This window comes from Ipomoea nil, unplaced genomic scaffold (assembly GCF_001879475.1).
Source record: "Ipomoea nil cultivar Tokyo-kokei standard unplaced genomic scaffold, Asagao_1.1 scaffold0688, whole genome shotgun sequence".
Lineage (NCBI taxonomy): Eukaryota > Viridiplantae > Streptophyta > Magnoliopsida > Solanales > Convolvulaceae > Ipomoea > Ipomoea nil.
Window position 1 is genome coordinate 4,302,132 of NW_017617116.1, and position 129,791 is coordinate 4,431,922.

The following is a 129,791-nucleotide window of genomic DNA, read 5'->3' on the forward strand; positions in this document are numbered from 1 at the left end:
CGGTTAATTACTTCAATAAAACGCTTAAAACAAGGGGAAATTATTAGAGTTTCACATTTATTCCAACTAATACTATAATTAGGTAGCGTAGATTATTCAAATTATCATGAAACAAGTAAATTCAAAAGTGACATAAGCTATTGCTGTTTTATTTATTAATTTTTTCTTTAAAAAAATAAATTATTTCCATGCACGACTTTAGATTCTAAAAATCTTGAAAATTCAAAACCATGATTATGAAAGCTCCACTCATATAAAATAGATTTCAATAATACGATTTTTAATTTCAAAATTACAACTTTGAGTCTTCTTTTTAGACACTAAATCAAAAGATTACTGATTACGCTTGAAATGAAACTCAACTAACAAATTGATTTAAACGTTACGTAATAAATAATAATTATGTTTGATTATGATAATTTATAATAATACTCTAAATTTAAGGGGATTGATATATTGAATAACACCATTTAAAGATATGTAATTTGAAGCTATAACTTTTTTTTTTTAATTCATAATTATTATTCAAAATCCTTGTCAACACTCAACACGAATGTGGTTTTCCAATTTCGTTACCCATGCAAATTGAATTGTGTGGTGAAATCATTAGTATTACCAAATTAACTTCATGATTTTACATAGTTGGTAAGACTTTAAGCATGGAGCCTTTGATCAATGTTTAAGAGTTCAAACAATCAAACCTCATTAAAAATGACATTTGTATTTTCAACCATAAAAATATATACTGAGATAATTAATTTTATAATCAAATAAATCTCAAATTAATCGTTGAATCACACATGAATCAAAAATGCAGTTGAGTCATTTAACTTTTTTTTTTATTATTATTAAATGTAATTGACTTCTTAAACAACCCAAATTCATGCAATTAGACAACAAATAATGAGTACTTCAAGTGAAAAGTTGGTATAGTGGTTAAAAGTTACAAATTATATTTTAAAAAATAACAATTTAGATTTAAAAAAAAATGGAGGCTACCTTCCACAACTACCCTTTCATTTTTTGCCTGATCTCTCTCCAGACAGGGTCAAATGCTGGTGTGTACAAAGAATTTGTCTACTTTGAACATAATTCTCACACTGTTACCTAGATTTGAACGTTAGTCTTTTTTTTTTTTTTTTTTTCTCTCAAAATATTATTTACCGAATTATTGAGTTAAGTCTTTCCATGCATGTTTTGAGTTAAGTCTTATGGAGTACAATGTTGTGTGATTATATTGTTTCCATGTATTCAATGATGTGATTTGACCTTTTCTGGGCGTTCACGGCATTAAAAATGCATAGTCGATATAATGAACCTAGACCAAAAAAATAGAATAAAGCCGCCGCCCCTCTCACTCGCATGCCATTTATAAAAGCCCCAATAAACCTCATTCCCATTCTTCCCCTCTACCCAGCTAGCTACCTCAATATTCTTCCCTCTCTTCTACTATACGCTCATGGACGCCTATCCATCCATGTTCCGATGCTCCTCCCCTTCGCCGCCGCCGCCGCCGTATCTTTCGCTGATGAATATGATGAATAATAACAGTGGTGGGATGGAGAGTGGGTTGTTGGGGATGAAGATGATGAGTGACGGTGGCGTAGTGGAGGTTCCCTGCAGCTCGGAGATGATGAAGAGTGAGTCTATTTGCGCTGCTGTTGCGACCACTGCGAATAATAATAATGGTTTCACGGAGATCGGCGCGGCGAAGTCGCCGCCGCCGTCGGCGGCGGCGGCGGGGAAGAAGAAGGGAGAGAAGAAGATGAAGAAGGCTAGATTTGCTTTCCAGACTCGGAGCCAAGTTGATATTCTTGACGATGGTTATAGATGGAGGAAATATGGTCAGAAGGCTGTTAAGAACAATAGATTCCCAAGGTTTGTTTTTTTTTTTTTAATAAATATTTTTTTTTCATATGTATTTGATCATTTTTTTACTTGATTAATTACCACCCATCTAGGTTTTCATCAATAAATATGATTGTTTTTTTTTTTTTTAAATATCATACACTATTTCAATTCCATGAAGAACTTAATTACTATTTTTATAGCCCGGAATTTAATATTATGTTGTTGTTAGGTGAAAAATTACAAGAATTTCATAAGAAATTTAAAATTTTCACAATCTCTAAGCACTGGAATTAATAGCTTTAATGAATCATGTAGGAAACAATTTCTTTTCTTGTTATTACTTCTTTTTTCTTTTTCTGTAATGAGAAAAATTCACAACCACGATCTAAAGTTGTGCACCCATATATAAACCCGACCTTATGACTGTAATTGACAAATGACTCTAAGAAGGTAAATTAGTCTAAATTACGTTGCTCATAGGTGACCAGCCAACTCAAACCAAAAATGCTAATAGATCGCTACACACTGAAAATAAAACTTGAAACCTTATTGTTACCAAATCAACATCACGACCGGTTTTTTAGCTTGTTACCATTTCTTGAGTTTATAGGATATATACTTTGAGAATTTCTGATTTTATGTTGTCATTTAGAAAGGAAATTGTATTGTACTTATCACTTAATCTGAGAAAAAAATACAAGCTAAGGGATAGAAACTCGAAATAGGGTTTTCTATTTTTAGGTATATGACGGACATGATGATGTAATAAGCATGTTGAAAATCCTCCCAAAAAAAAGCATGTTGAAAAAATGACTAATAATTATAAATTATTTAATACTTTAATAGTTAATACTAAAATATTAAATATTAACCTAAAAACATTTGGAGTTTGAACAATTTAAGGTTATTTTGCTTGAAACGATGTCATTTTGAGTGAAATAACTCATTTTAAAAAAATAGCTAATCGGCCGACTAAGCGACCTAATCTATACTTAGGAGGCCTAGGCGGCCAGCGTCTAAGCGGCCTATTCGGCCGGCCGCCTAGACTACCAATTATGGTAATACGCTAGGCGATGATTAATCGGCGCATAGGCGGAAATTTTGCATCACTGGTAATAAGTATAAAATCCATGACTTAAATATTGTTTTTGGAGTTGGGGTAAAGTTTAAAAATGATATGATGAAAAAAAAATAAATTCAAACCATTACCAATAGCATATTTTGGGGGTTTTTTACACCGTTGTTGAGATAACAATTGTCAACATGAAAGAGAGAGAGGAAAGAAAGAGAATGTGTGAGTTCCTCATGCAAAATGGGGTTTTTTGCAAAAGTGAGACCTACTGTTTTGCCTTGCCATTCGCGCCGCACAGGTGTGGCTGTCACCACTGTGTTCATCGGACGTGTGCAGTGCACCCGCCCGCTTGGCGCGTTTCTGTAGCTGTTTATACTCTTTTTTTTTTTTTTTTTTTTTTTTTTTTGAAATCAACCTTATTTTGTCTTTTTTTTTTTTTTTTTTTCTCTTTCCTCCCATCTTCTATTTTCTAATCACACTTATAAAAATTCCACAAAAATCCCACTAGTAAGGATGCACTAAGTTTAAACCTAATTTTGAGTATATAGCAATCTTCATCAGCTCATTCCTCTTTTCTTTCTCTGTCTCTCTCTAATGGTTCCATGCCATGTATGTATATATGTATGTATAGGAGCTACTATAGGTGCACCCATCAAGGATGCAACGTGAAGAAGCAAGTTCAGAGGCTGTCAAAGGACGAAGGAGTTGTGGTGACAACCTACGAAGGCATCCATTCTCACCCCATCGAGAAATCCACCGACAACTTTGAGAACATCTTGAGCCAGATGCAAATCTACGCCGCCGCCTTTTGATTTCATGAATATAATGCCGCCATAAATGCACCACCTCAGACACGAAATGGTTGTGTCGACTTGGCGTACAATTATATTAGCTTATAGTACAACAGATATATATTTGTTTTGTCGTGTGTAAAAATTCGTGAGGACGTACATGAATGTATTTAGAGAGGCCGTTAGATTAATTAGAATTCTACACGGACTCGGAATGGTGTGGGAATGGTTTCTTTACCCTATTTAGATTAATATTTATCTTATGGAACTCTTGTTTATTGTTATAGTTATAGATGGATAAAATTGTAATTTTAACTATGTTTAACGATTGTAACCGAGTCAGCAAACAAAAAAATAAAATAAAAAAAAAAACTTTAGTTGAATAACGTAACTCATGGTTAAGTTAATTAATTGGATAAATGCATTGCCAAATGCCAAGTGTATTGTTCCTGTATGGTTTTGTTTGGTTCAAGGCTTCAAGCATTTATAATGGAGTTTATATAAACTTACACTACCATACATGTGCCATGTATAACTCATAATACATATGTTAATCGGTGAAAATTAGTTTGACCACTTGTAAATATTAGTGTTAATTTATTCTTAATTTGTAATTCACTAAGATATATATTTCGATTCTTTTCTCTACAAGTCCATACGAGCGAGACAGTGGTCATTAAGGTTAAGGTTCAACATTATTTTTTTAATAAGTCACTAATCATTTTGTCAAAAGTTAATTAAAAGTTACGTTTCCATTTTCTACAAGTCCATACGAGCGAGACAGTGATTCTTAAGGTTCCACATTTTTTTAATAAGTCACTAATCATATCATTTTGTCAAAAATTAATTAAAAGTTCCATTCTCACTCTTAATATTAGATAAAGGTTAGGCTATATATGCATGTTTAGTAAACCTAACTAAAAAGTTAACTAATGTTTATAAGTTTTTGATACAATTAATTATTGAGAAAACTGATAACCAATCAAAGCCTAGAAATGAGTGTACACATATAGTCATTCCATATATTTAATTTGAATTGAAATTAATTAAAGGATATTATAAGATATTGTAATGTTCAAATGCTCAATGTTTATAGTTTTTGAAACAACTAGTATTTTCGCGCGTGCGATGCACGGAATGGATTGAATATTTGGATTGATATATAATTATTTAAATTAGAACATCAAATAATATATAGTGAAATTGAATATATGGTTTGAATTGTTTATGTGTTTTAATGTATGTTATCATTGCTTGAATTTAAGTAAATAATTGCTCAAATTAATAGTTAATGTATATATGTACGCATGCGGTGCTGTAACTTTGAATATTTTATTTATCATTGTTTAGTATTTTTTTATAAATTAGGCAAATGTCCTTATTTCCTAGCAACTCAGTTATAAGATTAATTGCTATCTTAGTTCATTTGTATGGAAGATATATTTTTGTCTAGATATATAACAATTCCGTCATTAAAAAAAACATAATATCACCAATTGCATTTATACATTATTAAAACTTCTTTATAGATGACATTGGTAGTAGCAACACAATCTTGTCCATCATCGTCTAGAGCTAATACATTCAGTCCATCAGGATGAGTGGCTAATGGTAGAATATTAGTCAATTAGTGATCCTTTTATATTTCAAGTCAATTAGTAATATCAGATTCATTTTTAGCCAATTATTCTTTTTTTATTTTTAGCCAATTAGTCAATTAGAGTATCATATGCAGTGATATTTTTACCTAATTTCGGTTCCATTTTTAATCGATGATGTATAATATTATTATTAAAATATTTTCGTTCCATTTTTAATTTACATTTACTATTGTTTAAAATATGCATTTACTATTGATGATGTAGAATATTATTATTGAAATAGTTACATCCTATTTTAGTTTCTGTTCTATTTTTAATTAAAATGCAATGATCTTACCATTTATTTTTTTATTTTAGTAAATTATGGATCATTTTTTTATTTGCAGTCAACTATTAATATTCATTTTCGTTTATATTTTCAATCAATTAGTAATATCATAATCATTATTAGACAATTTTTTAGTCAATTAGAATATCAGATGCAATGACATTTTTTACCTAATTTTTGTTCTATTTTTAATTGATAATGTAGAATATTATTATTGAAATATTTCCGTTTCATTTTTAATTTTCGTTTCATTTTTATTTTACCTTTAAATTACTATTGTTTAAATATGCCTTTACTATTGATGATGTAGAATATTATTGTTGAAATATTTTCTTTCCATTTTTAATTTACCTTTACTTGATGTTGTACAATGTTATTATTGAAATATTTTTCATTCCATTTTTATTTCCGTTCCATTGTTTAAAATTGTGAAAGATTTATGATATAATTGCGATTTGATGTATTATACTGTGTAATATTATTGTGAAAAATTAAAATGCAATGATCTGACCATTTCATTTTTCATTTTAGTCAATTACAGATCATTTTTTTTTTTTATTTTCTGCCAATTATTAAAATTTACTTCCATTTCCAATTTACTTAATTTCCATTCTGTTTTTAATTGATGAAGTAGAATATTATTGTGAAATATTTATGTTCCTTTTTCTATTTCCATTCTTTTTTAAATTTACCTTTACTATTTACTATTATTTAGGCGGGAAATAGTGTAAATATGATTTTGTTTTTAATTTTAGTATAAATTGTTTTTCTAATTTACCTTTACTATTTACTATTATTTGGGCGGAAAATTCTAAAATTATTAGGTATTATTTTTTATAATTAAGGTATACTACTATTAAATCGAAATTATTTAAAATATATAGATTCACATTAAGTAAAATCTTATAAATTTCATATATTAGATTATGCTTATAAAAAAAAACTATATATTTATATTAAAGGTGAAATTATAATTAATTAAGTTTCTATAAATTTAGTTATTCCCTAAGTTATATATGATTAATAATGAAAATTTTCCTATATTAGATTATGCTTATATATGATTTGCATGTATTAATCATTGTTATATTAAATTAATATATAATTTTTTTAATATAATATATTATTAAATATAAACATGTGGTTAATTTTTATTCAATATTATTACGAAAGTATTACAATTATAAATTGAGTTAATACCCAAAATTGTCCTCGACTATAGTGGTTTTTCTCAATTTCGTCCTAAACGACTTTGGTGACCTAGTATCGTCCCAGACTTTTGTGTTTCGCTCAATTTAGTCCTCCATTTGTTATTCCGTCAAATTGGTGTTAAATTTAGGGACAATTCAGTAATGTCAATATTGATCTCTCTTTACTTTCAACTTGTGAAGTGCGAAATTCTTCTTTCTTGTACGAATTACACATAGAATTACTCTCGGACCTGCAAATCAAATTTTATATTTGCAGTTTTAGGAGTAATTCTGGGACTAATTCGTAAAAAAAAAAGGGATTTCGCAGTTCACATGTCTATGAGTAAAGAGATGCCAATATTAAAATTACTTAATTGTCTATTTATTTAACACCAAATGGATAGAATAACAAATGAGGGACTAAATTGAGCAAAAACACAAAAGTATGGGACGAAATTGAGCGAAACATAAAAGTCTGGGACGATATTAGGTCACCAAAGTCGTTTAGGACGAAATTGAGAAAAACCACTATAATCGAGGACGATTTTGGGTATTAACTCATTATAAATTTATAATTATGAATTCCGAGCATTTATCGTCGAATCTTGTTTTCATAACAGGCCATACTTCAGCCCGTAGGATGTTTGGGCCGAAGAGATCATCATATGTGGCCTGGTTTAGTCTTATTGGGCTTTAACCCATTTCAAGATAATTGGAAAAAAAATTGGTAGAATGGCCAATTGTCCTCGATTCCTAACGTGCAATTGTTATGCCGTGGAACCTGTGCACTTTGCACGGTTCTATGTTCATAATTACTGAACTCAATATTCACAATTACAAAACTATATGTTTATAATTATAAAATTTTATGTTAATAATTTTTGAACTTTATATTCACAATTATAACAGTTTTGGAATTGTATCTATTTTGCAAGGTGGACACGATTTCACGGCATAAGCAAAGGATATAATAAAAAAAAAATAATTACACCCTATGATTTTTGGGGGGTCAAGAATAGCATATCCTGTGTTATTCTATCGAGACACGATACCTTCGGAAATTACAAAATTGTCGCGAAATTAGGGTTAAGGTTTGTTACATATTTCAGTTTTAATTAAGCTAACTTATCGAATCTCTTCTGCAGCTATACTCCTCGCAGCATTAAAATTTTGCCCTGTTTTCTTTCTCGTCACCGAAACAGAGACAGCGACATTATTGAAAGTTTCGATCAGATTTATTTACTACGGACTGGAAAACCAGTCTTCTTCCCCAAGTTCACAACTTTCCCTTTCTTCATCGATTCACAATTTCATCCGCCCCTTCCCTCTATCTCTCAACGATTCAATGCTTTGACGTTTTGCGTAATCGATTCAGTCGTCGCTTCCCATGGCGCTTCCTCTCGGCAAGGTCGCATTTCTCTTCGGTACCGGTCAGTGCATCCCTATCCCGACCTATGCGGACTTTGTAATCTGTCTATCGTGTGTGCTATTTTGAGCTAATTTGTGTGGATATGCGTGCTTTTGTGTGTGTGTTTTGGTGAGTGATTTGTTTGTGATTGTCTAATTATCCCGTGAGGGAATTTTAGGGTTTTGATAAACCCTTTGGTCGGTACGGATTACAGTAGTAGCTACAGTACGTGGTTGGACTTTCTTTATTGGAACATGTAGGCAGGTTTTAGTAAAGCAATTGGCATCTACGATCTTTCCAATTTTTGCTCATTAATGTTTCTCTGTGTGTTTTTTTTTCTGGTATCTAGTTTTATGCTCTAAATTTGTATAGTTGAATTTGAAGTAAGAGAAGCTAATAAGCAGCTAAAAAGTGTAGTGGAGTGTTAATTGAGATTTAGATTAGCAAATGGAATGGGGAAGGTCTTTTAGGTGGGTACTTCTTGTCACATTCACTTTCCTATGTGATTTGTGTAGTAAGGAGCTGGCATTCTTTATTTTGAACCTCTGGCTTTTATACTGTAAAAGAAGGGAAGAAAAGAGAAGATTCAGGTCATCAATTGCATGCTTAGTTTGGAATTATGGCTACATGAACCTTCATGAGTTCAGTTTTAGATAGTTAATTTATTCTAACTGCTATTTTTACTTCGAGAAGGCATTGCCTTTCAACTTGAATCATTATTCTTCTAGCAATGTTATCAATATTCTTCTTCTTTAGCATGCCGAAGCCTGAATCAAGTGTGCTTTTTCAGGTGTTGTTGTATCAGCTCTGTCAAAAGAATCGAGTATAGGTGATTATTTCTCAGGCGCCTTTAAGGTGTGCTTACTAGTTCTGCAATTCTGCATTAAAATTCCTGGCTATTTTAAACTTAAGTTTTACCTTGATTATTTATTTATTACAGTTGATTAAGTTTTGCGTGGCAGCTCAGTATTTTCTTTTGTTGCAGATATTATGGAAACAAATCAAGCAAGATAATTCAAAAAGTTCAAATCCTAAGCCTCATAGTGATGCTTTGCTGAAGCAGGTTTGTAATGTGCTTTCTTGTTTTCTGTAAGTGTTATTGTTGCATTTTTCTTTAGTCTGTAAAGGTACATTTCCATCTACTTCGTTGGATTATGCAAAGTATGGTCTTAAATTTGCATTATGTTACCATGAAGTTAAACCTATGCATATATTCTCCTTAATCTGTGAATTATGATCACTGACCAAAAAATAAAAAATGGAAAATTGCATTTTTGGTGGCTTAGTGTTTCTGACCTAGTCAAATTGGTTCCCAATGTGATGCTACAAGCAATGTATCCCTCATTTGTGTACACTTTTGTCAAATTTGGTCCCTCAGGTGAAGGAGGAAAGAGTTTTTACCAAAGTACCCTTCTAAACTTAGGTTTTGAAATCTTACCATTAAGGAATGAATGACTATATCCCCAAGGAACCACATATGCAAAGATTGGACACAGTTGAAGAAATTATTTGCTTGACATTACAAATTAGGGAGCTATTTTTAACTGTGCGTCACTATTAAGGTTTGAAAAATGCAATTTTCCTAAACAAAAGTATTCTCCTTGATCTGTGGTTGTGGAATTTGGTTAAAGGTTGGAAGCATGGCTTGTTGAATTTTACAAATTAAGTCTCTCATATGGTGAAAACCCATTCCCTTGGGCAAAATGCTCACCCATAATCCATAAAAAGAAAAAGAACTTAATTTTTATTTCTTGTTTTTGTGAATATTTACACTTTTTTTTTTCCACAGAAGAAGCTTTGTATTGAAGGGATTTTTCATTGCAATACACTTGCTAAGCTCTGTTAGGAACGTTTACCTAATATTGTTGAGACTCATTAAGGTATTGATTATAGGATTTTGAATTTATATTTACCTTTACAGGTCAATAGCTTGAGGGAGGAGCTGCAACTCTTGGCATCGAATAGATCTGTAACTATTATTACTTCAGGTGGTTCAGGTCTGTACAAATTATCTATTAAAACAATTAGTTTTCGTGCACATCTAGTTTTACATTTTTGAATCTTAACCAACCCTTGAAAGAGTTGGTTTCCACGCACCTGTTATTACATTGCTCAGTCTTTACGATCCCTCAAAGAAGTTATAGTCAGTATTGAAGGTTTCACTTATAGTAATTTTTGAACTGTGGATGCTGTTAATCAATGCAAGAAAGATGGCAAAACTTTTCACTTGCCTCATTCCCTGTAGTGATAATGGCATTCTGACTTTTATGCTAACGAACAAGCCTCTACTCCACCTCCTAGTGTTGCCGTGTTGGAGACCGTACTGCTCCATGATTTTATTTAATTTTCAAAAACTCTTTGCAGGTTCAAGTGGCAAATATGGCATGATTGTTGTTGTTGTGGTGGTTGGATATGGATATCTTTGGTGGAAGGTGCTCCTTTCTAGCTTATTCTCAATAAATTTTCCTTGTGAATGCTTACTTTATTATCAGGAATGTACATAATTATATATTTAATTTCTCAAATAATAATACCTTCCTTTGATGTGCCATGTGATATTGTAATGTACATTGCATCTCATATGCCTTTCAGAATATTGTCTTCATTTGCACCCTCTCCAAAATTTTCATGGAGTGGTGCTGTTTTAGTTACAATTCATTGACCTTTCCTGATGGGAAGTCATTATGCAAATAAATGCTGGTTATTTGTAATGCTTTCTTTTGGCAGGTTCTTGATGTTTGTTCTGACTAGTGTAATTTAGCCATGTTATATGGATCGTCCTTGTGGTTTTAATAGTCTGGTTTAGTTATTAAGCTTTATTTCTCGTAGTTGTAGTACTACTGATTAGTTTTAGTCTTTCCACGCTTAGAACACCCTAACTTCCATTTTATCGCATTGAGTCGTCGATGAATTGGATGGGAACTCCATTTAGATAATGGAATTGTTCATGACTTCATTCGAACAATAGCAATACCTTCTTCCTTTGATATGCCATGTGGTTGTACATTGCATCTTGCATGTTGGTGAACTGGATTGGGAACTCCATTTAGATAACGAAATTGTTCATGACTTTGTTTGGATTGGCAATTAATCTTGACTAATATTAATGTGAAATCTCCAAGTCCTCTTTTCTATTTACTTTTTTCATTTTTAGATTCTTCTTTGTTTAGCATTTTCCAGATATGGTGCCATTCTGAATACAGTGTTGTATTTCAGGGTTGGAAGCTTCCTGATATGATGTTTGCAACCAGGCGTGGTTTAACTGATGCCTGTTCTACTGTGAGCAAACAGCTTGAGAGTGTTTACACATCAATTGCGGCAAGTTCATTCCTACGTGATATTACCATTTATTCTATACAAACATATATGAATACCTACATTCAAACGTATCTGTATAGATAATTGAAAATGTTTTTGCGCAAACTAATAAACATGGTTTTTTCAAGCTAGGCTTCTAAGTTAAATTGACTAGAGTCATGTAAAAAATATTTAAAAAACTAATACTTTTTGTTGGTAACTTACTTCTTGATTGAGAACTATTGCTTGTTGCATCGTAAATTCATATGCATTCTCTTTGTAAGGGTTTCTTATGTATTCCAGGCAACAAAACGGCATTTATCATCACGTATTGACCGCGTTGATTCCAAAATAGATGAGTGTGGTGACAATACAGTTGCTGTTAAGGAGGAGGTGGGTTCTATAAAGTTTTAGTTACTTGTCTTGTGTTTCATGGAAAGTTTCCTCTTCGTTACACAACCTTATTATATCATTTAGGTTTCTGAAGTTCGAGGGGAGGTGAGAGCAATCGGTGATGATTTACAATCAGTTCATCTTGTTGTCCAAAATCTGGTAATTTATATTTTTTTGGTAGTTTTTCTTTGCCTTGTGCCACCTGTGTTGAACTCTTTCTATTTACCCATGGGAATGCAAACTAATTGAAATTATTATGTCACACAGGAGACCAAAATTAGTAGGATAGGAGGGAAACAGGTATAATTTGAACTAACTGCCAAATTTCAGTATTAATAATACAATTGGTTTTTGGTGCCTAATAGCCATGGTGGTGTTGTATTTGATGTATGTGTAGAATGAGACAAACTTTGGCCTCGGAAAGTTGGTTGCTGTTGCAAGGAATTTGGAAAATAGAAGAGCCATGGAACAGATTGAGGCATGAAAAATAATATTTTCCATTAGTGATGTTTTTTCTTTTGTTGTGCTGATTTTCTAATATCTACTTGTTATGAATCCTCAGGCATCTGCATCTAGTTCAGTAAGGCCTGCCCTTGAATTGCCAGAATGGACTCCTTCAACAGTGGTAATTTTCAAACCATTTTCATAGACTGAAACAAGTATCAACTTGATGTGTCATAAATGAAAAGTGAGGATGCCCGTCTTTGATAAAAATGGACTCGAAATTTTCAAACCATTTTCATAGACTGAAACAAGTATCAACTTGATGGTGTCAAAAATGAAAAGTGAGGATGCCCGTCTTTGATAAAAATGGACTCTCCCTGTTTGCTCTTTTGCATTCTTTTTCCTATGGTAAAATTTCCCCTCTGCCAGGATTATGGGGGCGGGGGCGGTTCACTATACGTGCTTGTTAATTTTGTCTAATTAGGGATAAAGTACAAATCCTATACATGTGTAAACCAAATTGGTTACTACTAATCAGGGCACCCCTCTATATTGCAGAATGGATTCTTGTCTGGATATATAGTCCCAAGTACTAATTATTATTATTGACCTTGTTAAATTTTTCCTAGCCTTTGGTGGTTGAGCCCTTGTCTCCCAATTCACCTGTTGAACCACCATCTCCATCTGCATCTAATGGATTTCAGAAGGTTAGTGAATGATTTATAAGTTCTTAAAGATGTGTTAATTTAAACAGGGTGGTAAAAAAAGCAAATTTGACTGTAGTGAGAGAAAATCAAAAAGCTTGGGGAAAGCCTAATCTCCTGGTGGATCATGGTAGTCGATGGAGGACAATCAGTAAAAGATTAAAAATAATTGGACTTAGGTTACAATAAGAAGTGAAAAAAAAAATAAAAATTCTTGATACCCTTTTTATCATATGCCAATTTTCCTTTTAAATCCACTTCACAAAAATAATCATTTTATGTTCCAGGACTCATTTTGGTTCCTTTCTTTTTGGCAGTGTTTAAGAAAATCTTAAACTTGTGTATTTCTTTCTTTTGCAGCGGTCCCCGCATGGTGCTGTGCCCTCTTCTCCCTCTGGTGCAAAGGTATAGATAACTCCTCTAGTATTATCTTTGTAATTACCGAAGGTTGGCCCTTAACGAGTGGACTTCTTTTAGATCCATCGAGGAATATCAGATGTGGTAGGAATGGCGAGTGGAAACAGCCCTCTGATTCTAAATGCCGGCGTTACATTTGGGCGCACACTATCTGCGAGTGCTGCATTTATTACAAGAAGCCACGCAGCAGTTCGGACTTTCAAGTAGGTGTGTGCACGTAATATCGTAAGATATATATATTCTTAATCCATGCGGAAAGAAGTGTTTCTATGTCGATTATTGCTGCCTAATCAGCCACTGGCGCCCATTCAGTAACTCGTTGTTCACTGGGCTGAATTTTGTAGAGCCGCAAAACATACATATTATAGGGTCAATTTTAGCAGCCAAGGATAAATATTTTGTCTACACTTGGGTAGATAGCACAGGGGAGATGAACAAAGGTTGAATAAGAGGATTGCCAACCTTAATTTAAAAAATTCTTTGTTTATCTCAGACTTCATACTGGCTTTCATTTGCCTTGCCAATAGTAAAATGCTGAATGTTTACTTCTATTGGTAGTGCCAACATTTCTGCTGACTATACTGGTTTTAAAGTCTCGATTTGTATCAGGTAGTTAGTCAAAAAAAGCTTTTTCGGTTGCCCCTCAGTACAACCAGACATGTTTTTTTAGCAATAATTATATTGTGAATCAACTGACATAAAATTTATTTTTAGTATACTGCATGTTCATTTTTAGTACATTGAATGTTTGTTTTATGAAGATTCATTTTTAAATATATTTTTTAAAAATGAATTTTAGTAAAAATGAATATTTATCAATGATTCATTTGAGTTCGGAGGTTCTTTAACGAAATTCTTCTTTGTAGTTAAGTTGAAGAATGAGGATTGTCCATATATCTTATATACTATTGATACTCTTTGTAACCAAAATACTGAATTTGACATACAAAATTTGTGTTTACACCAACGAAACAAAGAGTTATTTTTAAAATATTTATATAATTGTACATACAAACTAGGATAATGATACACCATCATAGCATGCTGAAGAGATTCTAACCATATTTGTCACAACATACGCATGATTCTTGTTTGTATATATCTTCTGCACTCCATGATTGTTATAAGGTTAGCCACCTTTCCAAAGTTCTATAGTTGCGTCTAAAAAGATGATGTTCGAATGTTTGAAAATGACTCCTGAATATTTTTGGGTAGACATAGTTTATTAGTACACAACACTAGGCGATCGAACACATTGAAAAGTCAACCTCCAACTTTATAATTACATTAATAAGTTTGAATTCGAATCTCAGTTGTTTAATCTTCATGAATATTGAAATGTACCGAACAACCCTCTTTATTTCCACTTAAAAGCAGCTAGCTAGCTAGCTAGGCGGCCCCTGTTGATTACTTTGGATGATAACATACGTCTTTAATTAGGGAGGGAGCTTTCCAATTGTCAATCATTCATTGTACTCTATTTGGGGTATCAATCATTCGTGTGCGACTTTGATTTGAGGTCCAAATTTATGGATCACGGCAGGGAGGGGTGGAGGGGTCTTTGCAGAGAAGACACCCCCCCCATATCCTTGCTCCAATAATTGGTGTCTTCTGCTGCCTGCTTTTCATCATTTACAGCATGCAGGGTAGATAGGTTAGTTAAAGATGAGCTTAAATGGCTACCTTTTCTGGTGAAATGCATGCCAGGTGGTTGGCTACCAACACATAGCTAGTTTGTATAACATTGAATTAAGATCAGTGGCGCAGCCCGGAATAACCCCAACCAAGTTAGCTAAGAATATAAACTTGTAGCCCGCATGGGCAGCTCAATTAGTCATAGGGGTAAAGTTTGAAAAGAATGATCAGAGATCGAGTCTCACCAGCGGCAGTGTGTGAGCAACCTCTCAAAGTGAGGGGGGCTCCTTGTGCGCAGTAAACAAATGTATAGTCTCTGTGGTTCATGTTCAGTTGAGTTACCATGATTTACATCTTCCCGGATGCTCTGTTGGATCGGGGTGTGGAAGCCCTTAGGATTACGGTTCAACCTTTTAGAAAGAAGAATATAAACTTGTAATCATATAAATTCACGAGTTTAAATCCCAACCTTTATAGTTTCAGTCGGAGATAACTTAAATTAAACTGGTTTACCTTTTTTACTCAATTTTGCTTCTTGAGTGTTGGGGCTAGTTCATAGGTCCAAAATGCAGTCTGGCAAAATAGGGATACTCGAGTTAAAAAAAAAAAAAAAAAAAAATAGTGGCAACTTTGGATGGTAGGTTGGTTCAATAATTATAGGTTCGAGTCGGCTGTTTCGTTGGCAGTCTCACAAGAGGAATCTTCTTTATTTCTTTTTAATATTCTTTTTAGTTCTATGGTTTGTGGAGTAAGTTTTGGATGTCATAATTATCTTGTCTAAGCAAAATCATATTCAAATCTGAAACCGTTCTCATGGAAATCAACAATCATATTATTCAAACTATAAAACACTTGACAAGTCATTTTATATTTAAAAGCAACTAAAAAAATAATACTCCCTATAATAGATATTTAGAGATTATGGATTATTCGATTGGATCAATGATGATATATAAGAGATGAATTCAACCTAAATGGAACGAGGGATAAAACCTAGAGGATAAGTATGTACTATGTAGTTATCCTTTTTTTTTTTTTTTTTTTTTTTTTTTTTTTTTTTTTTTTTTTTTATGTACCCAAAAAAAAAAAGAGATTATGAATTATTTCTAACTAGTGATTAATTATTTTCTCTTAATCATGTAATAATATTCTTCCAAATCATGTAATAATATTTAATGAACTGATGGTGTGTGTATGTGTGTGTCTATATATAGGAAGGGATCATGTGTAAATATTACTTCTCGTACGGTTGTGCGTTTAAACAAAAAGACGCACCTTAAGCACACAAACAAAGCACTTTAAGAACACAAACCAAGCACCTAAAATTTTAAAATGACGTACCTTAAGTTTCAACAACTGACCCGCACCTTAAGAAAGAAAACAACGCACCTTAAGAAGGAAAATCACGCACCTTTAAGTTTCAACAACTGATCCACCTTAAGCACACAAACTACGCACCTTAAGAAGGAAAATCATGTACCTAAAGCTTTAGATCGACCCACTTAAGTTTTCAACACCTGACGCACCTTAAGCACATAGTACAAAAATCACTTACCTTAAGCACAAAAACCACGCACCATAAGAAGGAAAACCACGCACCTTAAATTTGACCTATATGCAAAAAGACCAAATTGTCACCGCACATTTTTTTTAATCACTGTTAATCCTGGACGTTGATTTAGGCAAGATCTATGGCTCAGATTAAACTGCACAATCACACGGGACGCACCCAACCGCACGAGAACTGAATTATATATATATATATATATATATATATATATATATATATATATATATATATATAATTTTTATTAAAATACTTTTTTTTAATACTACTGACTCTATTACATTGTAGTTATTGAAATACCTTATTTACATATGTTTAACATAAAAGATTTGATATAAATAATATTGTAGGAGAAAGAATCAAGGGTTAGAAAAATGCGAATTGAAGGGATAATTTCCACAAGATGCAAGAAAAATGCGACTTTGCATGTGCGTTCATAGAAGAAGAAAAACAAGGGAATTGAAAATGATATTTATAGAGAGGAATTTAATATTTAATATATAATATATATAACTACAAAACCAATTTCATCAACACATCGTTTCAATCTCTCATTCCTCAAACACACCCAAACATCACCTAGCTACAAAGCTAGCCTATAAATTTATATTCACAGTACATTTCGGTGGACCACAAGTAATTTCAATTCTTTTATACCCGGTACTAGTAAAAAGTTGTGCATTATACGATTAAATAAATAATTAATGAGAAAAAATAGTGAAACTAAATTTTTGTACATCAATGACGTGTATAGTAAATAATATAATATTCTCATCAAATACTATTTTGATCTCGCTAAAAGGTTCACCATTATTCGAATATCTCACATAGTTAGAGAGGGTAACAAGTACGTGAATCGGCTAGCCAGACCATTAATTGGGGTACGCTTATTTTGCTTCAAGCTCCTGACCTCCTTCTTGCTGACGCCAATCACTCTCCTTCGCTTCGTATTAAATAGTCCCCTCCTATGAGGGATGCAAATTTACCAAAAAATAAAAATAAATAATATAATATAATTACGGTCAATTGAATTGGAACAAATAACAATAAATTAAAGATGAATTTCAACCAATTGGACTTAATAGCAATTATTAATTTTAAATCAATCTCTCTCTAAGTGATTCTACTTTATTAGTAATTAGATAGATTGTTATGAAACTGAATTTTTCATTTTCATTTTAATTTGACCTCAACCCAATTTGAAAGTAAATCCATGTGTGAATGAAACAACATTTACTCTATAAATTACTAGCACTATTATTATAAAACATGTAAACTAATTTAAATAAATTAATATGCATGTAGTCTACATTATATGAGTTTTATTACATATATATGAACATTTTTGTCATAATAAAATATCAACACATTATAATTATTAGCATAAATCAACTACACGAACACAAACCAATGCGTAATACCAACATAATTTTTAAAGAAAAAATTTATAATACTAAATAGTAAGAATATTGATTATTATAAATAAAAACAGAGGATTTTATTTTATAAAAAAGATAATAATTGTATTATACTCCGTAGTAGCCAAATATATTATAATAATAAATAATTATTTTTTTCAATAGTTTTTTTTCTGCGTCGTCGTCGTCCACCAGACAGACCACCCGTCATCACTCATCGCCTTCTCGAAATTGAAACTTTTATATACTGTTTAAATTAGGTCAATCATTTGAAAACAAATCTTCTGATTGGATTAATTTCCAGATGTAACAGATTTGATTTGAACAAGTGGCGTTGCTGATTTCACCGGCGGGTGGCCGCCGGCCGGACGGTAGCACAGAGAATATAAACGGGACCCACAGCGAAACCAATCAAGTATTTCCCTTTCTTCCCTGTAAAATTTGTCAAGAAAGCATGCAACTCTACAGTAAGATTAGCACTTTAGCAGCTACAGAGCTAAGATATATATTTGGTGATAGCTCAGTTAGTAGCGTCGATCGTGGGTAAGAGACAAAATTGAATCTTGATAATCACAGTGTAGCTCAGTTAGTAGCGTCGATCGTGGGTAAGAGACAAAATTGAATCTTGATAATCACAGTGTGAAAATTATATTCGATATAATGGATAATCACACTTGAATTTCCGACCATAATTTACTAATTCACTATTAATTTCGTCTTTGTAGGGAAGATTATCAGCTACAGAAAGAGAACAAATACATCATCATCAAAGCTGTGACGTTTCCATACTTCTCTCTCACTCTTCCCCATCGCCCAAGAAAAAAAAAGAGAAGTTGGAAAGCTACTAACACCCTGTCTCTTTCCCCGCCACTCATTTTTGGGTCTTTGTTCTTTCTCTTTGACCCTAAACAATTATACTAATCCCCTCTTAATTACCCAGATTTTATATCACTTCACTTGTAGCATGCGTAGTACAAACCTATAATTAGCCTGAAAACAGTGGAGATGACACCTCTCATTTCTTTCTTTCTTTCTTCCTTTCTTTGCCCATCTGCCCTCCCCTCTTTTGTCCCCCCACCCCACCCTAAAAAATGATTAGATTGCAAATTGCATTAGTTTTTTTTTGGTGAAACAAAGATGTAATCTTGCACATCTCTATGTAGGTGAGTAGGGGACCCCCCCCCCCCCCCCCCTCCCCCCTTTCTCCCCTCTCTCTATTGTGTATAAAATGTATGTTGAGGATTGAGGAATATATTATCCAATAGAGTTGCCAATTATTTTTGATACAATGGTCATATATACCTCCAAAATAGTGTAGTAGCCTTTTTCCAAACTATCACCCTAGCCCTGACCCCACACTCACAACACACTCAGAATACACTATTGCTTCAACCATCTAGCTTTTGCCAGTTGCCACTTATTGATCCATGATGGAGTCTTTGTCAGAGAATGAATGGCTGAGAAGACCAAGTCAGTCTTCTGCTCCTTTTGATTGCTTGTAAGTTGTAAGCTTCCCCTCCTCATTTACTTCTCTAGCTCAAATCTCTGCTGCTGCTTGTGATTGTGGATGCATATATGTTTACTTGTTTCCCCTCCTCCTTGCTTGCTCAAAGTCTTTATCTTTAGTATATCTTGGTGCATTATTGGTGGCCTCCACTGCTATTTCACTGCTGTACTAGTTTGAAAGAACCTAATTAGCTGTGGGCTATTGGCTAACCCCTGCTTCATTTCTGAGGTATATTCACTGCCCATGCTCTCATGGATTTCTTTGCCTTTTCTCTGGTGCTGTTGTTTTGTTTTCATTTTCTCCCCCACTTGTACAAGAACTTTTCCAACCTTTTATGATAATAATGGGTATTTTTGTTTTACTACTGTTATAACAATCAAGTTAAGTGTACACAAAAGGAAGTCATGACCTTTCTTTTTTCTTGTTTTTTTTTTCCTATTCTTTTCCCAGCTCTGTGGTAAGAACTGTGACTTGCAAGATTTAGTGCTTTGAGCTTCCTCTCTTTTGATAATCAGACAAAGTGGGGTTTCAAAGCTTGCTAATTATTCTCTTTTCTGTTTTTTTCCTTTTTCAAAGTTCTTTCTTGGTAGAGAACTGTTGCTTTCCTTAGCTCTGCTCCCTCTTTGCAGATATGGACAGAGATGGGTTTTCATTAATTTCATCTTTCTGTATCAATTAGCAGAAAAATTTTCCAGAATTGAAATTTCAATTAGATCAACTTTCTGTATCAATGGCCTAACTTGAAATTATGGCCAGTGAGTTATGCAATTTGTTGTGGTTGATTGTATTATTTGGCTGAAGATTTCTTCTTGTGTGATGAACTTTTCAAATTTCTTTCAAAGTACATAGCATTTCTTGCTTCCAGGCAGGTAGATAGCTTGCTTTAAATGGCTGATATGTTCAGACTGTGATCTCCTACCGACACTCTCGAGTTTCTTAAATAAGCCTGAAATATAAAATTAAAGCTCTTGTCAGCTTTCATTCTGAGATATAGCTAATTTTAGAGCTAATTCAATTAATATTCACTTTGCTCTCAATCCAAATGACTTAATATCTTAAAGCATTTGTCATCTTGGCTGGTATAATCATATATACATACATATGTTGTTTGTTTACTCTGGGGTTGTCTTATACTTCAAAGTAAAGGACAAAGGTTGAAGATTGTGAATCATTAGAATAGAACTCTTTTATGTCTGCTTATCCAAATCCTCCTAAGCGTGCCTTTTGATTTGGTATTATTAACATTAGGTTGATGAGTAAATCAAGAATGTGATTGAGAGGACTTGTCTGCAATATGAAAAGAACTTGATTGAAGGGAAATAAAACCCCCCCGAGGTGTCTCTATCGACTACTTTTTTGGAAATTGGCTTGCAACTTCTTGGTGTTTACATATAGACTTGTTTGACTTGGATCGAGAAACTTAGGAGTGTTAGTAGAGGCAGAGTGAGCAGCTAAAGAAAATCGCCAAACCTATAGGATTTGGAACTTGGAAGGCTTTAGTGTGATGGAATCATCGTCATCTTTGTCTGGATCATCGAAGAGGGCCAAGGCGCCAGGCAGTGTCGGGCAGGTAGCTCATTGCTTGGTTGATGGGTGTAACGCTGACCTGAGTCGGTGCAGGGAGTATCATCGAAGGCATAAAGTTTGCGAGGTCCACTCGAAGACCCCAAAGGTCACGATTGGGGGTCGAGAGCAACGGTTCTGCCAACAGTGCAGCAGGTGATGATATGATGCTCTTTCGTTTCTCGTTTTCTTTCTCAACACATTAATGGTTATATGCTCTGTGAGCATATATCCATTAATGTGCAATCCAACTATGAGCTTAAGCTTTTAGTTGAGATGGAGCACATGCTTTAATTTGGTATCAGAGCCAGACCAAAGGTCATGGGTTCGAATCTCAGCGCCACTCGTAAGCGACTACGATTTACCGGTCCACGTGTTGCTTGGAACCCACCGCACACGTGAGGGGGCGTGTGAGCATATAGAGCACGCCCCTCACATGACCTTTGGTCTGGCTCTGATACCAAAAAGCCTAAGCTGATAGTTGGATTGCACATTAATGGTTAGGGGGCGTGTGAGCATATAGAGCACGCCCCTCACATGACCTTTGGTCTGGCTCTGATACCAAAAAGCCTAAGCTGATAGTTGGATTGCACATTAATGGTTATATGCTCAACATTATTTGATCCTTTCCCCCAGTAAGACCCCGTTTATGAAATGAAACCGAAATCTTGATGGTGGTCTGGTTTGCAGGTTTCATTCTTTGGCGGAGTTTGATGAGGTAAAACGGAGCTGCAGGAAACGGCTGGATGGTCATAACAGGCGTCGAAGGAAGCCTCAGCCCGACAGTCTTTCGAAAAGTTCAGGAATGCTGTTTTCTGGGCAACAAGGTTAGATTTTAGTTGGAACATTTTGGTCTGTCCTGGTAATCTAATGTTTGATGGTTTAGGCACTGTAATTGCAGGTGCTAAACTTGTGTCATTTAGTAGTTCACAAATGTTTCCAACTTCCACTGTTAGCTCTACCTGGGCAGGGTTTTCGAAAGCTGAGAATGATCATGTGGTTCTGTACAGCAACCAATCCCAACCCCAACCCCACTTAAACTACATTGACACCCAAAACCAGTTTAAGTTCATGCAAGGCAGCAGCGAGGCGTCCTCGATCTCCCATCAACCGCTCGTTGATCAGGGAAACAGCAGCAGCAGCCAGAAGTTCTTCGCTGCTGGATTAATGTCCCAAATCGTGGACTCTGATCGTGCTCTCTCTCTTCTGTCATCAGCCTCGTCTGTAAATAGGGAGATCGGCCTGAGCCACGTGGTGCAGCCCGGGGCTATCCCCCACCCCCACTCTCTCGTCCACTACGGGGGCCTCACCAACTACCCTTTCAACGCCCACGAAATCGAAACCAAGCCTGGTGCAGACTGCCACGCCAAGAACACCGCCCACCTCCAATTCCACAACGTGATGCAAAATGCCCCGACAACAGATGTTTCATCCACAGGTGGACCTCACCACACACACACATTCATGTGGGATCAAGACTAGGTTTATTTGCAAATCTTGAGGGTGGCCTACTGTTATCTAATAAACCTTTTTTTTGGTATTGGATTCTTTGTCACCCCTCAAACAAAGGGCATGATGTTACAGAATGTCTCTTTGGCTCCTTGCAATCAAATGCCTTCATTTCTGGCCTTCCATTCTCTCTGTTATTAGCTTTTTGCTGCAATCTCAGCTTTCCTGTCTTCTGTGTTCATATATTGCTATATATGCAACAGTGTTTAGTTTTTCATTACAATAAACAGATTATGCAGCAGATTAGAATTAATTGGCTTATTATGACAGCTAAATTACAAGATCAACATCATTGAGTTAATTTTTGAAATGGTTTCTCGACTATACTGATCTTATCATTTTCGTTCTTCACTTTTAATTTTCATGCGTCCCCCCTTTCTCTAACTTTCGAAATATTACTTAAAAAATTATGACATGACAACCATAACTAAAGGAGGAGCTAGTCATCTCTATAGCATTAACTTATATATAAAATCTATATTTATGTATAAATTACTACTACGTATGTTTGGGTAGTTTAGTTGGTTGAAACTCTAAACTTAATATTAAATAGTTTGTGTCATATGTTTGAATCTCACTAGCATACTTTTTATGAATCATTTATTTAATGTAGTATACAAGTTTATATATATTATAGTATTATACTTTATCATCTAACTAAAAAAAAATTAAATTAAAAAATATTTATGAATATAGTGTCTTTTGTATTGAAATGATTTTATCTAATAGATTATATTTCATATTTTGTCATAAATATTTTTATAGCCTGACTAAAGCAATGCGAATTGCCTCCCTCCATCCCTCTCTGTCTCCTAGGGTTTAGGATTGGTGAAATGCAACTTTTTTTGGTTTGATTATTCCAAGAATGTAGCATAGGGTATATAAACAACTTTTTTTTTTTTGAGATGTGCAAGTCAATCTCATTTCAGGACCACAAAAGGGGGGTAGGTTTTCTTGGCTTGTTTATCAATAGCTTCCTGCAAAATTGTCATCTGAGATTCTATGCTCTCTGCTTTAATTTATTCTGATTATTATTATGTGATTACTGATTACAAGCCATGCAATGGTCAAAAGCAGTGGCTTGAGTGCATATCTCTTGTTTTTATTATTAGCATTTCATAATTCTTAAAGAAACATATATATATATATATATATATATATATATATATATATATATATATATATATAATGGCATCCCCGGCCGCCAACATTCTTCCCATTTAAAATTAATCTATTGTCAATAAGATATATCAACTACACTTGATTCAAATCAAAGAAAGACATTCCGTGAATGAAGTACTAAATATAGAAAGAATGTTTTTGAATAGGTTTCGAGCAAGTTGATTTGTCGATCAACTTGGAACGTGACTGGATCAGTGAAAGTTCAGGCCTTTGATACATCTACAAAACACCATGTCTATAACGTGCTCTAGCACCATGCACTCTGACATTGGCTTGTGGGCTCCATTTGACTTGTTTTGAAATATGGATTAAAGAGTCTGACATGTATGAGAAATAATAATCTGACTTTGTTTAATTTGGATCCAAAAACACTATATATCATATACTTATAAATCACAATATTAAAGTAAAAGGATGAGAAAGAGAATAATTTTTAATTTTTTAATTATTTAGGGTTTATTATAATTACTTGTTTATCATAAAGGAGCACAAATCACCCAAAAGGTTTGAATTCTTTCTCATAAACTACTCTGAGTGGTAATACATTTAGCATAAATTAGATTTATGTCCCTACCTTCCTATTCACCACATGCTTCCAAGGATTATTAACTTATTATGATTATGATTGGGAGAACAAAATCACTAGTCTTAAATTTTTTATTTATTTTTTTATTTTTTAACACCACTTGTCATACTTTTATTTAATTAATTCTTCTCAAGGTTGAACCCCAACCCTAAGGGCCCCCCACACACCGCCCCAACAGAGTATCTGGGAGACTGCCGCTGGTGAGACTCGATCTCTGGTCATTCTTCTTAAAATTAATCTCGAATTTGAGCTTGAATTAGTCTCAATGTGTAAGGTCTTAGTAACATTTTTTTGCATTGATTTTTAATGATTAAAGATTTAGTCGATTACAGGACAATACTGGAATACCTATGAATTAAATTTTTATAAATTTTATTGATTTATCTTTAATTCTTTTTGTTAATAAATTTAAAATTTTTTGCAGTACATGTTGACCCAATGATAAAGTAGTATTGTTTATTTGTTTGGTGGAACACTTCATAGCTTTGTGCTCTTATGTAATGCATGCGTCAGACTAATGATATGGTTAGAGATAATAAATTTTGTATTATATATTTAAATAATAAAATTAATGTTGGAATTATAAACAATTCTAATATTTGGGAGTGCACATTTATTTGAAATTATAAAATTTGTATATTAGTGTTGAAATTGATTACTTAAAAATTATATTAAGAAAAAGTCTAAACAAACAATAGAAGGAAGAGCATGACTAATTGATATTATTTTAAATAATAAAAATACACTAAAATCAAATGATGATATATTATATTGTACCAAAATATATAATAGTCTATAACAAATTTATCATTCAAATTTTCACTTGAAAAATGACATTCTTCTTTTTCTTCGGGTATATTTAAATGTAAAATCATTCACCAATCCATGAAGTCTTTCTTACAATATAATAATAATAATAATAATAGTAGTAGTAAACGACATTTCTGCTTCATAGCAAATGCTTGGATTATCCTATATTTTAAGGCAAATTATATCGTGCATCAAGGCCTGACACAAAATAACATCGTTTTGTATTTGTGTTTTTTTTTTTTTTTGGTGGAAATTTCATTTACAATATAATTGTATAATAGAACACCCATAAACTCCTAACATAACACACAACTCCCCACACAACTTCAAAACTCAAACCCACCACCTCGTACATAAAAGAGCAACTTGATACCAGTGGACCACAAGATCCTTGGTCTTGGTGCACATTATAACCATTGATATTTTAAATGAGAAGAAAATGGAGGTCAATTTGGGATAGTGCATAGGCCCAATTTCAGATGGGCTTTCTTTTGAATTTGCCTATTTGGAAATTTGGTCTATTGGGCTAATCTCTTCTATTGTACAATAATTCATTATATCATGGACCATGGTGTTGCATACTTGCATCCAAAGTATTTATATTTTTCTCTTTAAAATTTTTTAACTTAAAATTTATTTTTCTCATTTTCATTTTATACAAATAAAATTAATATGTAAAAAATATATCACTAAAAAAACTATGATGTTTTAAAATGATGTCCATATTAATATTTTTTTTTCAAGTTTTCAAATAAATCTACATGTACATAAAGTCATTACTTTCGATACATAAATTTAATACTATAAGTTTATAAAATTACTATTGCAAGTTCATTACAAATTACTAAAATAATATATTATTGGAAAAACATATCAATATAGATATCATTAAAATTAGCCATATATATTGGTAATTTGACTCGGGTCCACAGAATAATTTGTCTTATATTGGTAATTTGATTTTTAAGTTTCAATTTGAGCTTTTAAATTTTTGTTTAAATTTTTGTTGTTGTTGTTGTTGTTGTTGTTGTTGTTTATATTGGTGTTTTGGATGTCAAGGATCAATTACCTTGATTTTTTGTTTTTATATTTTTAAAATTTTTGTTCCCATTAAAGATTTATACATAACCAAACATCAATATTGATAATAATTCCAATTCCACCCTACTACCAAACATGCACAATAGTTTCACCAAAACCTACTACCATTATCAAATATTTGATTCCCATTTCGATTTCGATTCCCAGGATAGAACCAAACACACCCTTAGTATGATAGATGGCCCCTTCATGTGGAAACGAAGTTTTCAAATTCAGGGCTGGATTTTGGGCTGTGCAAGCAGCCCAACAGCACAGGGCCCCAAATTTTAGAGGGTCCAATATTTAATTTTTACTTAGCTAATTAAGATATTAAAAGACATAAAAATTACCATTAATTTTAAAAGATTGCATGGAGGAATGGTAGAAACATGTAATTATTGTGTTTCCTTTGGGAGGTCAAATGTTTAATTCTAGCTTGTGCGCATCTCTTATTTTTTCAAAAAATCCTTTTATTATTATTAGAAAAAAATTACGCTTTTGGTAGGGCCTCATTTATTTTAAGAACGGGGCCACACAAAACCAAAAACCGGCCCTGATCAAATTACATCTTATTAATAAGTTTAACCCTGGCTCTCACCGTTACTATTCAAGAGGCCAACAGAGGACGTAAATAGAGTTAATTTCCTTTTTGGTCCTAGAGTTATGGCTTGGACAAGTTTAGTCCTACATAAAAAAATTTGTTATTTTTGCCCACACTTATTGTGACGAGGACAATTTTAGTCTTCCTCTGTATTTCCGTTAGTTGGCCGTCTGAGAAGAGGGTAATTATGTAAATTCATCCTATCTCCTTCTTAATATTACACTTGTGCGTATTTTGTTCTTGATTTCAGATTCACGAAGCACATTTCATCTCTCTCAGTCAGAATTTGAGGTCGCCGGATGGTGCGGAGGAGGGGTTTCAGTTTCCCAGATTGGAGCAGCACGTCGAAGGGGTGTTTCCGTTTACTGATTTTAGTGGCGGGCCGGGCAGCGAGTTCGACTCGAATGAGTGGATGGAGAGTTTGATAGGCGGTGGGGATTTCACGGGGGGTTCCAATCTTCACTCTAGATGCGACGCGTGGCACACTAGCTCGGAGTTTGGTCTCTACGGTTCGGATCCGTTTGCTGGCCGGAGTCAACTCAGTATTGCCTCTTCAGATCTCAACCGCGTCACTTTCTCTAAAGCTCAGAAGAATAATTCTTGCCCTCTACAACCTCAGACGTCGGAGTGGCCCTACTTCGTCTTCGCCGTTGGCACACCTGTCCTGCATCAGCACCAAACAAACAAGCCCGACTCATCGGAACGATTTAGGGAGCGTTACTTGACTCAGGGAACGACTCTCTCGTCCTTCAGTTCGCCGGACAATTTGTCGTCAAAACCCCTTGCTCCGCATGACCAATCTCTGCGACCGTCGTCGCTGCCACCACTCTCATCCGCTCGCCCGCCTCTTCCTCCCAAAAAATTAGCTCGACTTCCTCCTAAGATAGCCCCGAAGGACGAGACTAGAAGGCTGAACAACGAGATAATAGACAGAAACTCAATTTGGGGAAGAAAATTGGATTGAAACTCAATTTGGGGAAAATACGATTCACCGTTTCAAGGAAAGTTGAACATGACTCCGCTGCCGACACCTTGTCGGCTCCGGCTCCGCCTCCACCGTCGCCATCGTCAAGAAGATCCACATCGTCCAATCCCATAAATAAGCAATCCCAAATCCTATATCCCACCCGATATCATATAAATCATTTAAATTTACTCATAAAAACCGAAATAAATCCAAGAACACATCTGTTTCTTATCATTTTTCCCCTCCGAAAATTAAATGAAAAGCATAGAAGCGGGCGATGCAGAGAAAGTGGGTGTGTATTAGGAGGAGCGCAGCTAAGATAGAAGAAGACGCAAAGTGAGTATGTAGCTATACCTTCCTCTCTGCAATGAAGAACAAAACAGAAGAGATGAAATATAATAAAGAGAAGCAGATATCATGAAATGACGCAAATACCCTCCTCTCAAACGATCATTTAACAGGAAGGTAGACGGATGACTAAAATTGTCCTCGTCACAATATGTGTCCATAAATTATCCAATTTTTTTATCGAAACTAAAATTGTCTTTGCCACCATAAGTCTAGGACCAAAAAAAAAAAAAAAAATTAACTCAAGTAAATAATAAGATTTAGTGTAGTTGATCAGACTCCTACTTGTTTATATATTAGTACCTACAACAAGGTCAAATCAATACTCTTTTTTTTTTTGGTCATTGGTAAGATTCAAACTTGGCATCTTATGAAGACTAATAAAGTAAAATTTATGAACTTATTTTAGACATCTTGTTAATAATATTCAAAATATAATTCAATAAATTAAAATTTGAAAATGAATATATGACGACACCTCTGTATCAATAATATCAAGATAAAATGACAATTTTCGTCCATCAATTATACTATTGTCACTTTTCAACCATTAGTTATTTATGAAGTAACTTTAATTTTTGAATCCAACTTTTGATTTATGATAAAGCTCGCAACCGTTACTTGAAAGTACGCTCGGGGTGAAGCTCACTTTGTGACCTTAACCGGCAAAGAACAATAAAGAGGTAAACTAAGTTAGTTTGTAGGAGTAATAGCTAACCATCACAAACTAAAAAGGCCAATAAACAATGTAACTAGCTATCTTTAAGGAGTTAGAACTTGAAGCCTTGCGGTGATTACTATGCTTATTGTCCAATCAACCTGGGATGTCCTATTTTTGAATTAACTTTAATTTAATAGAACTCATGGACAAATAATATTCAAATTCCTCTATCTTTTTAGGAGTAACTCATAATATCCACCGTCGAACATAGTAACTAATCTCCTCAGCTCGTTAAATTGTAGGCATATTTAAGAGTGGGAAACTGAATTCAATTCAAATTCCTCTATATTATCTAAGATTTTCTAAACAAATAAATGAAGTGATAACGGTAAAGATCGAATTGAAGATGGAAGCATAATTACCTTTCATATATAAAATTAAGATCCAGAAGGACTACTTAAAAGCTTCCCTTCCCCACACAGAAAGTGCAAATGGAATGGAGTTTTAATTTCAGCAAGTCTGTATCCGGAACCCATAGTAGAAAATTCAACTCCAATCATCAAAGGGGGGGACTACTTACTATTTCTGCTTCATTTTACATAAGATTGGTAGAAGAATGGTTAAAACTGTGAATTCACAAATATAGGAGCTAGGCAGTAAAAACTGAGGGTGCTTGGGCTCCACAGCCACAAAAGATGACAAAACCTCAAACCTCAGCTCTCCCCATCCGATGTAACATGTCGTCTGCCTTCTTCAATTCAATTTGAGGTCACTTTCCATTCCAGCTGCTCCAAGGGGTACTTCAAGTTGCAGACTTGCAGTTATCACATGAACTCAAACAGTGACCTCTCCAATAACATTCCTCATGCCTGCCTGGCCGGCCTGCATGGGTATATAGATCAGATCAGATTATTTATTGGTGGGTTACGTTAGTTTGTTGTTTAATGATGTCTTTCTTCTTGGGACCATGATGTTTAACCTTAAAAAGATCCCTGGATTAAGAAACATGTCCTTTTGTAACCTACTTAAACTGCATGGTATAACCCCGGCCACTGCCCCACTCCCATCAAACACACACATCTCATCATTTCATTCACCAATTAGGATTATATGCCAATATATGTATATGTGTGTGTGTGGGTGGGTGCTTCTAGCTGGTTGTGTTTTTACAATCATGCCTTCCTTTGCCATGCCTGTTTTCCCAAATTAATCAAGTCCCAAGTCTGAATTAGCCTAGATCATACTTTATCTGGGACATGGTGAGGGGCATATTTGCAAAAATGAAATTGGTTCATTCTACTTTTGTGAGTATCCATCACAAAGTTTGGTTCATCTAAAGGAGTTGATGATAGTCTCACATGTTCCGGATCCACTCATTAACGTAGGGCACTTGCCCTGACTATGGCCCTGTTTGGTAAATGGTTGTTAACGGTTAGCTGATTTGATTAATTAGAGGGTATAACTAGTTGATAACATCAGTTGATTGTAGAAATGTGTTTGGTAAATTAGCTATTAGCTGATAGTTGTTTGATATAATTTCTTTTCTCAAAAAGCTAATTGAAAAAGTTGCTTTGAACAACTTTTTGAATTTTAGCATTTTGGAGTTACAAAAAATTAATTAACCAAACACTTGTATTGATTTTATAACCAAGTCAAACAAGTAATAGTGGTCAAATAAGTCAAAATTGACTAATAGGCTAACTATTTTAACAAACCGGGCCTATATCTCAACTTATTGTGTTAGGCAGTGGTTTGGCGAGTCAAAAACGTCAAATTCAGTATCATGTCATTGAAATGTGACATTGACTATTATGAAGTATAAGGAAATAAAGTTGCGCATTTGCTACTAGCTATAGCTTTTGGTGTAGTGGTAAGAGCTTGATCTTGACAATTATATTGGTATATATTGGTTATAGGTTAGGTACAAATCTCACTGAAAGCATGTTGTTCAATTGATGAGGTTACGTTGTTGGTGGCTTGGAGGACGGAGTCCAACATACTCCCATCGAAATGTGGCGTTGACTATTACACCCTTAGCTTGATCTTGACGAATTGGTTAATTCAAAAAATGTTAATCAACTCTATTTTGATGGCAACTGCATAGTTCAATTCCTATCAAGGTATGGAATGGATTATATTGTGGACAATAGACACCAGTGTAACATGTACATCACACGATTTACTTCCTTAGCTTCATCATTAGCTTCATCATGCATGACTCCTAAATAAGAAAAAGTGGGATCCCTCAATTCCTATCAAGGAAGATGTATGAAATTTACCATCTTGTAAGCAATAGACCATTAAGACATACACATTTCACAAATTACTTCTCCATGATTTTAGCTTAGGGCAAGAGTAAATGGAGTCTTTTGAAATTGGGTACAATCCTTTAATAATGTAGGGCACTCGAGTATGGGAATATGGGTAACAGCTAAATTTTATACTAAAGGTGGGAGGAGGTCTTGGAAAATAAGGATAATAACATTTCTCATCTTACCTGACAGCCTACTATTTGTGGTAATGATAGTAATGAATTCCTTCAAACTATCATTATAAATATTGACCGCATAACAAAACGGTGGTTGGGGTGTAATATTTAATATGGTATACTATACGAAAGTGATAAATCTCACATGAAATTATTATAATAAGATATATAAACATTTAACTTATTAATAATCTGATTAATAAAAAGATTACCAATTATTATCTGCATTATAGATTGTAATAATGAGTTAACGAATCGCTCTCGAGCATTGCACATAAACCACGCAATATATATATATATATATATATATATATATATATATATATATAGATAGATAAAGAGTTGCAAAATAAAAAAGAGTAGCACAGTATATATATAATCTTTTTGTTTTTTTAATACTTAGGGGATCCCAACTTTGTTAGAGCATTGCACAAGAGATTCAATATACACCTTTTATTATTATCCTTTTTCTCATTCATGTTTCTAGTGGGGTTCTCACCTAAGAAGTGGTTCTTATATGATTAGGATTATATATATATATATATATATATATATATATATATATATATATATATATATATATATATATATAATTCAGTTCTCGTGCAGTTGGGTGTGTCCCGTGCGGTTGTGTGGTTAAGCACAAAAATCATGCACCTTAACAAGGAAAACAACGCATATTAAATTAGACCTAGATGTAAAAAGACCAAATTGCCATCGTTTTTTTTTTTTTAAATCATTGTTAATCATGGACGTTGATTTAGGCAGGATCAATGGCTCATATTTAACCGCACGTGAACTGAATTATATATATATATATATATATATATATATATATATATATATATATATATATATATATATATATATATATATGCGCACTCAGGTGAGAACGAATGCTCGGAAAATAACTAAGAACCAATCGCAGCCGTTCACGTGTCCAGATTTAATGGATCAGAGATGTAATTAAAAAAAAATACGGTGGCATTTTCACAAATAATTTGAATTTTGGTGCAAGTAACATGTGTTAAAAGTGCTAGTATGTAAGTAAAAAGTGCACGTAATATCATTTAAAAGTGCAACCATTTTCACTTAATAATGCAAGTAATTTACATTTTTAACATTGGTGCACCTAATGATAACGTCTTTGACATTGGTGCAACTAAAGATAACGCTAGGTGCACTTAATTTGATGCTCAGTGTACATTATTTGTTACACTTTTAATACATTTTACTTGCACTTAGGTGCACTATATGAAAGTGTTACTTCCAATTTTAACACACCTCACTTGCACTTCAAAATTCAATTATTTACGAAAATGAAACACTATTTTTTTTTAAAAAAAAAAACAATGTTTCTGATCCATTAGACCTGGACACGTAGACAGGTGTAATTGATTCTCAATTTTCTCTTGGACAGTTGGTTCTCACCTGATCCGTCTCATGTATATATGAATGGATTTTATTTTTTATTTTTTGAAAGGAAATAAGAATGGAATTAATTGTAAGTAACATGGAAGAAATGAAGGGTAGTACAAAAACATTGAATGATTAGACGGATGGATGAGCATCAAGTGAAGTCGATCGGAGTTGGGTTTTAGCCGATGTGCTTTTCACCGAACTCGCAGACTCACTCTCTCTACTCACTCACTTAGCAATACAAAATGGTGGGCATTGGAAAACGTATGATAAGACAGGCAGTGAGAGAATAAGAAGAAAAAGAAGAAGAAAAAGAAGAAGAAGAGAATAGAGAGTTGAGAGTTGAGAAGTGATTTTCCTTAAATGGGAAAACGTTTAAGACTTGTAAAAGTTGAGGTTGATGGTGTTCGGTTCTTTTAAGGTTAAAAATTTGACAATAATTTCTACCCATAACCCAATGCCAATGCAGTCACCATTCATCTCAGCCCCACCACACAGTTTTATACCATTACTTTAATTTCCTTTTTTCATAAATGCACAGTAACTGCATGTGGGATTCAAGCTAAAATTTTGAAGTTTTCTATCATTGAATTTTGCTATCATATGATGAGTACTGATGTTAATTTTTATAATAAAAATAATTTAATTTAATTCCATGGTAACCAATTACTAATGAGGAATGGCAACAAGGAGGCGTGGTTGAGTGGAAGAGATTCATCTATCCTTAACCAAAGGTAAGGGTTTAATCTTTATCTTTGGAAATGAAAATTTTCAGGCCTGTCCCACCAAAAAAAAAAATGAGGTAGGGCAACTTATTGTTTGGTGTAATTGTATGACTTTAGCTTTACTAGTCAAAATGTACTTCCATGTCTAATTCAATGGCTTTATTATTATTATTATTATTATAGAAAAATCCAATTTCTAACCATCCAAAAAAGTGGTTAGAAATTTTTGTCACCACTATTTTCAATGATTGAAAAATTGTTGACAAGAAATTAAAGAAGTAAAAGAGAAAAGGAAAGATGGAGAAGAAAAGTGTACAATTCCTGCCAACACATTACAAGCTAGGATCAAAAGTATTATAAAAAAAAAATATAGATTCTTGCCAACACTCTCTCAGTCAAATTTGTCGCATAAAATATTTTTAGTGTAATTTATCTTGTATATGTGTCTAACAAATTATTAAATTAGTGAAATTAAAAGTAGCAAAAAAAAAAAAAAAAAAAACTCTATACATAATCCTATGATGTTGTTCTGATGGGTAATAAGTACTCCAAAAATAATTAGCTTATTAGGGCAAAACAAAAACTTGGTGCATTAAGCAATCACATGAAAAGAGCAATACAATTGAAACACACTACTTAACAATTCATATGGAAATCATACTGACAATATTGTAACAAAACCAATCATAATCCAATAATGCATCCATATATGGTACTGAAAATGGAACAAACTAATATTATTCTTCATTGACATTCTTTTCTTCTTTTCCACATTCAATATTTTGACTACTAACAAACACTTGTTTGCCTGTCCAAAATACGTAAAATTTTTCGTTTTTCAAATTCATACTTTACTTGTAAGTAAACTAATATTCACACTTTCACACTTTGGTTTAATAGTAAAAAAACACAACAAAAAAACATCATCTTTAGTACCCTATTCACACTTTTAATATTAATAGTAATTAAAATAACAAACCATAATATTGCTCTTAACCTAGTTTTGGACATTATATTGTCATCTCCACATTTGTAATGTTTTTGAGTTTATTAGTGATAGTGTTAATTGTTGGGACTGGAAATTTTGGTAGATAAAAAGCATTTGGACATGGATTGAACTAACTACCATTTTTGTTTTATTAAAAAAAAATACTGGCAATTATCTGACTTAAATTAAAAAATATGAACAATACGATGAGATTGAGTACAATTAAGACATATGAAAACTTTATTTATGTCATATATACTACTCGGTAATACGAGGTTCATGGTTCAAATGGGAGGTGTGTTACACCCCTTCGTAGATAGTAAATGTACTAAAAAAAATAAATAAATACTACCCAATATTATAATATTGTCACAACACAAAAAAATATGTTGGGAAAAAATAGCTTAAAATGACATAAAATAACATATTAAGTGGCTATTTTGTGGCACAATTATCAGTGGGGTCCATTTATTTGGGTCGGGTCAAGTGGATTCGGATTCTTCGTAGTAAGACGAAAAGATTGATATATTGTACGCTCAAAACGGATAATGCATGGGTGAATGAGATATTGATTCTCAAAGTAGACCCATTTGAGTTGGAAAAATTAAGGGAAAAGTGAAGCTTTTGTCCCACATTGGTTTTGGAGGTAGATTTGCCCCACTATTTATACAAGAGCTCTTTATAACCTTATTGAATTGTATAGCATAGAGGCTCTCTCTTGCGCGTAGGGGGGTGTCACTCTGCTTTTACTTGTTTCCTTAGCCGATTTTGTTCGTCGGATTCTTTGTTTGGGGGCTTTTACTCGTTTCTTTAGCCGGTTTTGTTCATCATTTGCTTTGTTCGTCGGATTCTTTGTTTGGGGGCTCAAACAAGGAATCGTAACACGTTTTATCTGGGAAACCTATGCTACAACGCCTAGCACTTGTGGGAGGTAGTAAATAAGGGTTTTAAGGAAAAGAACGATTTATTCAAACTCGTGCTAACCACTATCCAATTCTTACACATTTTCCTTCCCAGTTTTCTACCTTTTCCCATATATTTATAATCTTTTCGTAGGATTATTAATTTTTGAGATTTTTTCACCTTTTTACCCAACAAAATGTATGTATATTTTACGATACCTAATCTTGAGGCAACCTTAGTCAGCCAGTTGACTTGGTAACTACGATGTTTTTAAGTTTGACTCTTCGTGGAAGCTCTCTGGTCCTCTTGATTTAAGTCGGTCAATTATGGACAACCTTGACTTAGTTTAACTCATTGTGATCATTTATCGATTAGCGTCACAAGACAGGTTTCGCCTAAAATGTACCTTTAGATAACAGATACTGGCTTTTCCGTAAATCAAAGATATCTAATCACACTTATGTCTTTTCCTTCTATTCTTTTTTATTTTTCTAAAAAAAAAATACAACAAAAAAAATTTTGCTAGAATTTTTTGGCAAAAATGACATTATAAGTGGCTATTTTGTAGTACAAATATATGTGCGGTCCACTTCTATGGGTATGGTCAAAGTGGTTCGAGTTCTTTGTAGTGAGAAAAAAAATCGATATATTGTATGCTCAAAATGAATCATGCGTGAATGAGAATTTGATTCTCAAAGTAACTCATTTGAGTTGGAAAGGCTTGGAAGTAGCATTTTTCTTACATTAATGGGAAGTTTTTTTTTTTTTTTTTTTTTTTTTTGAGAAAACATTAGTGGGAAGTTGGTTTGCATTCTCTTTTAAAAAGAGTTTGAATTCTATAGCATAAAGAGTCTCTCTTGCGCACAGTAGGGGTGCAAATCAAATCTTAGAATGTGTCTGAAAAGACTTACCTAGTGTAGACCCGCGACTTGTGTACATGAATATCCTCCAAAAATTAACCGCCCATTTCAAAAGTATTTTTCCAACTGAACCAAAAAGTGTTTGAGGACCTTTTGGAAATTTGCCACTCGTCCGAAAATAACCTTATGGAGTTTTACTTTTCGAAAAGTAACCTTTTAGTCTAAGCTTATGGAGAGTTACCTTTCAAGCAAAGTGACTTTTCGGAATTTACCTTCCGCAAATTAACCTTTTGCTCTGGAACCTTTCGGTTCGTGACTTTGCAATCTGCCTGGGAAAGTGACACTTCGGTTCACCTTGTGGTTTGGATGTACCTTTCTGGTATGCGACCACTTTACGGTTTTTACCTTTCGGTAAAATACATTAATTTTGATCATTTCAAGAATTAATTCTAATTAATTTCAATTGATTTTATGAGAATTAACTACGTAACTGCAAGTGTTATTTTCAGTTTTAGTGGCCAGTTATGGGGTTACTAGTCTAATTTTATTTAAGATGTTAATGTCATTGCCTATTGTTATTTATTTCTTCATCTCATATAAATACTTTCGTGTTGGGCAGAATTGTTAAACTACAAATTTTGAACACTTCAAAATCTTTTTTGATTTTTCTCCCTCTCTCGAAAATCTTTTTCTTGAAATCTCTAGTTCGTCTAGAGTAATATAGCTCGAGTGCTCAATTATATTACTGCATTTTATATTGGAAGACTGACACTACATGTTTCTTGCACCCTCATGAGGTAGCAAACCGATTTTAAGGAGAGTATGTGGTACACACAACTTGGATTTATCTGTCTTCATTGTTTTCACTGTTCCGATTATTTAAAAAAAAAAAAAAATCTCATATATATACATATAATCGATTTATCAATTTATTCATTCCTACAAATTAAAGTTAAGAAAAATGTTATACTATACAAACCGTTTCTATAGCCTTAGTAGGTGTTGAGAAATGGGGCTACATACCATCTCTTCTTGTTCCAAGGTCCTATTTAACAATATAGAGTTTAGGCAAGATAAGGACCACACTATACTTTTCTTTGGCTTTCAATGGTATGGACCACTACACAACTTAGGGCTTTTAGCTTTATGGAAGGATCCCACATGGTCATGATCCCTGTCCCCACAATCAAGTTTATTGCTTCACTACCTGCCCTAATAAATGGCCAATTGGATCTTTCAATTTGATTTTTCCTAGACTTTTCCATGTAATTTTATAGAGTAAAATTTCATTACATATTTAAATTTTACTGAAGGAAATTTTTTTAAAAAAATTATACGTGACCCACTTCCTTTTTTTTTTTTTTTTAATTAATCATAATATTTTGCATTAGAAAATATATTTTTTTTTTATAAAAAAAAAAAAAAAGAAGAAGAAAATTTCCACACTTGCTTCCTGAATTATATTTTGCATGTTTAACTCTGACCTCTTAATTATAAAATAAACGCATTCGGTCCCTTAATTATCTTTTTAATTATAGATATGATCTCTTAATTATATGGTAAACCACATTCGGTTCCTTAATGAACTTCTCAGTTGTAGATATGGTTCTTTCATTTGCCGCACAAAAAAAAAAAAAAAAAAAAAATCAATTAGAATACGAGAAATTTTATGGTTCTACTATTGGTCGAAGGATAATGAAGGAGCCAAGACCTTGTTAGTGAGGTTGTGTTTCAGTAGGTTGAGAAAGTAGTTATGAACAGATACTACATTGTAATAGAGTCGGTAGCATTCCAAAAAAAAAAAAAAAAAAAAAAAAAAAAAAAAAAAAAAAAAAAAAAAAAAAGGAGAATGAATATATAGTATTATGCAAAATTACCAAAACATTCATTCTTAATGTTGGCTTAAACAAAGATTTATTTGCTCCGATTCACAGGTAGATCAGAAGGACGAACCATATTTAAAATTAAAAAATAATTAAGGGACCAAATGTATTTATCTTATAATAATTATGGAACCGTATTATAGCACCCAAAATAATTCAGGAACTAGGTGTAATTTAAAAAATAAAATAAAATAAAAATAGAAATATGTATGGTATTACTAATCATGATGTTGCCTAATATGAAAAAAATACTACATGAACTCTACTTCTTAATCTCAATTTCTACCCCTTCTCACAAATCATTGATGTAAACACTTTTTCTAGACCTAATGACCTGTGATAACATGTTATTAATCGATTTTTTGAGCTTTATTACATAAAAATAAATTGTTGATGAGTGTAATTGCACTTTTTAAAAGTTTATGAGACTAATTGACTTTTCAACTAAAATTCAAACAACTATTTCACCATTTTTTCCGTTCTTCCTTTACTACGTGGTTTGAATATTTGAGTCAACCTTCCGAAATATATGACATGATTAGGGCATTGGGGAGAAAGAGACAAGCTAGGTATAAACTCCGCCAGAAAATAGACTTCAATTCTTTCATTAAATACACTTTGTACTATATATGTTAAATAAATGACAATTTGGAGAGTCAAGTTTAACATGTAGTTCTCTCATTAAGTACACTTTGTACTATATATGTTAGGTGGTGATTTGAAGAATTGAGTCAAACATTTAAAAATTAGTTACTTGTGATCTTTCAGATACAAGAATTCAAAACAATAATTACAATTATAATTTTTACGTAATGATCTAGAATCTCAAAATTAAGTGATTATCATGATAATCACTTAATTTTGAGATTCTAGATCTTTTTTCCTCCCTTTACCTCACTTCATTCATATAGGTTTCACGAAAACGTGATACACAACCATACATGGATTCAACTGCCCACATAACATAGGAGTTCTCATTATCAATCAATAATAAATTCTATTTGAAACTAATAAAATGGTATCAGTTACTTAGCCTCTGATCTTATTGTGAAATTTTGTGTTCATACCATTTCTGCACATTCTTTTTTTCTTCTTTTTTTTTTGTTTTTGTTTGTTTTTTTTTTTTTTTAATTCTGCGGTGAGTCTAGATTTTAAAAAAAAAAAATCAAAAGGTAATCATCATTTTGATCCTTCAATTGTTTCTCAACTGTCAATGTAGTATATAATTTTCAATTTAAACTAATTTGACCATCAAATTGTTTAAAACTTTGTCCATTAAACTATTCCAGGGACCAAAATAATGATTTCCACATTTTTTAAATTTCGTCAATTTAGTCTTCAAAATTAGAGGATCAAATTAGTTGAAATTTGAACAATTTAACTAATTGAAAAATTTTTAAACAATTTGAAAGTTAAATTAGTTGAAATTAAAAATTAAAGAGTACATGGACGATTGAAAAATAATTGTGGGATTAAAAGGGTGATTTCCCTTAAAAATAAAAGCAGGTCAATGGTGTCGGCGCAATAGGTATGTCAGTGAAGTTATAAAACATCATCGGAAACTCCAATTGTATTTCGTGGAATTAAGAAAACTGATCAGGAAAAGTGAAACACTTGAAATAAGCTGCTAACAATAAATTGTAGCAAATTTTAATACAAATAAGGTTGAAATTGGTCACGGAATGTAACATGAAAGTTTAATTAGGTCACTAAACGTATAAAAAATCATTTAGTAATGTAATTGGTAAACGTTTGATCTTGACATTTAGTAATGCAATTAAGCCCATGAACGTATAAAAAATCATTATAACCTTGAATTTGTAAAAATTAAAATAATGCTATTAGCACTTTTTGCAAGTTACTGCTCCGTATTAGGTAACCTATTGACTAGACACGCCAGGTAACTTTTTAGGTGAATTAACATTGAGTTTTGTACTTTTAGAATTGGTGTGATATAATAAATAAATAAATAAATAAATAAATATATTTACAAAATTACTAAGAAACTTGGCTTCCATCAGAGTAGAAGGATGCCGGCAAGGAAGTGGGTTTTTTTTTTTTTTTTTTTTTTTTTAAATTAAATACCAAAATCACATATTATTGTTGTTGGTGTACCACAACAATTTTAAAAATATGCAAGTTACCGCCTAGTCACCTAAAAAGTCAAATGCTAATTGAAATTTTTACAAGTTTTTTTTTTTCGTAAAAGAAATTTTTTTTTTTTTTTTTACAAGTTAAATGTACAAGTTTACAAATTCTTACAACCTACTGAAGCACAAATAGCCAATAACACCTACACTAAGACTCGAACTCACAACCTCCTATATGAGAGTCTAACCCAAGTACCATTGTGCACAAGGTGCTTGGCTTCTAGTTCAATAATTTATTTGACCATTTTTCCTATTTGAAAATTGCATGTCAAACATATTATTTCCCAATACCGTAAATCTAATAACACTTTGCTGGAAACATAAAATGGCCAAATCAAAACAACTACACTCAGAGAAACTAAAATTAAATAAAAACATTATGAAACAATACACAATGTTCCCATCAAAAGTTTTATATGTACCAATACATAATGTTTCCATTAATCAAGCAAATTTTAGAATACATTCCTTCAAATTTGGTCATGTTTAATTTAAAGATAATGTTTAGTTTCTGATTGTAGCATCTTAAACCAACCAACCAACCTTGGCCAGGCTAAATGTCTCACCACGATTCATTCCCTATTTGTTGAGAATGTTCTTTTGTGAAATCCGAGGTATTATTCATCCAAACAAATTTTTAACTTACAAATCCAGGCGCCATTTTGGATTATTAATCATCCTCTATCCGCCAAACAAAGGTTGCATACCAGTTAGTTATGTGTTACCTTTTCCTTATACCAGCCTCAACTACACACCAGTATCAAACGCTTACCATTACACAGACCTAACTGTTCAGTCCAATGACAGAATGCTGAATTCGGCTCTCCGAGCTGCAACCCAACAGAAGAGGGTGTATTGAGTAAACCCCGCTCTTGTGTAATAGAATACAAACCACACATTATAGGTCAATTGTAGGCTCGATAGAGAAGATGTTAACAAGAATCGAACTCGTGATAATTTAAGTACGATAATCATGTTCCACTTACTTGGCCATCCCTTTCAGAGCAATTATTGGATATTCTTATAAAACTCTTTGACGGTGAAAGACACATTTCACTTTATTACCACTACAAGCGAAAGTGCACCAGATTCCTTTTGCATAGCAACCAACGCCATATTTTGAAGGATAAGATAATGCACTACCACCCTAACAATTAGATATAATAAGAAAAAAAAAGTTATAAAATATAGAATACAAAAATGAAAAAGAACTACATGGTGTGTACGTAAACGCAGTGTTTGACACGCTGTATGTAAAAAGTCAAGTAAAAGGCGAGTAATCGGATGGTAAAACCACTAATAAAAAAGAAATCCCAGTGGCTATAAATGCATATACGAAGTGTATCTACTGTTGGATGTGTATATCTTAGCTAGATATAAGAGAAGTGATATACAAAGAAAAGTTTTGAAAGGGAAAAAGGGATTGTGTGCTTTTGTGAGTTTCAGAGGTTGCTAGTAGAGAGAGAGAAAGAGAGAGAGAGAGAGAGAGAGAGGATGGGGAGAGGTAGGGTTGAACTGAAGAGAATTGAGAACAAAATCAACAGACAAGTAACCTTTGCAAAGCGAAGAAATGGGCTTCTGAAAAAAGCATATGAGCTCTCTGTTCTTTGTGATGCTGAGGTTGCTCTCATCATTTTCTCCAACAGGGGAAAGCTCTATGAGTTCTGCAGTAGCTCTAGGTACACACATATGCACTCAAGAAATGGCTAAAATATTAGCAAAGATTTCATCTTTTTGGAAATACAAACATACCCATTTCTTGAAATTGTGGGTTTTCTTTTTGTTGTATCATTTTTAGAGATCTGAGAACCCAAAGGGAAGTGTGATACCAATTTCTCTATTTTTGGGGAGGAGTAAATATGGCTTTTCCGTTTCTGTGAATGATTGTGTGTGTATAGAACTTTGTGCTTCAAGGGCTTGTTAGATCTGCAAGAGGAAAGCCATGAAAAGAAGATATAATTTTCTTTTAATTTCTTATCATCAGTTTCTCCCTAGCTTCTTGTTTATATATGTGGTTTTTTCTCAATCCTTGGATCAAGTCTTCACCTTTCTGCTCTTTCTACTTCCATACTAACAAAAAATGGTTTTTGTTTTTATTTTTATTTTTATTTTATTTTTGTCTTTTTACTACTTACTTTTGTTTTATTTTGCAGCTAAAATGGTCTGATCTAGTGATCTACAATGCATTAATCCCAATTTTCTTTAGTAATAGAAGACCTTCTTCCTTTTTGGTAAAGTTTAGTTTGATCTTGAAGCTGTTCTTAGGCTTTCTTCACTTTCAATCCATTCAGCTATGGTTTCTTTCTGGAAATCATCAATTCCTTTTAATTAGGGTTCTTGGTTCAGGCTAGGGTTCCAATTTCATCTTTCTTTGCTTGTCTAGAACCCTAATCTTAAGGTCTACCAAGTCAATTTTTTTTTTTTTTTTTTTTTTTTAGTTCATTCAAGAAGCTTTTGTGAAATCTTCAAACTCAGATCTCTCCCCCACCTTTGAGCTATTACAGCAAGCATCTGACTTCTTGAAATCTGCAAAAAAAAATCCTTTTTTTAGTACACAATTTGAGATGAGAAAGATAGATATGATCCTTCATTACAGTGCTGCAAAATTTAGACTGAAATTAGATTTGAATTTGTTGCCAACTGAGTGGTTGAAGGCCTTAAACCATCATCTAAAACTAGGGTTTTGCTTTTTTAGGAATTGGGATCATGGTTCCTTCCAAAGGTCCTTTGAGATCTCTCTCTCTCTCTCTCTCAATCTCTCTCTACTAGATCATCAACCATCACTTTTGAAGTCAGTTCATGATATATGTCTAATCTGATCTTTGCTTTTTTTTAATTTGGATACAAGCAGTATTATGTCCAGTAACTTGAATAGTATTCAGGTTCCTTTAGTAAATCCCCATATATCTTCAAATTTTAATTTTAATTCTAATTCTCTCAAATTCCCACTCCTCTTTTATCTTTTCTTCAAAAAATGAAGAAAAATCATGTAAAAGGTAACAACTTTTCTTGGTTGTTATAAACACAAGGATGAGAATCTTGCAAAAATTACTTTTTGGAATTTATTATTGTCCTTTCTTCTTCTTCTTCATCTTCTTCTTTTGAACATCCTTTTCACTGTGATTTCTTCATCTTTGTTCAGCATGCTCAAGACACTGGAGAGGTATCAGAAATGCAACTATGGAGCACCAGAGCCCAATATATCCACAAGGGAGGCACTGCAGGTAAAAATCTTAACACATTTTGCCAATTTTTGTCATGATTCTTGCTTCTATTGCTAACATTATCTGTTATCTATATGGACATCCTATATCTGGTTTATTATTTGTGTTTAAGATCATTTATTTCCATTCATTATATTCTTAAATTAAGTACTATACAGTTAACCATAAGATTACAAGTTCGACTCCCAACAGAATCAGCCTATTGGTTTTCTTAGTTTGAGTCGGTCAGTTATGACCAATCTAAGCTGATTTAAACTCTTTGTGATTTTTTGCCCGCTAGATTCACAATGCGAGATTTACCTCGTACACTCTCAGATATTGTATCAAATGCTCTTTTTTTTTTTCACTTGAAAAACATAAATTTATCAAATACAAAATATATTTATATATATGACATTTTATTATGGTACAAGGAGAATGAGTATAGATAATAATTTATGCTATGTTGGACACATGCATGATGTATCCCAGACTTCTTTAAATGTTGAATGTATTATTGAGTCTGTTTAATTATGTTCATGAATAGCAATCATTAATTGCGTACTATAGTTGACAAGTGGCATTTGTGTATAGTAGAGATTGTGATTGACCGGCAAAAATTAACATTAAAAAAAAAAAAAAAAAAAAAAAAAAAACGAATGATTGCTCACCTCATTCCTAGATTTTCCAACATCATTGGACTTATGCTTTGTCAAGAATTGATATTCACCTCTAGAGATAATATTTACAATATTTATTATTATTATTATTATTATTATTATTATTATTTGTTATAATGGGGGCAGTGATAAATTTTGCTAAATTTGATGTCTATATATATATATATATATATATATATATATATATATATATATATATATATACCTTCAACACAACTGAATTTCCTTTATAGGTAAATAAAAAGAGGACAATGTTAGCACCATATGGGAAAGGCACCACCAATTGGTACCATGTCTCATACTCTTATTGTACAAACTCAAAGACTTCAAAGTAAAAAAAAAAAAAATGTTGATATAATGTTGACTTTGTACCTGGTTTGAACATAATTTTTACCATTCACTTTGGAGTGTTACTGAATATAAGAGTCATAGGTGTCAAGCGGTGATCCACATCTTAGAATTTTTTATATATATATATTTATTTATTTATTGAGGACATTATAATAAATTGATGAATATAATCATTAATCACACAAAGTTAATATTATATTCACGCAAATTCAAACCAAACACATAAGTTAATTCATTTACATTTCTTTGTTTTGTTAAACAGACTGCAAATTAGACAACCTCACTTGTTAGTCCGGGAGTCTGATATAGTTTTATATCTGTTTGTATAGAGTGTTTTTCTTACTCTCTCTCTTTCATTTGTGATGCTTTGTATTCGGATCTTATTAATTAATGATTGTCATCTTTTATTTTCAAAAAGAATGAAAAATAAAAGATAGCATGCATGCATAAACTTCTTGTTAGGATTCAATTCATTTTTTCCATTTTGATTCTTCATTTAATAGATCACTGTGTGTATTCTGTATGTAGGAGATAAGTAGTCAGCAGGAGTATCTGAAACTGAAAGCTAGATATGAAGCACTACAGAGATCACAAAGGTATACATTATATATCCCAACACAATAATTATGGCACTTTCATGTTTTCAGTGCCAAAACATCTTGTGGGTACAAGGAATCTCATCATCTTTATTTGTGTTTAATTTGTGTGATACCAGGAATCTTTTAGGTGAAGATCTTGGCCCATTAAACAGCAAGGAACTTGAATCTCTTGAGAGGCAGCTTGATATGTCATTGAAGCAGATCAGATCAACAAGGGTACTTCATCTATAACTGTATATATATGCAAAGTTGCAAACTTTGATAATGAGCCCTAAAAGGGCAATCAACATAATCCATGAAAGTCACACAGCTAGAAAATACCGAATTTTTGATCACCCAAAAGTGATTTAAAAAAAAAAAAAAGGGGGGGGGAGGGGGGAGGGGGGGTTTCAGTCAGAATCACATTTGGGAATTGGGCAATCAAAGCCAAGTTGGTCGGAAAAATGAAAAAGTTAAATATATAGTCAAAGAATTTCTTATGAAATGACTCTACCCATTATATTATTCCATATTGCAGACTCAATTAATGTTGGACCAACTCATGGATCTTCAGAGAAAGGTACACATTCTGAAAATCCCAACCAATCACATTCTTCCTCCTACTTCATTGATGCATATCCCTAACTACTGTGTCTACAGGAGCATGAACTAAATGAAGCAAACAAGAGTTTGAAACAAAGGGTTTGTATATATATAACCAACACTCTTTCCTCTTTCTTTTCCTCTGATAAACAAAGGGTTTGTGTATTCTTGGCACAAAGAAGCAATGGTTTCCTTTCCTTGAGAATTTTTAGCAGAATGGTAGAACTGCAGCATATTGAGCATTAACAGTCAACTTATAATAATGATAGTTGATGGAAGATGCCAACCATTTAACTCTGGAATGGAATCCAACTGCACAAGAAGTGGAGTATGGCAGACAAGCAATTCATCAGTCAGATGGTGACCATGGCTTCTTTCATCATCTGGAATGTGAACCCACATTACAGATTGGGTAAGTCTGAAACTTGCTTCAGTTCCAGTACTCATCATGTTCTTGATTTCATCATCAGCATAGCACAACCATACATGTTTCACTTCAGGCTGTTTAAAGAACCAATTTTGATTTTTGAACCACCCCAACCTAGCAAGAAAACCAACTTTGGCGGAAACCCCAGTCAAGTTGTTGGCTTGATAACTATAAAGTTACAACTTCGACTCTTAGCGGAAGCGGCCTATTAACCTTTTTGATTTGAGCCGATCAGCTATGGGCAACCTAGGCTGATATACCTTTTTGTCGTTCTTTCCTAACTAGGTTCACAAGGCTAGACCTTCTTAGTTTGAGTCAGTTAGTAATGGGCTACCTAGGCTAGTTTACCTGCTTCTGATCCTTTGCTGGCTAGGTTCACAAGGCTAGACCTTTTTGGTTTGAGCCAGTTCGTTATGGACAACCTAAGCTGATTTACCTCATTATGCTGGGGTTTACCATATCCTTTGCTGGCTAGGTTCACAAGGCTAGACCTTTTTGGTTTGAGCCAGTCCATTATGGACAACCTAAGCTGATTACCTCATTATGCTGGGGTTTACCATATCCACACATTCGGGTAGTGACTGTGGGTTTCCTCGTCGCTCAAAAAAAAGAAGACTAACATTGCAAAAAATAATGATTCTTTGTGCAAAGTAAGAAATTATAAGATGTTTTATGATGTTCATCAGGTACCAGACAGATCATCATATAACAGTAGCAGCAGCAGGCCCCAGTGTGAATAACTTCATGCCTGAATGGTACCCATGAGAGGGGAGAGGCCCAGTGGCGTTGCTAATGCTGAATAAGCTTCATATGCCTAATGTTTTCTTCTTCCCATAAGATTCTACAACTGTCATCTTCTTTTCTTTCTCTTTTTTTTTTTTTTTTTTTTTTTCTTTACCTTTTCTCTCTTTTGTTTAGTGATAAAGACATGCTTTTGATTCAGTGCTGTTATAAGACAACTGGTTAACATTAATTCTGTGTTACAGTAATGACCATAATAATTTTATTATTTTGAGTTCTTACCTCTCTAGATATGTAGTTACTACTTAAATAAGTCAATATGGTTAAGATAAACTATTTCAGAAATCGAGATTAAATATAATTTTCTTTATTGCTTACACACTTCACAAGTGTGAGGTGTAGTCATCGTGGCTTTCTTCCAATATTTACAATGTTGAATTGCCATTTTCTTCGATGCAATTTTAGTTCCTCATCAATTGTTCTTTACTAGCGGTTTTAGTCTTTAACTTTTTACCGTTGCAATATACATACTTAATTGTTCAAAAGATTGTAATTTTAACCCCTAGAGCAACAAAGCCATTAAATTCTATTAAAATTTTACTCAGTACATGGGTATTTTAATACTTTTTAATGTTTCTTATTTAATTATAATATTGTTTAGTCTCCATATTTCATTAGTAAAATAAAAAACGTGATTTTAGCAGGGTCATGTAGGAAAAATATATAGGGATGATGTGCCACAATTGAAATGTGAAAATTTAGCAAGGAATGTTGTCAAATCTTTATTTTGCAGATGAAATATCAAAACTGAAAATGTTATAAAGATCAAAGATAATAAGATTTTAAAATATTCATGTACTAAGTAAAATTTTAATAGATCGAGTTTAATAGTTTTGTTGTTCTAGGAGTTGAAAATGCAACTTTTTGAAGAGTTAATTAAGGGTGTAATTGCCATAGTAGAATGTTACAGACTAAAATAGCTAGCAATGAACAATTGAGGGATTAAAATTGTATTTTTCGGTTCCACTTTTCGTTTTAAGTCTTTATAATACAAAAATAAACTCTTTAAATCACAACTAGCAAAGTTCGTTGAACGGTTATCATAATGTTCTAAATTTGATTATTAATGAGAATTGTCTGTTCACATTCTCGATTTGCTGGTTTACCTCCCTTGCCAGCTAAAGTCACAATGTATATTTTTTTGTATGACAAGAAAATTCGCGACCACTATATGATGGTGTACACGGAAAAGTCCCGGCACATTTCTCTTATAAGAGGGCGTTAGGTAGTCAGGGCGTTTGGTATGCACAAAATTAGTTGCAATAAATATGCTTATTTAATATATATATATATATATATATATATATATATATATATATATATATATATATATATATATGGTCGCACTCAGGTGTGGCGACCCCTTCCCGTGTGGTCATGTGACGATTTTCAGAATACACCAATACTTAAGTAAGATATATACTATCAACGTCAGGAAATGCACCACAAAAAACGCACACAAATTAGGTATGCATCACCAACAACGCACCATTAGGTGTGAGTAAAAACACCATACAATGTTCAGAAATACACAATTGGGGTTAGTGAGTTATATGGTGTATGTTTTGGGTCTATTGTGTATTTTTTGATGTTTTTTTTGCATTTCATTGTGGTTTGTTTTCCTTATACTGTTGATGCATGTTATTAACACTGTTGGTATATTTTAAAATTCTGCCGCACGACCACATCTAACAACATGACCACATATGAGCATTATTCTATATATATATATATATATATATATATGGAGGCTTAATTTGACGTAAACAACTTGAATTTCTAAGGACGCCAAAATATTTGTTATTACGAGTTCCGATCCACGTGAGTCATGCTTGACGGCTGTGTCTCTCTCGGTTTTGTGACCTATGATGATTAGTTTCTTTCATTGCTACAAATTGACAACCACAAGGGAAGCTAGATAGGTGTGTAATCTCAATCTTTGAGTTGGTTTCTTGGAATGAATAGAGTGTATAAATAAATGAAAGGAATTAAATTAAAATTGTCACAAAAAGTGAGACCTTCATTAAAATTAATGTACCTAAGAATAACCCTTGATAACCATAAGATATCAATTTGACATTTTTAAAGAATTGTCAATCTTTTGAGTACTATTAGCTCTATTACAAAATAGTAATTATTCTATAATTTCTCTATATGTTGCCGACCAAAGAATCAATACCCATCACTGAAGTTCGGTCATATGACATTCTCTCTAAGAGAACAACAGACGTGTCTATATACATATACCAAAAAAAAAACCCGTTAAAAACTTGACAACATCATTACTATTTAATATATATATATATATATATATATATATATATATATATATATATATATATAATTTTTATACCTAAAGGTTGCAAATCTGATTCCTCAACCAAACCTAATATTCGCTAGTATTTAACATGTTACATGTAGCAATATTAAAATTAAGGCAAAAATTTGTGTGAGACCGTCTCACGGATTGAGACCCGTGAGACGGTCACACACAAGTGTTATCTTAAAGGAGATAATAATTTGTTAACAATGTGATTGATCAATTTTAAGAAAAATTAAAAATTCATTAAAATTGTAATAAACTTTTAATAAAATTAAATTACACATAAATTTATTAAAAATAGAAGTATCTACATAACATAGGGTTCAAAAAGTCAAATAACAATTGAATATATGCACCAAGGCAAATTTACAAGTTGCCTTCAGTGATGGACAAATTAGCAATGCTACAAACTAGACTTTTGTCTACATATAACTTTTCAAAAATGTCACATCCTTCAATAATTATAATGAACTATTTCAACATTTTTATCTAATAATGTGATATAATTTGTAAACGTGTCATTATTGTTCATATTTATCAATTCTTCATAAATTGATTGATTCATTATCTACTAATTAGATAAAATCATTTTACATTGTACAAATTTAATTAAAATTACCAAGTACCTTGTGGTCCAATAGTATCTGGTTGTTCCCCTGAGTAGAAGGTGATAGATTCAAGTCTCAATGGAAGTATTTAGTAATTTGAGTATCCCCTACTCTTGTAATAAAAAAAAATGCATAACATTATTAATTTAATTTGTAAAATTTATTTTTATTATAAAAATGATACTTTTGATCTTTAAGGATTCAATCCGTTAATAATTTGATATATAGATTTTAGTTTCTTTTTGAAGTAATACTGTTTGTCTCACGCAAATAGATTCAATTAAAGGATATGTAGAAATTAAAGAGTGCTGATTAAATAATGAAATTAATCTTGTAAAACAAGAGTTTTTAATGTTTTTTTGTCTAAAACTAAATGATATCAATGACCTTGTGGTCTTGTGGCACGAAGTTACTCTTCCAAATGGGAGGTCAGGAATTCGATATTCAGTGTTTCAGTAGATATAAACAGATACTAAAAAAAAAAAAAAAAGATATTAAAAAACGTAACATTAGAAGACTATTCCAATTATTATTGGTGATTTGAATTTGGTCCTATTTTGTTCGTGGAACAGTGACCACTAATGCATCTTAGTGCCTTACTAATAACTTCGTTTTCATTTTCTGCACTTTATGTCCCCACCACATTTTGCTTTTACACTTTTGTATTCTTTCAATCAAGGATTTGCACTTGACTCACCATAAGGTTTGACCCATATAGCTTTATTATTCTTGATTAAACTTTTTTATTTTCCATTCCCATTTCTTTTAATGCTTAATATGTTTTTCTAAAAATAATTTATTTAATTAAATATTTAAATTTCCCAATAAATATGACTCTGTGTTTTTTTAATTATAAAATCTAATGTGCAATAATTCTAGAGGTAAAATAACCACTATTAATTTATTGGTAGTGTAAAGTTTTACTTAGTTATTATTAATTTTCTTATTTTATGTTTGGTACTTCATTTATTTACAATTTAAATTTTAATATTATTTATATTAATATTATTGTATAATTTTTTTTTTTTTTAAAAAATGTGTAAGATTGTCTCATGTGAGACAAATCACAAATACGTAATATTTTAAAAAAATAAAATACTTTTCTATGGGGCCTATTGCATTTTCATTGTGTATTATTCATTCCTTAACAAATATTAGTAAAAATGTAATATTTGTTAATATATATATAAAAATCATATTTTTGTTGAAAGCTAGTATATATTTGAGTTTTACAGGGATAGTCCTAGCTAAATTGATTGGATAATTGACTCGATAACCACAAATTTTTAAATGTTCAAGTCTACATAAAATTATGTATTTTCATTTTAGTTTAAGTCGATCAAGTATAGATTTTAGCTGGTTAAGACTAAAAATTTATACAAAGTATGTTTAAAATTATCTCCCCTAAAATATGTTTAGAATTATCTGAAAACACTACAAAGCAAAGAAGTTTGTTTGATAAGATTTAAAAAAAAAAAAAAAAAAAAAAAAAAAAAAAAAAAAAAAACTTAAATCATTACCTTGACACGTCACTTCAAATATAAAAATACAAATCCCACGCGCCTCGGCATAGGGAAAATATTAACGTATGGTCACCCTAGTATGGAGTGGATAAGAGCCCACGTCAGTTGGCCCCACATACTGAATTTTCTTCCTATAATAATTAGGGCGTGAGGCGCACTCGCCTTTAAGACGTGGCAATGCGCCAACGCCATCTCCCTCCAATCCTTTATCTTCTTCTTCTGGATAAAGCAACCAAATTATACTCAAACTGCACGCAATAAATATTTATTCATATTTTTAAAATAAATATTTAGGAACCTCTTTCCAAAAAAAAAAAGAATAGGAACCTATCATTTGGCTCTTTAGTCCCTATTTCTATATTTGCTTTTGGTTTCACCCCAAAAAGTTTTTATTTCTACATCACATTGCAAAACATCTTTTGAGTCAACTTTATAACACAAGTGTTCATTACTCTCCTATATAAATCAAATAAACTAAATATCATAGGCCATATAATTCAATCAATTCATTTAATTATTAAACACAAAAACTTAAATTTAAAAATAAGTAAAAAAAAATATTAAAGAAAATAAATAAAGAAGAAAGAATTAATTTAACCAATGAATAGTTAGTATGATTGATAAAATTAGACAAAAGGAGTTCAAGTTATAAAATCTGAGGGGTTGGAAGAAGAATTATGTATAACTGAAGCACCACTAAGGATAAGTAAATATATAAGCTTGAGGGGTGGGGAGATGAATTACGTATAAGTGAAGGGTGTAACCGAAAATAATATATTTTTTAAGGAGAAATTCCGTCTTGTAAAAATTGCACAGACATTTTCGCAAAGATATAGATAGAGCTCTGTTTCAGAGGATTTCTCTCACATCCTTCTCTTTCTCTCTCTTGAATCTTGATCGGAACACCACCGCCGCGTCTTCATCGTTTCTCTCTCTGATAAGGAAGAGAAACAGACAAAGAATTCTCGGCGAAGAATTCTGCAACAGTGCGTGGGATTTTTTGCAAAAGGATAAACATCAATATCCAATCCTCCTGGAGAAAAAATTTTATCCGTTTGCCTCGATTTCCGCAATATTTCTATTTCTTTGATAATTGTTCGTTTTTTCCCTTTCGCTAACAACTTTTATCGGAATCTCGTTTCGCGGATTGGAAAAAGAAAGTGAGAAGATGATGCGAAGGCAGCAGGATCAGCATTCTAGGGTTCTCCACGAGCTCTCGTCTATGGTGCTGAACATTATCCGATCCCCGCCGACGCCGATTGAGTTCAACGACGAGTCTCCGGCGGATGATACGGTGGTGCCGGGCCCGTCGGCGGCGGTAGCGGCGAGGATTCAGCCGATTCTGCAGCAGATAACGCCAGCCGGATTTGCGTCGTTTCTTTTGGGGATTTCGTTGGCCTTGATGCTGTGTGGATCGGTGACTTTCTTCATTGGATTCATGATGATGCCTTGGGTGCTTGGCCTGGCCATGGTTTTATACTTCGTCGGGGTCGTTGCGAGCTTGTCCATGCTTGGACGCACCATTCTCTGCCATTTATCGTCCTCGTCAAGGAAAGACGCTCACTGTAAGAATCTCTCTTGATTTTTAGCCGCTTTTGTTACAATTTTATTCATTAAATTTGTGAATTTCTAATTGCTCTGTTTACCTTTATATTGCACACAAAGGAATATATTTTTTGTGGGTGCCTGTTTTCCCTCTCTGCGATATCTTTTCCTAAATTAGATTAGTTCTTATTGTGAAAACTGAAAATCAATTGAATAACCCACTGTCCTGATCTTATAGGTAATATATACAGAGTATATGTTAATGCAAATTTGTAGAGAGTAATATTAATCTGGTGCTCTTTAAGTTGATTCATTTGTACAAATGGCAATGCCTGCCATTGCAAACAATTCATATAGAGCATAATTAACAAGTAGTCAAGCATGGTAGCCATGGCACAGTCTTTCCTTTCTGAATGAATTTGTTACTGTCCCACAACAGATTCGGTTGCTGGGCCACATTAAATCATATTATGGCAGTTTACTTTTGATTGGATTCTAGTTTTGGTACTGTAGTTTTGATACCATATCCAAGTTATAGTGTGATGTTACAGTACTAAAACTATAAACTACACAAGAGGTAAAGACATGTTGTGCCAAGAAAGTGTGTAAGGTGCATGTATTGCAATTTTGGCTGTAGAAATTGCTATATAAGAGAGTATAAGCTCTTCTCTTCCGTTTTTGACTATTGTATGCTTTCCCGTTGCAGCTTCTTGTAGTTATATTCCTTAAAAATCACATTTTTGAAAATAAGGAAATTGGCAGAATGAAATTAAAAAGTTGTCATAACTTAATCATGGGTAGCAAAAGAGAAATTCTTGGTATATTAGCTTTCTGTTATTTCTGCCCCGGGGCACCAAGCTGCATTATTGATAGGGGCTTCCCATCCACTGGGGTGAAAGATGATGGTTTTCTACTTTTCTTTTAATCCTTGTGTTTTGTGTTGTACTATTATAGTTTTGGGTAATTGGATTTCATGGCCCTTCTGGTGGTTTCTTTCTTTACTTAGTAACTTAAATATGCACTCGATCATAGCTTACCAATGCTTGTTGTTTGTTAGAAAGATGTTGATGGATTAGGTTGTGTGCGGCTAAATGTATTGCGTTTCTCATATAAATGATTTGTGTAGATTCTGAAGTTGCGTAAAGTTTGTGGTTTTGTGAGATTTGCCATCATCTCGATTCTCTACTCCCTTGCTAATATTGTATCCTACGATGGTTGCAGCCTGGAAGCTTATGTGAAGCAAGCATTTGGATGAAACAGCATGATATGTTTTTGTTTTGGGTAGGCGGTGCTTCCTGCAAAGCTAATTGGATTAACGCAGGGGCTGTGGATATGTATCTACATATATAGCAAACTTTACAAGGGACTTCTACGGCATAAAGTTATTATTTTGATCTTTTGATCGAATTCTACACTCGAAGAAGCTGCGGGAAAGAATGTCAGATTAGCCATTACCACAAACATATATATTTTGTCATCTTGTTCTGTAATCTTGTTATGCGTTTGTCTCTCAGAAACATAGATGTAATTCTTTCCTCCACTTCATCTGTTTGATTATTATGTCATGAATGAAAACGAAGCACTCCTATATATAACTCATTGCGTGTACTGTTCATCATCTATCCCAGCAATGCTAGTTGATTAATTTGTAGTAACATTTTCCTAAGGTGCAAATCGACGAACACAGAGAGAAATTTTCATTATTTTCATTATATTGTAGTATAGCAGAATGGATTCATGTATCATAATCAAACCAAGAAACAACCAACCTTGCACTGTTATATACAAATAGATACTTGGTAATGAGGAAAAAAAGTAAACAGAAATGTGAAAACGGGATAACAGGAAAAGTCATCAGATCATAAAGTATTTGGATTTTAGCCGGTGTAGATGTGAAGATGAACGACAAAGAGGAAAAGTGTGATGAGGCCGAAGAAGATGAGGGAGTGAACGATAACGGAGAGGCCACTGATCTGCATGGTGCCGAACTCCACCACTCTATTTCGTCCCGGAAACTGAAACAGCAGGCCCGGCGTGAGCAGCACGAAGAGCACCACGGCGATGACCACCGGCCCCCAATCCCCCGTCATCTCTGATCCGCACCCACAAACGGACTGATGAGCCTATTACAGTGTCACTCAGCCTTGTATATATAGAGAATTATTACGTAGGGTGTAAGAAAGGCATGCATGAAAGGGGTGGTGGAAATTAAGTGGAGTGCATGGCAGAAAGGAAAGGAAGGAGCTGAGATCAGATCTTAATTAGCTTTGTGGAGAAATTGTTAGTGTAAGGAGACTTTGGCTGTCGTGTGCACCTTCTTTTTTGTGTCGTCATATAGATTAGACACTGCAACACACATCCGTTACTTAATCCTTAAACAACACGGACTATAACGTAATAAATCAGAAACGTGAATATGAAAAAAAATTCAGGATGATGAAATGTGTGAATTAGATCATTTGTGTGTGCATGAAAAAATTATGGTTTGAAAGGTTGACTGATTACGTGTTTGCGAGGATATATGCAATTTTGTATGGTATCTAGAAACTACACACACATAATGTAGTAGATCAGGTGAGTTCGGTTTTGTGTATAAAGCAACACTTAATCATTATTGTGTGGATCATACTATCAAATAAAATACAAATAATGTACTTTTAATATATTAAAAATGTATATTATATTAAGAAAAAATATATTATTTGAGTACTGAAAATACATTATTTTATATAATATACATTCAATACACAAATAATATACTTTTTGCTGTGGTTCACACAGTTTAGACCATGATCCGCATAATAATTTGCTACATTTACTCGATATGAATTTAATTTTTTAGACCCAAAACCCACCACCCCTACGTTATCACCCAAAAAGTCCAATCCACGTGGGACAAGTTCGAGTGAATACCCACACTTGATGGGTTATTTGAATATTTAAAAGACCGCAAATTATGTTGTGCATTCATGTGCACCATTTATGGTGCACCATATATGGTACACATGGTGCACACGGATGTAAAAACGATATCGTTTTGACTGAAAACGTGCGTCTCATTTAAAAATAAATAAAATTCAGTTCCGATTCTCAATAATAGCATTATGTTATTCACTCATTCTAGATTTTTAGTGCATTTATTCTGAATTTTTAGTTATGAAATTATGGATGTGTAGTTATGTAATTCTGGATTTATAGTTATGAAGTTATGGATGTGTAATTATGCATGGTGTAGTTATGCAATTCTGGATTTATAATTATGAAGTTATGGATGTGTAATTATGCATGGTGTAGTTATGCAATTCTGGATTTATAGTTATGAAGTTATGGATGTATAGTTATGCAATTTTGGATCTATAGTTATGCAATTCTAGATGTATAGTTATGAAGTTATGGATGTGTAGTTATGCAATTCTGGATTTATAGTTATGAATTTATGGATGTGTAGTTATGCAGCTCTGGATGTATAGAGTATAGTTATGAAGTTATAAATATGTACTTATGCATGCAATTCTGGATTTATAGTTATGAAGTTATGATGTATACTTATGCAATTCTGGATGTATGATTATGAAGTTATAGATGTGTAGTTATACAATTCTGGATGTATACTTATGAAGTTATAGATTTTTTTTTTTAAGTCGACGTCGTTTTTGCATCTGTGTGCACCATACATAGTGCACACTGATGCACAACATAACGCTCCTTAAAAGACTCACTCAATTTAAGTTGGATTCACTATTGACCAATTCATAAAATTATATTAGTTATATATAGTTATAAAATTAAATTAAATTATATTATATTTTTTAATAGGACTGGTCGTTATTTTGAAATCTTTTATCTAGTAATAAATTTTGTATTTTTTACTCTTTTTTTTTTGGGTAAATCAAAAAATACACGTAATCAAACATTAACCTCTCTACTTTAATTTTTATTTATTATTGGAAGTCTTTATTGTCATTGCTTTAAAGTTGGGATTGAAAGGCCCAATCGAGTTTTTATAAGAAAGCCATGCCTTTCATTTTTAGATTATATATTTTAGAGTAGAGTTATCCTCATTTTTGTCATTCAATTATTATTTACTTTTCACATTTAATTTTCAGCTATTAATTTTATTATATTTGAAATATAAGTGTTTTTTTGTTTTCATATTTAGTCCTGGGGACAAAATCTTCGACAACTATTTGCTAAAATATGTTGATTTTTTCTCATGTGAGACTGCTATTAAGAAAAGTCATTCATTCAAATCTAAATATACAACATTATTACTAAAATTTGTCCTTATAGCAACTCTAAATAAGAGAAAATTTACATTTTAAATAAATTATTGTTGACATTCAAAAAATAATAATAATAAATTATTGTTGGGGAATTGACCGACAAAACAAATATGACAATAAAAGTATACTTGTGCACCAAATGTGACAAAATTAATATGAAAAAATGAATAATAATTGGGGACTATAAGTAGCAATAACTCTCATTTAGAGCAATATTATACATACTTTCACTTACAGGGCGTTTGGTTGGAGGAAGGGAATTATGTGGGAAATGAATTGTAATTTCATGGGAGTTGATTTACTGGGAATAAAGTGGGAATTTAAATTCCAGTGTTTGGTTGATAGGAATAAAATTACTGGGAATTTCAATTCCAATGTTTGGTATACATGGGAATTAAAAAGGAATAAGTAGTATAAAGTCAAAAATATCCATTATTGTTGTTAGACATTAATTTTAGGTTAAAAAAGAAAGGGGTAATTTTGACTCATCACTATCTTTTTTTCCCAGGAATTAAAATACCAGGGGGGCATGGGATTTTAATTCCATGAAAATGGGGGAATTGCAATTCCATGGAATTGCAATTCCCTCCAACCAAACTACGGAATTTAATGGTCTTTGGAATTAGATGGGAATTAAGTGGGAAGGGAATTTAAAATCACTCCAACCAAACGCCCTGTTATTATTTCATTTTTCACTCTCCGTTGATCGTTGTCATGACACACTTTGATTCATCCAAAAAAATGAACTGTAATTTTGATTCCTTTATTTTCTCTTTTTTTTTTTCAGTAAAATTAAACACGTGGCGGAAATTCTACCCCTTTAAACTACACTTCGTCATTTTCCTCTGTGTGTGTGTTTTTTTTTTGTTTTTTTTTTTAATCTTTAGATATTGTGCGAGGGTGAAAATATGAAAATTGTTCAAAATCGAATGAGCTCATTTGATTATGATTGCTCCACCGTTACACGTCAGTAAAAAAAGAATTTTTTTTCTCATTATTTTAACTTTGTTTTCATTTTATTTTGTAGAAAAGGATAGAAATCAACCAACCAAATTATTTTAACTTTAATTTGTTTTCATTTTATTTTGTAGATATGACATTTCATCCTTGATTGCGAAAATAAAAATTTTCTTTACGCGATAATCAATTATGATATTTCACTTAATTCAAGTAATCAGTGTTTGTTTATTTGTACACAAGACAAAATTTACTTAAAGCGTACCTCATAAGATAAACTTTATGTAAAACACACATTTGAGTAATAATTGTAAATTCTTTGCTAAGTTAAAAACTAAATGAAAATCAAATATTTTCAACCAATAGGAATGCTTAAGATTTATCAAGGGTAGGGCCATATGTTAAATGTGGATGTGGGCCAAGCCCTTATTAGTCGCGTCATAAAGCATGAGAGTGACATTAGCATACGAAATTATTAAACAACATTATTATTTTAGGTACGTACTGATGTTGACTAGGATGTCATTTTTCTTTTTCCATAAGTGTCGTGCAAAATGTCCCAAAATGTGTTGTTGCGTCTATAGCTTGTAATCCTCTCTTTAAGTCTTTTTGCACATACATTATAAATACCTCCACTAATGATAAAAGCAACCTTATTTTCGTGTCTGATAACTCAATTTTGTTACATAATAATAATGATTCATTGTCTGATCTCTTAGCTTAGGTTCCAAACATGAGGCTGTGTTTGCTCCAACTCGTAATTTTTTTTTTTTAATGTATTATATGTTTTCATTTCTTTAAAAAAAATTAAAAATTTCTTTGTTTGGTAATTATACAGTATACACTGACATTCCTTACTGTACTCGTGAGAAACTGAGAATGATACCAAATATAAGACTTTATAAGAAAATAATTCTATATAGGAACAAATCCACTCTTGATCTTTGAGTATTATAAATGTATCAAATTTGATCCTTTTTCATTGACTCTGTTACAATATAATGTCCATACATACTTTTTTAACCTACTGAAGTACAAAGAGTCAATGCCCCAATTGGGATTCAAACTCGTGACCTCCTATTTGGGAGAGTCACAGTTATGCCGCTCGACCACAAGGTCTTTGGCAAATTTGATCATTGACTATTAATATTTTCAACTTAGGTGCATGACTATGTAATTTATATCACATTTGGTCATTGACTATTCATATTTTTAAATTAGGTGCATGACTATATAATTTGTATCACATTTGCTCATGCATGCCGTCCAAATTTTCAGCCAAATTTTCGGCCAATTATTGCTAGGATTTCAACGAAAAACATAATTTTTTTTCTAGCAATAAATTGCCAAAAATATCCTTTTAATTAGAACATATTATTTTTCTCATTAAAAATCAGACAATAGTTGGGCAGAAAATTAGACGACATGATTAAATGTGATACAAATTATATAGTCATGCACCTAATTTGAAAATATTAATAGTCAAGGACCAAATGTGATACAAATTACATAGTCATGTACTTAATTTGAAAATATTAATAGTCAAACACCAAATTTGATACATATATAATAGTCAAGGGATCAAAAGTGAAAATTTTCTTCTATATAGATTGAAGAGTGATTTTGTTTTTATTTCTATGAAGAGGAAATTTCATTTTTGGTCCCTTGACTATTATACATGAATCACATTTGACTCTTGACTATTAAAATTTTCTAATTAGCTACATAAATATATAATTTGTATCACATTTGATTCTGCCATCTAATTGTTCGGCCAACTATTGTCGAAAGTGCACGCACTTTTGAAAGGAGCATTGCATTTGCTTCTTTCGGAATGAGCGCTTTTGGAAGAAGCACTTTCAGTAATAGTTGACTGGGAAATTGGACAGCAGAATTAAATGTGATATAAATTATATAGTCATGCACTTAAATATAAATTTTTAATAACCAATGACGAAATGTGAATCATATATAATAGTCAGAGGACCAAAAATGAAATTTATTCTTTGAATTTACCTTATAATATTCACATCTAATTATTAAATTATCTGATTAGCTATTGTTTAAGTAGTTGATAACTAAGCGAATTCTTGTTTTTTTGGGGGCTACAAATGAAACCCTAAATTATACTAGAAAGATGTTATGCGTTGCGTCTCACAATTATTTAAATATGAGCGTAATTCTCCACACATTCCATCACCATTTTTCGTGAATTTCTTTTTAAATTTGTGAAAGAGTTGACAAATTCATGAGGAATTAATGAATATAAAGAGTTTTATTATTATATCATATCAATACATTTTTTCTTCACCAAATTTGGTATCATCTTTTGTGATATCATTTTATCAATTTGAGTACGAATCTTTTAATTCATATGTAACTAGTGGATATAAACATTTGATCTAGATAGAATTTTACATAAAAATCATAATTTAAGAATTGAAAGTCAATAATATCAAGCTTAATATTATAGATGAGACCCAAATTCAATTCCCAACTAACAAATAACAATTTTCAAAAAAAAAAAAAAAACTAACAAATAACAATTGACAAGACACTTCCTTCTGACATGGAATGGAGATATCGAAGAGAAGCAATCCAACTAGGGAAATAAAGTACACACAAAACATGAATGTTGATAGCGACGAGGTAGGTAGAGCTAGGTAAATGAAGTAATTAATGTAGGTAGAGATGGACTTTAACGGCGAGGAAGAAGACGGAAACCAGAGCAAAATAGAGCAAAGCATGCACCAAAACCGCCACTCCGCTGGTCTGAAAGTTGCCGAACTCCACGCAGCGGCGGCGGCCGGGCAGCTGGAAAAGCAGCCCCGGCGAGAGCAGCACGAACAGCATCACCGCCACAAACACCGGGCCCCAGTCTGCTGCCATTATACTTAATTATTAATTATCTGCTTAATCTATCTATCAAATGGTATTATTATTGCGACAACGAACTCTCGTACGTTTAAGGTAATAATGGAGTGGGATTTATAACAAACACATGGTGGGTCTCATGTGCAGATGTCTGAACTCTGAAGTAGGCAGTACAGTACAAACAAACCTTTGGTCGGAGGAACAGCAGGTGAGGTTACTTGGATACTCTACAACCGACCCATTTGCCTACCTTAATTTACATTTTCTTTCTTTCTTTTCTTTTGCTATCACATTTTTTTTTTTTACATGATGTGTCAATAGTATGATGTTTATATACATTAAACTTTGTTTATATGAACATATAGAAGAATGTTATAAACATTATATATATATATATATATATATATATATATATATATATTGTACATTTAGTTTAGTATTTATGAATATTACGAAGTATTTGATTGGAGAGAGAGGATTAGAAAGAAATGAATTATAATTCCGTAAAAAAAGAATAAGATAAGAATAAAGTAAGGAATTTAACCAAGGAGTTTGTGGTCTAATGGTATCTATTTATTCTCTTAAGTTGGAGATGATAGGTTCAAGACTTAATAAAGGTGATTAGTATTTTGGATACCCCTTCCTTGTAATAAAAAAAGAAAGTAGGGAATTTAAATTCCATTCAACTTTTTTCTAATAAAAAAAGTTTTTCGATTCATCCAACCAAATAACATAAAATATTATTTTCCTCCACTTTAAAAAAAAAATTATAAAAAATATTTTTCATCCAACCAAACACTCCTTAAATCTTATGAAAATGTCAATAGTTAGGTTCTTCAATCTTATGAAAATGTCTCACCAGCGATAGTATGGGAGCAATGTCTTAAAGTGAGAGGGGCTCATTGTGCGCAATAAGCAAAGGTCTAACCTCTGTGGTTCATATTCAATTGAGTTACCATGATTTACATCCTCCCAAATTCTCTGTCGGGCCGGGTAAGGCCTTTAGGGGTCGTTTGGTTCACGGAATGTCAGATTACCTTAGGAATGTTAGATTGCTGGGAATGTTAGATTACTGAGAATGTTAGATTCCTGTGTTTGGTTAAAATTGGGGTATGTAATATAATCATGTTTGGTTTAGGGTTATCTTGTATTCACACGCTATAATATCCTTAACATTTTTTCATATATTTTAATAAATTTAAAAATTAAAATAAATAAATAAGATAACGATATCATATATAATTACATGATTTTAAAATATTAACTAAAATATTGAACTTGAGAAACAAAATTATTTTATATGCTAACCTAACATAATAAAAATAAAAAATATATAATTACAAAAATAATTATATATATATGTGTGTGTGTGAGAGAGAGAGAGATAAACTAACATAACCAAGGTTATCTTACATAACCTTAGAATTTGAAGGGAATCACATTCCCTTCAAAATCCTATGTGGAGGGAATGTGATATTCCTGGGGAATATTAGATTCCCTGAGATAATGTGAACCAAACATAGGAATGTAGGCTTTAGAATGTCACATTCCCTTGGTTATGTTATATAACCTGAACCAAACGCCCCCTTAGAGTTGGAATTCAACATTTTGAAAAATGATTAAGTTTGAAAAGTTCCAACAAATTTGACTAAAATTACAATTATTTTGTGGAAACTATGACTATGAATTCCGTGTCACATCAAATTATATCGTAAATAATGGTCCATCATGTATTACATTGTAATGTGGAAAATGAATAAATGCTTATTTTTAATATATTGAATGTTTATTATTTATGTACTGGATATCATTATTTTATACGAAGTAATATATTAAATAAGAAATTTTTCGTACACAAATAATATACTTTCAAACAATGAATATTCAATGTATTAAAAATAAACATTTAGTATATTAAAAATGTACCTTATGTCAGTGATCAGTCTTACATGATGAACCATGGTTCATAATATAATGATTGGTATGATAAGCCCCATATACATTAAAAAGAAAAATACTGCAAGTATATATACATGACATAAACAATAGTAAATTTATGTTAGTGAACTTATAAATTCATAATAGTAAATTTATGTACTTACAATAGTAATATGATATTTATTATAATGTATATGTACATAAATATGTACTTATAGATTTATTTAAAAAAACAAACAAACATTAATATATGTTTTATTTAATACAAACAAACAAACAACCACAATTAATGCATTCATACTTGCTAATCTTGTTTCTATCAAAATGCATTCATACTTTGGAGGGAAAATTTTGTGGCTAGATTCTGCTTAGAAGAGTAATGTTATAAAGATAAAGATTATATATAAAGATATAAAGATAAAGAAGATACCGTAAAATTAATTTTCTTAGAAGAGTAATGTTATATTTCATTCTGGATTTTACCTCATAGTATTCACCTTCTTGCATGCCAATATATAATGAATTATTTTCATATTAGATTAATCACTAAATTCTTTTTTTCTTTTTCTTGTAAAGCTAAGTGAGACCAACCAATTTACGATAGCTAATAAAAAATAATTTTATTGTCATATCAAGAGGGGAAGTAATTAACATTATTCTTCTTGGAATGATATTATAATAAACGAAAATTTTAAAATGTCAATCAACATGGACATTATGTTATACTTGTTGTAAACATGAATTGTTTTTAATATGCTTGATACTAGTGTTAATAGTACACGACATAATTTACTAAACTTGCATAGTTAATTAAATATCATGGGCGGAGGTGTTTGTTAATTAGTTGATAGGTAATTATATTTGCTAATAGATAATACTTAGGGTGTGTTTGGTTGATGGGTTTTGCCCATAAGAATGGGTATGTAAGTGATTGTTATTGTTTGGTTGATAGGTTTTTAGAACATTACTATGAGTTTCAAATACCCCATCAATTGCAAAATTCATACCCAAATAAAATAAGGGTCTCATTCCCTTATTCTTTCTCAAGCACTTCTATTAGTAACAATTCTCATTCCACCCTACTACCAAACATGTTAAATACTTTCACCAAAATCCATTACACCATTACCAAGTATTTGATACACATTCCGATTCCCATATGCGAACCAAACACACCCTTAATTTTATTAGCTATGTTAACAAGTTGATTGTATTGGCAGTTTGTAGAAAAATGCTTGATAAATTAGTTTATTATTTTATTTATACGCATTCTTAAATTATTTTCTAATTATAAATAACAATTTGGAAATAATTTAGTTTTAAAATTATTATTATTATTATTTTTAAAATATTATAAAAATCCATTTCGTGGAACCCGCGGGTGAAAATAATAATAATAATAATAAACTAAAAAAGATTGATAATCATTTTCTAAATCTCATATATAAGTGATATAAGGGTTCTATTACATGCATTTCTAAATTATACTCCTTCATTTGTACTCTTGAGATGGCAAATTATGATTTGTTATTTTCATCATGTGAGTCTATAAAAAATGTCTATATCAAAAAATACAAATTAAAAATATAAAATGAGAGTGCACCAAGTATTTCCCGTAATATAAACGCGTTTTCAAATTTTACTGTAAAAGTTACCAATAATAGAAACTTTTGATTATTTGTTTTTTCTCATCATTATCTCAGTGTGCCGCTGCTGAAATTCTAGGACAGTAATGATCGGCCATTCCGTTTGATTACGCGGGCACTGCCGTCATAACCGCAATTTAATTACCAGTCGTAGCCAATAAAACCTTGACACGTTGAATTGCGTTATCCTTACTGTCTATCCGTCACTCTTACCGTTTAAGCAGGGGTCAAGTCCCTGTGGACCCATCGCCTTCCTCTGTGTTTCCTTCGGCATGTTTTGCAGGCTCGGAAGCAATATTTCGACTTCAAACCTCGCAGACGCGCCATTCTCTCTGACTCCAGAATCCTCTGCTTCATCACTCTTTCGCTCTCGTACACTATATATGTGTGCGTGTGTCAGTGTTTATGATTCTGTGTCTAATTAGTTTTCCTATCGGAGTGGAAGTTTTGAAGTTCGGAGCTCAATTTTCCGGCTCCGGTGGAGGAGCTTGTGTGCACGCTGGATCACACCGCCGTTTCGTGGTTGGCGGCGTCGAATCGAGGCTCAATTCGGATGAACGAGAACGGAGAGGTTTCGTTTGATTGATATGCTTGCGATGACAGAATCAGGTAAATAGAATTTTTCTGTTTTTACCTTTTAATATCAGTAATCGTGTTTTTATGAATTGGTGGAGTTTGATTGCTCGCGATGTTTTAATTTGTTTATTTTTTCTTAGAGAAAGTGTTATTAGTTTGCTTTCGTGGTACTAAATTAGCGGACTGGTGGTGCCGCATTCGTGTGGTTTGTGGCAACTGGTGAAGTAGAACTGCAGGATTTGATCGAACAATGGAATTCTAATCATCCATTTAGGATTTGATGCACGTGATCATCAATGTGACGTATTCATTAAACCTTCATGTATTAAATACTTGTGTATTTTAGTTGGATGGAAGGAAACTGGCTATTTAGGTAGTTAAACATCATGTTTAAATTGTATCCCCATTAGAGCTCTAGGATGCTAGGAATGAGTCATTTTTTGTGTGGAAATGGCAACACGAAAAATAGTGGGTTTGAGGCTTTTTGCAAATAGTGATGATGGGGAAACTTTGACATTCTTATGAGTGAGTCATGGGGATAGATCTCTGGGTTGGCATTCTATGAAACATACAGTGATTTTTGAAAGGCGGAAGAGTGTAATCAGTAATGTTTTGGTTGGAGAATCCATCTCAAGTTATGTCACCTCTTAGAGACAAATTTGCATCTATGATTTTCACTTGTGAAACTTTATGATGCAATAAAACTAAGGGTGTGTTTGGCTGGTGGGTTTTGTCCATAGGAATGGGTATGAAAGTGATTGTTGTTGTTTGGTTGATAGGTTTTTAGAACACTACTATGGATTTCGAATACCCCATCAATTGAAAAACTCATACCCAAATACAATAAGGGTTTCATTCCCTTATTCATTTTCAAGCACTACTATTAGTAACCATTCCCATTCCACCCTACTACCAAACATGTTAAATACTTTCACCAAAACCCATTACCATTACCAAGTATTTGATACCCATTCCGATTCCGATTCCTATGTGCGAACCAAACACACCCTAAGCATTCTTCACATTTACACTCTAATTGCATCATTGGAAATGTTTGGCATGTTTCTTTCTATGGGATTATATTGAACTAGTGTCTATGCCTTCATAATATTATGTCACAGCTATTATATACACATTTCAGGATTTAATTATGATGATTTAGTTCGCGAGGCTAAAAATAGGTGGCTGAAACCTGCTGAAGTGCTCTCCATATTACAGAATCATGAGAACCTCCAGATCACCCATGTGCCCCCTGAAAAGCCTCCAAGTAGTGTTCTAAACTTCTTTCTACTTCTGCAAATTTAACTTTCTTATCCTCAAGTCTGCAATATTGCATTAATGACATCAATGTTAGTCCCTTATCTTCCCATATTGTCATGCCTTTGCTGTTAACAGGTGGCTCTTTGTTTCTCTTCAACAAGAGAGTATTAAGGTTTTTCCGTAAAGATGGTCATAGGTGGCGGAGGAAGAAAGATGGGAGAGCTGGGGGAGAAGCACATGAAAGGCTTAAGGTAAGGCTTCTAAAACATTAGTAGACAATGAATGATGTTATTTCACACAATTGTATCTGCAGCCTAGGCCTCTTCATTATCATGTTGTGGTATTATTATATTGACACATGTTTGTAGAGGTTGATTGGGTCTTGTTCATACTTCACATTTCATGCAGGAGCTTTATTTGACGGTTTTCTCTGTGGCTAGGTAGGAAATGTTGAAGCTCTCAATTGTTATTATGCACATGGAGAGCAGAATCCTAAATTTCAAAGGCGCAGCTATTGGATGTTGGATCCGTGAGTTTATTCTGTTATCTACTATATTTGCTCATTATCTGTATGAGTTATCTTAACAAAATGGTATTAAAAGATTTAGTAGTATTCCTGTCACTAGGACAATAGGGGACATGGATGACAAATGGAGAAAGCAGGTTGTTTAAAACTTTCTGCTTTTTGTTGGTAATATTGTATGAACTTTAGTCAAATGAAATTAGTGGCTATATAAGTTCGTTGTTTGCTGGTTTCATCTGAACTTTCTTTTAACTTGTTTTGTTGTCTGGGCAGGGCATATGAGCACATTGTTTTTGTTCACTATAGAGATATATGTCAGGTAATTATTCTTTTACCTGATTTCAGAACAATCTAAGGGGTCTTTTTTGGTTCATACATGGGAATTGAAATTGGAATAAAAAACTGGAATGGGTTTTAATAAAAGTATCATATCTGTTTAGGTAATATATTGTTATCTGGATATGAACAACTTGGAATTGGAATCAAAATATATAAATAGTAATATATTATATATTTATATACAGAGTAATAAATGTGTGTGTGTGATGTACGAAAACCCCACCACTCTTCTGAAAAAATAAAACCAATTTTTTTTTTCCATCAAAAGTGGGGGATTTGAGGCCACTTTCACCAAAAGTGAGTGATAGAATACGGATTCAAATTTGGTTCTAGGTAATAAAACTGAGTAAACAAACTCTTCAATCACTTTTAATTGAGATTCCGGTATAAAAAGTGGTGAACCAATTGGCCACTATTCCTCTAAGTGCTGCCTGAAAAAAGTTTTCAACCATTGTTCCTTCCATGTAAAATACTGTCAGCTCTAGTTATTTCTTTTTCCTTTTTTCTCTTCTCTTTTTCCATTATATGCTGATTTCAGTTGCTCTCAAATTTTCTATAGCTGCATTTTATTTTGCTAATTTTTTAAATCTAAATATAAAGGACATCAGCTGCTAAATACCATTCATTGTTGTAGGAAATCAATTCGCATTCTTGCATAGAATCTAGTTAAACCTGTCTCCCAATTTTCATATTTTACAGTTTCCTTGAGTGGTAATGCTTATGCCATCTGTTTTACTTGTGAATCACAGGGAGGACAGAAGACCCTATCCGTGCCGCAGCTTTCTCCAGTGTCTTCTACCATCAATCAGAATCCCAGCCCATATCCTGTTCAGTATACAAGCTATACGGCAGCCAATGGTGGAATTTTTGAAGCATACTCTAGTCCTGGATCTATGGAGATTAGTTCTTTTCCTGTCACTAACAGTAACGGGACAAATCATTCAAGTGGCACAGTAGAGGAGGATAGTAGCCCATCTGCGCATGAAATAAGTGAAGTATTGAAAAGGATTGAGGAGGAGTTATACATGAATGATGGCATTGTGCCACTGTACAACACCATAGAGAACTCAGCTCATGTTGACAATATCCGAGATGATCTTCATAACTCAATTAATCAGATTCCAGAAGATTCAAACTGTGATCTGTTGCAGCGACGTTCAGGTTTTTCATTTCTTCTATATCTCAAAATGTTGAAATATACATACACATGTATCTGAAAGACTGAAACTGAAGTTTAGATCTCTTAGAACATTGGCATCCTTAAACACTTGGTTTCTGTTGCTTTAATGTTTTTTATCTGTCATGTTTTGTTTAATTTAATATGGAGCTCTGATAATATGCAGAAGCAGCACTTGTACTGAAAATATGCTGCTAATTGCCATGAATTTGTAGGTGACCTAACTGAGTACCGTGATCAACTTCTGGGGCACGAAGTTAATTTATGGAACATGGACGATGGATATGGGAGTTCTGTGGATGGGAAGGTGGGAAGAATATGTTAAAATTAAAAGTTTTTGTTTTTGTTTTTTGTTTTTTTTGTTTTTGTTTTTGTTTTTTTTTTTTTGTGTGTGTGTGTGTGTGTGTGTGTGTGTGTGTGTGTCTTTGCAGTATCTTATATCACCATTTACCCAAAATGAAGTGCTTATGTTGGTGAATTGTTTAGTTGGTGCACAGGGTTATGGGTGGATGCATGAAAATATATCCATACAGTTTTCTAGCTGATTAAAACTTCTGATTTTACCTTTCTGTTATTTCTTGCACTAATTCTAATTTCTATCCTTTGAATAAACCATCTGTATTATGACAGAACATCCTGCTTGCAAGGGATCTAGTGGAAACACCGGAAAGCGTTTCATGGCTTAATTTTGATGGAGATTTCAGATATCCTACATTTTGGCCGGAAATAAATACTGATGGAAGTAATCCTGACCAATCCCATGCATTATTTGACCAAGATCAGAATGGAATTTCTATTGCTCAAAAGCAGAAGTTCAGAATTGCGGATTTATCTCCTAACTGGGGATATGCTGACGAGGCTACAAAGGTAAATTCTTTTAACACATTTTTTTTTTTATATTGTCGGGTATTTATCCTGTTACATTTGAATTTATTCTTCCATGGTTTTGAAATGGTAGCTGCATTAAAGTACTTCTTGTTGCTATTGGTGATTTTTTGTGACCTATTGTTTGTGACCTATTCTAAACTTGAAATTTTCAAATTAAATTGTTGATTAACTCGTGTTCATGACTAAATTGAAGAGCATCTTCTATGTTATTTGATGTTTAATTTTCAGTTATATGGAGTTAGAAGTTAAACATTTTAAGGGCTTTAATGCAGGTTATCATTATCGGATGTTTTCTTTGTGATCCATCAGAGAGTGAATGGAAGTGTATGTTTGGAGACATCGAAGTTCCTGTCCAGATCATTCAAGAAGGTGTCCTCTGTTGTCATTCTCCTCCACACTTGCCCGATAAAGTCACTCTCTGCATTACCATGGGTAACCAGGAACCATGCAGTGAGGGCAGGGAATTCGAATACAGGGTCAAGTCCACTGGTACTGCTGAGAGCTGTCTGCCTGAAACACAATGCACTATTAAGAATACTGAAGAACTATTGTTGCTTGTAAGATTTGCAAAGATGCTTCTCTCTGACGGGTCAAGGTGTAGTACAGATAGTCCTGAATCAGGAAATAAACTTTTGGAAAAAGTCAAAGCAAGTGAAGAATTATGGGGTGAAATGATTGACACTCTTTTAGTGGGCAATTCAACATCAAGTCTCACAGTTGATTGGCTTCTTCAGGAACTTTTGAAAGACAAGTTGCAGCAGTGGCTTTCTTCTAAATTGCAAGGACAAACTAATCTCTCAGACTCAGACTGTGTCTTGTCCAGGAAAGAACAAGGGGTAATACACATGATTGCTGGGTTGGGATTTGAGTGGGCATTGCAACCTATATTAGATGCTGGAGTAACAGTTAATTTCCGCGACATCAATGGTTGGACTGCTCTACACTGGGCTGCACGGTTTGGGAGGTAATTACTGGTCTTTGTTTCTTTGAACTTGAATTACTTTTATTTGCTCAGCTTTTAAGTAAGTGAATTATTGCTCTTCTTTGGACAGCATTTCGTGTTCTATTTGTTAATAACAATGTTTCAATCAAATATCCACACAATTTATTGATCTGATTCAAATTCCTTATCTGTAACACAGGGAAAAAATGGTTGCTGCACTCATAGCATCTGGTGCATCAGCTGGAGCAGTTACTGATGCTACTAAACAAGATCCTATTGGTCAGAGCCCTGCAGATATTGCTGCTTTGTACGGACACAAAGGACTTGCAGGTTATCTTTCAGAAGTGGCACTCACTACCCATCTTTCCTCCCTTACATTGGAAAAAAGCGAACTTGCTAAAGGAGCTGCTGAGGTGGAAGCAGAAAGAACCATTGGAGGCATCTCTGAAACAGGTGCCACAACAAATGAGGATCAGCTTTCGCTGAATGACACATTAGCTGCAGCCCGTAATGCTGCTCAAGCTGCTGCGCGTATTCAAGCTGCATTCCGGGCACATTCCTTCAGGAAGAGACAGCAGAGAGAAGCCGAAGCAACAGCAGCTGCTGCTTTTGCCACCGGAGATGAATATAGTATCCTCTTAAACGACATCCAAGGTCTTTCAGCTGCATCAAAGCTATCATTTCGTAACTCACGCAATTACAACTCTGCAGCTTTAGTCATTCAAAAGAAATATCGAGGATGGAAAGGGCGGAAGGACTTCCTTGCATTCCGTCGGAAAGTAGTGAAGATACAGGTAAACATAGTAACATTGATGCTTTATATCTCCTATATTTTTCACTTAGAAATAACTAAAGCAAAAGGCTAAAGAAATACAATTGATCTTTCTCCTACTGGCACTGCACAACCTTTCCAGCTTCTATCATTCTAGAGCCTAAAATACAGTGTTCTAATGGAGAAATCTGATATGTGTGGCAGGCTCATGTACGAGGCTATCAGGTTAGAAAGGAATATAAGGTATGTTGGGCTACCGGGATTCTAGAGAAGGTAGTACTGAGGTGGCGCAGGCGGGGAGTTGGTCTCCGAGGATTCCATCTAGAGATCGATGAAAGTGAGGGTGAAGCCATTCTGAGAGTATTTCGCAAGCAGAAAGTGGATGCTGCCATTGATGAGGCAGTCTCCAGGGTTCTCTCCATGGTTGAATCTCAAGAGGCACGTAATCAGTACCGTCGCATTCTTGAAAAATACCGACAAGCTAAGGTTAGTAACCAAAACCACCAACTTAAGTTTATAAAGACTACTGTTCTGTTTCACACCTCCAATATCATTTCCTTTTGACAATGTGGCAGGCTAAGCTTCAAAGTGCGGAAACTGACGCAAAAACTTCTCATGACAGCATGTCTAATATGGAAAATGATGACTTATAGCAGTTTTTACTGAGTTGCGTATCTGCAGATTCTTCCATACCGAGTTCGTTCATTCACAATAGGAACACTCGATCTGGTGAGCTATCTTGTATATATGTGGATTGGCTTTTGATTTTTTGGAATTTGAGTGTGCTGTTTATGTCTGATGGTATAACTAGCTTTGAAAAAAAAAAATTTATATATAGATGTAGTGCCCGTAAACAATGGGAGTTCGTTCTATTGTACATATTCTCAATTCTAGATTCACTTGGTACCAAATGTTATTCAACTGTTGGCCTTTATTAGTCATCAATGAAATGATATTTTATATTCCAATTCAACTGTGGCACTATTTATTATTTTTTCATATTTATCAATAATATTTCTTGGTAATTAGAACTTGAGTGAATACACTTATAAGTTGATCGAGTAAAATAAACTAATATAAAATTTAATACGAAAAAATCAAAACTAATATGATTACATATTGGCTTACTATGTAGTGAGTGGTCATAAGTTTGAAAAGTTTGAATTTCAGTGGTGAATTTAGATTCTTTAGATTAAAAATATTTAAAAAATAAGGTCATATAAATTTGAAATTTGAATTTCGGTGGTGAATTTAGATTCTTTAAAAATATTTAAAAAATATATAATAAATATTACCAGGTAAAGAATCATGAATATTTAAAAAACAGCAAAAATATTACTCCGTACATATTTGTTAGAAACCATAAAATGTTTGAATTACTCAACAACAACAGTCTTGTAAACCAAAAGACTCAGAATAAGAGAGAAGATTGTGCGTCTCCCACCGATTGGGTGAGCCGACATACGGTTTGAAGTGAAACGGACACATCAGCGCTTGGTCATTTCATTTTGATTATGATATATTATTGTAGTTTCTGGAAGATCCATCAACCGTTCTTTAACACGTGATCGGTTCAATCAAAATATCAAATACATAATAAAAAAAAGGTATGGAATCAAAGTAGGATAAAGTGAAATTTGTAATTTGTAATAAACTAATAACCCAAGGTGAATCCGTGAATGTATTATATTAAAAAAATAATAAGGGAGAGGTGGCGTCGTTGTTTCGCTGGAATAAATTGGAAGTTGTTTAGAAGCACCCCGGAGCTGTTAGATAAAGCTAATAATAATATTTCTGATTCCTCTCCTCCAGTCTTCACCTCCTCTTCTTCTACAATTTCCATTAAGCCAACAAGATTATGAAGGACTACAAATTGATCAACGGAAAAGCTCCGCCGCTGATTCCGCCATTTGAATCCGATCGGAACATCGGCGGCGTCAATATCGCCACCGTCTCTCCTGATCACCGGAAGGTAACCAACCCCGTTAGGTTCGATTTTCCGTCTTGATTAATGTCACGTTATTATTATATATATACCATTTTACACCGTTAATCAAGGCGGCTCTTCAACCTTCATCAATGGCAGACTAACTCAGAAGAGATTACAGAGCCGCCTTCCGGTCATGAGCTTAAAGAAGAAGAAGAAGAAGAAGAAGACAGGGTGATAAAAGAGCTGAAGAAAATTCAGAGACAGAATTTCCTCACCCACTGCCTCGTATCAGCTATGATAGTTCTCACTGTAACATGGCAGCTATCGGAGATGTCTTTAATCCTCAAACTCAAAGATGGACTGAACCATCCATTCCGATCGTTGCGCGGTTTCGTCGCCGGAATATTCAAAGGTCCGGTTAAAGACGACGAAAAACCGCCCAACGGAAAACAGAAGCAAGATGCTTCACCCCTCCCCTTATCCGGACCTGCAATCTCTAGACTTCACTACTGAACAAAAATAGCAGAGCAAATGATGACTGTAAGATTTTGTTTCACCTGCAATTGTGTGACAACTGTGTTGTTTTCTACCAAATATATATATAAATGCCATTACTGTAGTTTTTCAAATAGATACAAGCAGCAGTAGATGCATACAATGTTTCATGGCACTTCATAAGCAAGACCTTTAAAAGTAGATGGAACTACAGAGGTACACTGATAATAGTATGAAGAAGAAGAAGAAGCATTCAAAATCCTGGAAAAACAGAGCAATCCAGTGATGATGATCAAGCTTGAGTTCCTAAATCTCACACCTTAAAGTCTAAAACTCGAAACAAACAAACAAATTCAATTGATTGGTGCCCCACTTGATTTATACATCTTTGCAGGACATCTTAAGATCCCCCCTATGCATAATTCAACCGGAAAATGTCATTGTAAACATAAAAGCTTCCTTGAGGGGTTGGCATCAAATGGAACATCTGGAACAAATGAAATACATAACAGTAAGAGACAACACCAACATAAACAAAATCATCCATAAAACCATCATCCCATTCTAGAATCTGCCTATAAGATCCTATGACAACCAATAAGATCACTAAGATAGTTAGCCTTAATAGCTATATAGCTGAGATATATATTGAAATACAAGTAAAACTAAAGCAAATTATGCATGCACAATACAAAACTAATGCACATGGACTTCCTTACCAGGTGCCCAGATTACTAAATCCCAAGTCCATAGTGGCATATACTATTAGCTCATTACAACGAATAGCCTTCAAGCCCTTCAATGACAACTTGAAATTTTCCATGGAAATGTTGATCACATAAGTTTTCCGAGCTTGACAGTGAGCTATTTGAAGTAAGGAACTATGGTTATCCATTAAACCCTTAATAACATCAACCATTTGAGAGCTCCATAGAAATACAGTCGCTTATTAGATGGAACCTAAGGACTGGCATTGAATTGAAATTCAACATTTCTACCTACATATAATGACTTGAATCCGCAGTACCCGATTAGCATTTAATTAAATGAAATCAAATTCATGATCCAATTAGAAGTTTCTATGTAGAAATCACTTGTCCATAATCCAATTATCTAAACTCTTATCTCAGTTTTTCCCCCAATTTTGAAAACCTTTACCTAACGATAATTTACAAGCATCTACTGCTTCAAATTCAAAAGCACACAGGCGGATCACAAAATTTTAAGCAAAAAAGCACGAGATCATTACGAAGAATCATCTAGGTTTAAGTAGTGAAGAAGAATATAGATATAGTTGAATTCGAATTAATTAACGACCTGGCTGAACTTGAGGGCGTGCTGTTCGCCGGCGAGTTGGAGGGTGCCGGAGACGAAGACGAGCATGCCGCCGGCGGGACCAGAGGGCTGGCAGTCGACGGTAGTGATCGCGTGCTGGCATTGCTGGAAAGGGAGAGAAGTGAGCTTGGCGACGATGTTCTGAGAGCCCTGGATCTTCTGGCCTTCGAACGTAAGCATGGAGGCGTCCTGGTACAGGCTGCCGAGGGCCCCACGGTTGGAATCGAACATGGAGTAGTAGTGTTCAACGAACGCTTTAGCTAGAGCGTCTGGATCCATTTTCGCTCCACCGCCGCCGTCTGTGTTTTCCGACTCACGCCTCCGAACGACGAAATGGAAGGGCTTTTAAACTAGTGATGAAGGGCAAATATGTCATTAAGTTTTCTGAAGATTATATTTAATAGCGTAGAGACAACGCTTATTTTCCCCCCAAAAAAAAAAAAAAAATCTTAATTTGCTGGACTTCTAAATTCCTAACTCATAATTACCCACTTTTTTTTTTTTAAAGAGAAAATTACCCACTTTGTTAGGTGTTTTTTCCTATGCAATCAAAGTCCAATAAACATTTGGCACTTTGTGTACTGTAGTAAAAACCGCACTAGGCGTCCGCCGGCCGCCTAACCTATCATCATAATGGGTGATCTAGGCAATTGTCTAGGTCGTCTAAACACTGTCTATACCGCTTAGGCGTTGACCATCTAAGTTTTATAGTTGGTCGATTTTTTTTTTAATCGGTTATTTCACTCAAAACAACATCGTTTTGAGCGAAATAACTCTAAATTATTCAAACTCTATATATTTTGTAGGTTAATATTTAATATTTTACTATTAACTATTAAAGTAAAAATTTAAAAATATTTTTAAAAAATAAAAAATATATGGGCGTCGATTAATCGATGCCTAGACGCCAGAGTAACACCTAGAGATTTTTTCAACCATGATTGTCTGTAGAACCACTGAGTTATCGTGATTTACATCTTTCCAAATGCCTTTGAGTTTGAGAATTTAACCTTTGGGCAAGTCCAATAAACTTGTCCGGTTGAATATTTGGGTGGCAGATCGTAGTACTCATAATGAAAAGTAACTATAAACAAAATTATTTAGTTCACATCTTAGTTGTACTTGTCTCAATTTTTTTTTTTTTAAGAATATTAATTATAGATGGGTGATTTTTTTGGGGTAAATAGTGGAATTAAAAAAATATTATTTTTAAACCGACTATGACAACATTTTCAAAATATTAACAATCGTGTTACCACTTAAATTCTTAGCCTCATCTTAAGTATAGACAGCCTTGACTTTTAGAAAAAGGTTACATAAAGTAGTTGTAGCCTTGTAGGCTAAAAATCTTAAACGTCGACAGCAGGGTTCGAACCTGCGCGGGCGAAGCCCAACAGATTTCAAGTCTGTCTCCTTAACCACTCGGACATATCGACATATGTGTCATTTTGCTTCATTTAATTTGTACTATATAATAGTATAAAAAATTACTTTTCACGTCTATTTCAGATTTTAAACAGCATCTTCAGTTATGGAATATTGAAGTGTTAACATAAATTGCTTCTCTAATCTTACCATAACTAATGCAAGATCTTAATTATATGAGTGAAGTACATTAATATTAATACTTCATTCATAATATTCCATAAATATAAATATACCTAAACTAATTAATCTTCCATATATATTTAATAAGGTGAATCTTGTATTCTTGTACCTCGACCTCTTATATATATACACATACAAATTATTATTATTTTTTAAAGTAATGCTGTTAGGTTGAATAACTAGGGTTTGTTCTTATGCAGATTTTTGGTTGATTATTTAAGCGTTCAAGCTGGCGATCCTGATGGAACATAAATCTTGTGATCCAGTACGTGTATATGTTTTTCTTTGTTTTAGCATTTTTTTTTTTTGAAAAAAAAAAATCATGTTTAATTTCATATTATGTGTAATATGCTATATAATAATGATATTGATGGTCGGTCGTATTTCCACAGATTTGCGTATTGAAAGTGGACTTGAATTGTTGCCAAGCATGTCAAGTCAAATTGAAGAAGAAGCTTTTAAAGCTTAATGGTAATTTTGTACAAATCATACCTACTAAGAGCAGTTATGTTCGGTATAAAATAATAAATAAATTAAAAAAAAAAAAAAACATGATACTAACGTATGCATGTACATCTAAAAATGTTCTTTTAATTTCATATATTGTTATGGTTAGGATATGATAGATGTGACTTTGGCGAAAAAATTAGGGTTTACATTGATGACTTAACTAACTAAAACAGTAATATTAAGAAAATTTTTGAGTCAAGAACCTTGTAATCTAGTGACACCAAATTGCTCACATATGGGTAGTTGTGGGTTCGAGCTGGTTAGTAATATTAAGAACATTTTTGAGCCAAGAACCTTTTTATCTAGTGTCATCAAATTGCTTTCTCATATGCAATGTTGAAAAAAATCGCTAAGCCCCTCTAGGCACTTGGGGACCGCCTAGGGCACCTGGAACGCCTAGGAGGCCGACTGCCTAGCCCCTAACTAGGCACTTAGGCACGATTTTTGCAATACTGCCCATATGAATAGTTGTGGGTTCTAGCTATTTTTCAATATGTTATAATATAAACATTCATTTACAATTTATTATGGTTGGGATATGATATGATAGGTGTAGTTTGGGTGGACTATGATTCAAGGAAGAAGTGGGCAACTGTGAGAGGCAAATGCGACCCTTCTGTGCTGGTTAAGTGCATCAAGAACATGGGCAAAGCAGCCGACGTCGTTTCCTACTCCAAAGACCCCTCCACTTCTTCTGTTGACGATAAATCTTGTCACGCCAAGGGAAAACAGAAAGCTCCATGCGCCAGTTGTGATGATGATAATGATGATGATGATGATGTTGAGGAGAGTGTTAAGGATAATTTCGATCCGTCCAAGGAGAAGAAACAGCAGCATTATATGCACGACGGCTACGCGGCGCCGCCTCCTCCCAAGGTGGACGCGAGTGTCTGCAGGGATGAGTTCTGTGAGATACACGGAAGAACATCGGCGAATATGGCGGCGCCTGGTATGAATAATGGCTCCGTGTTTTGGAACCACCCCAGTTCGCGAATGGGGGCGTTCCGGGGGCCGCCGCCGGCGAGTTATGGACGGTTTGGTATGCCGCCGCCGCAGCCGCCGGCGAGTTATGGACAGTTTGGTATGCCGCCGCCGCCGCCGCACGCTTATGGATATCCCCATCCGGCTCCGGCTGGATATGGTTTCTGCCCTGATCAGGTGGGGCCCACCGACAACTTTTTCCGGGATCAGAATCCGGCCGGAGGTTGCAATACTATGTGAGCTCCGGCCAAAATGCCGTCTTTCTTAGTTTACCTTATTTTAATTAATTTTGATGCTACAACTATAACTTTCCTATTATTTGATCTATTCTACTTTTTGGTACTCGATCTGCTTGAAAAATTCTTTCATAATTTTTAATCATATTAGACTCGAACTAATTTGGAAATAAGATATTATTATAGAGGTAGTTTTATATTATGAATAATTACGTTTATAATGTTGAATTTAATTACTATGGACTATTTTCTTTAATCAATTCTTATACCATATAGTTATTTATAAGACAATTTATTTATATTATGGATCATAGTTCACATAACATTATGAACATTTAGTCCTAATACTTAGGATATACAATGGATATTAGGGGTGTAAACAAATCAAATAAAAAAAATCTGATTCGTTATTCAAATTCGAATATGTTGATTCGAATTCGAAAATTTTGAATACGAATTCGAATTCGAATACTTTTTCGATTCGAATATTTCTCGAGTACGAATACGAATTAGAGTGTATTCGATTCGAATAGTATTCGAATATTTTATGTTATTTAAATATAATTTTTATTACATTTTATCTTAATTTATTAGAGAATTTTGTACAAAAATAAGTTAGGCATTTCGAATTCGAATATTCGAGTCGAATCGAATATATTCGAATAAACTGGTCGAATCGAATATGAATATGTGACTTGATTCGATTCGTTTACTCCCCTAATGGATATTGAGTCTTCTTATTTCCTAGCGATAAATCAGCAGACATTTCTTCATGCGTGGCATCCTCAATATATATCAACCTTTGGGAATGCTACTCTTTATAGTGCAAATAAAAAAAAAAAATCTTGATTTTTTAGTGAGCATATGCAAACTTCAATCTTGAATTTCCTATAAAAATTTGAAAAATGTAACTGAATATCTATGATTTTTGACTTATTTCATTACAATTTATTCAAAAAACATTGACCACAATAACTATAATGATAGTACTCGTGTTACACGAGCTGAAACATTAGAAAAAAGAATTTATTTTTAACACATTACTTGATATATAGAGTTTATTATTTGTCCACATTAAAGCGAAATTCCTCACTTTCAAGTCCCCACACTTCGGTTCGACAAGATAGTTAGTAGAAGGTAAGTAAATTACCGTTACTTAACGGCTCATTAGGTGGGAGAACTAATACTTAGTGCGGTGTGCACAAAGAGTACGGGTCCACCATATTGAATGAACTCTTATATTTTAATTATCAATGCATGTTTGATCATGTGTCTTTCCTACAATATACAATTAAAAATTAACTGAGCCATCAGTGTATTGAATTCATTTCTTGATGCATGAGGTAATTGTTTTTATTTTAAATTTACATGTTGAATTAGTATTACGTGCAAATAATATTTAATTTTGTTTGGCATGCAAACCATGTGATCATAACAACCTGATGGCAACCTTTTGGAAGAATAACAACCTGATGGCGGTTACTTCTATCAATTTTGGACTAAATATAATATGAAAAGTAAGTCTCTCCAATTATGGGTAGAAAAATGCACAAACTTACCACTCTCTTATATGGCAAGTTTTAATAGGTTTATTTTTTATTTATTTATTTTTAAATCTCAACCAATTAAAACTTGACACATCAGGAGTGACAAGTTTGTGAGTAGTAATGTAGGGGTATCTAACATGGTCCTTGTGGATATTCAGTATCCAAATAATAAGAAAAAAATGATCTCATAATAAAATCGGTCTAAGGTCTCGCAGTTGTACTTCCTATAAATGATTTAGGGGTGTTAAAGTGAGGTGAAACATGCAGGTCGGCCTTAAACCCGTAAGTCTGGGCGGGTTAGGGTTTACAAATTTTTGCCCATTAAAATGCAGGTCTCACGGGCTAACCCGCAAGCTTCTAATATATTCTTATGTCTAATTTTACATGTCTTATTTTCCTCTTTAGTTTGTCCCAAGATATTATCATCTTTCTAAAGTTGAACATCACCACTATTCTACTTTTCTCAATTTATCCTTTATGAGTTTTGCTTTCTTTATTACTTTTATTTTCAAAAGTGAGAAAGTTATGTGCATAATTGGAAAACACATAGTATTTACTTTAATCCTTTAAAAATGTGACGACCAATTCGAGACGGAGGGGATATATATATACACACACAAAACATTAAAAAATTAGATTTTTTTTTATAAAAAAATTCTATACATGGAAGAATCTAATATATTTAGGTTAAAATATTAAAATATATAATAATTTTTTTAAATAAAATTGTTGAAGTTGGCATGCGAGTTTGCATGAGGCGAGCTACAATTGTATAGTCCTAGCCCATGGGCTGACCCGCACAGGCTCGTCAAAAAAACACTGCAGGACGAGCCGTCTCACATTGACACCTTTAAAGAAGATATTGCTTTCTTAAGTTTCAAACTATATTGTACTGGACCTAATCAATCACTCAATACATCAGACTAAATATAGTAAATAAATCCGTCAAATCAAGAGTATTAATTACTACGGAGTAACTGATATTCTAAAACATTAAAAAAAAAAAAAAAGAATCTTCAAGAAAAATGATCTCTTAAAATCCATCCAAGAATCTCCCAATTGTATTTCCCAAAAATGAGATAATTTGTTCCCAAATTTCATACTATATTGGGTCTGACTATCCAAATTGAGATTGAATACCAGTTCACATGCATCCAACCCATCAATATCTTTATCTAAAAAATAAGATACTCCATATTATAAATTTCGAAATTCATTAAATATTGTATGCCATTTTTTTTTTTAATTTAATATTTCATCTTCTCACATATTACGTTGCCCTGATCTCCAGTTGGACTTTGTCTCTAAAAATGTCCGACGTGTTCAAATATGAAATACCCAATCATTGAGCGACACGTAGGCAAAACTACGTGTGGAGACCCAGCAGGATTGTGACGCGTTCTTCATGGACTCGCACTCTGTCTTCTTTCTCCCTCTTCCCTTCTATAAATCGCTATAATTAAACTCTCTCTCCCAATTCATCACGACAATTATAAACGATCGGAGCGAGAGAAGAGAGAGAAACCGCCTCGTCGCCGGAGAATCGCAGGTACTCAGCTGAAACGAAAATTCTCCGGTGTTTTCCGTCCAAATTGTTTTACGCCCACCCGATCTTCCATTAAACCATGGTAAATATCTTCCATTCCCGTTAATTTTAGTCGAAGAATGCTTTTTGTTCAGTTGCAGTGCATTTATTTCCCTGCGATTGTGTGGATCCTTGGTTCTCTTTTCCAATAATGTTACGTTTTAGGCTATTGCGCTTATAATTGTTTGATTATTTTGCGGGGCATGCCATATTGATTGATTTTGGCTGAATTATCTTTTGTCAATTTTAATTATTCTGTTGATGAATATAAGTGATTTAAGATGCGTGTTCGTGAATCGGGTAATAGATGTTATATTTGCTGAATCTACGACATGGATATTACCCATTATTCGCGTGTTTGTGTTTGATTTGATCTGATGTGCTCAAATTATGGCGAAAAGATGTCCAATCCTAGTAATTGCAGATTAAACAGGGATTCCTTGGCAGCCATGGGCGCGGACCTTCCCAGATCTGAACGAGGACCTTTCATCCTCATCCATGGGTGCCCTGGCTCGTCCCAGATCTGGAACGAGGACCATGGTCCCGTCCTTTTGTTTTTAGTAAAAGTTTTTAAACCAACAAATAAGTTTTCTAATTGCAAATTTTCTTTGAGTTTGTGTTGATGCAAATAATTTTTCTCTTCGAGGATGCAATTGTATATTCTCGTCCCAAATAGTTTGTTTGGCCATTTTCCCTGATAAGATAAAAACTTTGATCTGTGTCAATTTTTGTGGTTAGTTGATTTTTTTAATAATCCAGTTTGATTAGCTGGAAAACTTGCAGATAAGTTTCAATATTTATAATCAAATGTTAAGCAAATATGATCCCAAATCAGTTAACAGCTATTTACCAAATACTCTTGTTTCCTATGTGGGGATTTGTTATACATTGCATCATGTTCAGAAGATGTTCTTTGCCTGTCTTGGTGTGTTTTTAATGGGATGGATGTTATTGCTCATACTAATTGGCATGAAGGTGCAGAAATATTCTTGATTTTTCACTGCATAAACTCACAAATCTTTGTTCGATCTATTGTTTAACCAGACAACATCAAGGCGTCTTGCTAGCAGGAAGGTTGAGAAGTTTGAGAAAAACATCACCAAGCGAGGATTTGTCCCCGAGACCACTGCAAAGAAGGGAAACAACTATCCCGTAGGACCCATCTTGCTTGGGTTCTTCGTTTTTGTTGTCATCGGATCATGTAAGTTTCTTCACCTTCCTTATAATAGAATCATGTAAAATGCAGAAAACCATGTTATATTCCCACTTTTACCTACCTGCATCTATGTGACACCATTTTTTCTCTTCTTCCCAGCTCTATTCCAGATCATCCGGACAGCAACAAGCGGGGGAATGGCTTAGTTTTGACGTACTTAGACAACTAGAATGAATGGCTGCCTGTTTTAGTGTCTTTTTCCATGTTCTTAGTTTAAAGTACTCTCAAGTGGTAAAATTTTTTGAGACATGGTATGTTGTAAGTGATTGGTTGTCAAATTACGTGATCTTAATTAGACAATCAACTATTGGTTGTTTTAATTTTTTTTTTTTAATTAAAAAAAAAAACCTAATTAAATCACAACAGTGTTATGTTATACAAAAAATTTTGCCACAAAAACACACGTATCACTCAAAAGTATACCTTTATTAGTATTGTTTCTATGATGATTTAATAAGTTCAGAAATAATAAAGTTTCAGTTGTGTTGGTTTCTTTGCTTTTACTACAATTTAAAGGCATTCAAGTAACGAAATAAACACAATTGTTTATGGTTGGTTTACTTGATTGTGATTCTTTGTTAACTGGCATCACAAGATTTGTTAGCAAATTATGTTATGGTTTGAAACGTTGGTTGGTTTGAAACGTCGGCAGCAAATTATGTTATGGTTTGAAACTTTGGTTGGTGATGGGGATTATTCTCCAGCCGACCGTATGTATATTGTGGTTGGTATTAGACTCAAGAGTTAGCAGGGTTCGATCTGATCACTACCAACCTAATACGCTTGCCTTCTCGATATGAGTTTTTGATCGAGCTAGTTGATAGGCGATTAGATGTGAGCGTTATGACAGATGTTCCGTCTCTACCTAGTCAGACTCAGGAATATCAGAACACGTGGTCAAGTCACCTTGAATCCCGGTCTAAGTTTATGCATTGGTTTCACGTGTCATACATGTCGCCAGATCAGAGCCTGTTTCCTTTTTCTTGTTATAAATACTGCATTAATTGTTGAATGATGGGACTTTTGACTATTTCTACATGCTATCCAGGAATCTCTGACCCACGGTCACTGTTTTGGTCAATGATGCAGAAAAGGGTAGTGACATTGATTCACTAGAAGCTCAGCAAACTCTTGAAATAGCATAAGCTAATTTTAGCAGAAGTATTTCAAACTTTTTAGGTAGAAGGATGTAACTGGAACTGACCCTAACACCGTATCATGTAGTATACGCCCGTATATACTATACATCAGTTGGTTTACCTTCTTTGTTGGCTAGAGTAATAAGATGAGATCCTTTCTTTGTTGGCTAGAGTTATAAGATCATATCATTTGTTGGCTAAAGTCCCAAATCCCAAGATAAGATATATCTAGTGTACACTTTTTGCTGGTTAAAATCATTTACTCAATACACACTTTCGGGTAATAATTATGAGAAAGAAAAAACAAAAGGAAACAGGGCAATGGTATTAGTTAAGGCAGAGCTGTAAAAGATGGATAAAATGCAGTGCCAGAAGCAACCCATTGCCTCTTTCTCCCCGGCGGCACCACGCAACCAGGGACCTTCACCCATTCCTTGGTCGAGAAATCGTAGGTTACCAAGCGGTTCATTTGCCTAGACCTCAGCGACAACATAAGCAAACCTTTGTTACCCAAACACGACATTCCAACCTGTTTCCCGTAAAACTCCAAGCACCATACATTTGGCATTCTGTCAACCTCCTTCCACAACAGCATCATCTTCTGCAGCTCCCAAATGCACACGCAAGCAGCCGCGTTCTTCGTCAGCAGCCCCACGAGTATGATCCGCCCCCCGCACTCCGCCAGCATGTGGTCGCTCAGATGGAGGGGCACCGGGATTACGTACTGCTTCCACTCCCCGGTATCCATGTCGTAGGACAGGATCCCGTCCGGGTCCGAATGCATGAAGTAGAGCGTGCTCCCGAGGGCGACCGTCTGGGATTCGCAGTTCAGCGCGAGCGGGAGCGCCAGCGGGAGCTTGATGTTCGACGACACGCTGCCCGGACTCCAACGGTCGTCTCTCGAGTCGTACACTTCGTACTCCCCGTCGCAGTTCACCCACAGGATCTTGTAACCACCCCCTCGGGATTTCTCGTTCATGCTCATCCCGACTGCCATGCGGGACCACACCTTCACCGGCCTCGACGACGGCAACTCCCTACAAGACTTGGTGAGCGGGTTACACACGTAGAAGCTCCTACGCCTGAAATCCAGAAAGCAGACGAGGCCCCCGGCCGAAGCCACCGGCAAGACTATTAACTTGTTCAGGAAAGCGGGAATGATGGGGTGATGCCATTTCTTCGACACCGGGTCATACATGGCTCCGGTATTCACGTTTCCCCGAGTGAGAGTGTAAAACCAGGGATGCAGTCGCAGAACTTCAGCGCATTGCTGGGAGAAACTCTGCGAATTAAGCATCGAATTCCACTTTCGGCAGACTGATCGAAAGCGGAAGAATGTGGCAATAGGAAGCCTCGCCACAACAGTTTCAAACAGGTCTTCTGGAAATTCTTTCCATATATGATGGTCCATTACCTCGGTGGATTTTCCCCGACTTCGCCCCTTCCTTGCTCTCTTTTTTGGCGGAGGCTTACCGGGTTCCAACATTTTGAGATTCTCAGATTTTCCAGCAGTCATGGTTAGATCGTAACAACTATCCTCAATAGACCTATGATCAAGATTCAGAAAACACCACCTGCAGACAATGCACAAGCAGTCTATTTAGATAATCAAATCAATCCGCCTAAATACAATAGTTGTAAATAAGTCGCAATGGAACATTACAATAGAGAAGTTAAATGATGAGCACTTGATTGAGCAAAGTAAACAAACATCGATTAAACCATGCATACGTATTCGAAAAATACAAAAAAAAACACAGTAACAGTTCATTTGACAAGATATTTAGATTTCTACTCTGAAACTCAACCCCAGAATGGATTAAGGGGATAATGGAAGAGGCCCAGGGTGGTGGTGTTCTTGTATTCATTGTCCTTCGTTCTTTTCTCTTCAATTTTTCTTGCAAGAGTAGGGTCTTTGCAAGACGGACTTTTAGCAAGTGAAGGGCAATAAAACGGAGAAGAGCCATAATGGAACAAAGTATTTAAAATGCCTATGGATAAACTGTTTAGCTGTCTTAATGAAGAAACTCACACACGGCGATAAAGAGAACTTCTTTCCTCCATCAGATCCAATTCCGAAAAGTTTGTCCATCCATCCTCCCATTCTCAAGCAAATTAAACATAAAGATAACTTTTGCAATACAAATCTTCAGAGCTATGGAGTAAACACTATACTATAGCTTTGATTTCAATCCATTTGGCAGCTAATATAACTATTTCACCATTAGGCTAAAGCATATAGATTAGCGTTTTAAATCATGTTTGAACCCTAAGTAAACACAAGGATGTGAAGGCCTCTAAGAATTGGGGAAGACAAATAATGCAGAATACACAAACCGGCAAAACAAAAAGGTGCTATTCACATCAGCCTAAGCTCTTATGATCACTGCTATTGACTAGAAAACCACTCACCAACTTTCGGGCTGGACTAATGGAAATGTCAGCCAAAAGCACAAATTTCAGTAAATAATCGAATAAATGGAAAGAAAAAGAAGGCATCAACTCAGCAGGCATTAGAAAGAACTTAAATGGCACTTCTAAATACAATTGTGATAAGTAGTTTAAACACAATGGTGGTTGGTAGAAAAACCAACCAAGAAGAAATGTGTACCCACTGGCATAATTTTATCATACCAACTCAACAACTGTTTAAAGTGAAAATACCATAAGAACTAGAAGGCTGAAATTACAAGTCTACATGTACATTCACCCAAATACCCCTCTACCTCCATGCCCAAATTGCTCAAACTGCAAACCCTCCACCCACCCACCCACCCACAATACACAAAACATATTTCCCCTAAACTCTCAAAGTTGAAATCTTTCAGAGCTTCAGTGCACCAATTACAGAAATAATCAAACAAAACCATTCCAAAGTGTGATAAATCAAATCCCACCATTTACACTGACAAAAACAGTTCAAGAAAATGGGAAATTTAAGCAGAAACTAAGATGAAAAGAAGGGGGGGAAAGCAAGAACAAACCTGGGGTTTTGTAGCAGTGGAGATTGAAGCTGAAAAACGGGGTAAGAAGAAGAAGATGAAGATGAAGATGAAGAAGAAGAAGCGCCGTAAAGGTGCAGAAGCTCGAGTTGCTTACTTGGCTCGGCATGGCCAATCCTTCCATGCCCTCTACCGCACTTTTGTGGCGCTTTCATTTATGCGTTCGTGTGCGATGGGGTATATAATTGGGCGCTGCTTTTCCCACACGTCGCACGGTCCGTTAGTTCGATCATGACTCTTCAATAGCATTCACCGTATACGCAAACTTTTGTCCACCCACCCCTCATGGATTCATCATACCTTTATTTATTTACCATATTTTATTGCCTAGCTTTAAAATACATCAAAAAATGTAATCTTTACTTTTCAATTATGAAACTCACACTCAAATTCTACATTCAACATTGAAAAATGGGTCTTTTTTTACGACATGAAATTAGGGGGTAAACGAGCCAAGTCGAGCTCGGGGTGAATTTTGACTAAGCGGCTCGCGTGATTATAATTTTGATATATGGCTCGTGAGCGGCTCGAGGAGCCACGACTCTCACGAGGTTAAAATATTTGAGCTTGAGCTCGGTTCGATTACGAAACGAGCCAGCTCAAGTTCCGCTCAAGCTCGAAGTTGATCGAGCGGCTCGCGAGCTGCTCGACTCAGTTACAGACTTACAGCTCTACCTGGAATTGATACGTGCAACAAATTGAAATGGGTCCCGGATAACCGCTCAATTGTTTTCTGGGTGATATATTGTAGACAATCAGACAATGACACATAATTGAATCTTGACAATTACAGTGTGAGAGTTACACCTAATATAGTAGGCATAGAATCAAGTCTTGACACTGTGGAGTTACACATAATGTGTGGCGGGCTATTTGTGAGCATGACACAAGATCAAACCCTGATAGAATGGCAGTTTCACATAATTTAGTAGGCTTTTTGTGAGCACCTAGTACTAGTCTAGTTAACGAATCATTGAGCCACCGCAATTCACATTTACTCATCTACTATCCTGTTAGCCTATGGTGTGGAGACCGGACAAATTTATACTATGGATCATGATCCACATTGCAACATAAATCATTAATAAATATTCAGTTTTAGACTTTTAGTACATTAAAAATTTATTTTTAATATATTAAAAGTTCATTTTTGAATAATATATCAAAAGATAAATAGTTAGCATACTAAAACTAAATTTTTAAAAAATGAACATTCAATGTACACTGAAAATAAATATTCAATATACTAAAAACAAACATTATTCAATTCGTCCATCTTACAAATTGAACTATAGTTCATAGTATAATGAGTGATAAAAACTTTGGAGTAAGGAATTTTTACATTTGTGGGCAAGCAAAATTGAAATGGGACAAGAGATTTGGTTGGGATGGCGACATATGCAGCTTAATCACATAACGCGTGACCATAGAAACAACGATCGATGTGGTGAATTGCTTTGTTTGATTGCATAATATTGTCGTTGAATATAATGAAGACATAGTTGTCTACCCTACACTCTGTTGGTTGATCAACTTCTGTATATCTATGGCGACTTTGACTCTAATTTGTCTAAAATTTCTGCAGAAAATAATAAAAATTAAAGATAAAGTAGGCAACAGCCTCATGGACTGCATAACAATGAAATTTGATTTTGTGTATGAGATTTCAAATCTATGGTCATTTATTTAGGTTAATTAGTAATGCATAATTCGTGTGTTAGTTAATATAAAAATGTAAAAGCTTACATATTGGACTTCGACATCATAAACTTCGTTGAAATAATGGTATAATGTACACCTAAATTACAAGTTGCTTCCTGCATGCAGTTAATATAGGCAAGAAGCATTGTTTTCTCTAGAAAAAAATATGTTTTACTCCTAATTTTATGGAGTTTGGGCGAGAGGTTGGGCTCTCTAGAGTCGGGTTACTCTTTGTGCACAAAAGTATATAAATAGACCTCCTCATGAACCTTGGGGGTGGGCTAATGGGGTCCGGGAAAAATTATGTGGAGTCTTATTTTTTACTCCCAATTTTATGGAGTTTGAGCCCTTCAGGTGTGGGCTGGAGACGGGCTCCCTAGAGCTGGGTTGGATCCAATTCATTATGCGCGTAATTAAGTGTACAATTTGAATTTCTTATGGATGGGAGCGGGTTTATGGGCTCAAATTATTTAATTTGTTCCAGAAAATTACTATACGAATTCTCGTTTTTTATTCCAAACTTTTATTCTCACACTAGGGTTAAGGTTCTCAACTTTTGTTCGCCACTATTTTTTCAAATATAGTTCTAAGGCCACCCATTACCCAATTTTGATTGATAATTTTAAAAAGTGTCAAATTGGTCCCCCTAAATCTAACAAATAGTGCAATTATACTCATAACTTAAATATTTTAAAAAAATCAATAAGTCCCATTAAATCGGCAAAACAATGCAATTAAATCTTATTATTACCTATATTCAACAGGTTATTTATGGTGTAGCACTAATTAGCTTAGAGCATCTACATCAGAGGAGAAATGAGGGAGAATTCACTCCTTTTGAGGCCAAAACGCCATGGTAGCAGAGAGAGAAGGGTGGGGAGCATCTGCAAAGGTTGGGATATTATTCTATCCAAGAAAAATGAATTAATGATGAAAGAGAGAGAACCAATAGAGAAAAGAAATTACTCTGACATGCTTATTTTTTAAAATAATCAGTTTTGATTTTTTTTTCCTCCCCTCCCACATTATTCTCTTTCCTAATCACTCTTACATTCTCCCCACTAATATCCCCACGGATAAGAGCAACCACATCAATGAATAATATGGAGTTAATGTTAGAATAAATCACTTGGGTTGAGTTATTTACAAGTGTGGGGTGGGGTTATTTCATGAAATAATTCTCCTGCAAAATACAAACTAATGTCAGAAATTAAAGAAAAAGAAAAAAATGAAAGAAAGAAACGTTGTGCGTGTTTCGCGCATATCGTGGCCATAAGTCGGGCGCGTGCACTGCACGCGCTCGGTGGCGCGTCAGGCGCGCCTGACTTACATATTTATTTTTTGTTTAATTCAGTTTTTTTTTTCTCTCTCTCCTCCCATCTTCTCTTTCCTAATCACTCTTACACTATCCCCACATTCTTCCCAAACTGATGCGGATGCTCTAAGGATGCTCTTAGTTTAACATGAGACATTCTATGCTTATGTGGATCATATGTGTATTCTTATTTTTATTTTTATTAAAAAAAATACTTCTTAATTAAAATTTATTAATTCTTTTTTATTTTAGTTTAAATTTCTTTTATTTTTTTAAAAATACCACCTGCCATTGATTTGAATGTGGGTGACTATTTATGTTGATGGATAGATGCACCGGTTGTCCATATCTAGACTTCACAACGAGGTCTAGATTTGTTGAAGGGGGCTACCTTTGTTCTCAAAGGGACAAAGGTGATTATCTTCATTCTCAAAGGATGGCAACGGGACGAGGCGGGGGCGGGGGTGTACTCCCGTCTCCTTCCCTGCCACTCCGTTTCCATCCCTGTCTTCGGAGGGGAATTGAAAATATTCTCCATTCTCGTCCTCGCGGGAAATTAGGCGGAGATGCGGATTTATTGCTTGTACCTGGTAGGCTAGTACATTAAATATTACTTTGTTTGGTACTATATATGCTGCAATTCTCTTATTGTTGATATATATATATATATATAAAATTATTCGGGGACGAGGACGGGACGGGGCGGGGAGGGGTATCCCCGTTCCCGGCGGGGAACCACACATATTCTCCGTCCCCGTCCCCATTCTCCGAAAAATTTTCCCATCCCCGTCGGAGACGGGGCACATTGTCATCCTTATCTCAAAGGGATGAAGGTAATAATAAGACTTCATTTAGAGATGTGATTTTTTTTAATAAAAGTTTTTTTAGAAAATAAATTTTAAAAATAAAAGAAAGTTTTTAAAATTGTTATCGATTACTCCGATTAGGGTGATTTTTCTTGATTTTGCTCCAAACAATTTTGGTGACCCTATAATCCCAAACTTTTGTGTTTTTGTCCAATGTATTTATCCGTTTGTTATTCTGTCCAATTAGTATTAAATAGGGGACAATTCGATAATTACAATATTTGTCGTTAATTTACTCTCTTTCACCCTATTTTATTTACAACCAGTGAAAGAACCACCTGCAAAAATGGTAAACATAGAACAGTCATTTCACGACCAGCGTAAAGAAACTCAATCTTTGCCAACATAGAACAACCAAACAAAAATGGTAACCATTTAAATGCAATTGAAAATCTAAGAAACCCAACATTGCCAACATACAAGACCCAAACAAAAACAACAGCAAAAACTGCACACAAGAGCAGCATGCCAATCTTTCTCCTAGGCCCAATTTGAAGATCCAATGGAACAACCCTTCCTTCTTCTTAAACATCTTAGGACGAGTTTTTCTTGGGCGAATAGATGGTAAGGTTTGGATTGACAATGAACCTTTCTGAAATTGCTAAAGCTGCAAAGAACCATAACTCCCTAAAGAATGACCCAATAGTCATTGTTGTCCTCTCAATCCTCCCTGATAGGATATATATTCCGGTTTCGATTCCTGTTCGTTCGTGTTCTTGTTTTGTAGTTGGGTCAGTGTCAAACGGTTCGAGTCCTGGTCCACAGGTCAAAGTCAAACCCGCCCACACTTGAGCCTATAAATAGGGCCTTAGCCCTCCACTTCAAGGGTTATTTCCTCTCCCCTCTCCACTAGACTCTCTCTCTCTTTAGATTAGAATATGTACTAAACATACAATGAAGAAGAGATCTCTACTTTCTCTTGTCTATTCCATTGTTCATAGACTCTATGTACATTATAGTTTAATTAAGAGAGTTAATTCCACTATTTATATATAATTTACCACTCAAAAATTAATTATAGTTATTCATATGAGTGCTAATTCACTATTTGTTAGACTTAAATGATGAATTTGATATTTTTTCTTGATAATTTAATAAAACTGATTTAAAAAAAAAAAAAAAAAAAAAAAAAGGAACAAAAGAAACAAAATGGGACGAAAATAGTAAAATTGATTCAAAGTAAAGAAGGCAATGATTACAGAGGTTGTAAATTGTGTGTTCTGGAAAAGTGATCCACGTGTCCCATTTGGTTCAATAATCCACACAACACGCACCCCATCACCCTCCCCCCGCCAGTCCGCCACTACCACTGCCACCTCTGCCCCGCCACAACCAGTCACCCAACCCCTCTCTCTCTCTCTTCTCTCTCTTTCTATATTTCAGCTTTCTTCGTCTGCTTATGAAGCGAAGATAAACACCCACAAAGCTTTCTTGAAATATTATTCACTCCATTTCTCTCTGGAGGTAAGCTTTCTTTCACTCTTTCATTGCCTTTACTGTAAAAAAAAAAGAAGTCTTTTCCCATGATCATTGCTCTCTGCTCGTTTACCCTTCTGAAATCATTACCCTCAGGTAATCTGAGTGAATCGTTTCCATGGATATACTCGAGTTCGAGTTTTCTGTTAATTGTTTCCTGTTTTGGAGCTTTCCTTTACCGGAAAGTGTTCCCAGAAATTTGGAACCTTTTTTTTTGCTTTGACATTTTGTGAGTTCTGTTGCTTGGTTATGGAAGGTGTTTTTATTTTCGCAGCATTTACAATGATTAAACGGTGTCGCTATCTCGCATTTTCCCCCGGGAATGTTGTACTTCTCAGGAAGGAAAAGTTATTCTCCTTCTTTGGAATGGATTACGATGAAACCCTAGATGGGGGGACCATAGCCGAAACCAACTGTCCCAGAATGGGTCTCTGGTTTTCTTTATTTCTAGCAAATAATAAGAAAAAAAATGGGGGTGGGGTGGGGGGTTGTACTCTGTTAAATGCATATTATGAACTGGCCATCATAGTTAAATTAAAAAATAAAGACAACAAGAAAGTTACTGTATATATATATAGTTTGGCTAGTTGTGTTATATTGTAATTGATAATTCCCATTTGGGAATGAAATAAATGAAGTTTAAGTAATCTAATTTCATGTTATCCGCCTGTTATTTGACCAAGCTGTGCTCTTATTTTCCCTTTAGATTGAGTGTATCCGTTGCATAATCGTTAATTTTAGATGGAGTGGAGTGCGAGGTGGGGTTGTGAAAGCCTGGTCATGTTAAGCTCGAAACCCGGTGAAAGTCCAAAGAAGCTGCAACTAACAGACTCGGAGATTGTAGAAGACGGGGGGGAGCTTGATGGCGGTGGAAGTGACAGTGGCAGTGGTGTCTATGGCTCTGATCCCGGGCAAGTACATTCAACCAAGGGCTCAATATCACTGAAGAAATCTCCTCCTCGGGATACCTTAGTGGGCTCTGTAGAACCATTGATCGGTCTGAAGCTTGGTAAGAGGACGTATTTTGAACGGGGCAATGTTAAGAGCTTATCTTCCGTTGCTCCAGTGTCATCTGCGCCCATGTCGAAGAGAACAAAATCTTCTTCTCGGGGTTCACAAATTTCACGGTGTCAGGTCGAGGGCTGCAATCTTGACCTTTCGTCTGCTAAACAATATCATAAGAAGCATCGAGTCTGTGAAAAGCATTCCAAATGCCCGAAGGTCATTGTTGGAGGAGTAGAACGGCGATTTTGCCAACAATGTAGCCGGTAAGGTCTTTTCAAAGCATTCCACTTGACAAAATACCCTTATATCTACCCATAGAATAAATTTTTTGTTTTCCGTCATTGAAGGTTCCATAGCTTGTCAGAGTTTGACGATAAGAAGCGCAGCTGTCGCCGGAGGCTTTCTGATCACAATGCAAGACGCCGTAATCCACGGCAAGACTTGATCCAGTTTAACTCAACAAGCCTGCCTTCATCCTTTTACGGTCTGATACACGTATCTTTGATATGTAGATTTGAGTATGCCAAGAACATACCTCACAATTTTTTCAGATGTGACTTCTGCATTTACAGATGATAGGCTACAAGTGAATTTTGTGCTGAACCAAGTCCCGGTTGTCCATTCAAAAACTGCTGCAAACTCGAGCTGGGACACTCGGAGCTCCAAGTTCACTATTAGCGAAGAGTTCATTTCCGAGCCTGAAAAAACTACCAGCATAAACAGGCAGCCATACATATCGGGGATCCAGCTGCCAAATGCAACCGGTTTGCACAGTAATGCATGGAATTGGGCATTGACATCCAAGGCCACCAACGCTGAAGACTTCGGTCAAGGTTTGTTTTCCACTTATACAAGGCTAGGAGCTCCATTTTTTAACAGTCTAAATTTCAGATGCTGTTAAGATTGTTCATCTGACTTATCATGATCCATCACTGTTTTCTACTTGTGTGTCATGAAAGGAGATAAATTTTATTGCTTATAACTGTTGATTCAGTCTTGAAAGTTTCCTTTTCGAGGCTATTGGATTATTTACTCTACTTTCTGCAGATTGTTAGTAGAAATATTTGTGTTGCTTTAACGTGCTTTGTTAGACTAACGATCTGTTATGTAGGCATGTTTATCTTAAGTGTGACATAATGTGCAAGATTTTAACATATGATAGTTTTGTTTCCTTACCTTTTATCAGGTGCGAAGGTATCCATGCCCCCTTCAAATGTATGCACAATGCAGGAGTTTGCTTGTGCTCTCTCTCTTCTGTCAACTCCTTCCCAGAGCTCATTTGAACCTATATCCGTTTCCAACGGTAACCCTGCTGGACATGCGAATCAGAGCAACTTTCCTGCTGAGACAATGCTGCATGCAGATACAATCCCTCAGGGCCTGCCGCTTGCCTCATCAGAGTACTCGGTCTTCAACCAATTTCCATGGCCATACCCTGGTTGGGGTTGCCAATACTAACAACGCCCCGTCTCTTGTCAGGGATTCAGCTGTTCAAAGCTCTGTTTGATAGACTTCTACTTCAATGCACTCAAATGACAATCCAATATCCTTACGTTTATCAGTTTTCCGCATTTTGAATTGACTGTATGGTGGCTGAGTTTCACCTGTTTACTTTTCTTTCTCTGTTTCTGAACTGGGATCACATAGGAGGTTAGGATGAAGCCCCATGGCACTTCATTATCACAATGAGTAGACACTATAATCTTAGACATTGGTGAGTTTATGGATGCTTGGTTCATATATATATATATTCTTAAGGCAGTATGCAGTTACTGGTAAATGGTAATTACTCACTTCTGTTGCCACCAGGGGGAAAAGCTGAAGCCACAATTGCAAGTAGACATGAATTAGAATAATAGCATTCAACAGAATGTTTTCAACAATCAAACATGAGGATTTCAAATGCAACATCAAAATGAGTAGAGGGTTGCTGCCTTCTCATTAGAGAAGGTGTATCACTGCATCTTTAACCGTACACAGCACAAAATTTATTCAATTCTAACTCTAACATTACACCATGTACGAAGAAAACCAAGACTCCATCATGTTTCCTGCGAGCGATGAATAGCCAGCCCATAATCAATCTGGCTAGCTGCTACTTGTCTTCCTACATGTAAAACAAGATCAACTTGTGAGTGTCAAATTTCAACTTCAGAGAACACGAACATTCCTTAGCCACTACCCACTAAAAAATGAAGAACAGTGAACAAGAAACAAATGAAAGGTACTCTGTATAAAATAAGAATGCATTCTGTATGAAATTCAACATCTGCATATGAGAGTCGTGAAGAAATTGGGTCCTGAAATCTTTCACTCATGATAAAAGACAATAAAATGCAGTTGAACTTTGCATATATTAAGTTGTTGAGAAAATTTACTGCAGTGTTTGAGACATTGGAAGGGGTTTATTCATAAGTTTAAGTTGGCTCCAAAGGCAGAGTCTTGTAAAGGGGAAAATGAAGATTATGAATGAGGGAGGATTTTATTGTTATGAAGTTGAGGAAAATTGCTGATGATGTCTCCCGATAAGAAGATTGTACATTTGAAGACTAATTTAGGGCTTCCTTCAGAATTCTGAGATGGTAAACTGTTAGGTGATACCCACAGTATTTTAGGGAAGTAGCAACTAGACAAATACCAAGTTCGGACTTGACTCGTTGGGATCGGAGCTTGCTGTCTCCACCGCAGAGCTCGCAGAACAGAAAAACAGGAAGGGAACTGGAAAAGAGAAATTTGATTATCAATTGAGAGAAATTGCTAAGGGATGAGAAGAATATGTTTAGTTCAGAGACACGCCCTATATATCACCTAACTCTGATTCTTTGGGTTAAGGTTTGGTACATGAGAGAAAGAGGAACATGCCTGTAGTGTTGTTCATTAGATCTAGTGCCTCATGATGCATAAAAGAACTCTTTTTGACTACCTAACTCATTTTCAAGAGGAGTTCAGATTTTCTCAACAGTTGAGATGGATATGGACAAGGCACCCAACATGTGCTATGCCTCACATAGACATTCAAATTATATATTCCAGTTATCTTCATCTATTTTCCTATTGAACTTAAAAGTTAGCCTTCATACAGTTGCAACTAACTTGAAATACATTGGGTGTCACTGACAAATTGTGTCAGGCAATTCTGAAGAAAGCAAATTCCTCAACTTCATAACCAACAAATCTTCCCTCATTTTCATGTCCTCTAAATAAAGCCTCTCATCCTCAAGAGTCAACCTAAACTCCTTATTCCAAAATCTCAAACTCTTATAATAAATTTTCTCAACAAAGTTGGATTTCTCTGGATACATTGTGCTTTCCTATACCTACTTGACTCATGAAGCAGCATGGTTCTATTGGGCGTTCATCAGAATCTTCCTAATTTTTTCAAAACAATCAACTCTTGGCTCTCTATTCTATTGGCATCATCTCCCACTTTCACAGCAAAAATACATAGCTAATGCTAGTATGCTACCCAAGTGCAGATACATTCACAGAATGGCAGCTAGAAACACAATTTCATATCTACCTTAAAATGATGAAAGCCAACACAACTTCATAGATAAATGCTTTTCTAGACATGAGAACTGTAAGAATATCAGCTAACCACCACCAATATCTATATTGCATTGTAAAGCAAATCATTTCTGAGCAGCAAATAAACAATAATGACACACATTAGCATAGATATTATTACAGAGATTTAGCTGCCACAGGGCACCTTAATTATCCTCTTAAACAGGAGTAAGTTAATAGTAATTCCTATCATATCAGAAATTCCGGAACTCACATAATCACTTATCAGTTGAGCTAGAAGAGGAAGGAGCAGATGAGCCTTGGGCGTCCTGAATAAGGTCATCGTAGGGATCACGGCGGCCTGGAGCTTGACTGATCTTAGAATCCCAAAAGATCTGAGCGTTGTGACGGTCAAAAGTCCAGAAACCGTACGGACGCAGAGGAAGGTTCCACATCTCCTTCGTCTTGTTGCACTTATCCTTCAATGTGTAGAGATGTTCTCTAAACTTCCGATCCCTCTCCTTCGGATCCTCCATCATCCTCAGGATCAAGTTCTCCGCGAATTCCATAACAAACTTCATTTTCTCCTGATCAAAATTAACTCCTCACAAATGCAGCAAACCCTATTATTTCAATCGAGCAATTCAACACAAATTCAAAAAAATAAAAATCAGAAACTGAATCTAATTTACGTATAATCAAACAACTGTTAGCTAATTATCGAAGAAGAAGAAGAAGAAGAAGAAGAAGAAGAAGAAGAAGAAGAAGAAAATATTTACCTTCTTCGATGACGATTGCGACTGTGACTGATTAGAGCGGAGCTCGGGAAATCACAGAGCTTTCAGATACGGCGATGATGTGTAGTAGGCTATGGGCTTTTCAGTTACCCATATTTGGGCTTTTCTAAATTGAAGTTAAGGCCCATTATATGGGCTTCTCAAATTGAGTTAAAGGCCCATCAATCATTATTGCTTAACCGCGTTAAAACTGGTGACGCTGTTTGACTGAAACAGTGATAAATGGGCCCATGGGTTGAAATATTGGGTTGCTTCAAACACGGTCGTTAGTCATGGGCCCGGTTAGGCTAACCGTTAAGAACTTTCTCGCTTAGTCTTCCCGCCACCATTAGTCTTATCTATTAGCCAATGGAATATTTTGAGGATTAGGTTTTGGCTTCTACTCTTTATATTGAATTTTTGCATCAAGAATGAGTAAAATTTAGGAAACATTCCTATTAACAAAAATAAAATCTAAACCATTTAGAAGCTCCACTTCGCAGAGCGGTAAGGATAGCGGTAGCAGTAGCAATAACGGTTAAAATTGTGAAACAGTTAACATTCATTTGGACTGGTGTGACACTTCCACTGGTGCTATGGTTAAAATTGTGAAACAGTTAGCATTCATTTGGACTGGTGTGACACTCCCACTGCTACGGTTAAAATTGTGAAACAGTTAGCATTCATTTGGACTGGTGTGACACTCCCACTGCTACGGTTAAAATTGTGAAACAGTTAGCATTCATTTGGACTGGTGTGACACTCCCACTGCTACGGTTAAAATTGTGAAACAATTAGCATTCATTTGGATTGATGTGACACTCGCTCTACTTCCTGAATAGAATAAACGATTCTTACAATCACAATGCGTCAAAGGAACATAAAAGGCAAAATGTTGAACAAGTAAGAATTGGAAGATGCTAGCTAGCTACTATTGGTCTAATGGTACTCGGATTGGATTTTTATTTGAAAGGTTGTGAGTTTGAGCATCAGTGGAGGCGTTATTGGTTCTTTATGTTTATGGTTTTGACAATAATCGAACTCGTGATTTTCAAATAGGAAAATCATACATGCTCCACTACTCGGCCCCCTTTCGTGGATTTTATTTAATTTTCTTTTTAGTTGTTTGGATGATACTTTTCTTATATTCATAGTTATACTAGGGTTTGATCATTTCAAAATTAAATAAGTTTTAAATTCATAAGGAAAAATATTTCTAAATGTTTGTTACTCCTTGAAACAAAATGTTTTTCTTATAAAAACAACAAAATTTATACTTCAGTCCACTATTCAACCATCAAATTAAAACTAATAATATCGACACTCAAGCAAGATTGTTACAATCATACAAATTAGTGACCTTATGCGTGTGCAAAGAGTCAATTAAGATATTAACTCAATAACATTAAGCAATGTAGTTTGATATATATAATCCACATTGACTCTTTTAGGAATGGGCCAGAGAGTACGTGGTACTTATGTTAGAATCAATTTTTCATATAGCTATTTTTGTGTTAGAGTTAAAGTCTCTATTTGATTATTGATGTTGTTGAGAGAATGTGTGATAGAAAATGACTATCTAGAAGAGGTCTATCTAGAGTATGATCGAGTTTTACATCTATAGTATCGTACATGACTCTTTCAAAATGGGCCAACAAGTACGTGGTATTGACAAAACTTGACCTAAAACTGTAAAGTTTATGTTCAAACTATGATGCAATTCAAGACGATGTTATGGGAATACAGATTCAACATTGTCTTATGTAAGTTGAATTTTTGGACTAGGATTAAGTGTACTATGTATGGAGGAAACTAAATATATGAAAACATCTAATCAAGTCACGAGATTTGGTTTACAACAACAACTAAATGTAGAAATCTCGGGTGGTTACCATATATAGATTGATTGATTTCATTGTTTCTCAATGTTTAGACAGAAAAAATAGCGAATCATATTCTAGTCCTCTGATCTCCTTTTCAACCACATTAGTTTGTAGCTTCAACCAACAAGACTGGCTTTAAATTAAGTGGCCCTGCCCCTGCCCTCTCTTACTAACAAAAATCACTAAATCTTGTCTTGAAAGAGATGATCAAGTGGGTGAAATATGATTTTTGAACTTAAAAGTCATAAGTTTGATTCTTGTCAATATTTTCTTAGTCTAATCCTATCACTATTTCACATGTATTTTGACACTTTGTGGTGTCGTCTCATTGGTAAGATTTGAATCGTGCACCTTATATAGTTACTAACACAACAAAGTTTATGGACATATTTGAGTTGATTGACCAATTATAATATAATAGAAGTTCTTTAAATCTAACCACTGACCAAAAATATAATGGATGTATGAATTTAGCCTTGTTCTGGGTACTAGTGTACAAACATTTGGGGCATGTGGACCAATTGAGGCCAAATTTGTACCTCCAGTTTTTTGTCATTGGTAGGATTTGGATCGTGCACCCCACAATTAATAGCAAAGCAAAATTTATTGAACATATTTTGAATTAGTTGACTAGTTGTAATATAATAGAGGTTCTTCGAATCCTACCGCTAACCAAAAAATACTTGTAGACCAGTTAAGACACATTTCACGATTTACCACGTCTATCAATTTCCGGGGCAGGAGTGGTTAAAGGGTTCTAACCTAAAGGTTCTTCTCACCCCAGCAAAACTTTAATTAATCCTTAGATTATCTCATTTAAATATTACTGTTACAGTTAAAAGACATATGTAACCCATAAAATTTGATAAACAAAAAGTAGAATATATAATGAGCTTTGGAAAAAATTGTTCTAATGAGACCCATATAGGCCATGGTTGTGCTTAATTTAGCTTTGACTAATAATTTTGCAACTCTAAGCTCACCAACACCATTGATGAGAAAAAGGAAAGAGCCCAAGTGTGGAGCTATGTGCATGAGTGCTTCCACCATGTTATGTCTTTTAATTGCTTAACATGTTGTTCCCCTTCTTCTCCACTTTCAATTTTCTCATTTTTTTCTAATTCTTTTTTAAAATTTATAAAATGGGTTCTCAACTAATTAAGTCCTCCCAAAACCAACCACTGCACATTAGGCTCCACTACCAAAATGCATTATATTTTTGTCTCTCTCCCCATCCACTTCTCTCACTCTTTTTATAGCCCATTCCATTAATCTTTACCATCTTTTTTCTTGGTCAATCTCCTACTCTGTCTGACTTTATTCCTCCAACAAAACATAAAAAGCCTCGTAATCATACAAGATGATGAACTAGGATATATATATATAGTGATCTGATCAACACCCACACTTCATCATGTTTAACCTCGGATCCCCTTCTCCTTCACTTAACCCTTTACCTATACCCTTGTTAGTTTCATCTGCCCTTCAATTCGACGAGACAATCATATAATTAAGACAAAATATCTAAGTTGGAAGCTCAAATTAATGTGTACATAATAATACTTTTAAAAGAGTTGTTAATTGAATGGACCCGGTTATTATTCGACTGGATTAGTACCGTTTTGGGGCCACGAGATCGATTATTGTCAATTTCTTTTCTGTCGATTATTAGTCTTTTGAAGGTGCCCGTTGAGTGAAGCTGGTTTTATGATTCTAGCTGGCAAAAGACCATAAGGAGGTAAGGATAGAGCTCGTCACATAGAGTCTTCTGAAAGTGTGCTCTGAAATCCACCTTGTGACTCTAGTCGGCAAAGAACCGCAAAGAGATAATCCAATTTAACTAACTCACTTAAATGAAGAAGATCAATAGATAATTCTCACGAAGAATCGAACATAAAACTTTGTGATTACTTCGTCAAATTGGTTGTCCCATAGTGATCCTCACTTTATTTAATGGAACAATGTTAAAACTTTGAAAACTTGTATAAACTGAATAACACTTTCCTTTTATGGTTCAAAATTTGAATGAAACTCTGTATGCTTTTTTCACATCTAAGTTTGAAATGAATCTTTCTCTTTTAATCTTTAACCTAAAGTTAAGGCAATGGAGATGCAAAATGTGGGTTTGTTCTTGGCCTAAACTCATTACCTAATATTTGCTACAACATACTGATCTCTTAACCATAAAATTGTTTCTGAAAATCGAAGGAATTTAGTGAACTGAAATTGCTGGCTGGCGTGCCACGTTTCACGTGACACAACAGAATCAAAATTAATGTTTCGGAAATTTTGAAGAATCAGTGATCATTTGGTCGGGTGGCAACATAAAGAAGATTCACCTATTTCGAATGATAACTCAAAGGCAAGGCATCATCATATCGTATGCGCAACAAGAATTAATTCTAAAGAAATCTATTTCGTTTTCTTGATTTTCTTAAATTTAAGGTTATCGATCGAGCTAATTTTTTTTTTTAAAGAAAAAAAAAAAAAAAAAAAAAAAAAAACTTACTTTCATTCTGCTTCCTATGTACAAAACAAAATGTTGACCGTGAAAATCTATTAACTGAATTTTGTTCCCAAAATCTGGTGTCTATTTGCATTGAAGTCCTTCCCACGTTACCGTCACCGTTAACTGACCGCCATCTCGTTCTCAATCTCCAAGTCGTTAGCTTCTCCGTTGCCGTTACCATTAACCACCGCTTCCGCCGGCTCCGCCGCGGCGACATTTTCACCGTCGTCGTCGCCCCACCTCTCCGCCGGGACGCACTCCGACTTGTGGCGCGACCTCCAATCCATCGCCTGGCAAGCGCGGGAGCAGTAGTTTACGGCGCCGCAGACGGAGCAGCGGCGGAACTCGTGCCGGCGGGACTCGGGTCTCCCGCAGCCCACGTGACAGCACAGCCGGAGCCCCGGGCCGGGGACTCCATCCGTCGTGGCGTACCAATCGGTGAGGAACTTATTCGCCGGGTGAGGCTCCGGCGCCGGGACGTTACACCCGAAATCACTGAGCAACGGGCAGCTCGTCCCGGCCACGTTGCGCTGGTGGGGGAGCGGGTTCCAGGTCAGCCACGAGCCGTTGAGGAGAGCCGACGGAGTGGTGGCGAGCACGTTGGCTAGCTCGCGGGCGTTGGCTTGGACGAGAAACCGCCGCCCCTCGGCGATGTTCCGCTTCACGCCGTAGCCGTCTTGGAGACAGTGGCCCAGCTCACGCAGCGCGTCTATGTGGCCCAGGAACGCGGCTCGTGCGCACAGCGCCACGCCGGCTCGAAGGTCCTTATCGTTTTTCGAACCACCACTACCGTTGAACTGGATAACGGCAAGCGAGTAAAGCGCCGGCGCGTGCGAATTAATCGCGGCCTTCGCCATAAGTGACGCTCCGCTGCCTCGGTTTTCCAAACAGTAAAATCGAATCTGTGTCAAACAATAAACCATAAAATAATCACAACTAATTCTCTCATTAAAATTCTGAAAATCAGTAATAATTTTTTCAAACCATATATATATATACTAACCATGCCGAGAATGTAAGAAGCTTCAACGTTTCCGGCATCGGCACACAGCTTGAGGAATCGGTGAGTCGACTCGGACCAGTTCTGAGCTTTGACGGCTAACATTTTCTGTGAAGCTTTTGATAACACTATAGAGTGGACACCTAACCCATTTAGCCGTTTGCATCTGTAACCAAACACCGAAACTTCATCAGTCCGTTTATCCTCTCAACAAATCCCAACCAAAAAAAAAAAAAAAAAACAGAAAACAAAAAATCTCGAGGAGGAAGAAGAGGCGCATACGTGATCAAAACGTTAATGAAATCCGCAGGACATTCAGCTGTGGAACTGAGTTTAGAGAGAATGGACAGGACGATATCATCCGGCAAGGAATCGAACAAGTCACGTTTACCGGAAGAAAACTCCGATGAAACTTTAGATCTTTTCCGACTAGCCGTCCGCGGCTCCCCGACGGCGGCGGCGGCGGCGGAGGCGGAGGTGGAAGAGCTTTTCCTCCTCTTGATAACTCTATTTTCTCCACACATATTCACTTTCGGATAACGAAGCCCTCTTCTTCTTCCTCCTCCTCTTCTTATCAATCCTCGTTATCTATCTATAATTTCCCCCTTGTATGTGTATATATATATATATATATATAAACAAAAAAATATATATAAAAATCGGATGAAAATGGAGAGTGATCTTCAAAATCCAAAGAGATAAAGAGAAGTGAAAGGGCTTTATATAAGAGGGCAAAAACAAGGGTGGACAAAATGACTAAAACGCCCCTAGATTTGTCCCGTTTTGATTAGAAGACAGAACCTGGTCAAATCGCGCTGACCAGATCGGTAGATCCCCACGTCCGTCGTCAACGAAGGACGCTTTCTGTCCGCTTTTGTACATTATACACACTACTATACGGATCCGTATGCGTATGCGAGCAGGGAAAATACGTACGCGCATTACCGGAAATACGAACCCAAATTACTCCTCCGTATTTATGTTGAAAAATCAGTTTTAGGCTTTTGGATTAGTGAGCAGTTAATGCTGTTTTAACTGAGCAACTAATTTCAGTTTGGTTTTGCGGTGTTTAACTGGCGCGTGTGTTTTTGTGTGATGGGAGCGGGATGCAGTATGGGGAAGGGACACACGCGTGGGGAGTGAGACTGGGCTGGGTTTAACCATTAACAACATTCAGGTACACATCTTTGGGTTTGGTCAAATTAAGGTTTGTTTTTGCATGCCCGTTTTTTATCCTACATACTCACACCTCATATATATATATATATATATATATATATATATATATATATATATATATATATATATATATATATATAGGGCTGCGTTTAGGTGAAAATTGTCCACTCAAGAGATAAATGAGAACATTCCGTGCCGTCCACATGTCTAGATCTAACAGATGAGAAACACTTATTTAAAAAAAAAACACGGTGGTATTTTTATAAATAATTGAACATCACAATGCAAGTAAAATGTATTACAAGTGCAAGTAGCAATTTCATATAGTGCACCTCGGTGCATTCAAAATGAATTACAAGTGCTGGTAAAATGTATTACAGGTGCAAGTAAAATTTACATTGAGCATCAAAGCTAATTGCATCTATAACTATAAGTAGTTGCACCTAGGTGCATGAATCTTAAGTGAAAGTAGGTGCACTTGGAAATGATTTTACTTGCATGTTTTACTTGCAAAGGTGCACCAGCTACTTGCATTTATAATACATTTATATGCACCAAAGTTTGAGTTATTTACGAAAATGTCACCGTGTCGTTTTTTTTTTTAAATTACATTTGATTCATTGATCTGGACACATATACGGCGCTAAATGGTTCTTATTTCTCTCTTGGGCAGGCACTCGCATAAAAGTGTGCCCCTATAAATAAATAAATATATATATATATATATATATATATATATATATATATATATATATATATATATATATATATATATATATGGGTATTCTAGGAAAATTTTGGTCAACAAGACAAACAAATTTAACAAAATACATGCGGTTATAATTTATCAATAATACACCGTATAACCATACATAGTAAATCTTGTTGGACAATAGCTACAAAGTGCTAATAGTAGCTGATAAAATCTAAATAATACGGAGTATAGATAATTGTTTGTAATGCAAAAGGCATTGACACCTTAGATAAATCTATATTTATGTACGGTATAAAAAGCACCGAATACTTTAAAATATTATGAATTTCTTGTTGGATTGAATTTACTCACTTTATCAAAATTTGTAGCCACTATATGAAGGTGTGTACGGAATAAGTAAATATATAATATATCCATGTGTCTTGTATTGTGAGCTTTTGTGCCTCGTATTATGAAATTCTGTATTTTAAGAATATTTATTATGTATCTAGAATAAATTAAAATTTATGTTGAAATATGAAAAACGAAAACACCTATAAAATCTGTTAAATATTAAATATTAAAACAACATCGTTTTGATCCAGTGTCGATAATGATATGTGAACTCTGGTCCACGATATAAAGAGTAAATATCCAAAATGGTCCCTCGACTATAGCTAAATTCACAAATTGGTCTTCAACTTTCAATTTTAACCAATTAAGTCCTTAACTTTGCAATTTTGACATGATTTGGTCCTCCATCTATTTGACCATTTGTTGACCGTGATCGACCTCCAGAAGAACCTTCAGCTTCGTCGGAGCACGTGGAAACCTCCAGGATGACGTTGCACCGGTTCGGAAACACGTCGTCTTCTTCGCTCTTGTACGAACTCAACTACATTGAATCCAAAGGGATGATGAAGAAAGGCGACCGGATTTGGTAGATTGCTTTCGGCAGCGGATTCGAATGTAACAGTGCGGTCTGAAAATGCAACCGGAACCTTAAAAAACCGATGATGGACCATGAAATTACATATATATCCTCAAAAATCACAGTCAATAAACAGTCAAATAGACAGATGACCAAATTGTGTTAAAATTACAAAATTAAAGATTTAATTGGTTGAAATTGAAAGTTAAGGACCAATTTGTGAATTTAGCTATAGTCAAGGGACTATTTTGAGTATTTACTCCGATATAAATTGCCTTCAGGAGTAATGTGGACCACTGATGTCAACTCGTTGTGGGCCCTACCCATCTATAACTCTTCCGGACGCGAAACATGTATAGCATTATATAGTCCGGCAGCTTCACTAGCTTGAATGCTTGTTGTTGATGGGCCCACTCCCAAGAAAAGAAAAACACAAAAAACCAAACAAGTAATTCCGAGGAATTTTTTTTTTTAAAAGAAATAATTAAACCAATAAAGTTTAATATATTAATGAACACGGTAATTAAATAAAAGTCAATAAACTTTGAATAACTGGAATGGTACCCGACCCGAAATCATCCGAAGAAAGCCAACAATCACGTAAAGGAATCATTTACTTCAACATTGACTTATTCAAGACAGGACCTTATGGTAATAATATAGATTCGCCTACTCATTACTATAGAATCGTTACTTAAGCAGAAGAACACTGGAGGCACTAGTATAAGTAAGAGACTCTTTGTTAAGCAGATGACACGTTGAATAATTGCACTGAAACTCTAAGCAATAGAATTGGTTTACTTTCTAATATTATCCGGTAACATATTTACTGTTAAAGAGTATTTACGGATCCGCCAAATTCGCACTTGCCAATAGTGAATGAAATGCAAATTTAATAAAAATTTACCACTATCAAGTAGTTTATAACTCAATGATACCTCTTTAATTTTTTCAAATGAAAAGTTACAATGAACGTTCAGATCCAGTGAAAATATTGACTTTTTGTATTTCAAACTAATCCCTTACTACTACAAATTTAAAGTTCTTTATTTATTTATTTAGCATTGATATCAATCAACACTTAAAAAAAATTTATTTTGATTATGTAACGTACAGAAAATAAAAAGGATTAAATCCCGTTTTGTTGGTATCCAAAATTTGACTGAGCAGTTAGATAAGCAAACACTGCGTAAGGTCACGGCCGCCGGCAATGAAGGTAGTAATCGTAGCCGTTTTTATCTCATCATCAATCAACATCCCAGATTTCCTTTTCTTGAAGAAATAAGAATTAAATTGTTTTTTTTTAAAAAAAAAAAAAAAAGAGAATTAAATTGTTTTAATTAATTTATTTATGCCCTTTTGCGTGAGTATATAGCCGTTCATTGCCCATAACTTGGCTATACTCATGACCCTATATGCTCTATAACTTTAACTAAGTTTTAGAGTTTACTTGCCCAAAAACTATATTATTCATCGGATCGGAACTAGAGAAGTTTATTAATATGTTATTATGCAATCAATTTTTTTAAAAAAAGTTAAATAGGTAATTGGACTTATATATTATTTTTGCTCTTGGTAGAATTTAATCACATTAACCAAATGTCAAGAGTTTGATTCTTGACTTTGGGTATGGAGCAACCTTAAATCTCAGACTAGCTATCTTATCCAAAAGAGGTGCCTACAATTCAACGAGGGGATTAGTCACTGTGTTCGACGGTGAAAACTCTGAGTACACAAAAAAAAAAAAAAAGATGAATTTAATCACATTGTTTAGATGATATGTACTAAGAGTTTCATTTTCTATTCTTGCGAATGTGCATGCTTGCCCACACTCTTGCTAGGGCAGCAGGTTCTCAGTCTGATTTTTCGATTTGGAATATTTCAGTTCTCACTTGTATTGAACATATTTTCCCAATTACTTAATGCATGAGTTGGTTTTATTTCAAAAAATAATAATAATTACCAAGAGAAATTAAAAAAATTATTATCCCTGTCAATTAACCATATTTTGTTTATTTGATGATTCAATTGCACACGTTTTAAATTTAGTGACATGTCCCTCTATTATTATTTTATTTTTTCTGAAGTGACATTTTTTAAATGGTGCTTTTGGCCATCGGTTATATCTCTAGTATAGTGTCAATCACTTAATATATATTTTGAGGTAGAGTTAATACCCAAAATCGTCCTCGACTATAGTAGTTTTTCTCAATTTCGTCCTAAACAACTTTGGTGACCTAATATCGTCCCAGACTTTTGTATTTCGCTCAATTTAGTCCCAGACTTTTGTGTTTTTGCTCAATTTAGTCCCTCATTTGTTATTCTGTCCATTTGGTGTTAAATAAATAGACAATTCAGTAATTTTAATATTGACATCTCTTTACTCATAGACATGTGAACTGCGAAATCCTTTTTTTTTTTTTTTTACGAATTACTCCCAAAATTACTCCTAAAACTGCGAATATAAAATTTGATTTGCAGGTCCGGGAGTAATTCTGGGTGTAATTCGTACAAGAAAGAGGAATTTCGCACTTCACAAGTTGAAAGTAAAGAGAGATCAATATTGACATTACTGAATTGTCCCTTTATTTAACACCAATTTGACGGAATAACAAATGGAGGACTAAATTGAGCGAAACACAAAAGTCTGGGACGATATTAGGTCACCAAAGTCGTTTAGGACGAAATTGAGAAAAACCACTATAGTCGAGGACGATTTTGGGTATTAACTCTTTTGAAGTATATATCATGTCTCTCTATTATTATTTTATTTTTTCTAAAGTGACATTTTTTTAATCCCCACAAATTAAACAGATTCCATTAACTCATCATTGACAATTTTGAAAATCCTAATTTTGTTCTGTTAATTTAGTCATTTAAATATTTATCTTCCTTATACTATACATATCCCTTTATTTATCCCATAACATTTTTTTTTTAAATGACAAGAGAAATATATATCAATTATTCAACTGGGTAAGCTCAACCCCTATATAATAGCTAGCCTATGACACTTTTAACTCGAGTAGTAGTGCTCAAATATGTTAAATACATAGAAAGAGGATGCATGTTTAGATGACAAAATTAACCTTACAAATTAAAAGTTTTCAAACCTTTTAGTCACGAGCTAATATGCGTCAAAGTATAGAAAAGTTCACAGTTGTTACCAGAAAATGCGTTCTATATGAATTTCACCTTGTGATTATAGTCCACAAAGGACGGTATAGAGATCGATAAATCAATTTACATTATTCGTTGCTCATAGCTGATCGGGTAAAGCTGAGAAGACTATTTAGCAGTTCTGACTTAGAGTCAAACTTAAAGTCTTACGATTATAAAAATCAACTGATCGATCAACTCGGTTAGGGTTGCTATCTCTTAATTTAATCATTTGATGTTGAAGATCGAGCCATGTTTCACGGTGACAATGTAAACGCAGAAAGGTTAATGAATGCACCGCAACAAATCTATGTCGATATCATGGTATGAAATTGATAAAACCTGCCATAAATCTTAAGGAAATCGAAATAATTGTGCTTTTAAAATTAACAACAATAACAACATATACACAAGATGCAATCATTGTCGAATTGGTCGGCATATGGTTAGCAAGCATGATTCCGACGTTAATTATTATTCTGATTTTTTCAGCCCTTCATTTCCTCTTTAATTAGTTTAATTTATTTCTATATTTCTATATAAGACTAATTTATTGAGGCTGCAGACCAAGTTTAGCATATATTTGTTTATCGAGTTAGTCAAATAACTGATTTGTTCCGAGTTTAATTTTTTGTGGTAGTTGTTTAGTGATCTTTTCAATTTAAGTCGATCAGCTATGTCAACTTAGATTGGTTTACTTCATTGTGGTCCTCTACTCGTTAAGATCACAAGGTAAATTTTATCAAAGCGTATATTTGAGATAAAGGCGACGGGTTTCCCCACAAATTAAAGTTTATGTGGAGAATTATTGAGCATAAGTTTTGTTGCTAGACAATAATGTTGTGACATTGGTATGGAATATTTATATCGTGGAGCAACCACAAGCATATAATGATACGGAGTACAATATTTGTATTTTCATTGAAATTAAATTGTGTAATTCATTACTGTAAGGAAAATAAAGTCCTCTCCACATTAATTATAGATTTGAAATTATTATTCGCTAAAATTCTTCAGGTAGAAAACTTGAAAAAATTTCAGTTAATAAACGTACTTTAACTTAAAAAATTTTCAGTTAGTAAACGTAAATTGGAACTATTGTGGGTTTTTTTGTACGTACTTTATCGTTTTCTTTTTTCTTTTTTTGAATACTATTGACTCTATTACAATATAGTATCTGTTTATACATAATTTTTCAACCTATTAAAATATAAAGAGTCAATGTCCTCTGAGATTTAAACTTGAGACTTCTCATTTAAGGTGTCACAGCTACGTTATTGTTTTTTTTGGAAAAGAAATTATATTATATTACATGTGATGGGGAAAGCTTCAAGATGAAATTCGATAGGAACAGGAGATAAGAGTTGATAAATCAATTTCCACCTTTTCCTTGGTATTTAGTACAACATGCGATAGATGGAGTTTAGATTAGGTTTTACGAGGTGAGGACACGTGGACAACACCCACCACGTACGAGAGAAGCTATTTGTAGCCAAAGATAATATGGGTAAGTTGGATTTGGAAGCAATGGTGAAGATGAGGGTCAAGTGGATTCTATGATAAATCCGGAATATAATATATGAATATCTTCTTTTACACAAATGAATAAATAAATAAATAAATAAAAATATCATCTCTACTTTACTAAACTTTCTTGCTAGGCATCTACACGCCACTCTCTACTTATCTTAGCCGTCCTATCTAGTAGTAAACTATACATAGGAATTAATAAATATATACAATTTTTACGAATAAAATTGTTATCACGTATTCTAATTTTATTGAATAAATAAATGAACAAAATATGTAATTATTTTTTAAAAAATCAATTTGAATATATCATGTTAATAATGAGTAAAAAGTAAAGTAAAAAATTGAAGTATACATGATATTACTCATAGCATATACATGTGTGCGTGTGTATGAGTTATTGCATTATACGTAATATTATTCATCACATATTGTAACAAAGTCAGTAGTATAAAAAAATGTTAAAAGTGTATTTGCTAATTGAATTTTTAAAAAAAATTACAAAACTAACTAAAAATTAGAGAAAGGAAAATATAGAATATGAGTGTTGAAAAATACATTTTTAAAATTCAAAACAAAAAATATCAAATGAAAAGTGAAAAGAATAAAATTGTTTTTTCCTCGCATCATTTCACCCAATAAGGCATCCCTCTTGACCTGGAATATATCACATCAGCACCTATATTTTTAAAGAAAAAAACTATTTGAACTCTTAAGTTCTACTCTTTACTTTTACTTCTAATAATAATAATTGAAATTCTTAGTAATTCTATTCAAACCTACGAAAGAATGGAATTTTAATTCATATTTTATTCCCACATTATTTTATTTTCACGAAATTACAATTCATTTTGTCATTAATTCTCTCATTTTAAGGGTATATCATGAAATTATTGAATATTTTTGTGGGTTGTTGATAAAATTGTTGTTTAATTCGTACAAAGGCTATAATTAGAGGATCTAATTAGAGATCAGCCATGATGTCAAACAGGATGTGGACGAGACAGCAAGTTGAGTTAGGCTTAAAAACGTGAGTACAAAAGACAATAATGACAATGCTTAATTGTCCAAGAAAGGAGAGATAGGTGGATTAACGTTGCTTAAAAACAATTGGCATCGAGTAATTAGGTGTGCATGGGAAAGCAATCCGCCCAAAAAAATGGTTACGTACGCTAATGTTTTGTGTCTCCTTGTTGGGTGTGAATAAAAGGCGTTTAAAGATGGCAAAGACGACAAACTAAGGTGAAGAGTTGAAGGTAGTAATAACGTTGTTATATATGTTGTACAATATTACATGCATATATATGGAAGACATCAATCTCTAAGTTGTGCTGTCTCTTCTCATTAAAACCCACCCCCATCTGTAAATTGAATTGGGTTTCACTCTACCATGTCATGTGCGACCACTACGTGGATCAATTCTTTGTTTGGAGTACATTTCAAGTGTAATTCCACGTGGTTTTGTCCTTAATTATGCCATCAACTTGTTTCCACCGCTACTTCAACTCTTTCTAATACACCAATCTCACATCATCATGGTTATCTTATGCATTGTAATATATAACTTTAGTGATGAAATGTTGAGTATCAAACATTTATAGGAAAGCCCATAATCACTACTCGATGTGTGCTCTAGGTATAATCTCAAGTGTACCTTGTGATCTTAGCTGACAAAGGACCACAAGGAAGTAAACTAGTTTTTTATTTGTTCATGACTATTTTCTCAACATATTAAACCCACAACCTCCCATATCACTGCTGGAAATTATGGAATTTCTGACCACCTGAAAGTGATATTAAATCAAGTCGAAAGCCTTGTTCCGACTACTTTTGGTATCCGAAAAAACCTTTGTTGCTATTTCCGACCGCTTTTTTGCTTTCGACTTGATTTAAGATCACTTTCAGGTGGTCGGAAATTACATAATTTTCAGCAGTGTTATATGCAACTTGGTGTCACTAGACCACAAGGTCCTTGGAGGAGGTAAACCAATTTATGTTGCCTAAAATTGATCGGCTCAAACCAGTAAGGCTAATAAGCTGCTCCTACAAGGGAAATCAAACTTGGAGCCTTGTGGTTGCCAAGTAAACAATCCGGCCAACTCGGCTTGGGTTGCTCCTTGTATGTATTAGACTAACAAAATCTATAAGATATTCGTGAATCTAGTGGAACGATTACACAATAATAAAATTTACCTAATGCACACTCTCAAATAATAACATGAATTTTATTCCTCAACAAAATAATAATAATAATAATAATAATAATAATAATAATAATAAAAGACATTTCATGCACCAAACCGTTCTGATATTTCAGTTTGTTTAAAATTAGGTTATCATATATTCACATGACCCACAATTTGTTGGTTGAATGTTCCTTGAGATTAGGTAAGGGGCCTTCTTACTGTTGGACACGTGGCGTGTTGGGTGCCGTCTCAGCACTGATGTGAGTTGCTCTGGCGGGTTATTGGGTACGCCACGTGGGACGATGATTGAATAGATTTGCTGATGTGTGTTAAAGTTTGATATGTAGTCCAATTTTGATACAGCCTTGACATGAATGACGGTGGCTCCTTTTGTTTCCTTCTTATTTATCATTGAAAAAAGAAGAATAAGAATTACATTTCTATTCAAAAGGTTAGTTATGATCATCTTTGAACAATTGAATATCATATTATATAACATTATATATTTATAAACTCAAAAAATTTATCTAACGGTAAATTTTGAGATCTCAAATCAAATATCTCAAAACTTTAGGATTTCTACATTTCCACAGAAACATAAACAGATATAATGGATACTGGAGATATGGTTTAAAAAAAAAAAAAAAATTCTTAAGATTTTTTACCATTAATAGTATGAATTTTCATTCAATTTAATTTGAGTGATTAGAACTCTATGAATATGTCTGAAAATCTAAGTGACCAAATTTTTTGACAATTTTTACTTTTGATGAGTTGTCAATAATAATAGGAAAAGATTTTTTAATTTAATTAGATTCTCAAAATAGTTTTTTAAAAAAACATCATTTTTTTTACCCTTAACCCCAAGTTTTCAATCACTTTCAATTGACAAAAAAGAAAAAAAAAAACTTCAAAACTTTTAACAGTGAAATGTTATTGATTATTCAGACTCATAAAAATTAAATTTGTTGAATTATTTTTACGCAAATGTATTTCATATTAGACCATGATTATCGTTGCAATCCCTTCATTGCAATATTGCATGGATAGACAAGTGGATTGTTTTTTAAAAATAATTTAAATAGTATTTGCAACAACTGTGTGCTTTTTTTTTTTTTTCTTTTTTCTATTTTAGTAATAAATTTAAATAATAACAATAATATTATTATTCTTTCAAAAGGTAGCCCTTCACTTTGAGAGCTTGCTCCCATACTATGGCTGGTGAGACTTGATCCCTAATCATTCTTCCAAACGTTCACCTCTATACCAGTTTAGCTACCCATGCAGGCATTATTATTATTATTATTATTATTATTATTATTATTATTATTATTATTATTATTATTATTATTATTATTATTATTATTATTATTATTATTATTATTATTATTATTATTATTATTATTATTATTATTATTATTATTATTATTATTATTATTATTATTTATTATTATTATTATTATTATTATTATTATTATTATTATTATTATTATTATTATTATTATTATTATTATTATTATTATTATTATTATTATTATTATTATTATTATTATTATTATTATTATTATTATTATTATTATTATTATTATTATTATTATTATTATTATTATTATTATTATTATTATTATTATTATTTATTATTATTATTATTATTATTATTATTATTATTATTATTATTATTATTATTATTATTATTATTATTATTATTATTATTATTATTATTATTATTATTATTATTATTATTATTATTATTATTATTATTATTATTATTATTATTATTATTATTATTATTATTATTATTATTATTATTATTATTATTATTATTATTATTATTATTATTATTATTATTATTATTATTATTATTATTATTATTATATTATTATTATTATTATTATTATTATTATTATTATTATTATTATTATTATTATTATTATTATTATTATTATTATTATTATTATTATTATTATTATTATTATTATTATTATTATTATTATTATTATTATTATTATTATATTATTATTATTATTATTATTTATTATTATTATTATTATTATTATTATTATTATTATTATTATTATTATTATTATTATTATTATTATTATTATTATTATTATTATTATTATTATTATTATTATTATTATTATTATTATTATTATTATTATTATTATTATTATTATTATTATTATTATTATTATTATTATTATTATTATTATTATTATTATTATTATTATTATTATTATTATTATTATTATTATTATTATTATTATTATTATTATTATTATTATTATTATTATTATTATTATTATTATTATTATTATTATTATTATTATTATTTATTATTATTATTATTATTATTATTATTATTATTATTATTATTATTATTATTATTATTATTATTATTATTATTATTATTATTATTATTTATTTATTATTATTATTATTATTATTATTATTATTATTATTATTATTATTATTATTATTATTATTATTATTATTATTATTATTATTATTATTATTATTATTATTATTATTATTATTATTATTATTATTATTATTATTATTATTATTATTATTATTATTATTATTATTATTATTATTATTATTATTATTATTATTATTATTATTATTATTATTATTATTATTATTATTATTTATTATTATTATTATTATTATTATTATTATTATTATTATTATTATTATTAGATAGTGAGTTAGAATGGTATGCATTTAGAAAAAAATACTAATATAGTAGTGAATTACAAATATGCTCATAAGATAGTGGAGTTTACTTTTTTTTTTTTTTTTTTTTTTTTTTTTTTTTTTTTTTTGAAACAAACAAAGAGACTTTCAATAATGACTTAGCAAACCAGCGATACAAAAATTGAACAAAAATTGCAAGAATGAAGATATATAGTTTTTGATTTACGGAAAAGTCCACAGTCGTTATCTGAAAATGCTTTTTAGATAAAACTCATCATGTAATGCTAACTAATAAAAGATCACATGGAATAAACTAACCTAATTTGCCAATAGCACTAATCGACTCAAACCAAGAAGGTTAGTAGGCTTCGGCATGCAATAGGAGTTAGGACCCTACACCATTGAATTTTAGTAGCCAGTAAATTGTCACTGTTTGGCATACCTAACTTATAAGCTTTAAAGTTTATTTTGTATATTACGTTGTAATATAACGTGAGTAGACTGAGACTTGAACCTTAAACCTCCCACATAAGGGAGTAATCGGATACTAGTGGACCATAAGCCACTCGGTAGTGTATAGCTTATTTGTGGGTAGGTAATTAAAGTTTGACAGTTGAGTTAAGTTGGGATGAAGTGTGGTCTAGTCAAAGTAGAAGTCCTCCGATACTAGGTTGATTACTCTTGACGACTCCTCGGATAGATGCATGATTTGATACGTAGTTGTTCATTCTTTCAAGACGACGTGACGTTCTTTGGAGTTGGAGAAGTGTTGCTTGCACTTCATCATTAGTGCTTCCATGATGATATATATAATATAACTCATTATATAAAATGCTTCGTGGTAATAGTGCATGCATACCTATTCCATTTTGTTATCACATGCAAGCTAAGAGAGATGAGAAGATCAAAGCCTTTTTCTTTAATGTCATTTTTATTGAAACAAAGAGTCATAATAATGTTAGGTTAGGTTTGAAGAATCTTTGGACTTATATATTATGAAAGTTAAATAAGTATCTATGAGATCTTGTTCAAAAGTTAGAATGATGATAAAAATGTCAATTTAACTATATATACAAGTATTGAGAGATAACATTATGTTAGTTCATCATTGAACACTAGAGAAACTCATGCCGAAATCCAAGCATGGGTTCATTATTTTCACTTACAATAATCGATCAAGATCTAGGGTTTGATCGATGAGCTTATGCCTAACTTAGTGATAGACTAAGCAACATTGACAATCACATGGCCTGATGTTTGAGTTAAGATGCTAAGCATTGACCTTCTTGATTTGAACCTGTTATCTATGAATAACCTAAATATATTTACCTCTTCGTGATTCTTTGCTGATTAGGGTCACAAGACGGACTTCAATTCTCAAGAGCGCACATTCAAATAGTAGTGGCAGACTTCCATAGAGCACACATCCAAATAGTAGTTGCTGACTTTCATGTAGATCAAAAATAATCACATAATCCAAAGTTGCATAATACAAGTTTTAAAAGTTTTAAATACGATGATATAATTTTAAAAATAAATATAAACTAAATAGATAGTGGATGAGTGAAGCTAGCGAAAACTCCAGATCATATACTACCTAAACCAAATTATAATTAGAGTGAGTTAAGCAGAATGGGACAAGCTATTAGGTTGAGTTCAGATCAATTGACAACGTGTTGTGACTGGCCTTTAACTAATTAATACAAATAAGGGTATTATTAAATGGTTAACGTAAAATTGAATCATTCGATAAACGTACTCATTCCTTAAACTCCTAAAATACCATATATTATTATTATATGAAATTGCAGGTTGGGATTAATAAAAAACAAATAATGAAAATCCAAGAAAGAAAACTGGGATTCTGAACATTGACAAAGGACAGAGGATGTTGCTTAACATTTACCGTTTGTTAGCGGCTTTGGGAGTCGAGTCAGATACGGCTACACCACTCCGCCCTCACGTGACGCTTCACCGATTGAGTACGGACCAAGCCATTTTCATACGAGGCCACGAGTAATACTATACGTATGCATTTATATCATTCTTCCAAGGTTGAACCCCAACCCTAAAGACTTCCATAGTAAGTAGTAACTTAACTAAACATGAATCACAGAGGTTAGATCTTTGCTTACTGTGCACAAGGAACCCCTCACTTTGAAAGGTAGCTTCCACCCTATTGTTGGTGAGACTCGTTCCCTGGTCATTCTTCCAAAGTTTCACCTCTATATGAGTATGCATTTATATCATATCATGATTGCAATAAACGTTAGGCGTTAATCGGATCGTAGAGTAATACCTAACGTCTAGACGGTTTTGACGACTTAGGTGGGCACCTAGGTGGTTAACTAAAACAACAGTGCTCGTGTGTGAGTTTGTGTCATATAATAATAATAATAATAATAATAATAATAATAATAATAATACTGAGTCGGCTGGCCACATATGGTCGCTTAGGAGGAAATCGCCATGGTCTCGGGGCGCCTAGCGCATAAATGGTCGCTTAGATCGATTTTTGTAACAGTGATTTACCTAGATAGCTCAATTGATCAGATAAAATTTATCATAAGAAAGAAATGATCGAGTTTCACTAATGACAGTGTGAGAATAAACTCTCAAAGATAAAGTGATTCCTTGTGCACAGTGAACAAAAATTTAACCTCAATTGAATGAGACACCATGTTTTACCCTTCCACAATCATATCCCATTTTTCTACTCCCTGTTTATAGTAACAAGAGCATGTTTATAGTAACAAGAGCTTTACTTCCATTTTTCTACTCCCTGTTTATAGTAATAAGAGCTTTACTCCCTTATAGTCCATTTATCGTTTTTCTTGGGGTTTTTTTTTTTTTTAAATACTATTAACTCTATTACAATGTAATATTTGTTCTATACTTTCTAAAACTATTGAAGAATAAAGAGTTAATACTCCACCACTAAGATTTGATCCTGTGACCTTCTCTCAAGGGAGCCAAAGAGGTACCTTCTGAGCACCTACATTTAGCATACAATCATTTATATTATATATGATTGTATTAAATATTATTGAGTATTAAAAAATGATTTCCAATATATTCAATACAATAATGTTGGTATAGATAATAGTACTGGGCTGAAAAACACTGAATAAAATGGTAAATTTTTGCATAATAATATGTGTAGTTTAATGATAAAATTTTATTTGGCATGCTACTATACATTATATTTAGCTAATTAAGGACAATCACAATAGTGATTTTTTGTTCAGTTTTGAAGGTTCTAATTTTTATGTGGAGGATAGTAGGAGATGATGAGAGAGAATCATTGAGGTTCTTGTGGGGAGGCTGAATTTTTGTCTCCACAGTGGACCCCACTGCACCATAAAAAAAAAAAAAAATCGAGTTTGCCTCACGTGAGGCGCAATTCTCGCGCCCAGCCGGGCCAATCTTTATAGATGACTGAGGTGGGATCCAAAATTCGAAACAAATTAGTTGATAATAACAAACATTATATGATTTTGTTTATAATGTCTCATCTTTACCTTTGGTGTCTTTCTTAATTTGTTCAAATTAAAATGAACCTTATATCATTTTCATAGATTATAAATAATGTTAAATCTGGAACAGTATAAATGTATAATTAGTTAATAGAAAGGAAGTAGAGAGGTTGAATATTGCAAGCAGTGCAGGGTTAAGGGGCCAGGGAGGGGAGGGCCGTATAAGCAAGAGTACTCGAGAGGTTGCTTTATGCCTGCTTGTAAAGGGACAAGTGCGAGCAAGCTTGCCTTTACGTGCATGGGAAGTGAGCTCACATTTTTTTTTCCAATTTTCAAATTTGACCAAACACCCCACCCCTATATACTAATAACTAAAGTTGCAATCATTATTTCCTCCTATATCTAAACACCGCTGTCCCATATCTACTATTTTCAAAACAATGGTTATCCAACCCAAAAATGATTACAGTTTGTAAGTAAATTGTTATTGTAACTGTAAAGTTGAAAAATTAATTTTTGTATATATGAATCCAACCTCTAAATACACCACACAAGCTAGTCAAATTTGGCCTAAATCTTATATTATCTCAATTAGCAATCTAAGAGTGCATGTAGCGGGCACCAGCTATGACTTTGATTTCAAATGATAAGAACACAAACTCTAAGTACATAAAATTAAAGCTACTAACTAACTGCAGCACAAAAGCTAACATGCATATTAAGGCTCTGATATCAAATGATATGAACCCAAACCCTAACCACACTACAAAATTTAACTAGGTCTAAATATTTACTCTCTGTCCCATTTTATGTGTTTGGTTTGATTAACGAGGCTTAATTTAAGTTATTTTTAAATCAATTTGTCATCATATTAAGTTTATTATTAGTATATAAAATTTGCATATTTAGAAACTATATTAAAAGTACTATATTAAAACAAAAAATAAAATTTAAAAATAATTTTAAAAAAATAAGCAAAGAAGAAAGACTTGATTTGACCAATGAAGAATATGAGTATAAACTAGCCGAGCCGAGTTCAAGCTCGATAAACAATATGTAGGCTCGAGCTCAGCTCGATTAAGAAACGAGCCAACTCGAGTTCGAACATTAACAATTACTCCCTCCGTCCCATTTTGTTTGTCTGATTCGGTTAACGAGGCTTGACTGAAGCTATTTTTACTTCAATTTTTCATAATATTAAATTTATTTTTAGTATATAAAATTTATATATTTAGAAACTACATTAAAAGTACTATTAAACATAAAAAAATCAAATTTAAAAATAATTAAAAATTACTAAAGAAAATAAGCAATGAAGAACGAGTTGGATTGACCAATGAATAGTAAACAGGACAGGCAAAATGGGACAGAAGGAGTATATATATATATATATATATATATATATATATATATATATATATATATTTGTTTATTTATTTATTTATATAAGGGACAAGATATGAAGGAGATAAGGCTAGCAATGTGGCATTCTTTGTATAGTGGAGTGGGTGGAGTACATATCTCCACATATATATATTTTTTGTATGTATCGCCTTAGATCTTAGTTAAGGTGTGATATTGAAATGTACGTAAGTCCATTTTTATATTATAGTGTTGTAATAATTCTAATGATATGATCATCTTTCCTAAGTATTTGCACAATTGGAACAACAACGTTACGTTAGCCAAGCTCGAACATATCTAGACATGCAGTGTACTGTTTCCTTTTTTAATTTAATAACGTTAAAAGCAAGAATTCTATCTTTTGATTAAAGAGACGCATTCAAAAATCCCAACCTTATAAATCTAGAGTTATTAATGGAAAATCTAAAATTTTCAGATAACCGAAAAGTAGTAGTCATAAATTTAAACTTGAGGTCAGAAATTGAATTTATGAATTACGACTATAATAAGATAATAATTGAATAAGTTACAGACCCGACCTGAAGAGTCCATGCACTTAAGAGGGGATCATAATACTTATAACAGAACTCCGCCTCATTAAAGGAGTAATTGTTATGAGGGGATCAGACACTTAATGAGAAGAGCGTCGCAGTTAATATAGGCTTTGTAGTTATTATAGACTCCACTATATTGAGCAGGAGTTCCATTGTAGTTAGGGCACCCTATCCTCTTAATATTGGAAAAAAAAAAAAAAAAAAAGAGTTTTCAACTACTTCATTGGAGAAAAGTCATGAGATTATCTAGATTGTTCTTCGCCCATCACACACCAATTCAAAACGCAGTGTGCAAGTTGGAGAGGTCTTTGTATTTGCCAGCAGAAATGCTTTTGGTGCAATATTTTGTGGGTCATTGCAAGTATTTCTTTCAACCCTCTTTTTTGTGCTTTCTTGGACCCAATTCAAGGAAAGAATAAAGTTTTCCAATTCAAATATTGGCGTAATTTGAAACCTTTCATTTAAATTGCACGCAAATTATACTATGGAATTGAGTCCAAATGTTCACAATTTACATACTAAATGTTCACAATTTACTTTTTAAAAATTCATAATTTGTATATTACGGACACACAATGTTAACATATATGTAATTGATTATTGTCTTGTATTCAGAAGCTCCTTTCAAATACTGCAGTCACACAATATTAACAGATTAGGATTTGGTAACCCTGTATTCACAAATTCTCTTCTACCGTTGTTATGTGTTTTGACTTAGAAACACAATTTTTATTCTAGAAGTTCACAATTCCAATACTAAAAATACACAATTTATACCTCATTTAGGACTAGGGTTCACCTTGCAAGGTTGACCTTGGTCCATGGTGTAACAACTCTAAATTCCATATATTTTTTGAGTACCCTAAATTCCATATTCATTCATGTTTGAGTTTATATATATACCCCCTCCCCCCCAACCCCCCCCCCCCCCCCCTTCTTTTTTTTTTTTTTCCTACAATCCATCACTCATGACGTGACATTATCTAATTGGTAACTAAATTCTTTAAAAAAAAAATAGTGGTAGCCGACCCTGGGGTGGTAGACCCCAAAGTGGCCGACCCCCGAGGTGGCAGACCACCTCATGGTTTGCTTGGCCTCGGGGTTTGCTCGGTCAGGTTTGAATCGGGTCCGGTGTTTCGGGTTTGGTTCGCTCTGAATCCATTCGTAATTATTCCATCAGTAAAATCAACCAATTCATAGTTATCTAATAAATGGAGGCCACACCTCTCTCTCTCTCTCTCTCTATATATATATATATATATATATATATATATATATATATATATATATATATATATATATATATATATATATATAGGTTCAAATGTGAATCTTCGTACCATTGTGCATCGATGATCTTACTTGATTTGGTGACTTATAATTTTTTTTAACCTGGTAAATAACTAAATATACATCATTGCACCACTATGAATATATTGTCTCTACTTAAATGTCTAATTTATATTTTTATGTATTATATGTTCAACATATTTGAATCTTAACTAAACAATCGAAAACCCTAGCCTCACAATCTTTATTAATTTGGAAAGATCCTAAAACAGCTAGTTTTTTTTTTTTTTTTCCGGAATAAGGGTCAAATAGGCCATCGAACTGCACACAATAATGCAATTAGGCCACTGAACTAAAAAAAAAAACAACAATTAGGCCACTAAACTAAGCAATTTCATTCAATTATTCTAATTTACAGATTTTGTAGGTTACTAACAGGTCACCCAAACAATTTAAAATATTTTTAAAAATAATTATTATTTAAAAATAATAAATTAAAATTAAAAAAATAAAAAAAAAACATTAACCGTCTCCGCCGAAGACGAGTTTCTTGTCTCCGGCCATGGACGAAGAAAGTTTCTTCGTCTCCATGGCCGGAGACGAAGAAACTCTTCGTCTCCATGCATGGAGACGAAGAAGGTTCTTCGTCTCTGGGCGGAGACGAAGAAACTTTCTTCATCTCCATTGCCGGAGACGAAGAAAGTTTCTTCGTCTCTGGCAGAGACGAGTTTTTTTTTTTTTTTTTTTCAATTTATTATTTTTAAATAATATTTTAAAAAAAATATTTTAAATTGTTTGGGTGACCTGTTAGTAACCTACAAAACCTGTAAATTAGAATTTTTTTTTGAATGCAACCTGTAAATTAGAATAATTGAATGAAATTGCTTAGTTTAGTAGCCTAATTGTTGTTTTTTTGGTTCAGTGGCCTAATTGCATTATTGGGTGCAGTTCAATGGCCTATTTGACCCTTATTCCTTTTTTTTCCTGCAATCACATCTGAAAACTGATGTTACCTAGGAAAACAACCCAAAATGTTTATTTTAAAAAAATTCATATTAATTTTTGTTGTGGAAACGTGTTCAATTAAAAGGCTGATCTCAAAAAATTTTATTACACCATAACTTTAAACGATATTTGAATTATATTTTGGACCAAATAAATGAAAACCCCTAGCTAACATCATCCAATAGCTAGAGTTTGTAAGAACTGGGTAAGATCGATCTTGACCTTTAGCCCATGTTTTTTTATATATTATTGAGGTCTGAGGATATGCACAAAGTCTAGGTAAGATGATAATATCTGATCTGAGGCCGGGTTTGGTACACTTCAATTTTGTAGCAATCGCTATCCCTGTGAACGGTTTAGGATAAGAATGTTTAATTATAATTACCCTTATGATGACATTGCTTTAATTTGCCGAAGTTATTAAGGTGGTGGGTTTAGAGTTGGCGCCGTCATTTCTGTTTCTTAATTATTACGAATATATATAGAAGAGAGAGAGAGAGAGAGAGAGAGAGAGGAAAAACAACAGGGAAAGCGTACGTTGATGATCAATTGATCCATTACTTCAATCATTCCAAATATATTTACTCCAATTATTTAACCTGCGGCTATTCCATGCCATGACCAAATCATTTGTATGTATATATGTAGTCCAGGGGTTAAACAATTTTGGAGGGTGAACGTTCATATAATGAAATAATTACCTCAAAGTGTCCTCTAAAACGGGTAGTCAAGTAGGTGGATCATAATTCTCATACTATGAGATAGTGTTGTAAAAATTGGCCTAAGCGGTTGTCTAGGCGCTAGGCGTCCCTAGGCCGAGGCAATTTCAGCTCTAGGCGGCTTTTAGTAAACTAGTCGACTAGGCGTCCCTACACCGAGTTAGGTGCCTAACTAGTCAGAGTTGGACGCCTAATTTGGCCTAGTCCGTGCCCAACTCAGTCAACTTTGCGCTCAACTCGGTTGAATGTTTTTTTTTTTTAAACTTGCTTGGCTACTCCTCTTCTATATTTCTCTATTCATGTACTCAACTAATAACCATCTAACATATGCAGTTGACTAGTTTAGAGGATTATAATAGTCTAACAACTCTCATCCCTAAGTGAGAAAAGTGGAGACGATATACTCAGATTACTCGACCGCCTAGGCGCCCACCGGCGCCCGACTAGGGCCTAGCACCTAGCACATTCTACAACATTGCCAAGAGGTCACATGTTCGATTCTTATCAACACTCTTTTAATCGAGTCTATTGCATAGAGTTTTCTTAATGTGGTTACCTGTCATGTGTGGTTGTTTCTTATACTTGCATAATAGCTAATGCTATAGTTGGATGACAAAATGTTGGATTGGTCCGCCCCAACAATGACCTACTCAATCCGAATGTGGTTTATTTGTCCATGGAAAAATGTTGTATGGGAATCACGCATCGTAAGTGAAGATGTGCAATGGGAAAATAATGTAAGTATGCATGCACATCCAAAAACTTACAATTTAATAATATTTTGAACATAAATTCTCATTTTAAGATATTCGAATGCCAATTGGATTGTTTGCATAATTAGTATTGGAGATCCTTTAGTGATCCTTACCCTAAAATTCACAAATAATTTTGAAATGCCTTTAAATGCATGCTTAGAACTTTTATATGCAATTTATATACAAGTTTATTTGTGCAAATTATTCTCTCTTATATATAACTACAACCTATCCTTTACGGGGCGTTTGGTTGGAGGCATGACCGAATTTTAGGACGTGTAAGATGGGCAACAACACAACCCTCAAAATTGAGGGCCTAATATTTATCCGTTTTATCCCAAATTACTTCTCTCATAATAATTAATACCTATTTAATTGAGAATGTCAAAACCATTCTGTTTTCCTAACGGCACAGATGATGTCTCAAGCCGTGAATCTGCAGAGATAACTTGAAACATTTACCATTTAACATACACCATTAAAGGTTATTGCACTTTTACTTTTGATATGACCTCATTTATTTATAAGAACGGGACCACAAAAATCTAAAAATTGGCCCTAGTTTTAAAGTTGGAAAGGAATTGTAATTCCATAGGAGATGAATAAAGTGGTAATTTAAATTCCACTGTTTGGTTTGCAGGAATAGAATTACTAGGAATTTCAATTTCAAGGTACACGTGGGAATTGAAAGGGGATAAGTAGTATAAAGTCTAAAATGTCAATACTTATTATTACTATTACTATTACTATTACTATTACTATTACGATTACGATTACGATTACGATTACGATTACGATTACTATTACTATTACTATTGCTATTACTATTACTATTACTATTACTATTACTATTATATAAATCCTAAATTACCAAATTCAAATTTTACTTTTGAAAATTTATGTAACATGTTGTAAATAAACTCTAAAATTACATAGCAAAAGTAATAAAATAGATAATGGAGTTTTGAGAAAACATATTTGATTGAGGTTGGCCTATTGATTGACGTTCTGTGTTGAGAGTAGAAGAAGAAGACACACTATAATCAAAAGAGAGAGGTCAATGCAAACATCAATTTTAGGTTAAAAAATAAAAGGAGTAATTATGTCTCAAAGTTATTTTTTTATCCCTAAAATTCGTGGAATTGAAATACCAAGAGGGGGTCATGGGATTCTAATCCATAAAAATGAGGAAATTTCATATCAATTCCTCCAACCAAATGAAAAAATATGCTTGCCTTCGTAATTATGTAGGAATTAAATGAGAATAAAATTGTAATTCCTCCAATCAAACGCATCGTTAAGTACACTTGATAAAATTAAAATAATACATTAAAAAAATAACAAAATTTTAACCACTTATTCGCTATTACGCGTGTAACTGGAAGTCAGCTGGAACCTAGCTTGTGCAATATATTCTTATTTACCTATAATTTCATTTACACCAAAACAAGGACAACCTAATATTGACTTAACGTTGTTTTAAAACTTAATTAAAACCGTCAGTGAATTAATTAGTAGAACAAACTTTTGTGATTTAATTAGTCGATGAAATTAAATTAGACCTACTCTAAACCATGTTTGTCATATGATGCATAGTCGGTCACTAACTCTCAACTACAGATCACAAGTGCGCATTAGCCAGCTTGCTCAACTTTTTGCGAGCTAAATTCTTGCGAATCGTGTTGTTCACTTACTTATCCAGAAAATCATTTTATAGTCCGATAATAAGGTTTGACATTTAGTTTAATTTATCGTCTTATATTATGGATGTTTTGAGTTATGATAACCAATAACCAATAAATTCCCTTTATTTAAAAAAAAAAAGAAAAAAAAAAACAAAAACAAAAACACTGACCCACACATCTCTAATTAGTGTAATTTGTATAATAAAATGTTGGTTATCCCATAAAACCTAATAACGTAAGACCTTAAAAACTAACATAATCATGCCGGCCTTAACTAATTAAAGGGATGCGTAATGCATGTCGCTTAACGTTTCTTTTGATTTTGCTATCATTACTGTTGTTATTAGCATGCTACTCTCATGAACTCATCCCGGCCTCAATCTATTTAATTAACATGCATTATTCATGCTTTTTTTATTTTCTTCTCCCAAAAGGTTGAATCTTCAACTCTAAGGGCCCCCACATCCTAACCGGACAGAACATTCAAGAGGATGTAAATCACGGTGCTTTAATAACATTTATAAATTTGACAGAGTAGTGGAGAAAACAAAGTTTATGAACATATTTTGAATTGGTTGACCAATTGATCGAACTGTACCTCACATGCAACGAGTAGCATAAAACAGTCTCAGCGTTGCACTATGCTTGTTGTAAATCAAGCATGTTGAATCACAGAGTTCTTTGGCTATATGGTTGGCATATCTTATTTAAAACTAAATGATAATAATAGGTAGACATTAACCATTTAACCACATCCCTCCATAATTAGTTACAGTGCCACATGTCGAATCGAGCATGAGCTGAACTCGATGAATCTGACCCCAACAAGATGATTTAGCAACAAGTTTTTATGGGTATTACAAAATTCGGTATCCAGTAATTACATTAAATTCTTGCTAACTCAAACTCATAATTTTAGCAAGTTTAACTCCAAAATCAAAATCTCCCTTTACCTATCAATACCTTAACACATATTAATCTTTTCCTTCTCTATATCGTTTCAATTTTATCAAATATTTTAAAATAGCCAACACAACCTCATTTGAGAAAAATCAACACATTATAATTAAATAATAGATCGGTGATTAAATTATTACAATATCGAAAGAAATAATTAAATTACCCAAATAAAAAATATATTTAGGTATATACATACAGAACAGTATGTGAAATGGAATTCGAATATGAGCATTACACGTGCTGGCCCAATTGCCCATATAAAGAGTAATTTCAAAGCAACGTGCGAAGGAGTAACATTCCCTGCATCTATCTTCTTTCCAATGTAATTATTATTTTAAAGAATTTATTTAAATTTTTCAAAAGAAAAAAAAATGGTGAACTGGTTATTACTTATTACATAGTTGGAGCACGCGGACCATTGACTCCTTCCACACAGGTGAGCGGTCATATGTTGGTCAAAGTCAACCTAAACAAGTCCATTATTATTTTATTATTTTTATTTTAATTATTTTGTGTTTGGTCCCCCAAATTCGACTTTATGCTCAACAACAACCATTTAAAGTTGAAAGCATGAATACAAACCCATCTCCAACGTAGGATTCATCATCCTCGACCCAACACCCATGTTTTGTGTCCTAGCTAGTGGACTCACCAATATTCCGATTGGAATATATATATATATATATATATATGGAAATTTTTATTCTAATTTTCACCTTACATGTGTAATTAGATAGGGGTATAGCAGAGAATTGAATTCAGTTTAGTTTGAGGGTTGAACCAAAATTAAATTAAATATCTGAAATCTACTTGTATTTGTATATTGTTGTAAAAGTTAATTAAAATTTTCGACCTATTTTACATTGTTGTAAAAAATTAGAACAATTTTTAGTTTTTGCTGTTCCACAAAATCAAAGAATTTTTCTTAATAAAAAAATATTTTTCTCATCCTCTATTCTTTCTTTCTTTCTTTCTTCTTCTTCTTCATCTTTTTTTTTTTTAATCTTCTTTTATACTTCTTATGGCTAAAAGTGATAGCAGTCATAAAATATTAATGTTAATTAATACGGAGTAGTAAATTTATAGGGATAAAGTACAAATAAGCCATTGTACTATTTGGGAAAAAGTAATTAAGCTATCGAACTCAAATAACCCCCAAATAAGCCATTGAACTCGGAAAAAAAGAGCAAATAAGTCATTGAACCCTGAAAAAAAGAGCAATTAACATTTTTTACAGGTTAACTCCAGGTTTTTGCTGATTGGATTGCCAAATGTTTATTTTATTTATATTTTTATTATTATTATAATCCACCTACATAGTACTATATTTTAAAGTAATTATAATCAAAGTAGTTTTGTTTTGTCTAGATCTAATTTATTTATTTATTATTATTTATTAAACAAAAGATCCAGTGAAAAAATAATAATAATAATAATAATAATAATAATAATAATAAATAAATAAATAAATCAAATCTCGACAAGACAAAACTCTTTTGATTATAATTACTTTAAAATATAATACTATCCAAGTGGATAATATAAATAATAATAATAATAAACGTAAATAAAATAAACATTTAGCAATCCAATCAGCAAAAACCTGGAGTTAACCTATAAAAAATGTTAATTGCTCTTTTTTTCAGGGTTCAATGGCTTATTTGCTCTTTTTTCCCGGGTTCAATGACTTATTTGAGGGTTATTTGAGTTCGATGGCTTAATTACTTTTTCCCAAATAGTACAGTGGCTTATTTGTACTTTATCCCAAATTTATATGAGAATAAATCAACATGCATACGTCATATATTATGTGGGGGGTGGGGTTAATATTGAAAATTTATCATTTCACTAAAAAAAAAAAAAAAAAAAAAAACAAACCATTTTCATTATGTTTTTATTTTATATGATAATCTAATTAACAAAACGAACAAAATAAAAAATGGAAGAAAATGGAAGCATGCAGCAAATAAGATCCGATTGTCAGAGTATCAACGTGTTCTTGGTTTAGCCCATCTTGCACTTTTAAATTAAATATTTCTTTCTTTTTTTTTTTTTTTTTTTTTATTTTGCTAGTAATTTTGTTTTATATAAACATTATAATTATCTCAATATAATTAATTATTTTTTCCAACTCATCACTTTCAAGTGCATAACAAATAAAAGAATTACAAGATCTATGAGAGTGTATATGATCGAGGTGATGCGTGTTTTTTTCTATTTTAACAAAAGGTCTCGAATGGGAGGGCTTTGGCGCTTTGCTATCCAGCCTACCCTTGAAGTTCAATCTAGAACAAATATAGTTTCAATTTATGATTTTGGTCAATAGGTCGAGAGAACCTATAGTCAAACCAAAAAACATTAAAAAAGAAAAAGAAAAAGAAAAAAAAAGTCCCGAAAAGGATGACTTAGTGGGTGGAGCATGATTCTTTCATCACTTTTAGTTGAGTCTATTACATACACAAAGTTTTCATAGTGCAGTTTACACCCACTGCCCGATTTCCCTCTTCACCCAAAAAAATAACAGAATTACATGACTTTAGATAAGAATTTTTAGCCTTTTAAGTTATTTTAAATAGCGATCGAATTTAAATTTAGGCCTTCTTTGATAACATAGTTAGCTTATTAGTCAATTTTTACTTATTTGATCACTATTAGATGTTTGATTTAGTTAAATAATCAATATGAATGTTTGATTAATTAGCTTTTTGTAACAGTTTATTGCTCCAAAATGCTAAAATTCAAAAAGCTGCTCAAAGTAGTTTTTTCGATTAGTTTTTT

At 33.5% G+C, this 129,791-nt stretch overlaps 11 protein-coding genes, 2 long non-coding RNA genes and 1 other non-coding gene across 23 annotated transcripts; 8 read left to right on the forward strand and 6 right to left on the reverse strand.

Annotated features, from left to right (window-relative positions):
• The first annotated feature begins 1,412 nt into the window (after positions 1 to 1,412).
• Positions 1,413 to 20,317, forward strand: LOC109175975 (probable WRKY transcription factor 75). 2 transcript variants are annotated; one of them, XM_019325367.1, is made up of 3 exons: positions 1,413 to 1,878; positions 3,555 to 3,726; positions 20,270 to 20,317. In XM_019325367.1, the coding sequence occupies exons 1-3, from the start codon at positions 1,460 to 1,462 to the stop codon at positions 20,300 to 20,302; spliced, it is 624 nt and encodes a 207-aa protein (XP_019180912.1). In that variant the 5' UTR covers positions 1,413 to 1,459; the 3' UTR covers positions 20,303 to 20,317. The 2 variants fall into 2 exon arrangements, with proteins under 2 accessions (XP_019180912.1, XP_019180913.1); XM_019325368.1 differs by lacking the exon at positions 20,270 to 20,317 and having other exon boundaries at positions 1,414 to 1,878; positions 3,555 to 3,998.
• LOC109175972 lies at positions 7,937 to 14,070 on the forward strand. Of its 2 annotated transcripts, none has more exons than XM_019325364.1 (14): positions 7,937 to 8,263; positions 9,032 to 9,096; positions 9,227 to 9,304; positions 10,163 to 10,238; positions 10,606 to 10,673; positions 11,458 to 11,559; positions 11,842 to 11,931; positions 12,016 to 12,090; positions 12,199 to 12,231; positions 12,329 to 12,409; positions 12,494 to 12,553; positions 13,011 to 13,082; positions 13,440 to 13,484; positions 13,557 to 14,070. In XM_019325364.1, the coding sequence occupies exons 1-14, from the start codon at positions 8,221 to 8,223 to the stop codon at positions 13,701 to 13,703; spliced, it is 1,035 nt and encodes a 344-aa protein (XP_019180909.1). In that variant the 5' UTR covers positions 7,937 to 8,220; the 3' UTR covers positions 13,704 to 14,070. The 2 variants fall into 2 exon arrangements, with proteins under 2 accessions (XP_019180909.1, XP_019180908.1); XM_019325363.1 differs by having other exon boundaries at positions 7,938 to 8,263; positions 12,494 to 12,556; positions 13,005 to 13,082.
• LOC109175976 lies at positions 19,528 to 20,840 on the reverse strand. The gene is made up of 3 exons (XR_002053334.1): positions 20,758 to 20,840; positions 20,343 to 20,345; positions 19,528 to 19,611 (listed from the first exon to the last, which is right to left on the reverse strand). It is a non-coding gene; the product is annotated as an uncharacterized LOC109175976 (long non-coding RNA).
• LOC109175974 (squamosa promoter-binding-like protein 13A) lies at positions 20,779 to 22,996 on the forward strand. Of its 2 annotated transcripts, XM_019325365.1 has the most exons (4): positions 20,779 to 21,037; positions 21,079 to 21,342; positions 21,877 to 22,013; positions 22,073 to 22,996. In XM_019325365.1, the coding sequence occupies exons 2-4, from the start codon at positions 21,128 to 21,130 to the stop codon at positions 22,666 to 22,668; spliced, it is 948 nt and encodes a 315-aa protein (XP_019180910.1). In that variant the 5' UTR covers positions 20,779 to 21,037; positions 21,079 to 21,127; the 3' UTR covers positions 22,669 to 22,996. The 2 variants fall into 2 exon arrangements, with proteins under 2 accessions (XP_019180910.1, XP_019180911.1); XM_019325366.1 differs by having other exon boundaries at positions 20,780 to 21,342; positions 22,088 to 22,996.
• Positions 22,997 to 41,692: 18,696 nt separating this feature from the next.
• Positions 41,693 to 47,210, forward strand: LOC109175339 (agamous-like MADS-box protein AGL9 homolog). Its single transcript, XM_019324594.1, has 8 exons — positions 41,693 to 42,025; positions 43,489 to 43,570; positions 45,109 to 45,176; positions 45,296 to 45,395; positions 45,697 to 45,738; positions 45,819 to 45,860; positions 46,031 to 46,173; positions 46,875 to 47,210. The coding sequence occupies exons 1-8, from the start codon at positions 41,841 to 41,843 to the stop codon at positions 46,951 to 46,953; spliced, it is 741 nt and encodes a 246-aa protein (XP_019180139.1). The 5' UTR covers positions 41,693 to 41,840; the 3' UTR covers positions 46,954 to 47,210.
• Positions 47,211 to 52,247: 5,037 nt separating this feature from the next.
• Positions 52,248 to 54,608, forward strand: LOC109176157. Of its 2 annotated transcripts, none has more exons than XM_019325601.1 (2): positions 52,248 to 53,008; positions 54,115 to 54,608. In XM_019325601.1, the coding sequence occupies exons 1-2, from the start codon at positions 52,612 to 52,614 to the stop codon at positions 54,129 to 54,131; spliced, it is 414 nt and encodes a 137-aa protein (XP_019181146.1). In that variant the 5' UTR covers positions 52,248 to 52,611; the 3' UTR covers positions 54,132 to 54,608. The 2 variants fall into 2 exon arrangements, with proteins under 2 accessions (XP_019181146.1, XP_019181145.1); XM_019325600.1 differs by having other exon boundaries at positions 52,255 to 53,008; positions 54,210 to 54,608.
• Positions 54,609 to 64,939: 10,331 nt separating this feature from the next.
• Positions 64,940 to 72,137, forward strand: LOC109175635 (calmodulin-binding transcription activator 4-like). Of its 4 annotated transcripts, XM_019324939.1 has the most exons (13): positions 64,948 to 65,183; positions 65,220 to 65,295; positions 66,404 to 66,529; positions 66,658 to 66,773; positions 66,963 to 67,051; positions 67,319 to 67,364; positions 68,134 to 68,545; positions 68,777 to 68,868; positions 69,192 to 69,428; positions 69,722 to 70,413; positions 70,592 to 71,186; positions 71,369 to 71,650; positions 71,740 to 72,137. In XM_019324939.1, the coding sequence occupies exons 2-13, from the start codon at positions 65,274 to 65,276 to the stop codon at positions 71,815 to 71,817; spliced, it is 2,787 nt and encodes a 928-aa protein (XP_019180484.1). In that variant the 5' UTR covers positions 64,948 to 65,183; positions 65,220 to 65,273; the 3' UTR covers positions 71,818 to 72,137. The 4 variants fall into 4 exon arrangements, with proteins under 4 accessions (XP_019180485.1, XP_019180482.1, XP_019180484.1 ...); XM_019324940.1 differs by having other exon boundaries at positions 64,940 to 65,295; positions 68,084 to 68,545; XM_019324937.1 differs by having other exon boundaries at positions 64,940 to 65,295.
• Positions 72,138 to 72,858: 721 nt separating this feature from the next.
• On the forward strand, positions 72,859 to 73,723 carry LOC109175639. The gene is made up of 2 exons (XM_019324946.1): positions 72,859 to 73,136; positions 73,251 to 73,723. The coding sequence occupies exons 1-2, from the start codon at positions 73,023 to 73,025 to the stop codon at positions 73,605 to 73,607; spliced, it is 471 nt and encodes a 156-aa protein (XP_019180491.1). The 5' UTR covers positions 72,859 to 73,022; the 3' UTR covers positions 73,608 to 73,723.
• On the reverse strand, positions 73,717 to 75,264 carry LOC109175641 (nuclear transport factor 2-like). Its single transcript, XM_019324947.1, has 2 exons — positions 74,907 to 75,264; positions 73,717 to 74,076 (listed from the first exon to the last, which is right to left on the reverse strand). Exons 1-2 carry the CDS (start codon positions 75,201 to 75,203, stop codon positions 74,002 to 74,004), a joined length of 372 nt encoding a protein of 123 aa, XP_019180492.1. The 5' UTR covers positions 75,204 to 75,264; the 3' UTR covers positions 73,717 to 74,001.
• Positions 75,265 to 76,278: 1,014 nt separating this feature from the next.
• On the reverse strand, positions 76,279 to 76,360 carry TRNAS-UGA. The gene has a single exon. It is a non-coding gene; the product is annotated as a tRNA-Ser (tRNA).
• Positions 76,361 to 84,041: 7,681 nt separating this feature from the next.
• LOC109175636 (F-box only protein 6-like) lies at positions 84,042 to 87,008 on the reverse strand. Its single transcript, XM_019324942.1, has 2 exons — positions 86,731 to 87,008; positions 84,042 to 85,320 (listed from the first exon to the last, which is right to left on the reverse strand). Exons 1-2 carry the CDS (start codon positions 86,901 to 86,903, stop codon positions 84,078 to 84,080), a joined length of 1,416 nt encoding a protein of 471 aa, XP_019180487.1. The 5' UTR covers positions 86,904 to 87,008; the 3' UTR covers positions 84,042 to 84,077.
• Positions 87,009 to 91,914: 4,906 nt separating this feature from the next.
• Positions 91,915 to 94,606, forward strand: LOC109175637 (squamosa promoter-binding-like protein 3). 2 transcript variants are annotated; one of them, XM_019324943.1, is made up of 5 exons: positions 91,915 to 92,094; positions 92,813 to 93,374; positions 93,459 to 93,595; positions 93,684 to 93,944; positions 94,298 to 94,606. In XM_019324943.1, the coding sequence occupies exons 2-5, from the start codon at positions 92,848 to 92,850 to the stop codon at positions 94,567 to 94,569; spliced, it is 1,197 nt and encodes a 398-aa protein (XP_019180488.1). In that variant the 5' UTR covers positions 91,915 to 92,094; positions 92,813 to 92,847; the 3' UTR covers positions 94,570 to 94,606. The 2 variants fall into 2 exon arrangements, with proteins under 2 accessions (XP_019180488.1, XP_019180489.1); XM_019324944.1 differs by lacking the exon at positions 91,915 to 92,094 and having other exon boundaries at positions 92,758 to 93,374; positions 93,684 to 93,946; positions 94,315 to 94,606.
• A 326-nt stretch (positions 94,607 to 94,932) lies between these two features.
• On the reverse strand, positions 94,933 to 97,528 carry LOC109175642. 2 transcript variants are annotated; one of them, XR_002053297.1, is made up of 3 exons: positions 97,398 to 97,528; positions 96,893 to 97,205; positions 94,933 to 95,218 (listed from the first exon to the last, which is right to left on the reverse strand). It is a non-coding gene; the product is annotated as an uncharacterized LOC109175642 (long non-coding RNA). The 2 variants fall into 2 exon arrangements; XR_002053298.1 differs by having other exon boundaries at positions 96,893 to 97,241; positions 97,398 to 97,504.
• A 4,074-nt stretch (positions 97,529 to 101,602) lies between these two features.
• Positions 101,603 to 103,486, reverse strand: LOC109175638 (F-box protein At1g67340-like). Its single transcript, XM_019324945.1, has 3 exons — positions 103,069 to 103,486; positions 102,790 to 102,952; positions 101,603 to 102,688 (listed from the first exon to the last, which is right to left on the reverse strand). Exons 1-3 carry the CDS (start codon positions 103,308 to 103,310, stop codon positions 101,906 to 101,908), a joined length of 1,188 nt encoding a protein of 395 aa, XP_019180490.1. The 5' UTR covers positions 103,311 to 103,486; the 3' UTR covers positions 101,603 to 101,905.
• Between the last annotated feature and the right edge of the window lie 26,305 nt (positions 103,487 to 129,791).

Bases quoted from the DNA above. Each gene is read 5' to 3' on its own strand.
- LOC109175636 (XM_019324942.1), bottom strand. From the start codon at position 86,903: ATGAAAGCGCCACAAAAGTGCGGTAGAGGGCATGGAAGGATTGGCCAT. The intron at 85,321-86,730 runs GTTTGTTCTTGC...CATTGTCTGCAG, and splicing joins CCACTGCTACAAAACCCCAG to GTGGTGTTTTCTGAATCTTG.
- LOC109175635 (XM_019324937.1), top strand. From the start codon at position 65,274: ATGCTTGCGATGACAGAATCAG. The intron at 70,414-70,591 runs GTAATTACTGGT...TCTGTAACACAG, and splicing joins TGGGCTGCACGGTTTGGGAG to GGAAAAAATGGTTGCTGCAC. The intron at 71,187-71,368 runs GTAAACATAGTA...TATGTGTGGCAG, and splicing joins GGAAAGTAGTGAAGATACAG to GCTCATGTACGAGGCTATCA.
- LOC109175641 (XM_019324947.1), bottom strand. From the start codon at position 75,203: ATGGATCCAGACGCTCTAGCTAAAGCGTTCGTTGAACACTACTACTCC. The intron at 74,077-74,906 runs GTCGTTAATTAA...CATTTGTTCCAG, and splicing joins ACGCCCTCAAGTTCAGCCAG to ATGTTCCATTTGATGCCAAC.
- LOC109176157 (XM_019325601.1), top strand. From the start codon at position 52,612: ATGATGCGAAGGCAGCAGGATCAGCATTCTAGGGTTCTCCACGAGCTC.
- LOC109175975 (XM_019325367.1), top strand. From the start codon at position 1,460: ATGGACGCCTATCCATCCATGTTCCGATGCTCCTCCCCTTCGCCGCCG. The intron at 1,879-3,554 runs GTTTGTTTTTTT...ATGTATGTATAG, and splicing joins AAGAACAATAGATTCCCAAG to GAGCTACTATAGGTGCACCC. The intron at 3,727-20,269 runs GCCTTTTGATTT...GACAGAGATGGG, and splicing joins AGATGCAAATCTACGCCGCC to TTTTCATTAATTTCATCTTT.
- LOC109175339 (XM_019324594.1), top strand. From the start codon at position 41,841: ATGGGGAGAGGTAGGGTTGAACTGAAGAGAATTGAGAACAAAATCAAC. The intron at 45,177-45,295 runs GTATACATTATA...GTGTGATACCAG, and splicing joins GCACTACAGAGATCACAAAG to GAATCTTTTAGGTGAAGATC. The intron at 45,396-45,696 runs GTACTTCATCTA...TCCATATTGCAG, and splicing joins AGCAGATCAGATCAACAAGG to ACTCAATTAATGTTGGACCA.
- LOC109175638 (XM_019324945.1), bottom strand. From the start codon at position 103,310: ATGTGTGGAGAAAATAGAGTTATCAAGAGGAGGAAAAGCTCTTCCACC. The intron at 102,953-103,068 runs GTATGCGCCTCT...GTTTGGTTACAG, and splicing joins TTCATTAACGTTTTGATCAC to ATGCAAACGGCTAAATGGGT. The intron at 102,689-102,789 runs GTTAGTATATAT...TGTTTGACACAG, and splicing joins CTTCTTACATTCTCGGCATG to ATTCGATTTTACTGTTTGGA.
- LOC109175637 (XM_019324943.1), top strand. From the start codon at position 92,848: ATGGAGTGGAGTGCGAGGTGGGGTTGTGAAAGCCTGGTCATGTTAAGC. The intron at 93,375-93,458 runs GTAAGGTCTTTT...CCGTCATTGAAG, and splicing joins TTTTGCCAACAATGTAGCCG to GTTCCATAGCTTGTCAGAGT. The intron at 93,945-94,297 runs GTTTGTTTTCCA...ACCTTTTATCAG, and splicing joins CGCTGAAGACTTCGGTCAAG to GTGCGAAGGTATCCATGCCC.
- LOC109175639 (XM_019324946.1), top strand. From the start codon at position 73,023: ATGAAGGACTACAAATTGATCAACGGAAAAGCTCCGCCGCTGATTCCG. The intron at 73,137-73,250 runs GTAACCAACCCC...CATCAATGGCAG, and splicing joins TCTCTCCTGATCACCGGAAG to ACTAACTCAGAAGAGATTAC.
- LOC109175974 (XM_019325365.1), top strand. From the start codon at position 21,128: ATGGAATCATCGTCATCTTTGTCTGGATCATCGAAGAGGGCCAAGGCG. The intron at 21,343-21,876 runs GTGATGATATGA...TCTGGTTTGCAG, and splicing joins TTCTGCCAACAGTGCAGCAG to GTTTCATTCTTTGGCGGAGT. The intron at 22,014-22,072 runs GTTAGATTTTAG...TTGATGGTTTAG, and splicing joins GCTGTTTTCTGGGCAACAAG to GCACTGTAATTGCAGGTGCT.
- LOC109175972 (XM_019325363.1), top strand. From the start codon at position 8,221: ATGGCGCTTCCTCTCGGCAAGGTCGCATTTCTCTTCGGTACCG. The intron at 10,239-10,605 runs GTCTGTACAAAT...AACTCTTTGCAG, and splicing joins TATTACTTCAGGTGGTTCAG to GTTCAAGTGGCAAATATGGC. The intron at 12,091-12,198 runs GTAATTTATATT...TATGTCACACAG, and splicing joins ATCTTGTTGTCCAAAATCTG to GAGACCAAAATTAGTAGGAT.